Source organism: Pteronotus mesoamericanus, unplaced genomic scaffold (genome assembly GCF_021234165.1).
Source record: "Pteronotus mesoamericanus isolate MK-2021 breed Mesoamerican mustached bat unplaced genomic scaffold, CSHL_Meso_final contig_180, whole genome shotgun sequence".
NCBI lineage: Eukaryota > Metazoa > Chordata > Mammalia > Chiroptera > Mormoopidae > Pteronotus > Pteronotus mesoamericanus.
The window spans coordinates 887458-1007667 of record NW_026555076.1 but is presented as its reverse complement, the minus strand read 5'-3'; the positions used below and the strand labels follow the sequence as shown (position 1 = coordinate 1007667).

The 120210-nt window shown below is 39.0% G+C and overlaps 3 protein-coding genes across 3 annotated transcripts; all 3 read right to left on the bottom strand.

The window, feature by feature from the left end:
• Positions 1–24034: 24034 nt before the first annotated feature.
• SPMAP2L (sperm microtubule associated protein 2 like) lies at positions 24035–70066 on the bottom strand. The gene is given in 11 exon segments (XM_054566738.1): positions 24035–24149; positions 25398–25573; positions 28199–28330; positions 34920–35034; positions 40144–40281; positions 43827–43964; positions 47570–47635; positions 55242–55272; positions 69455–69548; positions 69594–69683; positions 69686–70066. Coding segments are annotated over 11 exon segments (1476 nt in total).
• Positions 70067–73793: 3727 nt separating this feature from the next.
• On the bottom strand, positions 73794–87268 carry ARL9 (ADP ribosylation factor like GTPase 9). Its single transcript, XM_054566726.1, has 4 exons — positions 86963–87268; positions 83436–83598; positions 78751–78926; positions 73794–74206 (listed from the first exon to the last, which is right to left on the bottom strand). The coding sequence occupies exons 1-4, from the start codon at positions 87197–87199 to the stop codon at positions 74027–74029; spliced, it is 756 nt and encodes a 251-aa protein (XP_054422701.1). The 5' UTR covers positions 87200–87268; the 3' UTR covers positions 73794–74026.
• Positions 87269–88385: 1117 nt separating this feature from the next.
• On the bottom strand, positions 88386–114414 carry SRP72 (signal recognition particle 72). Its single transcript, XM_054566773.1, has 19 exons — positions 114250–114414; positions 112239–112359; positions 110438–110561; positions 109047–109190; positions 108857–108968; positions 107127–107158; positions 105962–106086; positions 105817–105874; positions 103172–103303; positions 102248–102376; positions 101407–101479; positions 99333–99397; positions 99128–99223; positions 97617–97720; positions 97403–97480; positions 96249–96386; positions 94065–94102; positions 91237–91396; positions 88386–90600 (listed from the first exon to the last, which is right to left on the bottom strand). Exons 1-19 carry the CDS (start codon positions 114356–114358, stop codon positions 90423–90425), a joined length of 2016 nt encoding a protein of 671 aa, XP_054422748.1. The 5' UTR covers positions 114359–114414; the 3' UTR covers positions 88386–90422.
• Between the last annotated feature and the right edge of the window lie 5796 nt (positions 114415–120210).

Below are 120210 nucleotides of genomic sequence, written 5' to 3'. Positions count from 1 at the left end.
TGCAACATGCAGCTTATGTATTATAGAATTGTATACTTGAAACCTATGTAATTTTTATTAACTACTGTCACTCCAATAAAATTTAATTAAAAATAAAAAAGAGGGGAAAGCAAAGCTTTATTTTTCACTACCACAAATCTGCCGCAGCTTCGAGCAATTTCTCAGCATGGCTGTCCTTCATATCCATAGTGCTTCCATGAAGCTCAGCGAAAGAGAAAATGAGAGCAAGAAAGCCTTGCCTTAGCCACTGACTGCTTCTGTGACATACCTCACACTCCCATTGCACTCGCCAAAGCAAGTAGCATGGCCATATCTAACCCCAAGAGGACAGAGAAGAAGAGTCCTCCCTTATTTCCAGAGGAAGGAGACTGGAAACACTTTTTCAGCAGAACTAATCTCTGACAGAGCACACAGCACCATCAAGTCATCATACCAGCCCTGGGCTTTTATCCAGGAAGATACCCAATAGACAAATAAACTTCTGTCTTGGTTAAGTTGTAGCGTTTGGGGATCTCCTATTACAGGGCCTTGTCTGTATCCTAAAATATAAAGGCACACAGATTAAAGAATGGATCTAGGACCAGCCTACCTAGTAACTGGTTCTAAAGTTACTAAGAAGGAAAATGAAGGCACACAAATGGATAGTCCCATTTGCCCTTCCATATCCACTCTCCATCCTTTTCTACCCTCCTCTGTGGCCAAGGAAGGTGACATTTACAGTTTGCCTCAACCAGGCTCCCTTGCCCTCTGACATCTAGTTGGGTTTAGCCAAGTGTAGTCATGAGCAGATCAGGGGATAAGGGCAGAGTTAGGTCAGAGCATTCTTTTCCCTGTCTGTGTCCATCCAGAGTCACAGCCTGACAGTAACATGCTCTTCTAGCCAAGGCACAGTGTCTGTCAGGACCTCTCAACAACTATAGGTCTCTCCGGCTTCCATTAACCTCTCTCTCCTTGACCCATTCTAAGACTAGAAGTAGTAACTGCGATTAGCCCCATTGTTTCCCTATCCCTTGTTGGTTTCCATACTCCCCACATCTTTGAAGAGTCCTTCCATGAAATTGTCTTCAATTACCTCTGCCATGTTTTTCCTGTCATACCCAGACCAATACTTCTCCCTCAAATTATAGCTATGACATTACAAATGGACAGCAAGTCCCAAAAGAATGATGCTGATCTTTCAGATCAACAATGTGTTGGTCAGAGCAAACAGGCATTAACACCCAAACCTCACAGTGCATGGGAAAGACGTGCCCTTTCCTGGCATCATCAAGATGGGAAGAAGCCAAGTAGCATCTTAAATATTTGTGACTTTATGCCAAATCATTTCAGCAAAAGCTAGTTGACTTAAAGCTTATCCCAAAATATCTCCATTATTCATTTCAAATGTCACTGGCTTACCAGCTTGTTAGCTGGAGTTCCACTGAGTTCAGTCAGGAAGCTCTGAATTACAGTATAAAGTTTGCCAGGTTCGTGTTTGAGCAAGAGTCAGGGGATCCTCCAAAAATTTCACACCCACAGAAAGTCCAGCTTATAGCTCAACTGATTTCATGGTGAAAGGAGGGAAAAAAATTAAAGAGAGAGAGAGAATGAAAGTGAGGGCAGCGTGGGGGGAGGGGGGGAAGCTGGCCATGACATTCATAAAAAGGAAAATGATTTTTCAAGTGAGAAGGTGCCTCTTCTGCATTGAAAGCAACCCCCCAAGCTCCTTTTTTTGGGGGAGTGATCTGCAAGGGAAACACAGGTAGAGGACCTAGAAGAAAATGTGGCTTTGCTTCCAAACACCAATGGGGGCTCTGCAGTGGCCAAAGGAGGAACCAATAATGTCATGGAAGATGATTTTTATCCACAGAGATATCTCAGGTAGAAACTTCTCTGAGATCAAACAACACGGTGGAGAAGAAAATGAAAAATATCAAATGCTTCATCCATTTATTAAAATACTCTCACATTCTAATTCAAAACAAACAATGCCAGCAAAATCATGTGTATTTGGAGGCTTTTGACTACAAGTGACTGGATACCCAACGGAAAGTGGCTTTTTATTTTCTCATATAACAAAGATAGGCAATTCCAAGTTTGGCTAATTCAACCACCTAACTAGGCTCCATCTCAGTTTTCTTCTCTGAGGTTCCCTTCTCTGTCTTCTCACAGTCACAAGATGACTGCTCCAGTCCCAAGCATCACATCCCACATAACATTATTCAAATGCAGGAGGGAAAAGCTCTGGTTTCCCCTTTAGGCAACCCTTGTACTTTATCTGGGAGTAAAAACCTCTTCCCAGAATTCCCTCTCACCCCCGCAGTCTTTCCCTTCATTTCCTGGGATTGGGTGACATGCCCCTCTCCCTGCCGAGGATGGGCAAAGAGAGCACTTAAAATAGACTGATATTTTAAATCAGGAGCTCTTTAAATATTTGTCAAAAGAGGAAAAAAGGTGAATTGGATTACTGTGGGTGCCTTAGACTAATTACAGTCCATTTCCTAGAATCCATTTTTCTAGAACCAATTGTCAGTTGATGGCTCAAGAAAATCAGCATTTTCTCATCAAGGAAGGAAGAAGGAATTCGGCAGTCGGCCACCAGTGTGTGCCCCTCACATTATGTCTTCTTAAAATGGAGAATGAGAGCAACCAAGGAAAGGGTTTATTATTTTCCAATGGTAACTCTGAAAAAAATGTTTTGGGATTTAAAGAAATTATTCATGCAAAAGGGTATCTCATTAATAGACAAGTTACTATATTCTAAAGAGAAATGAACCTTTTTTTTTTTTTTTTGCTCCAGCTCAGGCATAAGTTCCTTCAGGATATTCTCTGCTGACCAAATCGCATGTTGGTTAGGAGTCTTTCCTGTGTATTGTGCACCCTTTACTTCTCTGTAGTACAACACTTAACCATATCAGGTTACACTTCCCTGTTTATTCTTAACCCCTGCAGTTGGGGCTGTTATTTCTTCACCATATTCTGTTCCCTTCTCCTTCCATGTACTCAGCTACATTTCCCAACCTCCTTTGCAATTAGCTGTGACCATCTCACTGAGTCTGGTCAATGCAATGTGGGTAAAGTGATGCATGCCATGCAAACTCACCATGCAATCTCTGTACAATCTGCTGGCTGATTAGAAGCTCTGTGGGCAGAGAAAAATGTGGAAGGAGCTTGGGGCCCAGAATGAGTACTTGGAGCAGCATAGCTGTCCTCTTACCAACCCAAATCGAGCTGAGATGAAATGTGAGAAGAGTGCGTTTTTTGTTGTGCTAAGCCGCTGAGAATTAGGTGCGGGTGTGGGTGTTATAGCAGTTATCCCACCCTCACACCCTCCCCCGTCAGAATGAACACCTCTTAAAATAGGAGTCTCTTCTCTCTTATTCTCCGTGGTATCCCTTGCCCTAGCACAGTGCCACATTATGGGCACTTAATACATTTTTTAATGAAATAAATGTAATTCTCTCAACTTGCACCTGCTATGTCCCAAAATACCTATAACTTTGTAATGCTATATTGGTAACTTTTGATATCTCCTCTTAGCCCAACGTTGAAACAAACAGTGAATCCCTGTACAAGGTGGCTGGGTTACCTGTGGTGACGGTCCTGCCTGGCAACAAGAAAGGGAGGAAAAAGCTACCTCTCACTTTTGAACCTCATTCTTGGGAAGAGGAACCTCAGGGCACAAAGTGAATGGTAGAAGCTTTCTCCCAATTTTCATGTGTTTAAAAGGACACTCCAGCAAAACATTTAGAGGTGAAAAAGGACAGGGTCAGCAAGGTGCTATGATGTAAGGTCTTGCTATTATCCCAGCACACATTATGTGCAAGCATTGGCAAACCTCTAAACAGTGTTTCCTAGTGGCTTTTGAAATACCAATAACATCACCTGGGCTATATCTTTAGAAATGCAAATTCTGTGTGTGTAACCAGTTCTCTCCTGCTCAGTAAAGTATGAGTAACACTGCTATCTACCCTGCTCTTTTATTTTTTGTATCATTGTTTTTTTTATAAGGTAACTGGAAACAACTTTAGCATCTCCCATTGCATCAAGTCCCTCTCCCTTTTAACTAGCTCATGTCCAAGCTAGGAAATGACCCAAAAATAGCTGCAGGGTTTCCTTCCTGTTGGCACTAGTTGGGATGGGACAGTTACAGGTGCCCTTTCTGGCCTCTGATTTTATTGTTTTGTTTTGTTTTGTTTTCTCATCACTAAGCTGCAAAGAATTGCTGGTTCCCTATCTTACTGATCCTTGCAAATTTCATGATGCTGAAAGCTTGGCCCAGGTTAAGGGAATTACTGACTTCCTTTTTATCTCAAAATGACCACTGGAATTCTCATTGTGGATATAAGGGTAAAATAATACAACCACTTTGAAATTACTGTTCGGCAGTGTCTACTGAAGTCAAACATGTACCTAACTTGTGACCCAGCAAATTCACTTATAGATCTACCCCATGAAAAATGAATGTGTGTGTCCACAAAAAGGCATATGCACCAATGTTTATAGCAGCTTTATTTATAATAGCCCCGAACCTGAAACAACCCAAATGTCCATTAACAGGAGAATGTATAAGCCTTATGGCACCTTTATTTCATGAAACACTACAGAGCAATGATTAAAGAACAAACCATTGATATATAAAACAATGTGGACAGACATAAAAAATATTATGTCATACACAAATGAATCTTTGCTGTATGATTCCTTTCATATGAAGTTCAAGAACAGGCAAAACTAATCTATAGTAATATTAATAAGAACAAGGCTACTGCTACGTGGGAGCCAAGGGGCTTGACCTAGAAAGGGCATGAGAGAATTTTCTGGGAAAGTGGAAATGTTTTAAGTATTGATTTGGCTGGTGGTTTCACAGGTATATACCTGTACACTTCACTGATGTATAGACTTAAGACTTGTGCATTCTACTTTAAGTCTAGACAGATGGCCGGTTTCTGCTGCTCTCAAGGAGCAGATCCACATGCCTCTGCTTGCAACTTCCCTACCCTTTCTCGCTGGGGTTCCTCTACGACAAGTCCTCTGCAATCTTTCATGTTCTTACTTACTAGATGTTCCCTGAAGTTGTGAGTCTCTGCTGAGTCTCCCCTCTGGAGGTTCATCTCATTGCTGTTGCTGTGAGTGAGGCCAGAGCAGATCCTGCGCATTTACTCACATTACCTACCACGGGGGTAGGTGCCTACCCAGAACCTCGCAGGCTGGGCTTTTCTGTAGCCTAAAGTAGCTGTTACTAATTCTTTCTTATGGTTCTTTTAAATCTTCTAATTTCTATTTCTTCATCCACTTCCATCTTTTCCACAAATTGTCTCCAGCTTCTGGGGATAAATGAAAAAAAAGTTAATACTTGGCTGGTGGATTTAATTAGGGCCACCGAGGTCTGGGACCTTAGCCCGGGTAGATTTGCCAAACAAAGAGAATGTAGTGCCAAAGCCACTTGGTGATCTGCTTGCAATAGAGGGTTTATAGCATTAGAGGCTACGTCTCAGAAGGCCAAGATTAAAGACAGTAAAATAAACCCAGGTGTATGGTTAGATGGTAACTATACAGAGGAGAGAGTGCGGGGCCAGTGTCGAAGTCCTCACATTTCTAGCTCCTTGTATCTTAATTTTTTGCTCAGAACTTTAAAAACTATAAAATCCAGGTTTTTCAGGACAAAAGTGCCAACCCATTTGGACAGGATCCAACTTTTGTTCCAAAGGGAGACGAATGATCCTCTGCCCATAGTGGAATCACAGAAACCTCATCCAAAATGAGAGGGGAAAAAAACAGGAAAGCATAAAATATGCCCTCTTTAAAGTACTGAACATTCTGAATCACCCACAGAAAGGAAAACAGTGGTGAATTAGAAGAAAGTAAGGATTCGTCTTGACTTGGAAGAGCAGTCTGTGCTTGAGGGCATGCAGGCTGCTGTATTGATTACTGGTAATGAAGAGGAAATAAGCCCCGAGAATGGTAGCTTCTTGAGTGAATCTAACTTGCTAAGGAGCCATGAAGCCCTAGGCCAGTGGTTCACCCTGGCTGCGCCCTGGAGTTCTGTGTGGAGCTTAAAAAACCACGGAAGCCTGGATCCCACCCCAGAGACTATGATTTCATTGGCCTGCGATGTAGCCTGGGTATCAGGATTTTGTAAAGTTTTCACATGATTTTAACATGTAACCAAAGTTGAAAACCACTGATTGAAGTTCTAGGGCCCCAGCAAAGTATTTAGCAGACTACCAAACATTCAATAAATATTTGTTGCTGTAGGGTACTGTAAACTAGAACAAGATTTTTTGTTGGGATATAATTTGCATGTAAAATTCATCACCTTCAAGTGTAAAATTCAGGGGTTTTTAGTGTATTCAGAGTTGTGCAACCAGCACTGCTATATAATCTCAGAACATTTCCATCACCACCACCAAAAGTCTCCATACCTATTAGCAGTCAGTCCCTATTTCCCCTTCCTCCAAGCCACTGGCAAACATTCATCTATTTCATGTCTTTATGGATTTACCTATTTGGGGCATTTCATATAAATGAAATCATACTATACATGGCCTTTTGTGTTAGGCTTTTTCCACTTTGCATAATGTTTTTAAGGTATATCTATGTTGTAGCGTGTAACAGTACTTCATTTTTATGGCTGAATAACATTCCATTGTGTGGAGACACCACATCTTCTGTTTTTCTGTTCATGAATTGATAGACATTTGTATTTTTTCTACTTTCTGGCTATTATGAATAAGATAGCTACAAACATTCACATTCAAGTTTTTTTGTGAGTGTATAGTTTCATTTTTTCTTGGGTATATACTTAGGAATGGCATTGCTGGGCCATGTGGTAATGCTATTCTTAACTTTTTGAGGAAATGCTAAAATCTTTTCACAGTGATTGAACCATTTTATACCAGCAAGTACATGAGGATTTCAATTTCTTCATATTTTTTTGTTTTAATCTTCACTGGATGACATTTTTTCAGTACTTTAGTGAGAAGAGAAGCGAGAGAGGAAGGGAGAGAGAGAAACATCATCGATGCGAGAGAGAAGCATCGACTGGTTGTCTCTCAGAGGTGCCCAGACCAGGGATCATTCCTGCGTGGACTGGTGATCAAACCCACAACCTAGGTATGTGCCCTGACCAGGAATGGAATCACAGCCCTTCAGTTACAAGATGACGTTCCCACCACCTGAGCCACGCCAGCCAGGGCCCAGTTTTCCCTTATTCTTGCCACCACTTGTTATTTTTATTTTAAAATTATTTATTTATTTGTTTGTTTGTTTGTTTGTTTAATCACCACTTATCTCCCTTACACCTTCGTCCACTTCCACCTCCACCCACCCCTTTCCTGTTGTTATTTTTATTTTTAGAAAATATAGTGTATATGGAACAGTACTCATTGTGGTTTTCATTTCCTTGTTCTTAATGATTAATGATGTTGAGCACTTTTTCATTTGTATGCCTTCTTTGAAGAAATGTCTTAAGTCCTTTGCCTATTTTTAAATTGGGTTCCTTGTTTTTTTATTATTGAACTGTAAGAGCTCTTTATGTATTCTGATTACTAGATCTTATCACATACATAGTTTGCAATTTTTTTCTCCTGTTTCACTTTCTTGATAGTTTCCTTTGATACAATAACATCTTAATTTGATGAGGCCCAATTTGCCTATTTTTCTTTGATTGCCTATTTGGTGTCATACGCAGGTCATTTTAATATTGATAACAAATATAATGGTCACTTTTGTCTAGTTAGCTGTGGCCGGCAGCATCTAAGATGGCTCCAGTGATCCCTACCACCTGACATTCATGCTTTTGTGGAATCCCCTTTCCTTGATTGTGAGCTAGACCCTAAGACAAAAGAGATGGGATGTCAATTCCAAGATTACATTGCCAAAAGACCATGAGTTCTGTCCAGCTCTTGTGCTCACTCTCTTACTCACTCTGAGGGAGGCCCCTTCCACGTTGTGAGCTGCCCTATGGGGAGGCCCACATGCCAGAGACGTGAGGGAAGCCTTTGGCCCCCAGCCAGCGAGGAGCTAAAGCACCGGCCTGAGCTGCACCTGGATTCCAGACTCACGGAAACTGAGATAAACACATTATTTTTAAGCCACTGAGTTTTAGGGCAGTTTGTTATGAAACAATAGATAACTCATAGAATAACTTTTTGCAAAGGCAAAATGAGGGAATGTGATGAGCTAAACCAAAGACTTGGCAGCAAAACACTCTTGCCTCTAAAAGTAAAATGACTAGAATTCACTGGTTAACCAAATGGTATTTACTGAGCTATCACAGCACAAGTTGTTTTATTTACTATAGGGATTTCTAATCAATACATATATATTTAATATAACCTCTATAATAATATATTTTATATATAGTATGTACATAAGTATATTTCCATTGCATAAATATATATTTATATATTTTATAAGTATATTTATATTATATAAATATTTTACATATTTTATATAGTATATTTATATCTTATATGTAATAGAAATAATATTATAAACTACATGATTAATTTTAGATTAATAACACCAGTGTCTCTGAAGCACTCATTCCAAGCATCTGAACCAGTTTCTCTCTTCCCTTCTTCCCCTTACCCACAGCTGTTTGCACTACCTTAAACTGTTGTGAGGTTACAGCATACAAGTAATTATAATACTAGTCTAAGCAAAACAAGGTTAGGAAAATGACTTAGTTATCCATATAAGATGCAATATAGATGAAATTCTCAGGACAGTCTTGATATCAAAACTTCTTTCTCATGGTCCTCATGTGTCCTGTTAGGGGTTCAGGAAACAAGGTTGCCACATATAGACCACAAGGTCAAACAATAACCATTTGGAATCTTTTGCAAGTTTAGATAATTCAATGCCATTTCAATTAGGCTATTCCATTGGCACCAGCAACTGGTAGTTGAGCGTGTTAAATCTTAACAGTAGTTTAGTATTCTGCAATTAATAAAAGTCATAAACCACCTCCGAAGCCACGAAAGTTCCAAAAACAATAGGAGCAATCGAAGAGGCCCTGTTGGATTTAGCTGAGTGTAAACAAGGATAATAATCAAGGCACTTGTCTGACACTGTCTGGGGGAAAAGCCACAGCAGGGTCAAGTCTAACACAAATCCCAGATGAAGGACTGTTTTGCTTTGAGGAGCTGAGCAGCTGGCCGGGGAGAAGAGAGAACCTTTGGTATTCCTGCCCTGGCCAACTTTGTCATTCCTTTCATCTTCACTCATGAGGAATCTGCTATGTTGTCCAGTCCTGGCACAAAATACTTATTCCATAAAAGCACATGAGTGTCTGGTCTGACAATAAGAAGCGGCTGTTCCCTTCACTTTTTACTCCTTCGCACCATGCACTCCTTAATGCTTGGCGGGGAGGGACATAGAGAGCAATTTAAAAAAAGCAAAGGCATATTAGAATCTTCTGTGTCGATTAATACAATTAATTTACCATTTTTAAAGCCTGAGAATTATTTGGGGATATTAAAAGGCACGGTAATGTGGACCCAGATTCCATAAATGTGGATCTTCGCGTTTCACTTCACTTCAGTGTGATAAACACTGACTGGGTGGCTCCAAGGTGGCAGGCAGGGGGCCGCACACTGGGCTGCGGGAATGAACGAGGCCTGGACTCCCTCTCTCGGTTGCTCAGCATCCAGCCTCAGCGTTTCCGCTGAGCTCCCAAGGGTCATGTATTGCCGCCTTATACAGTACAATTTCCTCCCATGTCTGCGTGAATCTTCAAAATTGAACTCAGTTTAACTCAGGTTAAGGTAGATGGGGTTTGAATAAGGGTATTTGCCTTCCTCCTTTTAAAAGATGCAGAGACAGAAGAGTATAAGCTCACCCTGTTGTAAGACATCCCAGCGGGCCCTCCTTTTCCCCCATTTGGGGACCAGGGCACACCACAGAGCCACTACGTGCGAACTGAGGAAGGGAAGATGATCCAACCACCCGGTTCTCCAGTCCCAGCAGGCGCCAGAAGGCTGGGCACCAGAATAGCTCGTCTTGGTCCAGCCGAGAGATATGGACCTTTCCTTAGAGAGAAAATGCTAGAGAAATAGAAAGGTTTTGAATAAAATAATTAATGGCCTTGACAAGGTTTAGGAATGCGGGAAGAGAAGTGGGTGTCGCAATCTGTGGGGAACACCGTCAGCCTGGGTGGTTGAAGAGGGAGGGGAAGACTGGGCAGTAGACAGAGCTTATTCTCCCTTCTTCATCAGCATGGTGCCCCCTAGTGGCTGATCGCCGACCTGGGACCCAGGAACTCCAGCCCACACAGCAGAAACCCTGGGGAGCTAAATAACATGGAATGGAGAGTAAATAAAGCTCTCATAGACAACTCTGAAAAAAGAAAATGGACTGATCCATGCCGTCCCCTTTCCACAAACACAGGGCCTACCTATCCTGGATAAAATTATAAACTTTTGGGTTTGTTTCTGAGACCCTTCATAATCGATTTTTTCTTCCAGTCTCCCATGGGAGACTATGGCCTTTTCCTTTCTCAATCACCACCTTCTTCATTCAAAACTTAGTCCTTCAGGGTTTGCACTCTGCTGAGGAACTGCCAAAGTCATCTGAAAGCACCAAACAGCGCATTTACATTTTGAGATTAGGCCTTCGGTGCCTCAGCTGAGAGGAATATTTGATGTCAGAATTTTGGATAAGCGCTGTGGCATTTGGGAGTAGGAGGCTCAGTGCATTAAGATTTGTACCCCTTCCCTTCTCCCCGCCCCCCACCATAATAATATGATGATTCCCATTCGCCACCTTCTTTAATGATTTGGACCCAAACCTCTCCATTTGACAAAAACTTAAAATTCTGTCCATTCTGGTGAACTGTGTTCAAAGATAGCCAATGTCCCTTAGGTGACCAGAAGTGGGAAAAGAAGTCTTATGACTTAGCAGCAGGGATGTGACCACCACAACCCCACAGGATAGCGCCGCAGCTGGCCAAGGCTTAAGGGAGTACAAGCAGAAATTGTTAGGGGACACAACTCTTCCTCCACAGGGATCAGGCAGCTTGAACTATACAAGGGGAGGTCAGACCCACACACAAATAAAACATATGGCCAAATAATATTTTGAAATGTGAATTCCTGCCTTTTTCTCTCTGAGAGCCCTTTTCTCTTTTCTCTGTCCCAGCAGGCTCTGGCTTCATTGCCTTAAGGGACGAATGTAGCAAAGGAGAAAACAGATATAGTTTAAAGTAATTTTGCTCCTTGTTCCAAAAGTTTAAAATCTCAGGGAAACCTAAGGATGAGTCATCGTGAAGGACATTAAAGAGAATTTTTGTCGTTCCCAGAATGAAAACAGTTTTCCATGGTGGTGGGGGCGGGGGGGCAGTAAAAAGAGGGAGAATGAGAGGTCATGGATTCCAGGAGCAGAAATGATCTGTGCTTGGCTTTGCAACACGGCCCCAACTAAGGACAGAAAATCTCAAGGAGAAAATGGCCGTGTCTAAGTAGATAGGATCAAAAGCAGCCCTTACAAGGACTCCCACGTTCCAGGCAAGGCAGAAAAGCAGCTAGAGGACCTGCAGGGAACATGCAGGAGAGAGATGACTTGTCTTAGCAGTAACCTGTATGGGCCAAGGCCCAGAGGATCTTCCCCACCCCGCCCTCCAGCCCCAACACTCAATGTCTTGGCACTTGGGAGGCTCCTGGAACCCCAAAGGGTATGAGGTTGTTTTTCCACTGGCTCAAGGTTATAAAGCAAACCGAGTTATGGAGAATAAAGGCATGCCTTTCATAGACCTGAGTTTATGACCTGAGTTTAGACCTGAGTTATGCCCATGATTCAAGGCAGAGAAAGGTGGTGAGTGGCAGGAGGGAGAAGAATGTAAGTGGCCCCAAGGCTGGAGGAGATTGAGGTGTGGTTGTGGAGAGTGAGCTGTAATTCTCCTGGTTACCCACTTCCGCCCCAGGAGGAGTGAAAGACCTGGTTCTCTATCTAAGCAAAAGCAGTGTGTTGTGAAACGGTCAATGGGTGATAACTGATCAACAAGATGTTAACAGTAAAGCACTTTGTTAAACACCTCCATATATGTTTGTTGATGGGATGAACTCTGTAGTGAGAACTGCAAAGATACGGTGTTTACTTACTAAATAAATGGAGGGAAATTTGGAACTCTTCCTATAAAGGGTAAAATTTATTCCTCCCAGTAAATTGATTGAATGTTCATGATAGTCAACCAAATAAGAATCTTGGCAACAGTGTGAGACATTTTATTGCTCTCATTTTGTTCTGAATCCTTATGCCCTTGCAAAATAAACAATGCACCTGAATGCAAAATAAACAAGGAACCGAAAGCATGTTTTAGCCTGATTTATGTTGGATGATTCACGGTTTCCCTAAGAATATATCATGCAGCAATCTCTTCTTCTATCAATTTACATTTTTCTTTAATTAATTGACTGTGTTATTTTTTAACTAGTTTTAGGTTTTCATAAAAATTAACTGGAAAGTAGAGAGAGTTCCCATATATCTTCTTACTCCCCACCCTCACCCAATTTCTCCTGTTACTGATATCTTGCATTAGTGTGGTACATTTGTTTTCATTAATAAGCCGATATTGATATATCATGAACTAAAGTCCATCGATTACATTAGGGTTCATTCTTTGTGTTGTGAATCCCATAGTCTTTGACAATGTATAACTGACACATTCATCATTACAACATCATGCAGAACAGTTTCATTGCCTCCAAAATCCCCTGTGCTCCGCCAATTCATCCCTTCTTCCTTTCTCCTCCCAAACCTGGCAATCGCTCCAATTTTTTTTTTTTTTAATTCTTTACACAAACAACTCTGGAGAAAATGAGGGATCCAATGAATACAGGCACAGTTTACATCAGTTTACATTAAGTCCCTATCTTTACCGGTAGACAAGCTTGTATTTTTTTCCATAGCTACAATAACTGTGCATACTATTTTCAATTCTGTTTCCAAACAACATTATTTCATAGATCTATTTCCATGTACAATCAGAGTCCACATACTTATCATCTCAAATCTTGCCTTAATTCTTAAGGACAGATTACCTTATAGTTACCGTAATATTTCAGGATGAATTGCTCTGCAGTTTTGAGATGTTTGTTCAGCTTCTAGCTCTTGTACAAAAGCAAATGCAATAAAGTTGCAATTTGATTTTTTACCCGTGAACAAAATGGGTCTAGCTTTGATCCAGCCTTTATACAGAGGGTCTATCTTACTTAAGAAACAAGTTTTTAGAGATTTTTTTATAATTCAAGACTCATTTTCCCATGGAAACAAAAAAAAAGGGCATGAGAGATGCATTCTTGGAGTACCAAAATCTATAACTATTAAATAGAGCACAGTTTTACTTTGAAGTTGCTATTGATTTTCTAAGCATGACTTCAAATTTTCCCTTAGGGCTGTCTCCTAAATTAATAGCACAGTCTTAATTTGGTTGATTGGCCCTTGTTTATACCATCTTTATCATATCCAACTTTTATTCTGAACTTTTTGATTTATGGTTGCATTTTTCAAGCTCTAGTTTTAGCAATATCATCACTTGAATGATATTTTTATAGGATTCATTAAATATTTTAAATTATAGTAATACTAAATATTAGAATAACAATGTAATAAATGCTCAAATCACTCATTGAATCTCATGTCTTTAAATACTGATTATGCTCCTGACACTGAGAATGAAGAGAATTGCAGTTTGCCAGAAAAAGGGGCACCGCCAGGGGCCAGGGAGCAATAGGTAGCAATGTACAAGTCACTTCCTTCTACAGCAAGACAGTATTTCTATATCAAACCACTCCTGTGGGACCAAGAGTTGAGAAGATTGTTTTATGCTGAAGACATTTGAAATTCAACAGATGCAGAAAGAAGCCTCCTCCGAGCTTCCCTTATCTGACTAAGAGCAGCGACTTGTGGGAGAGGAGGCTGGGTGAACCCCGTCTCTGGGGGAGCCTTACGGCCCTGAAGAGGACAGACAGACCGTGGCACCTGCGTAAACAAACATTACCACAAATTTCTTACCTCCCATTTGTCCCCGTAAAATCCCATTTGTCTTTCCTAAAGAAAGGATTCGTTCTGTCCATAGTTTTTTTTCCTCCCTCACTTGTTCCTACAAAGTTTGTTCTATAAGCCTCTAACATTAACCATTTAAAGAGGCAGCTACTTCTTATTGGCTTCCATACGCTGTCAATTTGGCCTTTGTCGATTAAACTCACAGTGCAGATTCTAACAGGGTGGAGAGGAAGTTTGTCCTCCCTCACACTTTGAAATTGCTAAAAAATCAAGTTTGCTTACAATGTGTTTCTGCAGCTGAACGCAGCCCTGCGCCTGCCCCATTTGAATTCCATGCACCTTAAAAATGCTAGTGTTTGGAGTTTTTCCCCCCTTTAAGCTACAACTCATTTTTTTTCTCATCAATTTTGTTTCTTTTGAAATGTAAGCTTGGGGTTTTTCTTTTTTTCAACACAGAAAATTCCAAGGAGTTGGACAACAGCATCTAATTTAAAGAGGTTTTATTCTGGCTGTGCAGGAATCTCATTCTTGGACTTGACTTCGTTTCTTGGAGAAGTTAGAGTTGCCCTGAGGGCCTTAGAACCTCACTGCAGAAGGAAGGCCGGTGAGAGGCTTTGAAACTGGCACTGTTCGGCCAACTCCTTAAACGCGTCTATGTAAATGTGGCTGCTGCAGAGTCCCAGTCAGCCAGGCCTAGCTGTGATTCCGCAGCGCTGCCTAGTGCTGCCCAGCGCTGCCTACCACGTCCCTCTAACCAGACTGCGGCCACCCCATCCATTGTACAAACTATGTGGGCTAGTTTTCTGTTGTGATGGTTGTTATTTTATCGTGCAGTTGTAGGAGTTCCTCACATTTTGGGGACGTTAACCCTTATTAGATATATTTTCTCCCACTCTGTAGATTGCCTTTCCCTCTGCTGGTTGTTTCCTATACTGTGCAGAAGCTTTTTAGTTCCTCTTGTTATTTTTGTTTTTGTTGCCTGTGCTATATGGCTGTGCAAAGGCATCATATAGCCAAATGTGGAAACAACATAAATGTTTGTCAACAGAAGAATGGATAAAGAAAATGAAGTATATACATACAATGGAATATTATTCAGCCTTAAAGAAGGAAACCATGCCATTATGTGACAATGTGAATAAACCTTGAGGACTTCGTGCTAAGTGCAATAAGCCATCCACAAAAAGACAAATACTGCAAATATTTCCACTTACATGAGGTTTCTAAAACAGTCAAATTCGTAGAAACAAAGAGTACACTAGTGCTGCCGGTGGCTGAGGGGAAGAGAAATGGGAGGTTACTAATAACAGGCATACACTGTCGATTAAAGAAAATGAATACCTACAGGCAACAATAATGCATTGTGCACATAAAATTTTTAAGAGATTATATTTCATGTTAAGCATGAAATATATAAAATATATTTTTTGCCAAAATAAAATATATTTTTAAAAAACTGTGCAGATTAAAACAGGGAAATGAACAAAGGAACATACAGATGCCTTGTCATTGAACATCTCAGTTGGTTTATGGTGGCTGGTAAAGAAATATCGTAAAATATGAAGACCTCCCACCTCTTGGAATATTTGGCAGAGGGTCTGAAGATAGAGAGCCCTCATCTGTTTCTTGCCTGAGAAGTCCTCACAACAGTTTACAGAGCCCTGGCTCCTGGCTGTTTCTCGGACCTCCGACCTCCTACCTTTGTCTACCTCTCTCCCCCTGCTCACTTTGCTCCAGAGGCAAGGGCAAAGAGAACCCAGGGACCTCATTAATAGCAAAGGAATATATAAAAGAAGCCGTAATAGGCCATACTTCCTATAAGTGACTGTTAAGTGGTGAATGGAATCTAGAGCCTCGCTACTCAGCAGGCAGAATCTTAGGGTCTGAATTGCATCCTCCCCGAAACATCATATGTTGAAGTTCTAACCCCTAGTCCCTCAGAATGTGACTGTTTGGAGATAGGGTCTTTCAAGAGATAATTCAGTTAATAATGAGTTCATAAGGATAGGTTTTAATCCAGAATGACTGGTGTTCTTTTAAGGAGAGGAAATTTGGACACAGACGTGCACGGTGTGAAGATACAGGGAGAAGGCTGACATCTGTAAGCCAAGGAGTGAGGCTTCAGAAGAAACCAACCCTGACCACACCTTGATCTGGGACTTCTAGCCTCCAGAAATGTGAGGAAATAAGTTTCCGTTGTTTAAGGCACCCAGTCTGTGGCACTTTGGTGTGGCAGCGTTAGCAACTAATACATAGCATCGACATCGCCCAGGAGCACCTTAGAAGTGCACATTCTGAAGCCCTAACCCAGTCTTGCTGGATCAGAAACTCTGGGGGAATGAAAGCCCAGAATCTGTTGGAACAAGTCCTTTGAGTGATCCTTGTGCAGCTAACGTGTGAGTAGCACTGATCTGGTGCAGTGGTTCTCAAGACGCCTGCTAGCATCACCTGGGCAACTGTGAAAAAGAGCGGTGCCTGGGCCTCGCCTTGACATTTTGATTCAGTCGGTTGAGGGTTGGATGGTCAGGTGTTGCAAGGCAGACCCAGCTTAGCTATTTTTTTTTTTTAAAGCTTCTTTATTGACTCTAAGGAACAACCAAGGTTGAAATCCCCAAGTCTAAGACCTATTGGCTTAATGTAGAAATCTACAGGAAAAAAGTGACTGATTACAGGTAACCTTACTTTGGGATAAACAGAGGCAGTTTCCTAACTCCCTAGCCTAAGGAATTTCATCAGTAGTGTGTGATTTCAAGAACAAACTGCATTCCTTCTCTAGAGACAATGTAACATCCTTCTTCATCCTGCGAATCCCCAGCTCCCTTCTGTGCCTGTGTGTGATAGTAATGTTGTGTCCACTTCACCGGCCATGGGGCGCTGAGATTAAATATTATTTCTGGGTGTATCTGTGAGAGTGTTTTCAGAAGAGATTAGCCATTTAGATTGGTGGACTCAGTAGATGGCCATCCCCTATGTGAGTGGGCATGATCCGATCCTCTGAGGGCCTGCATAAAACCAAAAGTAGAAGAAAAAATTTACTTTTTTTTTCTTCCTTCACTGCCTGAGCTGGGGCATCTCATCTCATCGTCTCTGGCCCTCGGGCTGGGATTTAGACCATTGGCTCCTCTGGTCCTTAGGCCTTTGACTCTGGCTGAATTACACCAGCAGCTTTCCTTGGCCTCTACCTTTCAGACCATGGAACTTCTCAGCCTCTATAGTCATGTGGGCCAATCTCTCATAATAAATCTTATTGAGAAAGACAGAGATGATAGATAGATAGATACGTACATAGATAGATACATAAATAGATAATCTGCTACTGGTTCTGTTTCTCTGGAGAACCCTAACTGATATAGTGGGCAAGCCCAGACACCAAGGAGGTAAGAACATCTTAATAGATTAGTGTAGCTTGAACCACCAAATTGAGAGATTCAGCATTTCTGTATTTAGAGCTGAGTTTTTGTCTTGCATGGAACTGAGCATGAGCAAGATCCCTCCAGGGATGGTTTAAGGATATACGGTGCCATTCTGCCTAGGGGGTTAGTAGAGAACATGCTCTGAGTTTCCAGTCTCTCTGTTCAGGGTTTTACAAACTCTTCCATGCTGATTAGGTTTAATGAGGTACCATTTCTGCCTATGTTTGCATTCTAAAGAGAGATAAAGCCTTAGGTTATGAGAAAAGAATTCTGGAGGTGGAATTTTATGCATTAGCAAACTGCCAGGAGAGATGGAGCATGGACTGGAAACTTCTAGTATCCATGGTAATAATCACTGAGTATTTAGCACACACCAGGTCTGTACTTAGAGCACTTCTTCCATTATATCATTTAACCATCACCGCAACGCTGGAGTTGAGTTGGAAAGATTTGAACCTATACCATCTACACCCACTCAGCTTCCTGTCTACATTAACATGACTTTCATTATTCCTCTACCATCAGCAGTGTGGCTCTAGGAAACTCTTGCCCAGGGAGATGAGGTTACAAATAACTTCTGTTATTGTCCTGAATGTACACCACTGGTCTTGTCATTTCTCAAAGGTCTCTTTGGAAGTCCTTGTCTGGCCGTGTCTATAAATCTTGTGTCTAATCCTAATCAAACCCAAAACTCATAAATCCCCGGCCACTGCCCCACCTCCCCTTACTAGATGCTGCTAAAAGTGACAAGATTGAAAGCCGCCTTACCTCAGAAAGCTGTAAGCTCGGTGCTGCTTTGTCCACAAGCTATTTGAGGAGCAGCATTTGACAGTATGGTTCTTACCTCCATTTTACAAGTGAGGAAATTGAGGCCCAGAAAAGTTAGTTAATTTATCCCAAAACACACAGCTAGTAAGTAGTAGGTCCAGGGTTCAAATTCTGCCATTCTGATTCTAGAAACTACACATGTCCCAGTGCCTCCCTGTACTCTTGAAATCATACAATACAGTCACTTATGCTTTCTCCCCCAACCGTCAACCATGTGGTAATAATGCCCGAGAAGCTGGAACTTGGAACAGCTCCCCACCCTAGGCTGCGCTGTAAGGTTGCTAAAGCCGGGACTGCGGTGCTTTCGAACTGTCTCCGCCCCAGGGCACTCCTGCCCCCTTAGATCATCACCAGAAGGAGGTGTGCTGCCTGGCGTCCTTTGATGTCCACCTGCCTGAGCCACAGCCGCCCTTGCCCTTTTCACAGAGCAGCTGTCTGCCCACAACCTGGGACACCAAGGTGACTTTGCTCCCCACTTCACACAGATCAGCTGCTTCTTTCTGCGCCCCCCGTCCCCACAGCCCCCTTTCTCAGGCCCCAGCTTCTGCCTGCCCTGTTTTGCAATTCAACCCAGGATGCCCATCATCCTGGATGTGCCGGCAGACCACACCCTGGCATCAGAGGGCAGGCAGCTGCATGCTGCTATGGGTGGGGAAGTTCTGCCGCCTGGCAGTCCTTCCAGATGGAAAGGAAACATCAATACAAAGTATGAAAGAATGTGTGTCTTCAGGCTCCCGCTCTCACTGCCTGTGTCCTGGCTGCCAATGGTGGCTATGGGCCAGGACCTCTCCAAATAGGTCCTTAGGATGCAAAACCCTCTGAAAGAATTAACAGGCTCCTCAGCGTCAATGCCTGTGAGTTCTTACTGGCCAATCATGGGTCACGTAGGTTGAGGTCTGCTGTGGTTTGGTTCACACAGGGTGATAAAGGGGCTTTAAAGACACCTAACTGAGGGAGAAGTACCTACTTGCTCATTTAGCAGGCCCAAACCAGGGACATGCTCATAGGCTTACGGAAACCAGCTGAGGACAGGGTCACCACCCTTGCTCCCCTCGCTGCCCGCCACTGGCTTCAGTCGGTTGTTACACCAGCTTAATACTGTTTCAGTTAACTGTGGCTGAATGACAAACCAATCCAAAACCTAGCAGTTTCGACAATAGCCACTTTTCTCTGACAGTACTGTGGGTAGCTGGGCAGTTCTTCTGCTGACCTTGCTGGATCTCTCTCGTGGATGCGTTTGGCAGAGGGTGAGCTGGAGGCTGGGCTTGGTGGTGAGGTCCGGGAGGACAGGGCCGCCCTTCCCACGAGGTCCCTCAAGGAGGTCCTTCCCATGCCGCCCCAGAGCAGCAGTCCAAGAGGCAAAAGCAGAAGCCTCAAGGCTTTTTGAAGCCTGGGCTTGGAGGTCAGACAATGTCTCTTCCGCCTCATTCCCTTGGTTTAAGCAAGTCACAGGCCAGCCCAGACTCAGGCCCAGCCCAGAGTGGAAAGTAGGCTCCACTTCCTGATGGGATTGTGTTTTAGTGGGACTGTAACTGGATTAGAGGAAGTAGGCTCCATCATCCAGAAAGACATTGGAAGCTTCTTGATATCCACTAATAAAGAGTAAAAGGTAAAACCCACTTACTATGTATTGGACATTATGTTAGGTACTTGACAAGAACCCAATGAAGGAGGTGTTAGAGATGGACATTGGATTCCCAGGCTCCTGCTTCACAGGTGAGGCAGAATTCTCTAAAGAACCTCCTGGCTTTCTCCCCTACTTGCTCTTTCTCATGGGAGCAGTGTTATTGGAGTATTATTAAGCCATTAATAATTTATGTTACCATTTTGCTTCCTTCAATCAAGTCCAGGTTAATAAACATATCTTCATATATCGAGTGTCAAGCACTTGCAACCCAGAGAACAATGGGCACGCCCTGACCCTTGAAAATTCAAATAGAATTGACTTGAAATCCCTGCCCTGCCCTAGTGTGGTGAGTCCTGAGTCCCCTCCATTTCCCTGGATTTGGGGTGGGGCACCGCTTAATCTTATTTTACATTATTCCTAGTGGGTTGTAACTCCGCGATGCTCCCTCCACGAAGTTATAAATTATCTCAGCTTCTTATATGTGCTATTTCTCCTCCTCGCTGTCCCCAGACACAGAATACAGACATGCGCCTTCATCTCCTCCCTTAGACACTCTTACACCAAACGTTTGGGAGGGAAGCAGGCCTGACTGAAGGTGCAGAGTGTGGGGGGAGTTTTGCATTGTTCAGGCCCCTCCAGCCTCTGCCGAGACCTGCAATCGTCCATCCTCGCTCCACCCCCACTTTGCACTTCATTATATAAAACTTCAAACATATGTAACAGAAGAGAGAATATTAAAATGAACCCCACGTTCCCATCCCTTAGTTTCGACAATCACCAGCTCACAATTGAGTCCTTTTGTCTGTGCCTCACCCACTCCCCTGCCAGGATCATTTAAGGCAAAGCAAACGCCGATATTTCTTTATTCACAAATGTTTAACATGCATTCCTACAGAACATCTTTTAAAAGCATCACTACCATGCCAATATTCTCTTAAATGTATAATTAACAGCAGTTCCTCAGTATCAGTAAATACCAAGCCAGTTTTTACTCTCCTGGTCCTTCCTCTTTCACATCCCACCCTCCCAACCCCCACACCCCACCTCTTGGCCTTCATCTTAGAGCAGCAATACAGACCCATATAGCAGGTGGCCCGTCAGGCACAGTGGGCACAGTGCCTACAGCCCACAATATTTTTAGAAGCTCCCAAAAATGTTTTCATTCTTTCTAAATGAGACCAAAAAAAGAACTTTTAGTTAAAAATTTTTTTATAATGTGAGTATATCTGACTTTATACCAGGGCTGTCACAAAATACAATTTTTAATATTATTTTTAAAAAGAAAAGACCCAGAAAATTGCCTAGGCTCCATGAGAGTCCTGGCGTAGCCCTGGACCTGGCATCTCCTTGTAGATGCCTCAAAGGCATCCTCTAATCTACGTGTTCAGCACTGAACACAGAAATCCCCACTGTTCTCTTTCAGTCCCCTCCCCGTGTTCCCTATATCAGCGAAGGGCTCACTAGTGTGTAAGTAAGGATGGCCCGCATGAGGACACACCAGGCTATTTGTTCAGAGCTCGCCATAGCAAGGGAGTCAGCCACTGTCACTTGCATTGGGCAGAGGCTCAATGGCAGACAGAAGAGCGGGAAAGCTCTATAGTGGAGGCGAGGATTTGGGATGTTCTGATCAGAGGCTGTTGATGGGGAAGTTGGGGATGAGCTAAATAGAAGCAGAGAATCTTACGTGATTGGCTTAAGGAATCTTATGTGATTTGGCTTGTTGTTGAATCTGTGGGCAAAATAATAAGCCCTAGTAAGGACCATTGACCAAACCCTGACCATTCTGGGATGGCTGCAACAGAGGATATGAGTCAGAGTTCTGTTGTCGTGTGTGGCCTGGCCACTGTCCATTTATATATTCAGACACTGGCGCTCAATCTTGTTTCATAAGCTAGAAATCATGGTGTTACCTCGAATGCTCCCCTCTTCCTCACCCCATATCCTATCCATCACCAAGTCCTATTTACCTCGCACATAGCTCCCAAGTCCATCACTTCTCCATCTCCACCACAGTACCACAGAACTGTCTTCCTCTTTCATCCGACCTACTAACTGGCCCCCTAGCTTGGTCTACCTACCTCCACTGCCTCCTCCCCAATTCATTTCTTAAAGTAATATTTTCAAAAAGCAACTCTGACTACATTATCCCTGTGCTTAAATTACATTAACAATTCCCATTGGCTTTAAGATAAAGACTAAAACCTTTAAAGTGGCCTCCAGGACCTCTCTTGGCCTGGCTCCCATCCTTCTGCCCCCTCCTGCACCACAAAAGCCCTTTGTCTTTCAGTTTGAGTCACACCAGCCATCTGCCAGGCCCTGACACATCTTCTCACCTGCCAGGGGACTTACTGAAAAGTCATGGGCAGCTCCTGAGTCAAACAAAAGAATAGTTGAAGGGCCAGGGTAGCTCCGGGGACACAGGTAGTGGGAGCAAATGAAGTAGCATCAGGGCATCACTGCTGGGTGGTATCAGCTCTAACTGTCCGCTGCCCCTTGCACTACTCTGCCCAACCCAAAGCCACGGAGGGCAGCTCAAAGGGCTTGGCTGGCTTGGGTCCTGTGCCCAACCCTTGGCCAAGACACCTTAAATAGAAACCTCAGTAAAGCTTTAAACAATGAAGAAAAAGTTATTCCTCAAAAGAAAATTGGGAGTTTTTACCAGAAAGAGGAGGAATGAATGCAGGGTGGAACCCTCAAATCAACAAATGTCCACTAATCACATGTTCCCATTACCTGGACTGACTTCCTGTCCCCTCTTTGGTTAGTTAACCCTAATCAATTTTTAGGTTCCAGCCCAATTGTCCCTTCATTAAAGATGCCTTCTCTCACCTTCGTAAGGGAGTCAAAGTTCTCTGTTCTGTTATTTCCTAGTATGATAATCTCTGCTTTAGAGCGCTTGCCGCTGTTGTAACTTTGCATTTATTTGTTATTGTTTGAAGTATATGCCTCTCTCCCAATTGGCTAAATAGTCCATGACAGTCAAGCCCATATTTGTTTGACTTTCTGTGGTGTCTCCTGTGCCTAGCATGGTACAAAGCAAAGATACTCAAAAGCATTTATTGAATGTATGAATCAAGCCATAAAGAGATCTGTTTTCCCAATGAAATAAAGTATACCATGCCCCCCTCAGAAGGCAAAAGCAGCTAAATTTTTAAATAATTATTTCCTACACATACTTCATTAGATAACATCCTCATTTCATCTGTATAATAATGCAGTGGGAACCCACTTTACACATAAAGAAACTGAGGCACAAGGAGTTAGGGAGTTTGTTCAAAATTACATATCTGGTAAATGATCCATAGGGGAGACAAACTCAGGTCTGTCTGATACCAAAACTCAAGTTCAAGGCTTCTAGGTAGTATTGTCTCACCAAAACACTAGTTATCTTCTACACACAGAAGCCTGAGAGACAGAGCTGATTCATCTGTAAAACTGGTTTTCAAATAAGCTCATTTTCATGTAAATCCAGACATGTCATAAAAGTTAGTTTAATGTGTAAAATACTGATCCAAGCACAGAACAAATAAACTAAATAAAAAACACTGAGCAGGCGCAATTTGACAAAGAATTATAACACTTACTCAATGCCTTGCTTTTTCTGTCATTCAGGATAAACGGCACAGCATGAGCAAAGGAACAGAAATTGGTGGAGGTGTGATCATTTAAGGTAACCTGTTCCCTAAATTTCATCTACAGATTATAGAAAGCTTTCAGACTTATCCAAAAATGTTTCGCTCTTTCAGTCTTGTTTCTTGGGAATGAGGGGAGGTTGGAAAAGGAACACAAAGCCTGTTTTCAGTTCTCAGGACTAGTGAGAAAAGGCACCGAGGCCGGACCAGCTACGGGAACGTGGACCTACCTGGGATAAGAAAACAAAACTGGCCAACCTCAGGAAGAGTGTTTCTTCAGATGCGTCATAGCCAAGGGGCTTGTGAGGCGACAGAAAGGATAAGACAGGCTCTCAGTTTCTCGTTTATTGCATGCTGGAGTCCCCAAACCCCTTAAACACATGATTACAGGTCACAGCAGCAATTGCTAATTGATGGTCACAGTGGCGCTCGCATGTTTTTGAAGTTGTAGGGGGAATACATACTGAGAATATTCGAGAAGGGGACTAAGCCATCTAAGATGTCTCCTAAGTACATAACTAGAGTCGGAGTGATGTAGCTTTCTATGTTTAACGTATGAGAGGTTCTGCCAACTCCTGGATCCTCTGAGAACATCGTGATTTCAAAGCAGCTGGCTTGACTTTAAAGACCTGTGGATCGTAGTATACAATATGCACAGGAGTCCTGAAATGGGGAAAAAAGAATTCAACCTGAAAGAAGATGAACAGAAAGTGGCACTAACATTTCTCAAGCATCCGCTATGTGGAAGGGACAGCAGTGTGATCCCGCTTTGATTTTCATAGGCACCCATGAAACAGCCGTCCTGACCCCCACCACACAGATGAGGAAACGAAGCCTCCGGGGAGCTGTAAGAATGATCTGTGGTCAAGTCCAGATTGGAACTATCTGCCAGATTCCAAAGCCTTTGCTCTTACCACAGAAAGTAAATTCTGGAAACTTCTCAGTAAGGTAGCAATGTTAAAACAAGCCAGACAGTCCTCTGGTGGACTTAAAGAAATCAAATTTTTGAAGTTTTCCCCCTTAGCACCTTACCACCAAGTAATAACTTTAGAGAAGGGACCGCGAGCCTGCGATCTCACTCTTCCTCCCACCCCTTTGCCAATGGACAGGGAATATGCTTCATTTCATTGATGTTGAACTTCCTTCTTAAAGGAAAAACATCTCACACAAATTTTAAAATACTATATTGTAGAAGAACTAACACATTTCCTGTTCTCTGAGCTCAGAGGTTCTACAGCTTTTTCTGTGACTCCACGCTTCCCTGATGATGCTTAAAAAAGGGATCAGGTATTATCCCTTGAAGGCAACTAAATGAACTGAGGTTCAGGCAAGTTAAGAAGTTTTTTAAAAAATAAACAGGAATTAGAGACATTTTCTTCTCTGTTGAAGTATTTTCTCATTTATTTGAAATAGGTCATATGTGTACATGGTACATAAACATTGAAAAATACAAAAGCCTATTTAGTGAAAAAATAATTCTTACTCCCATCTCAGGTCCCCAGGCTTCCAAAAGTAACCATTGTTACTGCCTCTTCCGTGCCCTTCTTAGACATTGTAGACATATGCAAGCAAATATATGGCACATACGTATTTTTTTCTTGCACAAACTATAACATATTATGTGCTCTGTTTTGTAACTTATTTCACTTTAACCATATATGTTAGATAAATAAATAATACAATAGCCATAATTAGAGTTGTCTCCTAGATCTATGTCTCAATACTAGCGCACTAACCCTTTAATTATAGACTTATATTTATTTGTCACAATAAATGTAACAAATGAGAGAGATGTTTTTAAAGTTTTCTCATATTTCTACAGTTCTTTTCACTGGCCCCATTAGGCCAACTTTCCTCTGTCCCTAGCACCGCCATCATTTCCTGTCCCATCTCTGCCTTAAACCGACCTACCTTGTAGTTGGATTAGCTAGTTCTTGAATTCTGGGAGATACTCTGGAATGGATAGCAGCATGAGAGACTGGCCAGGAGGGATCACGGGGAGGTAAATAATCTTCATGAAGAGACTTGGCCTTAGCTAGAGCTATTATTCGAGGGCTAGGTTTGGCCTGCAAGGCAGCTTCGGATATCTACATTGGAAATGAAAAGACACAAAATTCATTCCCCAAATTTTACCACGTATCCCTCTCTTTACAACTATATCCCCAATCAAGTCACCATCATTTCTTTCCTGGATTCCTACAATAGACTCTGGTTTCCCTGCTTCCATTCTTGCCCATATACAATCTAACATTCACATAGTAGCTACTGAGGGAGGGCATGAGCCTTTTCGTCAGCGTGTACCATGAGCCAGGCGGTGTTCTAAGTCATTTACCTATGTCGTTGCCACTTAGTCATCATAGCAACTCCATGAGGTAAGTACTTTCCGAAGCCCAAGACAAATCATGTCACTTCCAGGGTTTAAGCCTCCAGGGGATTCCCACTTTGCAAAGAATAACATTTTGGCTCCTCACTGTGGCCTAGATGGAGGGCCCAGCGGGATCGGGCCGCTGCACCACTCCCCACCTTGATCACTGTGAGGCCCCGCCCCCATGACCACACCAGGCGCTCCCCCCCCCCCCCCCCCCCCGGCCCCGGCCCCACTCTTTCCATCTCAGGACTTTGCACTTGCGGGTTCTGCTTGAATTCCTCTTCCCTCAATCCTGCCATGGCTGCTCCTTTATCACTTAAGTCTCTTGGCTCAAACATCACATCCTCAAGGACTTCTTGTTCCCTAACTGTGCAAAATAAATCAGCTTTTCTAATTGCCCTCTTCCATGGTACTAATCTTCCTCATGGCACTTTCCAGCTCCTGATTTAGCTCATTTATCTCATTGTTGATATTTTATTGTGTGTTTTTTCTCCTTAGCACAGTAATTTTAAACCTTTTTCATATCATGACACATATAAACTAATTACTATAATTCTGTGGCACGCCAAAAAATATATTGTGTTTTTTGCCAATCTGACAAAAAATAAGTATACTTTTGATTCATTCACACCAGATGGTTATTGTGTTGGCTGCTGTCAATTTTATTTGGCAGTCTAAGGAAAAAGAGGTCAGTGCCCCTGACTAAGTAGTCAGGTATTGCATGCTTTTAAAATTCTTGCAGCACACCAGTTGAAAATTGTTGCATCAGAATATAAGCTGCTTGAGAGAAGTACAGCAGGTCCTCAGATAATGCTGGTTCATCATAACATTGATGAAATTCTTAGGAACTCACCTCTTGTTTATATCAATTAGCCTATGGTAAAATTGGTTTGGATATATATTATTTGCTTATGATCACAGAACTGATCAATGATGTTAAGTGAGAACTTAGTGTACTTGTTTTCCAAAAGCTAGAATAGGTTCTGGCGCATAATTGGCACAGAATAAACACAAAATGACTGACTGATTGATCAATTCCTTGTGGTCTTACTTTGAAAGTCACATTTGCCAAGTTGCCCTTCTATTATGCTGCTTTACTGGTAAAACAGGAAGGAAGATGTATAGCCACTGTTCTCTCTCTTAAGTGTTCAGCGGAAAGAATTGGGATGGACCACAAACACCACCCAGTACCCCTGAACGTGTTCTATGTTGCAGTGGTACAGATCTGTTTGGTTCTAAGTGCATGATTATCTGCAGTGGTACCACTTTTTAAAAAAGATTTTTAATTGCCCCCTTCCCCAACAATCCTAGTAATTGAAGAAAAATGCCTATAACTCTCATTTTAATACCAAAAAACTAAGAATAAAGTAATTTGCTTGAGGGACAAAAGGCAAGTCACTCTAGCAAACATAAGACACTCTCTCAAAGATTTTTATTTCCCAGATTAGTTTTCTTTCCAAATTGAATTTCCATATGAAATCCTCAGATTCTGAGAAAGAGGATGAAATTTGTCCCACCTTCTTTGACAGCATAATCATTATTTATTAAAAACTCAACTGGGATTGGGCACCAAGGTGCTACCACAATGAGCGGAGGGGAGTGTCGGGAGGAAGAGTAAGGGAAGCTGCGGAACATGCCAGGTTCGGTGCCCAGCATGTGCCTTATCTATTATTATAGGTGGTTAACAGTTTGTCCAAGTGGAAACTGTTATCTTTACAGTTCCCTTGCTCCCCTTGCTCCCCCAACTTTAAGGTCACCCCACTTTAGGACTCTGGCGTGTACTCTTCCCCTTACTGAAATACTCTTTTCTCAGATCTTCACGTAGCTAACTCCATCTCCTCTTTCAGGTGTCAGCTGCAATATCCCTTCCTCAGAGAGGTTTTCCCTGGCTACCAAACGCAAAGTAGCTTATCCCCATAATCACTCATTTTCTATTTTATTTTCTTCATAGCACTTATCACTACTTCATGTTATCTTATCGTTTGCCTACTAATATTTTTTTTTTCTCTCCATCTTATTCACTGGGAACAGTGTCTGGCCCACAGTAGGCATTCAAATACTTGTTGAATGAGCAAGGCTCAGGAAGGTTGTCACAACATCAGGGAGCTAGAGTGGCAAGGCTGTCCTTAGAAACCAGCTGCCACTGACTCCAAAGTTCATGCTCTTTACCCTCTATCCCCCAGTCCCTCTCCTTATCTGACAGGTAAGGCCTCCTTCCTGCCACAGACTTCTCTTTCGAGACTCTGTTTTTCAGTGATTTGTGCCAATGCCCTGGAGAGGAAAAATAGCACCCTAGGAACAACCGGAAAGTGAGCGGAAGGACACCGATGCAGGAAGGGCTTACAGGACGGATGGGCATTTCACTTCTTTCTCTTGCATAGCACAGACCCTCTATCTTGATCCTTGGATGGGCAAGGTCTACAATTCTAGGACTTGCGACAGCATTCAAGGCAGAAATTGAAATCTTGGTTTCAGTCTAGAGGAGAAAAATAAAGCAGTACCTGTATGTATCAAATAATAAACACTATCTTGATCAAGGTTACAGGGTAGGTCTGCCCTCTGGACCAGACTTCTCAGCAATTCCAGCAGGAAGAATAAGAAGAGAATTGCAGGACCTCACAATCATAGTTGAAAGGATCAATTCCTATCTTTCTCAAACTAGGTTGTATGGATTCCAACTCAACTTTTCAGAGACTTACTGTTAAAAAACTGCAGATGGGGAGGAAATGGCTGATTTATGGAGTCATAAACTCAGCCAAGAGGGAAGGCCCAGCCCTACCACATGAAAACACTGTAAGGGGCCGAGCTCTACTGTGTTGTTAACTATTTTTGCCCTTCTGACACTGGAACTCACACCATCACCAATCCCCATGCTTCCAGTAAACTTTGGTGGCTTTCTTACAAGTCAAATGGATACAAAATAGAAACCAAAGCCAAGAGGAACGCACCTCTATGGAGAATGTGGTTCTGGTCCCCCAGGCCACTTCTCGCTACCTTAACTGTGGAAATATGTTCAAATTCATGGACTTCTATTTAAATTACTAGTATTTGAACTCAAAATTTACCATAAGAATTTGAGAGGGAATATAATCATTAACTGGAAATAAAATATGGTTTTAATTGTGGGTGGAAAAATAATATAAATGTATGTTCTTAATGCCAACTTATGTTGTTTAAAATGATGATGATTCTAACACTCACAGTTTTCTACATGTACTAACTCATTTATTCCTCACGTGGGTTATCATTTCTACTTTATCTCACTACTGGAGAAACCAAGGTACTTTGAAGGTCAGCAGTTTATTAAAGTTTATATAGTTAGTAAGTGCCAGAACAGGGCTTCAAAATTGAATATCCTATATGTTGGTACAACATCAGGAAGTACTAAATAAGAATTATAAGTATTTACTATGAGTTAAGCTTTGTCTCCTATCAGGCCCTGGGAAAATCAGAGAAATATATAATAACTATCGCTTTCAATTAAGACTTACAATTGAAAAGGAAATAAAACAATCATTTATTAATTCAATTCATTAGACAAATATCTCTTGATCAATTATATTATGTAAGACACAACAAATAATAATTAAACAATCTCTTTCCTTAAAGTGATTTTCAACTTAGAAGAAACCATAGCCCTATAGGAAAATCATTGAGATTATTTGATACCCATAAAAAATAATAAATAAGACTTTGAAAGACATCGGAGGAAGAGTGGGAAAATCCCAGAAGGGTTCCCTTTTCAGGAATAAAAAAACATGAGATTGGACCTTAAAGGAAGGATCAAATTTTGACAAGTAGAGGGAGGAGGAAAGATAGGAAGGATAAAGAAAGAATGATGAAGTGGAAGGTATAAGGGGGGTAAATAATCATGGAAATAATACAATAAAAAATAAAATACTAAAAGAAAGGATAAGGAAAAAAGAGAAAAGAAAGGAAAGTCCGTCCATAGAGGCAAGGAAGCGTGGAGGAGATTGTCTCTGGTTATGCAGGGAGATCAGGCTTGAAAATGCATTTGTAGCCAGATTAGTTGTGGGGGAGGGGCATTCTTCATAGCCAGCAAAGAACCATCAAATCTTTATATGAGAGAGTAAGCATGATCAGAGCTGGAGATTAACCTACCAGGTGTGTGTGAGAAGGACAGAAGCAAGGACATAGGAAGCTGGAAGGATAATAGGAAAATTATAGCCAAAAGAAGACAAACAAGGGTATACATATCCTACCCCATCCTAATATATTTTTTAACGATTTTATTTATTTATTTATTTTTAGAGAGGAGAAAGAAAGGAGAAAGGGAGAAAAACATAAATATGTGGCTGCTCCTTGTGCGCCCCCAACCAGGGACCCAACCTGCAACCCAGGCATGTGCCCTGACTGGGAATCGAATCAGCGACCCCTTGGTTCACAGGCCAGCGCTCAATCCACTGAGCCACAACAGGCAGGGCCCTAAGATATTTTTTAATGTTACAATATTTAAGCAAAATGATACTTGCACAATATATCAGTGTAACCAAATAGAGAATTCAGAAATATGATCTAGTCCAGTGACTCAATTTTTTTTTTGTCTAGACCCCCTTTAAGTTACTCTTAAAAGTAAATGATTTTTCCCAAAGACTGAGACACTTAAGAAAATTTATCATTTAATCTTTAAAAAGTAAGTTTATTACATGTTACTATAAATTTTTTATGACATAAAACTGTATTTCCCAAAACACAAAAACAAATGAGGCAATTGGAATGTTTTAATTTTTGTAAATCTCTGTAATATCTGGCTTAAGAGGACACTGTTGTTTTGGTTGAAGTATGTGAAGAAAATCCAGCCTCATGCAGTAGTTGGAAATGTGTATTTTCACAACCTTTTAACTGTGGATATTCTTCTCTGACACTACAAGAAAACTTGAGAAATGGTAGCTTCTCAAATATTAGTTGCAATCTGAAACTATGTACAATCTGAAACTATGTCAATGAACTGTTCATATTTCATTACCTTAAAATCCATTGGTCTATCTTGCACACTGAATGACCCTCTTACTCATGCATGATTCTGAGTTTGTAGATTACTTAAAAGGGTCTGGGAAACCTTTATACATACCTGGGTTACATTTCTAAAAACTGCTACCCTAGTATAAACAATGTTATGGTATATAATAACGCTGGCAGTGGATAAATGAAGGCTCGGGCAATGAGAGGAGATTCCTGCCATTTTATATAAAAATACTTCATATAGATTGAAGAACTCACTATTTTATTTTTTGCTTTTATTTATTTATTTCTGTTAGATAATCGTATACTTTACAAAGTGCTCTACCTGATATTTCCAGTACCCAACTGGTGCCACACATAATTATTGCAATATTACTGATGATGTTTCCTATGCTGTACTTGAATCCTCATGACAATTTTGTAATTATCAATTTGTACTTCTCAGTCCCTTCACCTCTTTCACCCAGTCCCCCAAACCTCTCCCCCTTGGGCGACCAGCAGTCCATTCTCTGTATCTATGTGTCTGTTTCTGTTAAGATATTTTAATTATAAAATTAGTATCATAAATAAATAATATCTAATGTTGGCAAGAGTGCAGTGAAAAAGGCAGCCCAAGTAGAGTTAAGTAGATATGTAAATCAAAATCACTTTTGTTGGAACACATTTAGGGCTTTTAAATGAATCTCCTCAAAAATGTTCACATACTTGATGCAGTAATTTTACTTCTAGAATTTTTATCTCAGAAAATGATAAGGGAGGACTATGTTGGTAAAATGACCTTACAAGTTAGTACAGCAAGTCAGACAAGGCCATGTGAAATACCCAGAACACATGTGGGTAATACTCAAAGGTATCTGCTAGATACAAAAATGAGCCTTAAAAGTTAAAATTTATTGAGTCAAAGGTTTAAAAAATCCAAACAGGTTGATTAGTCTGAATGGGAGTTTCTGATATATGTTAAGTACACGTTAAGTAAATGAGCTATGAAACTAATCCCTTTTCTAAGTTTTGTAGTCCTGACAAAGTTACTGTAAACAGAGACTTGGTATGATGTTCACAGGGCAAAAGGACTTCCTATAGTTCATCCATTCAAAGTCTGGTGGCAAATAACCTCAGGCGCCAGTGATAGTGACTTGGCTTCCTTTGTGGGCGTGTGTTATTTTTAAACTCTGGGAAGATTTAGAATTAACTATAAAAAGCTAAAGGCATCGAAATCATAGAATTAATAGTTGTGTGAAGAATAAGGCTATGCAAGCATTTATGAAATTTTAACATGGACCATGAAGTAGGTATAGCATTACATCAATGTTAAATATCCTGATTTTGATATTAGTATTGTAGTTCTTACAACATACACACTGAAGTATTTAGGAAAAAGGGTATATAATGTCTGTAACTTATTCTAAAAAATGATTCAGTTAAAAAAACAAACACACACATAAACAAACACCATAAAGGAGAGAATGTTAAAGCCAATGAAACGAAATGTGAATTTTTGCAACTTTTCCATGCACTTGAAATTATTATTGAAAGTATGCATATACTATTAAAATAAAAAATATGTACATGTTTAAAAAGAAATTGATCTGTTAGAGTGATAACCTTACAACTACCATGTGAAGTGTATAATTGAGTGACTGATTTAGAATTATGTCATTAAGTTGAAATCTTAAGTTTATGTCATTCTCACATTAAAAAAAACTGCAGGTTCACCATATTTATAAGTTTAAAGTATTAGATTTAAAATAATTATTTAATATTTGAGAAGGTTTTGTCTGTTTAAGTAGATGGTTGAAGTAAAATACTTATAAAAATCAAATTTAATGTAATTTTTAAACATAATGTATTTAAAAGTATTTAAGTTTGAAACCAAATAAAACATTCAGGACTCTTAAAAGTTATTATTAAAAACTGCTAAAATTATAAACAGAACAATAACACTTCCAAGATAAACTTACATGTATAGCCTAAAAAAAAGGGTTTTTTTAACTTGGAATTAAATCAAGAACATACCTCTGAAGTCTCTTCTGCGTGTAAAAACCCTGCTCAAGGATACCAAGACACACATCATTGGGCGTGGCAGGGTTTTTTCCTCAAGAGTATAAATTCCTTGCCACTTCTCTCACTGAAAGGCGGGGTTTGCATCCCTGCCCCCTTGGATCTGGCCAGACGTCTAACCACATCAGTTACTAGAGTATGAATGCAGTGACGTGATGTGGCTTCCAAAGCCAAATCATAAAACACCGTGCAGCCTCCTCCTGGTTCTTTTGGAATGCTCGCCGATGGGAACTCTAGTTTAGGATAGTCCTCAGAACACAGCTGTTCTGCTGAGGGAGGTCAAAGCCACATGGAGAGGCCATACAAAGGCGCTGCTGTAAATATTCCCAGCTGAGCCTAGCCTTCAAGTCACCCCAGCCTCGGTACCGCAAACAGTTACTGTTATGGAGGGAATGTTTTTGTCCTCCCCTCCAACCCAAAATTCAGTTGAAGCCCTACCTCACCTTAATACTGAGAGGGGCCTTTGGGAGGTAATTAGGTTTAGATAAGATCATGAAGGTGGAACCTTCCTAATGAGTTTAGTGTCCTTTTAAGAGGAAGAAGAGAGATCAGAACTCTCTCTCTGCGCTGCTCGCAAAGCAGAGGTCCTCACAAAGCAGAGGTCCTGTGAGCACACAGCAAGATGGTGTCTGTGTCTACAACTGGACAGAGGGCCCTCATCAAGAAGAGAATCCCCTGGCACCTTGATCTTGGATTTCTCAGCCTCCAGAACTGTTGTTTAAGCCACCCAGTCTATGGTATTTTGTTATAGAGCCTGAGGTGAGTAAGACAGGTGTGAAGGAGCCTTCAGATGATTCCAGCCCCCTAAAGTTTCAGGCACTTGAGCGATAAGAAATGTCCCAGCTGAGACCCCAGACATCATGGAGCAGCGACAAGCCTGCTTGCCCTATCAGACCTTCTGACTCCCAAAATCCTTGAGCATAATAAAATGGTGGTTGTTTTATGTCATGAAGTTTGGAGATGGTTTGGTATGAAGCAACAGATAACCAGATCAGAACTTTAAGGGTGGGGTCTCTGTATTGTTTTTAGATGATCTGGAATTTTCTTTATGAGCTGATTAGATTTAATAATCTAAGGTATTAATAATCCTCTTGCCAGTGATTAAAAAAAAAAAAAAGACACTGGTAGTCCATGGCATGTGGCGGCAAAACAGAAAGCAAGACTTTAGGTGACGAAGCAGTAGAGAATATTCTAGTAAAATAGAAGAGTGTAGTGGAGCTAGTTGATTGCTTCTAAGTGTATTGGAAAACCTGACAAAAGAAATGATCCGCTGAAGCCTTTAAATTCCCACCTTAAGTTTGGGGGTAAGTGGTCAGAAAGTTTTGGGGGCTTACTTAAAAGAACCCCTTATCTTCTCTGGTCACATGGCTAAAAATTCTGAACACTAGCTCTATATCTAATTCTGCATTTGGGTGAATTACAGTGCAAATTGAATTTCCGATAGTATGGTCTCTGATATTAAACTTAGACCATTGATAAGGAAGAAATGCAACCTTGAAAACTGGACAAGGCACATGTGTGCCGATTCCAACGAGCTTGGGCACTTTAAACCCCTCAATACTGCTGAGCCTTCCTTACGGATAGAATCAGCCCTTCCTGCCCTGCCGGAGGTTAGGCGCTCCTTGCTTGAAGAAACTGTAATGGTTTCCCCTGAAGTAAATACTTTCCAGGGAACTACTGATCTACCCCTACTATCTCTCATTGTTTCTAGATCTATAACCAGAACCAAGTTCCAGGGGCCAATAACCAGGGGTTTCACTGACTTCTCCATCAGCTCCCACAATTGCTTAAGGTCTAATTCTATTTATATTACTCATAATGGTTCTGCTTTTCTGATAAAATCCTGACTGATACATGAGACACAGGGAAGGTAGTCAGAACAGTTCATGTGATGAGAGAGGAATATAAACAGGAAGAAAAGGAAAATACAGACCTAGAAATAAAAGGGGAATGTGTTACCTTTACAAACACGTTACATATTACAAAGTCAATCAGCAACTGTCTCTTTCTCATGACCCACTTACACCTTTCGGAGGAACATAGTTCGGATGTATGGCTTTGGCTAGTGAGAGTCGTAATATCCGGGGAGACGGACCAGAGAATTGAAGAGGACTTCTTGTTAAGTAATCACTGAAGGATCTACATGCAAATGGAACAGAACATTGTAATCATTAAAGGACCAATAGCATTTTTCATTGCTATAATCTACCTCCATACAATTATATATATTGTTTCTATCTTTGGAACATCTTTTCCCATAATCACTAGTGCTCTTTCTACCAGGCTGGTGTTTCTCAAAATTTTTTACTTTGATCCACTGAAAGAGGTACATTTTACATTGTGATACAGTATATGTAAATCTGTGTGTGTATCTGAAACAAAATTATCATGAAACGATGCTTGCCTTAGGCAATGTATTCTGATTTTTAAAATTTCATTTGATTTTCATTAAAAGAAAAGCTGAAACTGACTTCATAATCCACTGATGGAGACACTGATTTTAGTATGTTGTACCAAACAAATTATAATCCTGGGATAAATCCAACTTGGTCATGGAGTATAATTATTTTTATATGTTGTTGGCTTTGGTTTGTTAGTAGTTTGGTGTGGATTGGTTGTGTGCATATTTGGATTTGGTTTGGTAGTATTTTGGCATGGACTGTTACATATATTCATAAAAGATACTGTCTGTATTCTCTTCTCTTATAATTAATTCAATTTCTTTATTGTTATAGGTCTGTTAAGAATTTCTTTTAAATTATCAAGTCAATTTCAATAGTTTGCCTTTCTAGGAGTTTGTCCATTTACGTTATCTAATTTGTTGGCCATGCAATTGCTCATAGTAACCCCTTAAAATCCTTTTTTATTTCTATAAGGTCAGTAGTAATGACCCTTCTTTTGTAAATGACCCTTAGAAGTGTCCCTGTTTCTTTATGATTTTAGTAATTTGAGTCTTCTCTCTTTTTATCTTGGTCAGTCTAGCCAAAGGTTTGTTTTGTTGATCTTTGAAAAGAACAAACTTTTGGTTGTGTTGATTTTCTCTGTTTTTCCAATTTCTATTTACTTCCGCTCTAATCTTTATTCTTTTCTCTGTTCTGTTTGTTTTAAATTAATTTGCTTTTTTATTTGCAATTTCCTAAGATGGAAGATTATGTTATAATTTGAGATCTCTTTTCTTTTTTAATGTAGGCATTTACAGATAAATTTCTTACTAAGCACTACTTTAGGTGCATATCATAAGTTTTGATATACTGTGTTTTCATTTTTTACTATATATAGTAAAGACAATGTGATTGCTTCTTTGACCCATTGTTTAGTTAGGAATGTATTTAGTCTCACATATTTCTTTAATTTTCCAAATTCTCTTCTGCTATTGGTTACTAATTTCATTTTATTGTTGATAGAGAACTAATTATGTATGATTCAATTATTTTAAATTTATTAAGAATTGTTTTATGATTTAATATATCACCTGTCATAGAGAATGTTTTATTTGAGAAGAATATGTATTCTGCTATTGTTGAGTGGAGTGTTCTATGAATGTCTGTCAGGTATAGTTGATTTATGGTGTTGATCAAGCTTTCCATTTCCTTGTTGATCATCTACTTGTTCTTCTCCTTACTGAAAGTGTGGTATTGAAGAATTCAACTATTATTGTTTAATTGTCTATTTCTCTTCAATTCTGTCAGATTTTGCTTCAGCTATTTTATATGCATCTATGCAACATATGCATTTATGTTAGTTGCATATATATTTATAATTGTTATATTCCCCTAATGGACTGATCATTTTATTATTATAAAATGTCCTTCTTTGTCTACAGTAACAATGTTTGTCTTAAAGTATATATTGTCTGATGTGCGTATTGCCACTCTAGCTCTTTTTTGGTTGGTTTTCATAGGATATCTCTTTCCATCCTTTGACCTTCAGCCTATTTGTTTCTTTGAATCTAAAGTATGTGTCTTTTTGGTAACACATTCTTGAGTATGTTTTTTATTTATTCTGTCAATCCCTGCCTTTTGATTGGAGTATTCAGTTAATGTAATTATTGGCAACATAGAGTTTATGCCCACCATTTTATTTGTTGTTATGTGTTACATCTTTTTACTCCTTTTTTGTTCCTGTAAAGTATTAGTTTTAGTATACCATTTTAATTCCCTTATTTATTTTACCATATTTTAATAACTATATTTTTACTTTTTGCCCTATACATCTTAACTTATAATAATCTAATTCAAATTAATACCACTTCATGTCTCCCTCTCCTTCGTGCTTCTTTAAAAAATACATTATATGCCCATCCACACAGGTTTATAATTATTGGTTTATGAAGCTGTCTTTTATATCAGGTAGGAGAATAAAAGTTACAAACAGGAAAATACATTTATGCTGTCTTTCATATGTTCCTATGTGGTTAGCTGTTAATGTCCCTTATTTCTGCATGTGGATTCAAGTTATTTTCTAGTGCTCTTTCATTTTAGCTTGAAGGACTTCCAATATTGTAAAGCAAGTCTGTTGGCAATTAATTTTGTCAGTTTTTGTTTAGCTGAGAACTCTTTAATTTCTCCTTCATTTTTGCAGGATGGTCTCATTAGTGTATTCTTGGCTAACAGGGGGTTTTTTTTTCAGTTCTTTAAATATGTCATCCCTCTGCCTTTTGGCATCTATGGTTTCTGGTGAGAAATCACCTGTTAATATTATTGCAGATCATTTGTATGTGATGAGTCATTTTTCTCTTGCTGCTTTCAAGATTCTCTTTGTCTTTGAGTGTGAATAGTTTGATTATGATGTGTCAAGTTATGTATGTCTGCATTTATCATACTCGAAGTTTGTTGATGTGTAGATTCATATTTTTCATCTAATTTGGGAAGCTTTGGGCTATTATTTATTCAGATATTCCTTCTGCCCCATTACCTCTCCTCCCTCTTTTATGAGATTCCCATCAAGGGTATATTAATACTTTTGATGGCAACCCACAGGTTTATGAGGCTTTGTTCATTTTATTTCATTCCTTTTTTTTTCCCTGTTCCTCAAATTTATAATCTCAACCTATTTTAAGTTGGCTGATTCTGTCTTCTGACTGCTCAGATTTCATGTTGAGTCCTTCTAGTGAATCGGCTAAAATATACATCACAAAGTTCAAACTCATATAGTACACACATTGAGGAGCCCTGTGTGTTTTCATTAAGCACTTGCTTTCCCTCCCTCACATGATTCTAACAAGCTGGTTATCTGTTTCCAGTGCAGAGAAGATCAGAAAAGAGGCTGATTAGAGGCTATTCTCCCAATAAAATAAGAAACGACAGGAAAACGATGTGGCAAACATCTCCTAATATAAAACCACAGAGGTCAGACCATTTCACTTAAAGAAAAACTGTATTTCATACTCATCAGCTCCTAAGAGGTTTTATGTATTAAAGTACTGTGTAGTAGTTGATGTTCATAATGAAGATGTTAAGCCAGTGAACAAAGGTTACATGTTTGTTCAGTAGCTGAAGAATCTGTTTTGGAGCGCAAGGAGGCATCAAGTTTTAAAAATGTAAAAAGTTTTAGAGTTCAAGGAGGTTTCACTAGTATGAAACATCAAAGTCAGGTGTCTCAGAATGTGGTGACAGATAAATACAGTATTCCTCTGGTTTATAAATGTAGATATGTAACTACAAATTTATATGTATATTTTAACTAAATTAGCAGATTTTGTCAAATGAACTGATAAATAAGCAAATGAAGAAATTCTGTGGAAGGAATTGGGCCTCTTTTGGTGGATTCTATGATGGAAGACTTAAATTGTCCAGTTCAAACTCTCTCTGAATTCAGGAATCTTTATTAAAATCAGTATAAAGTGATCATCCCAGTCTATGCTTGAACACTTTCAGAAACTGAGGTGGAGGCAATTGACTTTTCCCAATAAACCTTTCCATTACTGGATAGCTAATCAGAAAGATTTTCCTAAACTTAGTTGATGTCTGCTGCTTTGTAAATTCCTGTTCAACTTCTAGTTCTAGGATCAACATAGAGTAATGTCTCTTCCATCTTCTCTTCCTCTTTCAAATGTTGACCCTTTAAACATTTGAATACAATTACCACTGCTTCCTTGGTCTCTTCTCTAAGCTAAACATGTCATTTCCCCTAAATATTTTTCATATAACATAGTTTTCGAAACCTCAACATCTCATTTATCTCCTTTTTTTAAAAAAGATTTTTTATATTTATTTTTAGACAGAAGGGAAGGGAGGGAGAAAGAGAGATAGAGAAACATCAATGTGTGGTTGCCTCTCAGTCCCCTACTGCGGACCTGGCCTGTAATCCAGGCATGTGCCCTGACTGGGAATCAAACCGACGACTCTTTGGTTCACAGGCTGGCACTCAATCCACTGAGCCACACCAGCCAGGGCATCATTTATCTCCTTCTGAATAGTTTCAGATTTATTATCAGTTTATTTTTTATTTTTCAATTACAGTTTACATTCGATATTATTTTGTATTAGTTTCAGGTATACATCATGTTGGTTAGGCAATCATATACTTTGCAAGATGGTCCCCGTGACATTTCAAGTGCCCACCTGGCATCACACATACTTATTATAATATTATTGACTATCTTCCCTATGCTGGATATTTTATATCCCCATGACTATTTTGCAGCTACTAATTAGTTCTCCTTAATCCCCTTACCTTTTTCACCCAGCCCCCCAACCCTAAGGTATAACATCTGTAATTGAAGACATACACCGAATGTGTTCTGACTAAAGTAGTGTATAGTAGTACTACCATTTTCCTGTAATTGTGCACTGTACATGTTCCACTAATGTAATATAGCATATTCCAGCAGACACATCACAATCTTAGCTCCCTTGTGGAAGATATTACTAAGCTGTATGTTAAAGACAAGGAGAAATTCAGCATTCAAAGCCAAAGAAAGATCATGTGTAAAGTCACAGAGGCATAAGAGAACATCAAGTTCTATACATTGCAAAAACCTGAATGTTTCATTTGCATATTTCCTTTTAATTGGGGGACAGTTGATTAAGTTTAGTGTGAATTTTAGCTTTACCATATTTGAATCAGATGTAATTACTGATGAAGGTCTTATTACCTACAGTTGCTGGAAGTATTTTTTACCCTGGTCCTTTGAAACACAAGATGACTTTTAGTTTATGCAACTGCATACACTAAAATAAAAACAACAATATTGTGACATTGAACCAAATTAGGTTAAAATTTATGGAGGGTCTTGGGGTATTCTACCCATTTGGAAGATGCACTCTCTTGAATCTGTTGGGCTGTGCTAGCTTCTGGATCCTTTTGGAAGGTTTTTTTAACAGCACAGGAGAAGGCATATCCCAGATTACAGATTCTCTACCACAGCTGTAGTAATATTGAGTCCTGCAAGTTGTAGAGAGAAAAGAAGTGAGTGAAACAGGCATGAATTCAAATTATCATTTCAATTCAAACATTGACACTCTCAGGTCTAGAGGAATGGGCTTAACTGCTTATCCCTTTAATGTTGAGCTATTTCCTACGTGGGAAGAAATTAGAAATGGTTGCAGCCTTCAAGTTTTCAGCTGCCTTCTAATATCCTATTCCAAAACAGACAAAAAATAAATAAATTGCATCTTTTAAATAGACCAAAAAAAATATACTGACATGGTAACTGCCATTAAGTTCTCAGCTGGTTTCTAATGTCCTATTCCAAAAGAGATAACTTTCCATAATAAATACGTTGCATCTTCTAAACAGACCAAGAAATAAATTGATAAAAAGAGAAAATTTGCTGCTTTAAAACAAAATAATGTTTTATTTTGCATCTATATAGATACTTTACATGTTTTTATTATATTTTTAGTTAATAGAATGAATTACATTGATGTTTTTCTTTGTGAAAAAGAACTCTGATTTTAGGAATAAATTCTACTTGATTATAGTATACAGATTGTTTCATCATTATTGGGTTTTGTTAACTAGAATTTTATTTAGGATAAATAACAATACTGTTCTTATCATTCCTGCCTCTCAATCTTTTTTTAATCAAGATACAGTACATCGTCAGTGGAACAGGAAGTGAGATGGGCTACTTTGGACCTGGTGTTAACTCGGATTGCAGGCCCACTTTCACTTCTATATTTTCCTAAGATCCTCTGCTCCTTTAACATTTTCATGGATGCGGATCTGCATCCATCTGCCCAGGCCTCCGTCTTTTGGTTGGTAATGTAAGCCTGGGTGTGTGTTTAAGCCTGCATCTCCCTCCTTTGCTTGTAACCATCCAGTTTGGAGGCTTGTCCACGTACCACATATCTGCTCTCAGAGGGCTTGAGCCTGTCCAGCCTACACTCCAGGGCCTGACTGGACTGACTCTGTCACCCTCACCCACATACACAACCAAAGGCAGACAGGCAGGGAGCCTCCTGCACGTCTCTGGCATTAGGTGATTTTGAGCAATGGGGCACTTCAGATAGACCCGACCCTGGCAAGGTGTGTGGGAGGAGTGGGAGGAAGAAGCTATTAGAGAGCCAATGAGCATCACAAGAGCAAGATGTATTAGTGTAGAGCAAAGGGTAGCAGCCCAGGGAGCAGATGAGAGACGCAAAAAAGAAAATGGGAGGACACCAGAGACATAACTCAATGATTCAACATTCTCTCAGATGGGAATGGCAAACACCAAATGCCATGAGTATAGGTACTGACCATGTCTTATGCTGCCAACGCCTGGAAGCGCATAAGTGAGATGGAGAAAATAATAAATTTTATGGTGATTATGAAGATTAAGTCAGAGATGTATGTCATTTTATAAGTTAAAAAGCAGTATTCAAATAAGACTTTATGATTAACCAACTTGTATATTAATTTTAAATTTCATGTGTGCATATCTTTTCTCTTTATAGGTATTGCATATTAATAGAATGTACTGCTGCTGTCTTTATATGCTTCTCCCCTCCACAGTCATCCACACCCAAGTCACACAATTCCATCAAGGTAGCAGGTGCTCTTAGTTTCCACCTTTGGAAACTGCAGGGGGAGGGGGGAAGGGAGCAACCCCCCACCTCAGTCATCAGAATAAAGGAAATAATAAAGATCAGAGCAGAAATTTAAAAAATAGTAAACAACAAAATAACAAGAGAAAATTGATGAAACCAAAAATTTATAAACTTCTAGCCAGAATGATTAGTAAAAAAGAAAGAAGGCATAACTTCCAATATCAGGAATGAAAGGAGGGAATCATCACCAGGGATCGAACAATGTTAAAAGGACAATAAGAAAATATATGAACAACTTTATGCCAACACACTTTAAAATGTAGATGAAATAGATAAATTCTTTGAAAAACATACACTGCCAATGCTCATTCAAAAAGAAATAATCTGAAGACTTTCTCAAAAGTTTAGTTAGGCTACTTCGTAGTACTATTGTCTCAAATCCATTCTGTTTGGCCAAGCAGCCTACAGTGACAAACTGTCACTAGTCCTTCATTCAAGCACATGCCTTGGATGGCAGCCCATCAAGTCCCAAAGTAAATGCAAGTTCCTGATATGACTTTAGACCAATGGCCCTTGGTCTAAAACTGTCTCCCCTGACTCCCAACGCTTTGTCCTTATGCTCCCCTCATAGAAGATTCCTGCGGAGCTTTCCAAAGTCCCACTCTTTTGGTTTGAATCGACCAATCTGGCTTTAGCCCAGAAATCCCAAAGCACTCTACCCATGGGCCCAAATAAAAGCATGTGCCCCAGGTTCTGCCTTTCTCTGTCAGAGCTCTGCCTTGACCTCCCTGTGTGGCTGCTTGAGGCATGCCAGGTACTTCCTCTAGGACCCGCAAGCAATAGGCTTCTCTATTTCAATCTCCTTTATGACCTAGTGTTGAAGTACAGCTTGCCATCTGGCACTCTGTGCTCCACTTAGCAAGTGTTACTTTGACAAATTCATAAGAGCCTTATATCTATTAAATAAATTGAATTTATAGCTAAAAATCTTCCCACCAAAAAACTCCAGGCCCAGATAACTTCACTAGTGTGTTCTAGCAAATATTTAAAGAAGAAATAAATATCAATTCTATACATTTTCCAATTCTATGATAACAGCATTACCTGAAAAAAGATATTATAAAAAACAAAGACATTACCACAAAGACATTACAAGAAAACTACAGACCAATATCCCTCATGGACATAGATGCAAAATTTTAAAGTTGTATTGGAACAAAGACATGCTCTGTTTGCATGTCTATGGCGGCTTTCCCACTATAATGGCAGAGTTTGGCGTTTGCAACAGAGACTTTGGCCTACTCTGTATCTTGTGCTAACAGAAGAACTGCTGACTTTTGATTAAAGTTTTACATTGAAAAAAATAGAGAAATGGCCACCTCACTTATCCTGAAAACCAAACTTTAGATAAATAAAAGTGTTTCCACCTTTCTTTTTACTTTAATCTCCCTCACTGCCTGTATCCGTACCTCCTCCCAGCCACAGTAGTTCCTTAAAGAGCCAACCAGCAAAAAGCCTAGTCATTTAACAAATATGTGCTAAATACAAATTGATAATGGGTATCAAATGCCTTAAAAACATTCTTACCTTTAGATGTCCTAATTAACTTGTGGTAATCAAGCTTATGGGGGCTTACAAAATTCATAATATTTCATGCACAAGTTTATCCACAGCAATGTTATATGTGGTGTCTATCCTTGTATAATACACTTATTTTCTTAAAATACAGAAATCCTGGTAAGTTAAAACATTATAAGATATAATACACAAATGCAATAGCTAAATATTAGATCTTGCTCTGGAAAAGTTTTACTGTAGCATCAGATTAGAAACATATAGACTCCGTAATCCTCAATAAATTTTGACTACAAGACTATTTATGGCTTTTAGATAAAAAGGGCTGGGTTCTACGTTCATTTCCCTAGAGACTCCTGATAAAATAACCTGATAACATACAATGCTAACCTGTTAGGTATATATCTGCAGGAGACTGCCTTGGGCCAGGCAAGGTTCTCAAGTCTTTTGGTTGGCCAAGTTGTTAAAGCACTATGGCAAACAGGATGAATAGGATCTTGATTTCCCCAAAACAGTTTTCTAAGAAAGAAAGAAAAGAAAAGAAAAGAAAGGAAGGAAGGAAGGAAGGAAGGAAGGAAGGAAGGAAGGAAGGAAGGAAGGAAGGAAGGAAGGAAGGAAGGAAGAGGGAGGGAAGGAGGGAGGGAGGGAGAGGGGGGAGAGAGAGGGAGGGAGAGAGGAAGGGTGGGAGGAGGAAGGAAGGGAGGGAGGAAGGAGGGAGGGAGGAAAGAAGAAGGAAGGAAGGAAGGAAGGAAGGAAGGAAGGAAGGAAGGAAGGAAGGAAGGAAGGAAGGAAGGAAGGAAGAAGAAAGAAAAGAAGGAAGGGAGAGGGAGGGAAGGAAGGAAGGAAGGAAGGAAGGAATTTCAATAAAATAAGCAAAAAAAAAAGGAAAGAAATTCACTGTTAATGAACATCTTAGACTGCTTCTCTACTAATTTTACTTCAGTTTAAGAACTATCTCTAGTACAAAATTTTACAATTTCCAGGCATCAGAAGCAGATAAATTACTTATGTAAGTTGAAGTTAAAATAAAATTAGACTGTTTTATCTACTATCTTAAAATGCGGTGACCAAAATGCACCCATTAGAAGTAGGTAGTTCTGCTTCTGCCTTCAGATAGTTACTATGGCAATTTATAGTCAGTTCAACATAAAATGGTCATGCCACTTCTCTACACTGTGCTCTCACTTTGGGTGATGAACTATACCAGGTGGTCATAAAATAAAATAGTAACAGAGTAATATTAATAGCTATCATTTGTAGAATACTTATTGTGGGCCAGGCACTGGGCTAAGTGCTTTATAGACATCAGATTATTTAGTCTCAACAGACCTGTGAAATAGGTATGATTACTGGGTAGGGAGTGGAGAGAGAGAGAAATCAGTCCCGGATTAACATGACAAGGCTTCAAAGAAGTAAGTAGAAGACACAAACTGCCAGAAAAGAGGTACCTTTCAGGCTGGGGTAACTGAGAAAAAGGAATAACCAAGGATTGGGCAAAGCATGTTTTGGCAGAAGCAGGAAGTCATGTTGGGAGTAATTGAGTAACATTGCTAGAATGGACGGGGAAGGCCTTGAAGGCCTGGCCAAGGAGTCAAAAAAAGTTATGTTGGTCACCTGACTTCGCACATACCTGAATTTGCCAACTAATTGAGCTTATTGCTTTAAAAGGCCCCAGCTATTGTTTTTTCCCTAATTTTGTCTATATTTTTATATATATTCTTATTCTTCTGTCTCTACTTCGTAAGCATCAGCCAAAGTCTGATTAATTAATGTATTAGTTAATTTATTAATAAACATTTCTAATAGTTAATATCCCCATGCACTACACTCTGCTGATTCCTTTTCCTAAGTATGACTCAAATCTGTTCATTTCTCACCACCCCTGTTGCTATCTCCCTTGTCCAGATCTCATTATCCACATTCCTTTCTCCATAGCACTGCCAGGGTGATCTTTCTCTACTCCAGTCTGATCGAGTCATCTCCTTGTTTAAGATACTTCAAAGGTTTCCATTCACTTTAGAATATAGTTCCAACTCCTCACTGTGGCTGACAAGGCCCTCCATAATTTTGACAAGGAGCACCTTCCTCTCCACCCTCTATATTCTTCCAGGAGAGAAATTATGTCTTAATCTTTTGGAGATTTCCCCTTGCACAGTTTAGTGCTGTACACAACAGGTGCTCACTCGGGGTTTGATGAATGAATAAATGGTGAAAACTGGGGACTCACCTAATGATGAAATAAAACAGAGATTAGAAAGGAGAGAATGACTTCAGGGAGAATAAGAGGTGAAAGCAGAAGCTTGTGTCCTCGTATGGTGGAAGTGGTCAGGGTGCTCTCCAGAACCTCTTCTATAAGGACACTAATCCCCTTCATGAGGGCTCCACCCTCATGACCTAATCACCTCCCAGAGAGCCCACCTCCAAATGCTGTCACATTAGCTTTCAAAATATGAATTTTGAGGGGACAGAAACATGTAGTTGATAGCATCTGATAAATAACTGGTATTCAAAAAATACAAAGAACTCTTAAAATTCAACAACAGAAAACAGACAAAAGATCTGAACACTTTACCAAAGAGGACATGAAGACAGCAAATAAACACGAAATATGCTAACATCTCATTAGGGAATCGCAAATAAAAACAATAAGATATTATTACATACTTCTTTGAATGGCTAAAATACAAGAGACTAACAGTACCAAATTCTGGTGAAGATATGGAACGATAGGAACTTCATTAATTGCTGGTGGAAATGGCACAGGCACATTGGAAGAGTGTAGCAGTTTCTTACAAACCTAAATATATTCTTACCATAGGATCCAGCAATTGCACTCTTAGGTATTTACCCAAATGAGTTGAAAATTTCTATCTACACCAAAACCTGCACACAAATGTTTATAGCAGCTTTATTCATAATTGCCAAAAACTGGAAGCAACCAACATGTTCTTCAATATATGAATGGATAAATTGGGGTACTCCTAGACAATGGAATATTATTCAGTGCTAAAAATAAATGAGTTATCAAGCTGTGAAAAGACATGGAGGAACTGCAAATGCCTAGTGCTGAGTGAATGAAGCCAGTCAGAAGAGGTTACACAATTTGATGACAACTATATGACATTCTGGGAAAGGCAAAACTATACATACAGCAAACAAGATCAGTGGTTGCCAGGGGTTTGGAGAGGGGAGAAAGAAGGAAAGAAATGAACAGATGGAGAACAGGTAATTCTTAGGGCACTGAAAATATTCTGTATAACATTGTAATGGTGGATATGCAACTATACATTTGTCAAAATACATAACACTGTACAATTTAAAAAGTGAACTCTAAATGATAGACTTAAGTTAATAATAATGTGGTGATATTTGTTCATCACCTGTCACAAATGTACCACACTAATGCAAGCTGGTAATAATAGTGGAATCTAAAGGAGTGGGTGGTAATATAGAAACTCTATCTGCTCTTTTGCTCAATTTTCCTGTAAACCTAAAACTGTTTTAAAAATAAAGTTTGTCAGTTTTTGAAAAAAGCAATAGCAAATCAGAAAAAAAAAAAATGGAAAAATTCAGGCTTTACTCAAGAGCTAAAGAAGAAAAGGGGGAGTCCGGTGGCCAAGGGTGGAAGGACAGTAGGTCCAGCCTGCTGGAGGTTCAGAGAACAGGTGTGCTCTACACAGAGGCTGAGAGACTGCAGGACCAGATGTTAGTAGGAGCAACCTGGAGGATGGACACAAGAGTTTCAAAGGAATGTGGAGTAACACCCTGGGATGGTGGTTCTCAAACCTGCCTGCCTACTAGAATCATCTGGGGAGCTTTAAACAGTCCCAAAGCCTAGGGTGCACCTCAGACCAAGCAAGCCAGGATTTCTGGGGGTGGGACCCAAGTATTGATTTTAAAGGCCTCCAGGTGATTCTAATGCACAAATTTGGAAACTGCTGACTTAGGGGTTTGCTTTCCATGTGTTGGCTCAACGGAGGTGATAATATTGATTCAGTGGATCCAGTTGAAGAGTGAGGTGGACACACCTAGGATACACAGTTAGTGGGCAAGTAAGAATAATCCTTACCTATTTAATGTAAGGAATACATAATTACAAACAAAACTATATAATATTTTCTTACCTATCTGGGATTCCCCATTGTTTTTTAGGCTTAGAAAGATCGTGGACTCTCTTCCTAGAAAAAACACTAACAAATACCAGCTGATTAATTCAAAGAGAACACTTATAAATATGGTTACATTAGATGACTTCTACTCAAACAAATCGCATCTGAGGGAGAAAAAAAACCCCAATATATTATTTGATGTGATCTGAAGAATTCTAAAGAGCTCAAAGTATTCATAAATATTGTAGACCCAAAATGCTCACTTCTAGAATTATTAATAATATAGTATAGAGAGATTCAAGATGACAGAGAAGTGGATGCTACACTAACCTCCTCCCAGGATCAATCTGGAATTACAAATAAATTGTAGAGAAATCATCTGGAATAACCAACTGAACAATATTGGGAGAGAAGTCTTATAACCACAGACGGACAGAAGAAACCACTTCACCACAACGTGACAGGTACAGAGTGTGGAGGAGGTGCGACAGAACTAGCTGAGCTCCCACATGTGCCAGCTGAAGTGCTGGAGGGATATTTAAGGGGGTGGGGTGTTCCTCCTGAGAAGTATGGGGTCTAAACTCCAAGCTGGGCTCCCCAGCCTACAGCACCAGAGCCAGAAAAGAACCCAGATAACATCTAGCTGTGAAAATTGGCAGGGTTGCTGTCTGCCAGGGAGAGATGACTGCAGACACAGAGAGCCTCTTAAAGGGCCAATGAACAGTTTCTATTGAAGCCACTTACCCTGGGCTCCAGCAAAGGCGGGGGTGGGGGGGGCGGAGGCAGGCAGAGTGGACTAGAGTCAGTTGAGAAGAATCTGGGAATGGTGGCTTTGGGGAGAGAACTGAGATAGCAGCCACCAAGATCCCTGTGCTAAGTCATTCCCCACACTGCAGGAGCCATCTTGCTCAGGCAGACCACCCCCCTCCAAGTGGCATCAGCCTGAGGGGAAGCAATAGCCCTGCCCTCAGGAATTACTCTGCCCTGATCTGTGGAGCTTAAACTGGGCTGCGGATTACAGAATAACTAGATTAACAACTGAAGGAGACATCCACAGACTGTGGATCACTAGTAGTCTCAAACAGGCTGCCTAGGGCCAGACTGGGACACCATCTGACATAACCAGAGGTGGATCTAGAAATAGAAGACAATGGTAAACAGTAGATTGAACTGAGATTATGTCCACTGTGGTCTTTATGCTTTGAATTATTTTCTCTCCTGCATAGTTTTTTTAACATTCATTTCTTCTCCTTCTAAGTTTGTGCCTATTAGGTCACTGGTTTTTATATTATAGTTTATTAAAAATCTCATATTTTGCTCCTCCCTGCTCTTGCTCCATTTTACCTTCTTCTTTCCTCTTCTTATTTTTGTTTTAAATTTTATTTCCTTTTTCCTACAACTTGTTTCCATTCTGTACTCTATTTCTACCCGCTCCAGCCTCTCAAAATAATCCTTCTTGTCATTAGTCATCTCATATTCTTTTTCCAGTTCTTAAAATACCCTTGTTAGGTAGCAGCTAAGAATGAGCGGCCAGAGGGGACATAAAAGAAGGGCCCTCACCATTGCCATCTAACAAAAAACAATGCAGGAGGCTGGAAGCAAAGGAAGACATGTCTCTTCCACAAACTCAGTAGTGCTGAGCCTGGTTCAATAAAACTGCAAGGTGTGCCAAACAACACAGGCAAAACTAGGAGTTGGGGAGCCCTTGAAAGTCTACGTGTATCATCCCCACTAGCTGGAAAAACCTGAAGACTGTGTTTCATCCCAAGGCCTGGAAGAGGGAAGGAAAAGGGGTCCACAGTGCCCAAAGACAAAACACATGGAACAATCATGGTTAATTGCCTGCCTCTTGTCACATATACAAAATGAGCAAAAGGAGTCTGGAGCAAGATAAGGCTTTGGGCTAACAGACCCCCAGATCTAAGTTTTTGTAGTCACATCTCCCCAGGGGAAAGCTGGCACCACCTTTACCCATCAATCAATATGTAACTCCCTCACTCCTATCCCACCAACTATGTAAATCCTCAGAACAAAGGACTCTCTCTCTTGGCACTCTCTTGCCACACATGGGGCCCCTGGTCACCTTCTCTCTGGCCACCCTGCTCTTGCTACCCTTGCTTTTGCTCTCCCATTAGAACTTAGCACTAATAAACTTTGTCTGCATGCTAATAGACTTGCTGATCTGTAATTCTTTACTGCATCAGCAGGATGAACCAAGTTTCTCCCATTAACACCCTTATTCTCTCTCCACCTTTATCAAACTTTCCTCATTAGTTGAGGATATACAGGTTGTTGTTGCATTTCTTCAATTTTATTTTTAGATCTTCACTATTTTTGTATTTCAAATCTCAAATTTTACCACCATTCCCCTCTCCTACTCCATTTTGCCTTCCTACTTCCCTGTCTTTTTTTGTTTTAAATTTTAATTTTTCTAGGTCTCTGCCTGGTTTTCATTCCTCACTCTTCGTATTTCTTCTCCCCCTGTTCTCTCAGAATCACTTCTTTCTTCTAGACATCTCTTAAGCTTTTCTTTCTTTTTTCCCTCTTGTTCCCATCCCATATATATTAACCTTTGCTCATTTGTCGTTGATAGTGCTGTGGTAGATCTTTTCCTCCGATTTAGTTCCTATTCTTTTTTATCTCTCTCACTATGTATTTTTTAAAATTTTCTGTTTAAACCTAATACTATATGCTTCCCTTCTCTTACTTCATTCCACCTTCTCCCCTCCCTTTTTTATTTACAATGTAAATTTTACTTTCTTCCTCTCCTTGCCTTGTCTCTGTTCCCTACTCTTATTGGTCTTCTCTCTACCCTCTCAAAATAATTTTTTCTTTCAGTTAGTCATCTCATATTCATTTTCCTTTCTTATAATAGTCTTAATCTCTGTATACCTTTATTAATATTGATTTATTTGCTGTTGATAGTGTGATTATGGGTGGGGGTTATTTTTGCAGGTGTGGGTGTGTTTCCTGGGATGTTTGGCTTTGTTCTGGCAGCACCTGCACCACATGGTGGGCAGAGTGATTCTTAGCCAGCTGGAGGGAAGGACCCACCAAAGAATGAACCAACAACAACCAAAACCCCATTACAACAAAGAGCCCATGTAAATAGCATAAAGGGCATCCCAAGAACATCAAGTTCTGGAGATCAAAGATCAAGGAGTGCACCACTGAATCCCACAGGTCTCATATCACAGAAGGTCATGCCATGAAAACAGGGAGTCAAAGCGGATCAATCTAAGGAGCAGAAACAAACAAGAGGAGTCACCTAAAATGGGGAGACAAAGAAACAACCCCCAACTGAAAGGAAAGGAGGAATCCCCAGAAAGAGTGCTAAATGAGAGAGGCAAGCAAACTATCAGACATTGAGTTCAAAACAAGGGTTATAAAGATACTCAATGAGCTCAGTGAGAACTACAAAGAACTCCATGGAAGCTACAAGGAAATTACTATGAACTACACCAGCATGAAAAAGGACATAGAAACTATCAATAAAGCCAGGAGGAAATGAAGAATACAATATCTGAAATGAAGAACACAGTAGAAGGAATTAAAAGCAGGCTAGATGGAGCAGAAGATCAAATCAATGAGCTGGAGGAAAGTAGAAAAAAATTCCCACACAGACAACAAAACAAAAAAAGACTCAAAAAGAATAAAGAGGTTTTAAGGGAACTGCAGGGCAACATGAAACATAACAATATCCATATCATAAGGATACCAGATGGAGAAGAAGAAGAGCAAGGGATAGAAAGCCTGTTTGAAAAAGTAGTGACAGAAAACTTCCCTAACTTGATGAAAGAAAAGTCATGTAAGTCCAGGAAGCACAGAGGGTCCCAATCAAGATGAACCCAAAGTGGCCCACTCTAAGACACATCACAATTAAAATGGCAAAATTTATTGAGAACTTACTAAGTACCAAGTAGTGCTCTACAGCTGAGAGTGCCTTGGGGAATAAAACAGTCAAAAATCCTTACCGTCATGTCCAGACAGAAAGACAATAAATTAAATAAAGTAAATATTGTAAACAAAGTAAACAAAGTATATTAGATGGGAATAAGAGCTATTAAAAGAGCAAGTAAATGGGGTATAAGGAGTATGTGGTGGGGGAGAGGGTTGCAATTTTAAATAGGGTGGTCAAAGAAGGTATTACTGATCGGGTTCTATCTGAACAATGACTAGATATGCAAAATTTCCAGGGAAAGAGCACTCCATACCAACAGCAATAGCAAGCACAAAAGCCCTGGGGCAGAAGCATGCCTGTAAGTTTGAGAAATAACAGGAGGCCAGTGTGGTCAACCTCATCAACAAATGAAAATAAACATATCCATCTCAAAGAGTTGCGTGTCCAGCACATTATAACCACAGAGTGGGTACTTGGAAATGTTTGTTCCTTTTCCCTTTTCTCCCCTGCAGCACCTAGTATGATAGCTAGTTTAAAATAGATAACTTATTTAAAATAGTTTGTCTTATATAGGAAAATCCTGGAACTATCACTAAACCAGATAAAGTAATACATTGAGATTGTTTACTTTAGTGCTTGAGAGGGTTGCTAGACCAAAATACAGGTTTGAAAGTAGAAAGAATGATATTCCAATTTCATACCCTTTTCCTCCTGCCCATACTCTGGACTCTTTTAACTCCCCCTTTTCCAATTGCAACTAACCTATTTACATTTTGTCCCTCAGGACTCTGCTTCGTAATTCAAGAGTTCCCAGCCTGAAATTCCCAAATCCTTGTGGGATCTATGAAGATAATAATGGCAGTTCACAATCTTTAGAACATTTCAAAAAGTCAAATGGAATTCAGCACCACCCACAGTCAGACTTGTAGAGACTACTAAACACTAAATTCGTTTCTGAGGTATATCACCTCCATATGTTCCTTCATGATGACAGGAGACTCTGATTGATACTTACATGTGTCCTTAATTTTTTAAAAAAGTAACCAATGTAGTTTGTTTTGTAAAGACCAACAACAAAAAAATCTTTCAAAACCTGAGATTGTAGTAGTTGGTAGAAATAATCAAAAGACTATTTGGTGGTAAGACATTTGGAGATATGCTACGTCATTGATAAAATGCTATCCTCAAGTCATGCTTGTTAATATCTAGAAACAATGAAGATACTGTCAGTTGCCAGGGAAAAAAATCCTTATTCAATAGAGGAATGGTTTCACCATGTAGGTGCCCCATGAGCCCTGCTGAGATGGCCTGAGCCAACCTTCCAAGGAGGTGACTAGGTCCAGGAGAGAGAAACTCATAGTTGCAGACAAAACATCTTATTATACATTAATCTTCTCAAGCAAGTGAGACACTGGCTTCCGTCATCACCTCCAAGCCAAGATTTTCCTCGTCACCTTTTCTTCACCAGCTAAATAATGTTTTTTAATAAATTTTATATAAGACCATTGAAAATTTCCTAGTTTATTCCTATAGATATTTAAATTTGGTTGTTATTCCAATAGGAAATAATCTCGTTAACATTTGCTAATTCTGTGTGGGAATCTAACACCTCTCCTTCCCATTTACTTATTGTGCACTATGTCCCCATAGCTACTTCTCCAGCCGACAGCTCTTTATCTTAACACAGGCTTCCCATGTCTCGGGTACTGCATTACCTCACAGTGTCTACTCATGATCCTGTGCAGAAATAAAAGAATGTGGTTGAAGGATTTCAACTCTCAAAGGCAGATGGTTGTTAAATGAGAATTACATTGCTATCCCATGCTATCATTGATAATCATTCTCCTATAGTTTGCCAATAGCTAAGAAAGGTTTTGAAACCTTTACCTTGGGTGCAGAGCAATAAGTATACATTTACATAGCAACAATTACGGAAAAGATTTCACATCTGAATTGATGGGGTAATTCAAATAATTCTTCCATTATAATGCTGTTTTAACTATTTTGTTTATGGTCAGAAAATATTTTCTTTCATAACAATCAGGCACTGTGCACTTTAAAAAAATTTTTTAGAGAATGGAGACAGAAATAGATAATGGAGATACCACAATTTCATCATAGAATCAAACCAAATTAACCAACCAAACGAAAGCAAGAATCAATATAATAATCATAATCAACAGAATAACAAAAACATTTTAAAAACACTCTCTAAACAGTTTGTTTTTTTTTTAAAGTTTAGACCTGGCTGGTTTGGCTCAGTGGACTGAGTGCCGGCCTGTGAACGGAAGGGTCGCAGGTTCGATTCCCAGTCAGGGCACATGCCTGGGTTGCAGGTCGGGTCCCCAGTTGGGAGCACTCAAGAGGCAACCACACATTCATGTTTCTGCCCCTCTCTCTCTCCCTCCTTCCCCTCTCTCTAGAAATAAATAAAATCTTTTAAAAAAGAAAAATTAAAAAAAATTTTAAGAAGTATAAACACTTACTAGGTAAACTATGTCCCTGTCTATTTAGCCACAGGAGAGTTGGTTCACTTGGCATATGTTTATTTTGGTGATGTGGTATTTTAAGTGGACACTTGATGACAATCAGTATATGTTAGTTCTACCAGCTCATCTACTCAGCCACCATACAACCTTGGGAAAATGACATAATTTCTCTGAATTTCATTCTCTCAATAAAATTTAGTTGACTATACCTGCATTCAGGACTCTTATAAGAAAAAACTTTTTTAACTGCAAAGCATTACATAAAAATAAAGTAGCAGTATTTACTGTCTGAAAGAGGTGAGAGAAAAAACAACTAGAAAGCAAAATACATAGAAAATGCAAAATAAGTTTAAATAATAATAAATATGAATGGCTTAACCCACTTATAAAAAGAGTGGGTAAAATCAAATCTGCTATTATTTATTTCTGATCTATATAATTATGAGCCCTTGGTATTTTTCTTTAATGATTCTATTCTGATACCTCATCTAACCATATCTTAGCCAAACCAAGAGTAGACATCTATTTTTCAGAAGATAGCTATTCTGTATATTGTATGTGCATGCTTGTGCACACACATTTTTTAGAGGGTATTTTCTTGAAATTTCACTAATTATTGTACTTGAATTAGAGGCAGGTGGAAATGGAATACATTGACCTGGAGCTTTACAAAATCTATGACACAGGATTGTCAATGCAGAATCCCAAGTCCCTTAACGGTTCATAGCTAATATGTAACACCTAGTACTTAGCAAACAAGTAAAACGCTGAATAGAAGAAGAGTTCTCATGCATCTCAATTTTCTTCCCCCTTCTTATTTCTTAATCACTTTCTTTCTCTAATTTCTTTTTCCCAAAGGAACTGTTATTAGAAAAGGGCTTTGCTCTGGCTGGTGTGGCTCAGTGGATAGAGTGTTGGCCTGCAAAACAAAGGGTCACTAGTTCGATTCCGTATCACATGTCTGGACACATGTCTGGGTTGCGGGCCAGGTCCCCAGTAAGGAGCATGTGAGAGGCAACCGATTGATGTATCTCTCCCACATTGATGTTTCTCTCCCTCTCTTTCTCCCTCCCTTCCCCCTCTCTCTAAAAGTAAATAAATAAATAAGTGTGTGTGTGTGTGTGTGTGTGTGTGTTTAAACATAGGGGCTTTATGAGAAAGGGAAAGTACAGGAACCTTCTCAAAAATCCCAAGCTAGGCTTTCACATAAAATGTCCCTGACTGAATTTGCTCCATTCAGCTAAGCTTGTCCACTATACTACAGTCTGGAAGGATGATACTGTAACTATAGTCTTACCATTTCCTTACAAACTCACAGGGAACAGGATCTGCAAAAAATGAAAAGTAAATGCAAAAATTAGATTCAATAAAAATCAAAGATATATAAAGATAGTATCACAAATCAATAGAGAAAGGAGCTAGGGAAAAATAACTATAGGGGAATGGCCAAATGAAATGTGACACATTAGCAAAATAAATCACAGCAGTTAATAAACCACATTTGAAGAGTTAAATATTTGTTAAATTGAATTAGAGCAAAAATAATAGAATATTTACCTAATCGCTGGATTTTAATCTGAGTTAAAAGTGGCAAAAGACATAGAAGAGCCCTGGCTTGTGTGGCTCAGTGACACATGCCTGGTCCTGGGGGTGTGTAAGAGGCAACCAATTGATAGTTCTCTCATATGTCGATGTTTCTCTCCCACTTTCTCCCTCCCCTCCCCTCTCTCTGAAAATAAATAAATGAAATCTTTTTTAAAAAGACAGAGGAAAAATACTAATAGATTAAAATATTTGAAACTTAAAATATCTGTCAAAAATTAAAATGAGTTTTTAAGAATTTGGAGAAATATATGGCAGCAAATATGATAAAGGCTAACAGTCTTAATATTTGAAGAACATAAAAGTATAGATGAACAAGGAAAACACTAAGGCAGATGTTAACAGTTAAATGGACAAAGGATAGAATTGAATTCATGTATGAAGACATATAAAAGGCTAATAAACATAAAGTTCAAACTTGCTTCTAATCAAAACAATGCAAATAAAAACAAGGTTTTTTTCTTCTTAAACTATCAAACTAGCAAAAATGTTTTACAAAGGATAATGATGTTAAAAGGATAAGGAGAGGTGAGTACTCTGTGTATCGCAGATGGAAATTCAAATTAGTACACTTCATAAAAAATAACTTGGCAGAATGAGTCAGCAAAGCTTACATTCCTTAATCCAATTCTACTTCTAGAAATGTACCCTAAAGAAATAACACCCAAATATGGACAAAGATTTATGTACAAAATTGTTCATTGCAATATCTTTAACAGTGGAAAACTGGATACACCTAAAATGTCCCAAACAGCATAAGCGGTTCAGCAAATTAAGAATCATGTTTAGAAGGGGCTTTTTTAATGTAGGAAAATATATGAAATCATAGAGCAAGTTGTGCAAATGCTTATTCTAATGGGCCTCATAATGACAGCTTGTTCCCGATAGATTCCATTTGGGAGTTTTTAATTACCTCTGAGAGTTCTAAAATAACATTTTCTACCCTCTGGAGTGTTTTGGGTAAAGGAAAGTGGGTGTGCTCTGGCATCAAACAGACATGGCTCAAACCCCAGTTTTGTTAGTTACTCTGCGAGCTGTACAATCTTGGGCTTATTACTTAACTTCTCTGAGACTCTGTTTCCCCTTCTCAGATAGGAGGATCATAGGTAGGTCTATGTAAACATCAGTGGCATATATGAAAAGCACCTTGCATATAGTGAATGCAGATAGATGAATAGGTAGCTAGAATTATTAGTTACAACTTCAGTGTATCATAGGAGCATGTAGGAAGCATTCCAAGTACTAACTGGGCTTCTCTGTGCAACATGGTGTCAAGTGTTGAAAGAATAAAAATGTTTAAGATGGGTCTCTCCTCTCAAGGAGTTTACAGTCTACTAGGAGATAGGCTATGAACTTTTTTCTTAAAGTACATGTAATTTTTGAATTTGGATATTTTCTATTGTTCTACTTTTTAAGGCTAAACTGTCTCAGAACTGAGGTAAAGATGAGAATTGTCTACAAAACTGCCCCTGGTTTCCGACCTTGCTGATATCCATGAAAGACACATTTTTCACGTATTATTCCCACATGTGGCTTCCAGCTTTACACAGGTCAAAGATTCAGTATAACACTGAATCAATCCTTAAAAATCCTCTACAAATATTGATGACATGAATGAATGATACTCCTTCTTATTGCCCTTTCATGCTATAATTTCTCCCACAGGTTGAACTTTCCTTGTGTATTTCAGAAACACATTTTTTATGTTATCTCAGCTCTCAAGTGGCCATTGTTAGCAAATATTCCAAGAAAAGCAGTGTTACAATGATTTCCATACTCCTCTGAACATTAGAATCACCTGGAGGATCTTTTAAAAGTTGCAGGTCATAGGCCAAACCCTAGGCCCATTCAATCTAACCGCTGGGGGTGTGATAGGGGCACTAGTATTTTTTGAAGAAGACAAGTCTGAGGACAACTGCAATACTGTTTAATGGCTAGGACACTAGCTCTGGAATCAGACTGCGTGGAACCAAATCCTGGCTCTAACCTCTAATCTCGGCAGATTTACCTAAGCTCCTCTGTACCTTACTTTCCTCGTGTTCTCACCTCAAAAGGTGGTTCCATGAAAGTTAAACAAGATAATACATATAAAGCCCTCTGCCTAGTGCCTAAAACATCTTACATACACAATAATTGGTAGCTTTTATTACTCCTAAAAATTCAACAATTAAAGTTTTGTTTAAATTCCTGTGAATTAAAAAAAAATGTGTTTAACTGTTAAGTTTAAGTAATTGGGATTTCCAGTCAGGATGGGGGCATAAGTAGATATACTTCGCCTCCTTGTGCAACCATAGAATTACAATCAGATCTCAAAAACAAATAATACCCAGAACCATAAAAAACTCGAGCTGTATGGAAGACCAACAACCAAGGATTTGAAGAAGCCACATTCATCCAGATGGGTGGGGGGTGGAGGCAAGCAGATGGGAGGAGAGGTGGTGTGGTGCAGACAAGGGGTGTCAGTGGGAAAAGGAACAGTCCCATATTCACACGTGGTGGATAAAAATCAGGAGGGATGCCACCTGGAACAAGGGATCCCAGCCACAGTCCAGACCACACAGCCCAGGGTTCCCGCACCAGGGAGATAAACCCCCAGAACTTCAGGCTGTAAAAACTAGTGGGGGTTGGGCAGTGGAAGAAACTGCTGGATTTTCACAGCTTAAAGGCCCCGCATGTACTTAGAATGTTTGCAAACACTAGGGAAGCAGCTAGAGGGGCACCAATCACCTACAGAAAGTGGGTGAAGTGACTGGAAACAGGGTGAGTGCCAGGAGGACCTCCAAACGCCAGACAGCAACGTTGTCCCCTCCTTGGCCTGCCCCTCGACGAGCAGAGCTGTGGGGCAGTGAAGCGAGTTGCTCAGCCCTGGCAATTACCTAAGGCTCCACCCCACACAATTTACAGGTGTCTTTGCTACATAATCCACACTATTAAGACAGGGAGTGTAAGTAGTTCTACCTAATACACAGAAACAAACACAGGGAGGCTGCCAAATTGAGGGGGCAAAGAAATATGGCCCAAATGAAAGAACAGAAAAAACCCTAGAAAAAGAACTGAATGAAATGGAGATAGCCAACCTATCAGATGCAGAATTTAAAATACTGGTAATAAGGATGCTCAGTGAACTCATTGAGTATGGCAAAAAAAAAAAATAAAGGAAGAAATGAAGGTTACACAAAGTGAAATAAAGAAAAATATACAGGGAACCAACAATGAAAGGAAGAAAGCTGGGATTCCAATCCATGATTTGGAACAAAAGGAAGACATAAACATTCAATCGGGACAGAAAAAAGAAACAAGAATTAAAAAAAAACACAAAAACCAATGAGGAGAGGCTTAGGAACCTCTGGCACAACTTTAAATGTACCAATATCCGAATCATAGAGTTGCCAGAAGGAGAAAAGAAAGAGCAAGAAATTGAAAACTTATTTGAAAAAATAATGAAAGAAAACTTCCCTAATTTGGCAAAGGAATAAGTCATACAGGTCCAGGAAACAGAGAGACTCCAAAACAAGTTGGACCCAAAGAGGACCACACTAAGGCACATCATAATTAAATTATCCAAGATTAAAGATAAAGAAAGAATCTTAAAAGCAGCAAAAGGAGAGAGTTACCTACAAAGGAGTTCCCAGAAGACTATCAGCAGATTTCTCAAAAGAAACTTTACACACAAGAAGGGACTGAAAAGAAGGATATAAAGTCATAAAAGGCAAGGAACCTACATTCAAGGTTACTCTATCCAGCAAAGCTATTATTTAGAATGGAAAGGGAGATAAAGTGCTTCCCAGATAAGGTCAAGTTAAAGGAGTTCATCATCACCAAGCCCTTCTTATATGAAATGTTAAAGGGATTTATCTAAGAAAAAGAGGAAGATCGAAAACTATGAATAGTAAAATGACAACAAACTCACAACTATTGGCAACTGAATCTAAAAAACAAAAACAAAAACAAACTAAGCAAACTACCAGAATAGGAACAGAATCATAGGTATGGAGATCATTTGGAGGGTTATCAGCTGGGAGAGGGAAGAAGGTGAAGTGGGGGAAAGGTGCAGGGATTAAGAAACCTAATTGGTAGGAACAAAATAGGGGGATGTTAAGAATAGTATAGGAAAGGGAGAAGTCAAGGAACTTGCAGACATGACCCAGTGACAGGAACTAGGTGGGGGTGGGGAGATGGGTATTACTGGAGGGAAGGCAAGTACCAGGCAGAGGTGGGCAAAGGGAGAAAATTTGGGACAACTGTTAACAGCATAGTCAATAAACTATACTTTTAAAAAAAAATGTTCAAGTAATTGTGAAGGACACATTTACTACTAAGGGTTCCAACTATGAAAATTAGTATTAGTGAGATGACAACCTCATTGTGAACATGTACTTACACATAGTTTTATTGATTTCTTTAGGTATTTATGCCCTCCCCTCATTTCTAAAAAGATTTGGGGTTGCTTACATAAACACATATACTACAATAGAGTACTATCTGTTTTAAGATGACAAATTTAAGGACAGGGTAGAAAAGCAGTGGAAGGAGAAGGGAAAGGAAAATAAAATGGAACAAAAAAAGAACGTGCAATAAAGCCCAGTACAGTTGTAACTGAGCATTCCACCAGTGGAAGCAAAACATATCAACTTTTTCTAATACTGAAATTCTGAAAGAAATTTCTCTTGTGCAGTCTCACTGGTGTTACACAGGCATAAAATAATCAGACTTTATAACGGAAAATGAAAGAATCCTATTTTTTCCTTGTCAATCTTTACTTTTACTGTGTTTCATGAGGACAAGTTAAATTAAGAAAAATAAGAAAGTCTCTAGTAAAGTACCACAAATGACTGCATATAAGGCAAAATTCTTCCAAATATTATTCCTCAGAAAAGAAGAAGTTACCTTATATGCAATTCTTACAACTCGCATATCTTATGCAAGAACTTTCTTATGTAGCACTTTCCTAATTACTTGATTTTCCCAACAAAGAACTGGTCAAGGGAAACATGTTTGCCTGAAATAACTTCAATAAGTGCTAGAATAGAAAAATTACAGAAATTAGTATTTAAAAAGAGGGACAGGTAAAGAAAATTACAACAGATTTAGTCGTTGTTCTTAGGGATATCATCTCATAATCCCAAGTGCTAAATGTGGATCTAAAAAAGATTTGAACATCATTTTTAAAAGCAAAATAGAAACAAAAATATAGCATGCGAAGATTAAAATACACCCACAGCATGAATTTTTTAAGTACTTATTATCGCTTTATATGAATGAGTTCTAATGGATTGCAACATAATTTCCAGAGACAGAATCAAATAGGTTCAAAAGGGGCCCTATTTTACTCATAACGGAATCTAGGCAATGACTGAGACTGGTTAATAACACCATTTGGTGGAAGGTATATGGAGAACTTTAAGACAGAGGGATCAAGTCAACCTCACCTGACCCCACTCATCAATCTCAGGACCACCCCAAAGCGGAGAGCCTGACACCATGTGCCTCGGACAGTGAGGCAAGAGGCCCAGCCCCGCCTCCAAAAAATTCTTGCTCAAAACAATTTACTCTGAGTCTAAGCAAGCCTACTAATCTACATAGTTTGCAAGAAGCAGGGGATCTAGAAAGCAAGTTAAAGACGTCACAAAGAACAAGTCAAATTCAGCATATGGAATATTTGATCCAATTTTTCTAACAAATGACATTTTAAAGAGGAAGAGAAGGTAAAGTTAATGATAAAGAATAACAGAGAAGAGACATACCCTGAAATGCAATGTGGCGCCCTTCTTGAGGCCTAACTCAAACAACCCAACTGTAAAACACACACACATACACACACACACACATTTTTGAGACAATTAGGGAAGCTTAAACATTTAGTGAGTCAACAGGAAGAAGCCCTCCTAAAAAATTTTGAACATGATGATTAATAGTGCCTGTCTCTCTAAGAGATAATCAGAACATTATGGCTCTATCATGCCCTTTATTTATTTATTTTTAAATTTTAAATTAAATTTATTGAGATGACATTGGTTAATAAAATTGTATAGATTTCAAGTACGCATTTCTATGACACATGACTTGTATATTGCATTGCGTGCCCACCGCCCAAAGTGAAGGCATCTTCTGTCACCTTATATTGGGCCCCGTTACCCTTTACTACCTTCCTAACCCCCTTCCCTCTGGTGACCACGGTACTGTTGTCTGTGTCCGTCAGTTTCAGGTTTATATCCCACATGTAAGTGAAATCATATGGCTGTTCGCTTTTTCAGACTGATTTTGGGTAGCATGATATTCTCAAATCCATCCATGCTGTTGCAAATGGCAGTATTTCATCTATTCTTACGGCTGAGTAGTACTCCATGTATATATGCACCACATCTGCTTTATCTAATCATCTGTTGAAAGACACTTTGGTTTTCTCCATGTCTTGGCCACAGTGAACAATGCTGCAATGAACATAGGGGTACATAATTTCTCTTCGAATAAATGTTTTCACGTTTTTCAGATAGATACTCAGAAGAGGGGTTGCTGGGGCATATGGTAACTCTATTCTTAATTTTTTGAGGAAACTTCACACTGTTTTCCATAGTGGCTGTGCCAATTCACATTCCCACCAGCAGTGAATGAGGGTTCCTCTTTCTCCACAACCTATCCAACACTTGTTATTACTTGCCTTGATGAGAGGCATTCTACCAGGTGTAAGGTGGTATCTCATGGTAGTTTTGACTTGCATTTCCCTAATGCTAGAGAAGCTGAGCATCTTTTCATATATTTGTTGGCCATTTGTATGTCTTCTTGGGAGAAGTGTATGTTCAGGCCCTCTGCCCATTTTTTAATTGAATTTTTTGTTATTAAGTTGGATGAGTTCTTTATATATTTTGGATATTGTCAGAGCTGTTGCTTGCAAATATCATCTCCCATTTGGTTGGTTGTCTTTTGTTTTGTTGGTGGTTTCTTTTGCTGTGCAGAAGCTTTTTAGTTTGATATAGTGCCATTCTTTATTTTGGCTTTACTTCCCTTGCCTTTGTGGTCAAATTAATAAAATCTTCTCTAAGACCAAGGTCCATAAGTTTAGTACCTATCTTTTCTTCTGTGTAATTTATTGTTTTAGGTCTTACATTTAGATCTTTGATCCATTTTGAAATAATTTTTGTACATGGAGAAAGCAGTAGTCTAATTCCATCCATTTGCATGTGGCATTGCAATTTTCCTACCACCATTTGTTGAAGAGGCTCTCTTCATTGTATGTTTTTGGCTCCTCTGTCAAAAATTATTTTCCCATGTACATGTGGTTTTATTTCTGGGCTCTCAATTCTGTTCCTTTGGTCTGTGTGCTTTTCCGCAAGTCCCATACTATTTTGATTATTGTAGCTTTGTAGAATAATTTGAAGTCAGATAATGTGATACCTCCTGCTTTGTTCTTTTTTCCCAGAGGTGCTTTAGCTATTTGAGATCTTTTGTGATTCCATACAAATCTGATTTTTTTTTGGTCGTATTTCTTTAAAAAAAAAAAAAAGACATTGAGATTTTGATGGGGATTGCATTAAATGTGTATATTCCTTTGGGTAATATGAACATTTTAACTATATTGATTCTTCCAATCCATGAACAAGAAATATCTTTCAATTTCATTGTGTCCTTTTCAATCTCTTTACATAATGCTTTGTAGTTTTCAGTATATAGGTCTTTCACATCCTTTGTTAATTTTATTCCTAGGTATTTTATTCCTTTCATTGCAATTGAAAAGGGCATTTTTTAAATTTTCTTTTTCTGCAATTTCATTGTTAGTATATAGTAATGCAGTGGATTTTTGTATATTGATTTTTTTTCCTGCAACTTTACTGTATTTGTTTATTGTTGCCAGTAGTCTTTTGGTGGAGTCTTTAGGATTTTGTATGCAAAGAATTGCATTCTCTGCAAAAAGTGACAATTTTATTTCTTCCTTCCGAATTTGGATGTCTTTTATTTCTTTCTCTTGCCTGATCACTCCGGCTAGGACTTCCAGTACCATGTTGAATAAGAATGGTGAAAGTAGACATGCTTGTCTTGTTCCTGATCTTAGAAAAAAGCTTTCAGTTTTTCATTATTGAGATATTGGCTGAGGGTTTGTCATATATGGCCTTTATAATGTTGAGATACTTTCCTTCTATGCCTACTTTACTAAGTGTTTTAATCATAAACAGATGTTGTATCTTATCAAATGACTTTTCTGCATCTATGATAAGATCATATGATTTTTATCCTTCATTTTGTTAATATGGTACATTGCATTGATCAATTTGTGTATGTTGAACCATCCTCATGCCCCTGGAATGAACCCTACTTGATCATGATGTATTATGTTTTTAGTGCATTATTCTATTCGATCGATTAGTATTTTGTTTAGGAATTTTGCATCTGTATTCATCAGAGATATTGGTCTGTAGTTTTGGGGTTTCGTGTGTTCTATCATGCCCTTTAAATGTTTCTGTTTTATTCTATAGCACATACACCGCATTGCTCGTGTTGCCTTCTGGAGCTAGCAAGTGGGATAATCGGGTTTGTGCTCCAAACTATCTGACAGAGAAGGCCGCCATCTGCTGGAAGAAGCTCCACTCAAACACCATCGTTCCTGACGGTGTGGAGGCCCTCCTGCCCTGGGAGACCCTTGAGTAGAAGAAAAGCATTTTGTGACCTGATATGAGCGAATATCAAAGTATAACTATTCTCCACCTTGCCCTCTCCCCTGCCTCCTAAGGAGCCCACGTTTGAGCTGCTCAGCCTCTCGTCCTTCTACAGAATGGGGTGCCAGTAATCTACAAGGGAATGGCAGGGAGCAACTCATCTACAGGGCATAGAGGAGTGAGCAGGAGAGGCCAGCTGGAGCTGGAGAGAAACTGAAAGGCATTTGTAGGGGGGCTGCTGTGATAGTGACAGGGACTTAGGGGAAAAAATGCCTCAAGAACATTTTAGCAGGTTTTGCTCTGTGTTAGGTGGTATAATTTCTTTGAAGAGACTTCAGTTAAGACCTACAGTACTTTTTCAAGGCTTTTTGAAGTAAAATTCATGTTTGTTTCAGGTGTATTATTGTTTTGAAGGCTGGTCTTAAAGCAGCCCAGTTCTGTACTGGGTGTGACTGTGTAAACAGACACTGGGATGCTCTTTGATATGATATATTAAGCTCTATGATCTGACACTACTGTTCATTCTTCCTTGCCCCTCTCCTAGGTAGGCACAGCTCCCTAGCACTGTGCCTACCATCAAAGCTCAGGGTCACGTGGGCAAGAAATGGGAGCATGTGGGGTTTTGCCTGAGGGTGAGAAGGCAGAAGCAGGAAGAGGACAAGCCCTTCCAGCTGACTAAACAACAACGAAAACTTGTACTTCTAAACAAACTGAAGCTCAAAAATATCACATCCCCAAGATAACTCCTAAGGTACTGTCACACCTCTAACTCTGCACTTTTGTGACTTTTTAAAATAATTTCAAATCTATATTTCATGTTCATTGACATGTGTGAAGATGGCACTGGGTAGCCACTAGGAACTGGCTTTATTTTTTTAAAGCATATTTTATTGACTATGCTATTACAGTTGTCCCATTTTTCTCCCCTTAATTCCCCTCTGCCCTGTCCCTCCTCTCCTACCAGCATTTATCCCCCTCCCTGTCCATTTTGTACCTACCAACTATGCTTTTTATCCCCTTTACCTTTTCCCTCATTCTCCCCCTCCCTGCCGATCTCCCTCCATGGGATCTCCATTTCTGTGATTCTGTTTTTGTTCTAGTTGTTTGCATAGTTTTTTTGTTTTTGTTTTTTAGATTCAGTTTTTGATAGCTGTTTGTTGTCATTTTATTATTCATAGTTTTTGATCTTCCTCTTTTTCTTAGATAAGTCCCTTTAACATTTCATATAAGAAGGGTTTGGTGATGATGAACTCCTTTAACTTGACCTTATCTGGGAAGCACTTTATCTGCCTTCCCATTCCAAATAATAGCTTTGCTGGATAGAGTAATCTTGGATGTAGGTTTCTTGCCTTTCATGACTTTGTATCCTTCTTTCCAGTCCTTCTTGTGTGTAAGGCTTCCTTTGAGAAATCTGCTGATAGTCTTCTGGGAACTCCTTTGTAGGTAACTCTCTCCTTTTGCTGTTTTTAAGATTCTTTATCTTTAATCTTGGATAATTTAATTATGATGTGTCTTGGTGTGTTCCTCCTTGAGTTCAACTTCTTTGGGACTCTCTGAGCTTACTGGACTTCCTTTGTTTCCTTTGCCAGATCAGAGAAGTTCTCCTTCATTATTTTTTCAAATAAGTTTTCAATTCCTTGCTCTTCCTCCTCTCCTTCTGGTACCCCTATGATTCAGATGTTGGGATATTTAAATTTGTCCCAGAGGTTCCTAAGCCTCTCCTCATTTTTTTGAATTCTTATTTCTTCATTCTGTTCTGGTTGAATGTTTACTTCTTCCTTCTCTCCCAAATTGTTGATTTAAGTCCTGGTTTCCTTACCTTCACTATTCCCTGTATATTTTCCTTTATTTCATTTTGTATAGCCTTCACTTTTTCCTCTATTTTGCATCCATATTCAACCATTTCTGTGAGCATCCTGATTACTAGGATTTTGAACTCTTCATTTGATAGGTTGGCTATCTCTTCATCACTTAGTTGTATTTTTTTTTCTGTAGTTTTGATCTGTTCTTTCATTTGGACCATATTTCTTTGTCTCAGCATGCCTGTTATGTTGGAAGGGGCAGAGCCTTAGGTATCCGCCAGGGCGGGGCAACCCAGGTCATTGCATTGCGGCACTATATGTGGAGGAGGGGTCAGAGAAGGGATAACCCTGCTTGCTCATCTCTTGCCACACTTTCAATCACTTCCCCAATATCCACAAGTGGATTGTGCCCTCTCAGGTGCTGATTCCTGGGTGGATGGGTTTGTGTACATTCTAGGACCCCTTGAGTCCCTCCAATGAACTCTCTTGTGAGGCTGGGAGTTTCCCACTGGTTTTTACCACCAAAAGTTTTGAGGCTTTAGTTTCCCACACTGGACCCCTGGGTTACACGGTCTGTCTCACTCTGCAGCTGTTCCTCCCAGATTATCCACTTGTGAATATGAGATATCCTGGTCCTCCAGCTGCCAACTTGCCCACATCCTCTTTGCCCCTGCTGCCCAACTCCGCCCCTCCTACCGGTCTGAATGAATGTTTCTTCTTTAACTCTTTGGTTGTTGGACTCCCATACAGTTTGATTTTCTGGCAGTTCTTGTTTTGTTTTGTTTTGTTTTTTGTTTTTAAATTGGTTGTTTTTCTTCTTTTGGTTGTGCAAAGAAGCAAAGCATACCTACCTATGACTCCGTGTTGGCCGGGAGGAACTGGATTTAATATTCGCACCATATACCCAGATAAATTCCAAATGGATCAAAATTTTTAATTTTTTTAAGTTTATAAAAGAAAACACATGTGTGAATTCCTTGTAACCTAAGAGTAGAAAAAGACCTTTCTAATGATGACTCAACAGAAACCATGAAAGAAATGATTGATAAATTTTACTATAAAATGTTTCTATGGAAAAAAAAAATAAAGATAAGCAAAGGCAAAGATACTACCAGCAAAGTGGGAGAAAAAGGTCATACATAGCCCAGATAAAAAGCTAATCTCCATGTATATAAGAGGAAAACCTAGCAAGTGAAAAGGAAAATAGGCAAAGGGCATGAAAACATATATACCAAAAATGATGCTTAATAACACTCATAAAATAAGATAATTATGAATGAAAACTTAACTGACATACTATTTGTTTTTTGTGTATTAGATTTTCAAAAAGCCAAAAGTTTGAACACACACTCCAATGGTGAGGGTACAGAGAAACAGAAATTTCCATTGCCAGGGGCATACAACGTGATTCGACTTCCATGTGAATAGCTGTTTGTTTTTCTGTTCTCCTGATCTGTTTTTCAAATGCAGACAAGAATTGGCAAGAAAGACAGAGGGCGAGGCAAGGGAGTTCAGGATACTCGCAAGGGACTGATTCCATTGGTGTACGATGGACTATAAAGTGAGTGAGGAGGGACAGAAGGACATAAGGCAGTGATATCTAATGAAAGTATCAGTCAGTTAGAACTCCCTCTGAGGCTGAAGAACTGATAGAGGGGGTTACACAGAAGAGTGAGTGAGATAGAAAGATAGGACATGGTTAGAGAGTAGAGTGCTTAAAATAAAGATTTTTAGACATGATATAACAATTGATATTACCAAAGACTAGGGCAGTGAGTGCCAGGACGAGATCATTCAAAGTGTGTAGGTCAAAGAAATGAGAGGTCAAGTGGACCATCCATATGGACACTGAAATCTGTGTGCATGATGACGGGGTTGGGGATGGAGAGAAAGGCAATAAAGTATAACAATTTCAATGGAGCGGAGGGGCAGGAAGCCTAATTAGGTGGGTTGAGGAGAGAATGATAGATGAGAAAATGTAGCCAGTGATTACAGAAAACAACTCTTTTGACAACTTCTGCAGTGAAGCGAACAGAAAACTTGTAGGAGCAGGAGGGGTCTGAAAAAGACATGGGGATCAAGGGTCATTTCAAGATGGAGGATTCTGGAGAATATGTGTATACTCATGGGCTGATTGATTGGAAAGGGAGACGTTCATGCCATAGGAGAGAGAAGAAATAACTGCAGCAACTTCTTCAGGAGACAAGAGTGGAATCCAAAGCACAAGTGCAGGATCTTGCTTTTCATAGAAAGAGACACCATTGTCTCTTTCAATATGAGAAAAGACGGAAGCCTTGGGTGTAGATTCGGGTAAGGCAGTAGATCAGTGGCGGGAAAATATGGGAGTTTGTGACTGATTGTTTCTATTTTCCCCAATAAAGTATGAGGCAAAATCTTCAGCCATTTGGGGGTCAAAGGTGTGAGGCTGGGGGAGTGAGAACTAACTAGGTGGATAAAGTGGGCTTACTAGGCAGTACCAAGTGACCAACTGAGATTAGGGGTCATGAACCTGAAATAGATGCACTCAGTATGATTGTGGGATTTTTGTACAGCAGCTGGTTGTATAAGCAGAAGGTGAGTAGTTGGGTTTAACCAAGGTGGGGTCTTGCTTGGAGAAGTATGGTGGTTAGCCAAAAAGCCCGTGGGTGGTAGATTACTTGAGCAACTGAAATGATAGACCATGAAATTGAGGCTGATAAAGAGGAGTCAAGGAAAATATGAGATTTAAAAAAATGGTCAGCCAAGGGATTGGAAGTCCAATGTAGACAAAGACTTGTGAGTAGGGTTATCAATGAAAGGTTAGAAGTGAGCTGGTGTGGTCAGAGTAAAAGATGTTCCTACCCAAGTCCCATTAGCCCTGTTACCCCATGAACTGAGTGAGGACTGAGCATAGAGTAAGCACTTAGTAAAATGTATCCTTTTAATACTTGCTCAGTGAGTGTTTTGTTACTACAACTTTAACAATATAGCATTTTGTTGTATTGTTAAATAGCATTTCTTGAGTGTCACCATGAGCTGAACAAACACTGACAAAAATATCTTCCCTTCACTGATCCTCCCTTTACCTGGGGAGAAAGACAATGATGAAATGCAAAATCTTAAGTGCTGTAAAAGAGGTAATGTATAAAGTGGCCACCCAGAGGAATACAATAACTACCTGTAGAGGGGAATTAAGAAGGGCTTCAAAAAGAAGTGACAATGGATAATCAAGGACAGCCAGGAGGTCATCGGGTGGAAGGAGGAGAGAGTGAAGAGATTCAGTTTCTCTCAATACTAGAGTCTCAATTTCCCACCAGACTCCCTTCAGGTCCAAAACTAGGTGACTGCAAGGCAGCAGGTAAATGATACAAGGGCTAATGTTCCTTTAATACAAAGCTAGCATGCAAACCTTCACATCAGGACCCCAAGTTTTAGGTGGGGCGCGTTGCTCGCTGCTTTGGAGGGGCCCCAACACCTACCGCTCAGAGGAGACCGGGGAATCCGTGGCAGGAATCTGATCACCAGAGATGGAGAGATCAAGGCGGAGCTGGGAAGCAGCTCAGCTTCATGGGACTTCTGGGAATCTTGGGGCCCCCGGGGCTTACGGTGTGCGCGGACCTTGCGGAGCTCACGGGGTGCACGGGGCTCCTGGGGCTCGCAGGGAGCATGGAGCTCATAGGGGTGGTAGGATTCATAGGGGTCGTAGGGTTCGTAGGGTTCGAGGGGCTCCCTGGACGCATGGGGCTTGTAGAATTCGTAGGGTTCATAGGGTTCGTAGGGTTCATAGGATTCGTACCGTTCGCGGGGTCCCCGGAGAGTATGGGGAGCATGGGGCTCGGAGGGTTCGCAGGGCTCATAGTGTTCGTCGGATTCAGAGAGTGGATATGGCTTATAGCATTCGTGGGGCTCAGAGATCGTGTAGGCCGCTCGCGGGCCTGGCTTGTCGGCGTCCTCCGGCACCTCGAGCTCTTCCGGCTCCCCAGGTTCCTCCTCCTCCTCAGGCTCCGCGGGCTCGTTTTGCAGGTTGAGGATCCTGTGTACGAAGGGCGTCCGGAGGGCTTCCGAGATGGCGGGTATTTCTGTCGTATCATGCCCATCTAACACCTCGGATGAACCCGAAAACTCTTGGTTCTCCATGCGGGTCCGGGGAGCTCTGCGGCGCGGGGCGCCGACCCGAGCTGGGTCGTTGTGGTCCGTGGGCGCGATGGGAGGGGGATGAGGAGCCGCCCGCGCTGGACCTCAGCCCACCCCCACCTGACACAGGCGGCTAGACACGCTGCGTCCCCACCCACTCCCCCGACTGTTCACCAGTTGCCAAGGCGACGCGACGCGCTCCAGAGGCCCAGAGGCCACCTCTGCCGGCCGGCCGGCCGGAGCCGGAGACACGTGTCCGCGGAGACTTGGGGCGCGCTGCAGGCCAGATGTTAGCACGTCAAGGACAAGTACTTTCGTTTGCCCTCTCGGTTGCTGAGGCCCTGGTGCAAAGCGCCCGAGCTTCCAGACTGGTCACAGCGCCACCAGACAGCACAGCCAGGTCTCTGTTAGGTTCTCTGACACAGATTCTCCATAGGCTTTCGTCCCCTAATCAAGCTCGAAAGGGATGCTGAGACTGACGGCCCAGGCCACCATTATCCCTCTGTATCCGGCAATGCCTTCCCAACCGGCGGTCTGACTTGGCCGACCTCCAATTATGACACTCCAACTGTGAAACCGTTTAGAGTAAATCCCCAGCTGTGCACCGTAAGATGCCACATGTGTGATCGAGTCCTTGCCTCTCTCTCCAGTCTACTGTGGGCTGCTCTGCTCTTACTGGCTACATTCCAGCCTTTCTGCTCCTCTCTGACATGCCTAGCCGTTTCCCATTTCAGCTTCTTCCTACACCTGGAGCCCACTTCTCCCCTTGTTCACATACTAGCTCTTTTCCATCCTTTGGGGCTTGGCTTAAATATCCACCCACTCAGGTCTTTCCAGAGCCCACAATCAATTTTTTAAAATGTTCCCACCATTATTTTCTATCTCAAACCTTTGTTTCTACACAATTGTAAATTATTTTTCTGCTTTTTAGAATTTTTGTGTTTGCCTCCCCAGATAGAATGTAAATGCCTTAAGGATACTCTCTGTCCTGGTGGCTGGTATTGAGCTCAGTGAATGACTGCAGATAGCTGTCATTTCTAGGGGTGTGTGTGTGTGTGTGTGTGTGTGTGCGCGCGCACATGCATGTTTTCCTAGCATCCCTTTCCTTTTCTTCTAAAAAGTCAAACCCCTTCTTTCTGTGAGGGAACTTCTTCCATATGATTTGAGGGGGCTAATCCCCACCTCCTCCCTGATTTGGGCACAATGACCACAGAGATTGGTTAAGGGATGAATATGTGGCCCTGGCAGAGCCAATCAGTGCCCCTCTCTGAAAGCTGATGCCTTAAAAGGAGAGGGTCCATCTGATTCTGGGATCGTGAGCTGTGTGTGAATGTCGCAGGCTTGGTGTTGACAGCAGCCCCTTGCTGAGGGAATCTGAGAATGAAGCCAGCTAGAGGTTAGCAGGGCCTAGAGATGGAGAGAAAGCTTTAACTTTGAACCCCTGAATCCACCCATGCCCAGATTCCCCAGTATGGTGAGCCCCCCAAATCCTCTTTTCTTGGCACACAAAACTCTAACTTAAACTTCCATCATTTTTAACTGAAAGAGCTCTGACGCATTTTTTTTGGCACATAGTTGGTGCTTCATAAATGTTAAGCACCTAAAAAACTAAAGGAATAAATGAAAAGACAGACCCACTCTTGGAGCACTCACTAAATCCATAGTTTCTGACTCTGAAAGGCTGGCGACAGATGCCAGATTGTGCTAAGTTCTCCCAGGTGATGAACGCCGCTCCCATGAGGCCTGCTGGGAAGACCTCCTCTCTGACAGGCTCTTTGGCAACACTCGGACCTGTCTCTGCTGAGTGCCATTTCCGTTAGACACCCCTGGGACACGTACCTCCCTGGACAGCCTGAGAGCATCTCAAGTCTTCGCTTTAATCGTCTCCAGCATTAAGCAGTGACCACCACTTTGGCATTCAACAGCTGTTCACTGAAGGGAAAACACTAGCCACGACATTTATTACCAAAATGCTGAAGCTAGAATCAAAACGTGAGAAAAACAAGGTTAAATAAGGAAGAACAGAGATATCACTTTCTATCTGAAAGCTTTTGGCATCATTTTTGAAATCGGCATCAAGGAATTTATGTATTCCCCTGACTATCCTAGAAAACATGATAAAAAGAGGCCTCATAGAATCAGAGTTCAGCGATGAAAGCAGCCTGCATTTGATTTAGTTCTTTTCCAGAGTGAAGACTGAGACATAAGGTGGCGAAGGGATTTGTTCAGGGGCCAGTTCATGGTCCTCCTTGGGGCGGAGGCTGAAAACCCCGGGCTTCTGACAGTCCTGAATCATCGTGTGATCCAGTCTTCACAGGCCGGGCGGAGGAAGGTCTGACATTAAACACTGGAATGACTGTGATAAGGTCATACCATTAAACATGATCCTGCAGCTCTGACGGTGAGAAAGCTAGTGTCCTTAAAGGCACACACTATAACATCTCGTCTCTCAGAGGGCAGGCCTTGTTAAGAAGGATGGAGTGCTGTGGCGTTCTTAAAAAATCGTTCCTTTTCTCCAACCATGGAAACACAAGGGGTTTTTCTCTGATATTTATCTTGAGGATCCGATCAAGCTTCTGGAGGTAAGTCTCACAAGATTGTGGGGACCCTGGTATGACTGGGTTACCTTGGCGTTTTTAACTCGCAGGGTGTCCACGCTGAGCCCCCAGTAATTTGCGAATTACAGTTCTGGTTACCCTACCCCGGCACTGGTCCCCAAGGGTGGTTTCCCACTGTGAGTCTCCGCTGCGGTAAATTGTTCTTCTCTGTATTCTTAGTTTCTCCAGTCTTGGGGGTGGGAGTTGGCCCTGTGCTCTCATCTCTCTTATGGATCCTAGAAGAGTTGTTAATTTTCCAGTCTGTTCAGCTTATTTCTTGTTGTTAGAACAGTGGAGGCTTCCAAACTTCTTACATTCTGGACTGGAAACCGGAAGTCCTTTTTTTAAAATTTTTATATCAAGACAATAGGCTAAAAGTTGGACTTATATCATATCTGTAGGCACAGAGTTAACCTCTCTTGCAAATATTTCTGGTGAAGAAAGCTTATATGTAAAAGAAAAATGTTAAAAATTTCAAAAACGATTCCCAACAATGTTCCTCATCTACTATAATAGGTCCCCAAGAGAAGCCTTTGCACCCCATCTGGTGTGGCTCAGAGGATTGAGTGTCAGCCTGTAAACTATAAGGTTGCCGGTTCAATTCCCAGTCTAGGGTACATGCCTGGGTTGTAGGCCAGGTCCCCAGCTGGGGGCGTGGGAGAGGCAACTGATCAATGTATCTCTTATACATCATTGATGCTTCTCTCTTTCTCCTTCCTTTTTCCTTTCTCTAAAAATAAGTAAAGAAAATCTTTTTTTTAAAAGAGAAGCCTTTCTTAAATTTTTCTGAATGCTATTAATTTATATTTTTATATGGGTTTAATAGCGCTTACTTTTTTCTCATTTCACTATCCCAGTATTTCTTTCCCTACAGTGTTAAATACATATACTTAAAGGAAAGACACTTGGATTTTTACTTGAAAAGAGAATTTCAATTAATTAAGTGTTCTTTCTTAAATAAGATTTATGTTATCAAATTTTATTTATTAAAATAAATTTATTGAAATGTTTTAACATAAATCTCATGTCATTGAAAAAAGTACAGATGGGTTAAACATTTGCTAATGTTCACTTTAATTTTGTTGTTTAAAACCCCAAATTTCTCCAAATACATTGTGTTACCCATACTTTTAAAGTTCAAAATCTAAATATAGAGATGCTCTTAATCAATTAACATTCTCTTTGTATATATGCCATGCATTGAGAAAATAGGAATTGGCTTATTTTTTATTTGAAAGTGTAAACCTTTGGCTTCAAGCCTGCCACTCAACCCTCCCTGGTGATGTTTCGATCGCGAGCCGCATGGTGTGTCTGGCCTGGTCACTGCATATCTGCAGCCAGGTGTGCGATCAGGTCTACAGCATCTTGCATGGTAGAGGGTATCTCTGAGCCATTCTCAGTCACTTGGGTCCCAAACAAGAACATCTTCCTGTTATTTCCCACTTCAGACAATGCCAAAGCTTCATGGATGTCCGTAATGTGATAGGCTGCTTCAAGATCCTTCACCAAGAATGAAAAAAGAAAAAAGAGAAAAAGTTGGTTGTTTTCCATTTATTGCTCTTAAAGGCCCCACATTCATTTTAATATGGAGGATACTGAGATCCTGTTACTAGGACCCTAGTGGTTGTATGAAAATAAAGATTTTCATCAGAATTAAACCAATGTTTGAGTTATCATCAAAAATATATATTTTTTGGAATGAAGTTAAACCAATAAAATACCTTAATTGATTTTCTAAATAATGTAGTCAATCAGCTTCTAACTTTCTCTGTTTTCCTTTTAGTTCCCCAGAATTATATTGAATAGGATCAGAGAAAAAAGGAGACTTCCAGTGAAGATGGAGGCATAGGTAAACGTGGCTGCCTCCTCACACAGCCACAGCAAAAATTACAGATAGGCTACAAAGTGAATATCACCCAGAATCATCAGAAAATCAAGCTGTATGGAAGTCTGACAACCAAGATATTAAAGAAGTCACATTCATCCAGATGGGTAGGAGGGGCGGAGACCTGGAGATGCTCAGAGAGGCACAGACACTTGGAATAGATGGTCCCAAACCCATGTGTGGTGGATATAAAGCAGAAGGGATACCTCAGGATCAAGGGATCCCAGCCCCACATCAGACCACCCAGCCCAGGGCTCCAGTGCCAGGAAGATAAGTCCCCATAACTTCTTTTTGTGCAAACCAGTGGGGGTTGAGGCGGTGAAAGAAACTGCAGGATTCTCAGGAGTCTCCTCCTAAAGGACCCACAACAGTCTTAGGATGTAGCAGACTTGCTCCCTCTGGGCTCCAGCAACGGGGCAGCAGCTAGAAAATCACCAGTGGCATATGCGGACAAATTAAAGTGTCTAGCATCAGGGCAAGTGCCAGGGGAGAGCTTCCTCCTGGACAAAATTCCAGAGGCCTGGCAGTCCCCTTTCTGAACCCTCCCCCACACAGAGCCACAGAGTAGCAACATTGTATTAGAAACTCTATCAACCTGGTTCACACAGTTTGCCCCACCCTGACAATCACCTAAGGCTCCACCCCATCCAACTTACTGGTGCCCTTTTCTACAATAGACCACACTGCTAAGATAGTGAGTCAAAGCAGCTCTACCTAATACATAGAAACAAACACAGGGAGGCTGCCAAAATGAGGAGACAAAGAAATACAACCCAAATGAAAGAACTGAACAAAACTCCAGAAAAAGAACTAAACAAAATGGAGATAAGCAAACTATCAGATGCAGAGTTCAAAACACTGGTTATTAGGATGCTCAAGAAATTCACTGGGTACTTCAATAGCATAAAAAAGACCCAGGCAGAAATGAAGATTACACTAAGTGACATAAAGACAAATTTACAGGGAACCAATAATGGAGGGGATGAAGCCAAGAATTAAATCAATGATTTGGAATATAAGGGAAAAAAAAACAAACATTCGGTCAGAACAGCAAAAAGAAAAAAAAAGAATCCAAAAGATGAGGATAGGCTAAGGAGCCTCTGGGACAACTTCAAATGTACCAACATCTGAATCATAGGGGTACCCAAAAGAGAAGAAAAAAGCAAGAAATTAAGCTTGTTTGAAAAAATAATGAAAGAAAACTTCCATAATTTGTCAAGGGAAATAGACACATAAGGCCAGGAAGCACAGAGAATCTCAAAGAAGTTGGACCCAAAGAGGACCACACCAAGACACATCATAATTAAAAGGCCAAAGGTTAAAGATAAAAAATCTTAAAAGCAGCAAGAGAAAAGCAGAGTTATCTACACAGGGATTCCCATAAGATTGTCAGCTGATTTCTCAAAAGAAACTTTGTAGGCAAGAAGTATTCAAAGTGATGAAAAGCAAAGACCTATATGCAAGATTACTGTATCCATTAAAGCTATCATTTAGAATTGAAGGGCAGATAAAGTGCTTCCCAGACACAGTAAAGCTAAAGGAGTTCATCACCAAGCCCTTATTATATGAAGTGTTAAAAGAACTTATTTAAGAAAAAGAAGATCAAAACTATGAACATTAAAATGGCAATAAATTCACAACTATCAACAACTGAATCTAAAAAACTAAGCAAACAAGCAGAACAGAAACAGAATCATAGATATGGAGATCACATGGAGGGTTATCAGTTGGGAAGGGGAAGGAGGTGAAGGGGGGAAAGGTGCCGTGATTAAGAAGTACAAATTGGTAGGTACAGAATAGACCGGGGGATGTTATGAACAGTATAGGAAATGGAGAGGCCAAATAACTTATGTGAACATGAACTAAGGTGGGGATTGCCGGAGGATACGGGAGTTACTAGGTAGAGGGGGGCAGAGGGGGACAACTAATAGCATAATCAATAAAATATATTTTAAAAAAGAAAACCTGGGTAACATACTTAGACCTATAGATAATCTGTGCCCTGCCAGAGCAAGTGGCTAGAACATTAACCAGAAGGACCCTGCGATGGAGAATTGTACAGTTTCAAGCTCCCTTTTAAATTAATTCAAATTGGAGGTAGTGATGTGAAGTAATGACTGAAAGCTCCTGTTTGCAATCATTTGTAACTATCTATGGCATTTAAACAAGTTCGTTAACTTATTCTCTTAACCTGACAACTGTTGTCTTTGGTCATGTTCTGCACGTCAACAAAAATCTATCTTCTGTGTCTCAGAGTTGTGTACTAGTGGGGGATGAATATTTTTATTTTTATTTTTTTGTGGAGGTATTATTTGGCATGGAGCTCCATTAATCTAGGGGGATTACAAAGGATCTTGTCATTAGAGAGTTAAGGGATATATAAGATAAAATCCAAAAACTTTCTGGTTGGTGCCCTGGTGGAGTTTGGTATCCATAATATTTAATAATAATTTGTAGAAGATTATTTTCCAAGTGTATTTCAGGAGAACTCTAGTGGTTGGGAGGTATTGAATTCCTTGTTCCCAGGGTATTTCCATATGAGGTAGCAAGCGTGGGAAAAGTAGCATGATTTTGGATTTTGATTTCTTCTCTCATGTCCTTTTAATAAAAACAATAAGCTACCTTGGTAGAGAAAAAAAGAATTATATTTAATAGGATCAATTATTTTAAATTTATCTTTAACTGAAATTTCATTCATTAATTGGTTTTGTCCCTATCATGTTTTATTGATTATAGCATTTGCCATTGGGAGTTTTCATATGTGACCATTATTTCTACTGAACCAAAAAAATGTGGGTCAAATTTTGGAAGGGCGGCAGAGAAAGGAGCAGGGAAGGAGTGGATTTAGAAAATAAAGTGGTAGGAAAAGGAAGCCAAGAAAGGAGGACAGGGGGAGAAAAAGAGGACAAGATGGAGAGATGGGGAAAGCTTAAAGGAGGGAAGCCTGCAGAGAAGAGTCAGCAAGAAATGAGATTAAAATGAGACAGAAAGCCTGTGCTTCCGCTGCATGGCAAGGTTAAACCTTCTCAAGGTCAACATGGCAAGGTCAAAATATACTACTTTACCTCTCACACATCAGTAATTATTTATGCAAATAACATCTGATATTCTCTTTTCTAAATACACATATAGATTTCAGCTATAGTTTTTAAGTCCTTTGCAAAAGTTTTAGCATTTTCACTTTTAAATTGCATTTGTAATTGGCTTTTTGTTGTTTCACAGTGTTCTCCCTGAGCTTTAGGGGATCATTTTTATATTTCTGCAAATAATCCAATATTGTGTTATTTTTTCTTGTACCAGTATGAACCAATCCCATACCACCAGTGAGAGCCTGTGAGGCTTTTCCTGATGTGTTGTACTATCTGCCTGGAGCTGATTACCTCTCTGGATGTCGGTCGTCCCAATATATTATCTGACTCCTGATTCATTTAGGCTTAAAGCCTGCCATGACTTTTGTAACAGTGTTAATGGATCCAATAACATGTGGATGATGTCTCAGGTTAATATATTCACTAATGGAATTGGAGAGGAAATAAATAGAAGAGGGGTGTTGGATGGGAGGAGAGGCTCCTTGTAATGGTAACAGTCCATCGGGGATAATTCTGCTATGAATTTGGGTGTACAAATATTTGTCTGAGTCCCTGCTTTTAATTTTTTTTAATTGCTGAATGACATGGAAATTCCATTTTTAATTTTTTAAGGAACCGAAATACTGTTTTCCATAGCAGCTAGACCATTTTACATTCCCACCACCAACATACAGCATTTCATTTCTCCATGGATGTTTAATATTTTTAATGCATGTGTATGAAGTAAATTCAGGTCTGCTCTAATTGATCTAAAACAGTTTTTTTATACATGATAGACACAAATATTTCATGAAATCAACAATCAGTAAATACTTATTGAATTAAATTTAACATATATATGTGTTAGATTCCTATTATGCCCAAGGCAGTTACAAGGTATTATAAGGGACAGAAAGACAAATACTAGTCTCTACTCTCAATGTGTTTATAATTCAGTAGATCTAATAAATATAAATTGAACTGATTATACAGCATATTGTTTAATATCTACTTGTTAAAAGTAGTAACTTCTATTTCTTGTGTTAATGATAAAACTATTGAGTACAAATTATATTTGTACAGATTTTTACCTGTTTGTTTGCAAACACAACCAGAGGGATGATGGGGTTTGTTTCAATGAGTTGATGAAGGTGTTTCTTGGCTTCAGGTAATCTGTTGTGATCTGCTGAATCCACCACGAAGATCAGCAGTATTCCCCTGGACACGTATGTTTCCCAGTAGCAACGGAAAGGTTCACTGCCACCAACTACAAACAGGAGTAGGAAAAGAAGACACACCAAAAAAAGTCATAGACGCATCCACCAAGGGAGACAGGAAAGGCACATTTACGTAATTTCTGAACTCTAGACAGGTGTGCTAATGCCACTGTGTTAGAGTGTGCCAGTTGGGAACCACTCAGGAGATGTGAATTTTAACTTCTGGGTATAGTTAAAATTGTCTAAACAAATAATTTCATATTGTCCAATAGATTGAACTAGCTGATTATGTTCAAATTTTGTGTATCTTTGCAGATTTTTTTCTCCTTGATCTTATTAATAATTGACAAAGGTATGTTGAAATCCAATCGTCGACCTGTCCATTTCTCCCCTAGTTGGACCCTCCCTCCTTTCCTTCCTTCCTTCCTTGCCTCCCTTTCATTTTTTATATTTTGAAGTTATTTTTTAAGCTATCTATTTGGTCAAAATAATTATTTGTTCTATAACTTCTGGGCAAATTGAAATCTCTATTCCTAATAATGCTTTTCCTTAAAGACTTGCTTTCAGGTTTAACAATTTCTCTGCTCACCATTTTCTCTTCTTAACTGGAGAAAAGCAAAATTAAAAAGGTGATTGCAGTAATGTAAGTAGGAGACAATATAGGTTCCAATTCAAATGGGGTAGTGGGAAACAATGTAACTGATGAATTCAAGATTTGTTTTAGAGGTAGAAAAATTCATAAAGTTTTACTGGAGGTGGGAATAAAGAAGGAGGAAACAAGGCTCATTCCTGGTTTTCTGTCTTGAGCAACTTAATGGGTACTGACCAGTGGATTATAAGGGAAGGAACTGATAGGGAGATAAATGAAGCATTTTGTTTTGGCCATATTAGGTCCAAGAGACCAATTATACAGCGAGGTGAAGAAGTCAGGTGACATTTGAATCTGTTGGGCTGGATAGATAAATTCGGGAGTCATTAGCATATAGATGGTACTTAATGCCAAGAGGATGGATGAAATCATCCAAGGAAAGTGTGTACAGAGAAGACAAGAGCATCTGATGAAACTGGGAGGAACAGCAATAGTTAGAGCAGTGGTGATTCCAGAATTCCTGCAAAGTAAGGGCTTCTGGACTGCCTTCTGTTTACAGGAAAAAGTTTGGGGTTTGTCTGTGGGTGCAGTTGCAGAGTAGGAAGCACACTATATTTACTAAGACTGCGTGTTTATTTGGGGCAGTAAGGGAGGAGGGAGGCTATTATAAAAGGGGATATAAAGCCTTCTTCCCAACTCTCTTTATTACTACCACTGGAAAAAAGGAGAAAATAAAAAGAACATAAAGAGGGCAGAATCAAGATGACAGAGGAGTGAGTGGAAGTCACATGGACCTTCTCCCAGGACCAATCTGGAATTCCAACTGCATTGTGGAGAAATCACCTGGAACAAACAACTGAACAATACTGAGAGGCGCCTTACAATGTCAGACAGACAGAAGAATCAGCTTTAGCACAACATAACTGGTAAGGAGTGCTGTGGAGACTCGAGAAGCAGGGCAGGGCACCCATGGGTGGCAGCACCAGAAGGATATTGAAACAGCCAGTTGGATCCCCCTGAGAAGAGCAGGGTCTAAACCATAAGCAGGGATCTCCAGCCTACAGCACCAGAGCCCAAAAAGTACACAGATAACAGCCAGCTGCGAAAAGTGGTAGGGTTGCTCTCTGTCAGAGACAGGTGGCTGGAGATGCAAAAAGCCATTTAAAAAGCCAATGCATCAATTTTTATTTACAGCCACTTACCCTGGTCTCCGGCAAAGGCGGAGGCAGAGTGGGCTGGAGATGCCTGAGGAGAGACTGGGGAAGGAGGTTTTAGGGAGAGAACTGAGAGAGCAGATGGCAAGATCCCAGTGCTGACTCCTTCCCCATATGGCAGCAGCCCTCTGGTTCAGGCAGACCACTCCTCTGAGCAGCAGCAGCAGCGTGAAGCGGACCCAATAACCCTGCCCCAGGAGGGACTCTGTCCCGCCCTCAGGTGCTTAAGCCTGACTGCTGAGTGCAGAGTGACTAGATTAACAGCTGAAGGAGACAGCCACAGACAATAGATTTCTGGAAGTCTGGAACAGATTGCCTAAGTTCACACAGGTTCAACATCTGACATCATCAGAGGCAGATCCAGAAAGTAAAAACAGCGGTCTCCTACCATAGAAGTTCATACCACAAAGTCAGGAAATCAAGGCAGATCAACTTAAGAAGCAGAAGCAAGAAAGGAGAGTCTCACAAATAATGGGAAGACGAAGAAACACCCTCCCGCCCCGCTGCGTTGAAGGGAAAGGAGGAATCCCCAGAAAGAGAACTAAATGAAATAGAGGCAAGTAAACTATCAGATATTGAGCTCAAAACAGTTCTAAGGAAGATCAATTAGTTCAGTGAGCTCAGAGAGATTTACAAAATACTACAGGGAAACTACGAGGAACTTACTGCAAACTATATAAGCATGAAAAAGGACATAGAAACTATCAGTAAGAGACAAAAGGAATTGAAGAATACAGTTTCTTAATTAAAGAACACAGTAGAAGAAATCAAAAGCAGGCTAGATGAAGCAAAGGAACAAATCAGCGAGCTGGAGGATAAGTTAGAAAAAACTCCCAGAAAGAGCAAGAAAATGGAAAAAGACTCAAAAAGAATGAAGAGGTGTTTAGGGAAATGCTGGGCAACTTAAAACATAATAATATCTGTATAAGAGGGATACCAGAAGGAGAAGAGGAGGAGGAAGAAATAGAGAACCTGTTTAAAAAAGTAATGATGGAAAACTTCCCTAATTTGAGGAGAGAAAAATCACACAAGTCTAGGATGCACAGAAGGTCCCATTCAAGAGGAACCCAATGAGACCCCATCCAAGACACATCATCATTAAAATGGCAAATATCAAAGACAAACAGAGAATCCTAAAGGAAGCAAGGGAGAAAGAGGTAGTAACATATAAGGGAGCCCTGATATAGCTAGCAGCTGATTTCTCAACAGAAACACTACAAACCAGAAGGGAATGGCAAGAAATATTCCAAGTCATGAAAAGCAAAGGCCTGCAACCAAGACTGCTCTACCCAGCAAGGCTCTCAATTAAAATGGAAGGCAAAATAAGGAGTATCCCAGACAAAAGAAAGCTAAAAGAATATACCTCCACCAAACCAGCATTGCAAAATATGCTGAAGGGACTGCTTTAAGAAGATAAAGAGTATATGAACACCCAGTTTATTTCACAGTCACCAATACTTGATATTACCAATATTTTTAATACTTACTAATCTGATTGTGACAATGATGTGTTATTTTAAGTGCCACTTTATTATTTGTTGAAACTAAACCTGTTTTTATATATTCCTTGCCTATTTCTATTATTTCTAGAAAGCTTTAAATGACTTTTTGGTATTCTTTATCTATTTTTTTATTAAAAGTTTGCAGAATTTTTTCCCTAAAAACCCCCCACAAAACTATTAACCCTTTATTTGATGTGTTGCAAATAATATCCTATTCTATTACTTGTCTTTTAACTTTTTTTATATGTATATCACTGTATAGTCTTAAATGTTTAATGTAGTCATATTATCAATATTTTACTTTAGATATTCTGGGTTTGAAATTTTGCTTCAGGCTAAAAAAATATTATTTTGTATTTTCTCCTAAAACTCCTTAGATTTTAAATATTGATTTTTAATTCACCTGAATATTTTTTGTACGTATGAAATAGAGCTCTATATTTTGTTTTATTTCAAGGAATAGTGGTCCACTATTTACACCTATTATATAATACACCTATTTGTTGAATAAGCTTTATTTTCCCCATTGATTTGAAATATCAACTTAATCATATATTACATTGTTAGACAGATATATACATTTGTTTCTAGAATGTTCATTTTATTTCATTGATCTACTTGGTTATTTCTGTGCTGGAGTCATGTTTTAATTGCTGAGACTTTATAAAGGATTTAATTTTTTTAATATTTTGTAATGGATTTTGACATTTAAAAAAATAAATAAATAAAATCAATCTGCATTAAAAAAAAGAAGAAGGACTCCTACTTTAATGGATGGAACTGGAGAATATTATGCTAAGTGAAATAGAGCCTTGATCTCCTATAAATGGAATCTATTCAACAATACATAGCGGGGACCAGAGGGGATGAGGAAGGAGGACAATGGTGGAAAGAAGAAGGGACTAAAAAAAAAGAACATGTGTGAATGACCCATGGACATGGACAACAGGGTGGGAATTGACTGTGGGAGAGGGGGTGTGGGGGTGGGATGGATGGAGGAGGGCAAAGGGGGAAAAATTAAGACAACTGTAGTAAAATGAACATGATTTAAAAATAAATAAAAAAAATAAAAAAAAAGATAAAGTAATTTTCCCCATAGTGTACTCTAGTATTAAACTACACTTGCTTTCTAAATATCTAGCAAAGTCTGACCCAGTGTTACCTTTCTGAAGGACCCAATGTTGATAATATTAAGTCTGGCTTAAGGTATAACAAAACAAGGCTACCCTGTAACTAAGGAGAAAGAGGGCTTACTCTCCAGGAACTCCATCCGGCTGTCTTCAGTGCTGATGCATACTTCATTGAAACCTTGGGTGGGTGCCTCGCTGTGTTGGACTCTGTTTAAAGCTAGAGAGTGGAGAACACTGGTCTTTCCTGCTCCATCGAGGCCCAATACTAGGATATGATTATTTTTCTCCTGTGAAACAAAAGATAAATCAATAAACCTATGCCATCGGGGTCGTGTGTTCCTGATCCTTGGCAGTGTGCCTGCCTGGGGTAAGACACAATAATACTTGCGAAATTATAATTTTTTATACAATTTGTGAAGAATAAAAATTCACAAAACACTTAATTGGTCTAGAACAAACTGTACCAAACAACTTGTATTTTATTAGTTATGCGATGTTAATTGCACATTCCTTCTCCATCCCTCAGCTCCTGGTCAATCTATCAAATAAATATATATCAGGATTTTTTGAAAGGTGCCAGAGATCACAGGGCCAATTGGGGCAATTTTCAGACTTCAATTTGCTTCTTGATTTCATGTCTGTTGGAGACTGCACCAGAATTCAGTTTGATGTCTGGGATCTTGGTATGTCCATGGTGCTTCAGTATTGACTGTGATTTAGCATGTAAGCATCTAAGGTCTCATTAATTGGTCTTGTCTTCCCAACTGGATCAATAAATTAAAATGCAAGATTCCCCTTCTATACTTTTAAATATTAGCATCACAATTAAATGAAAAGACTAATACTATAGAAATTGTTAAACCAGTTCCAATCACAAATGAGCATTTATTTTTTTATTTTATTTACTTTTTATTATTGACACTATTATAGGTATCCCCCAGGGCCCTCCCCCCACTTTGCCCACCTGCACCCAGCCCCTGCCACCCTCCTCCCCAGGGCTTCACCACACTGTTGTCCACGCCGTCGGTCATGCATACATGTTCTTTGGCTCATCTCTTCACCTTCCTCCATCCAGTACCCCCCAACCCCGCCCCTCTGAGATCTGTCAGTCTGTTCCAACATCTAGGCCTCTGGTTTTCTTTTGTTTGTCCATTTATTTTGTTCATTAGATTCCACATATAAGTGAGATCATACGGTCTTTCTCTGACTGGCTCATTTCACTAAACATGATAATCTCCAGACAAATGAGCACTTATATTTAAAACCTGATGTTAAAGCCTTTTGAATTAGATGTAAACTTTAGTGAGAAACATTCTACCAACATAACAGCCTTAGAAACTTTTCTGACAAATGAGAAACAAGGGCAGGCTGGTATGAAAAAAGAAAGTTCAGCGTGCACAGAAAGGTGGCTTTCAGTGTATAAACTTCAATGTAAAAAGTAGTAAATGAGCAACAACACAGCCAGACTGCTCACAGAAAATTAATGTTTTCCAAACAGCCTACCAAGAGGTTTCTCATGCACATAACATACTAGGTTTAAAAATAACAATAATCTTATACATTCTTCTTGAACACTAACATGTTGACATTGGATTTTGACTGAATTTCTGCTTTTTATAAAAAGTGATCCAAGACAGCACTAGAATGTCTATCCCACTTTTTTTTTTTTTTAAATAAGACCTATGTGCAAGTAAAATGTTTTAAGCTCTGATCTAATACATACTGGTGTAGACAACATGCTTTATGAAGACTGTCTAGAGAAAAACAGAATTCAAAAAAGTACGTTTATTTTTAGAGTGAATTCTTGAAGGCTTTTAACGCAAGTGGTATTTCCATAAACATTTCCTATCTCTATCCCAGCCTCCTTCCTTATTCCCTCCAATCAGCATCTAAATGTTATAATGCCATCCTGGAAATGTGATGGTAAGGAGTGACCTGATGTACAAAGGAGACTTTAAAGCAATGGTGGCACCAAGAAATGGCTGCAGGCTGTGGACTGTGTCCCCCTCATTATCTCCACCAACGTCCCTACTCAATATTTCATCAATTTTCATCAATTCTAGCTAAAATTTTTTCACATTTTAATATCTCTAAAACAAGAATTTTACATTGCATGGAATGTCTTACTTTTGGAAATGTTTTTGTTTTCTTTTTTCAGTGGTATCTAAAATAATGGCTTCTTAGATCCTGTGAAATATTGTGAGTAAAAACAGTTCCTTCCCTGGCCCGTGTGGCTCAGTTGGTTGGGCATGTCACACAAAGCAAAGGGTCGTCGGTTCAGTCCCGGTCAGGGAACATGTCTGGGTTCTGGGTTCAGTCCCCAGTTGGGGCGCCTATGAGAGACAACCTATTGTACATGAGGCAACTGATGGATGTTTCTGTCACATCGATATTTCTCTCCCTTCCTCCCTCCTTTCCCCTCTCTCTAAAAATAACAAAATCTTAAATAAACAAAAAAACCAGTTCCCTACTCCCTTTCCAACCACATTGCTTGCCCTAAATTCACCTATTTAGAAATTTGGCAGGCACTGATGTTTTACATTTTGCTTACTTTTTAGTCTAAAATACACGCTTCCTCAAGTTTATAATCTCTTATGGAAATCTGGAATTACTGTAAAGCAAGAGTTCAGACACAAAATATGATTCCAAACACAACTGTTCCTTGTCAAAAGTGACTCCTTTAACTCTCTGTGGATCTATGTAGTCTGTTTTTCCAGAGATCAAATCTGCATGAATAATTCACATCATTTAGAACCAGAAAGCAGCTCTGAGGCCAGGAGCTCCAGGAGCACAGAGCCCACTAACCCAGACCCAATTTTTTAAACTGTGGTATAATACACATAACAAAATGTATCATCCCAACCATTTCTAAGCATACAGTTCAGTGGAATGAAATACATTCATTTATAATGCTGTGCAACCGTCACCACCATCCTTCTCCAGAACCCTTTTCATCTTGTAAAACAAACTCTGTACTCATTAAACACTAACTCCCTTCTCTCTTTCCCCAGGCGCTGGCAGCCACCAGTCTACTCTGTGTCTGTGGGCTTGCTTCTGCGAGGTACCTCATTTAAATGGACTCAAAGGTATTTGTCGTTTTGTGACTACAATGCCTGATTCTGAGACCTCAGTTAAATCTTTGTGACCCTGCTGGACGCCGGTGGTCTGTAAACAATGGAAGCAGTCACCACGGCGCCTACAGAGAAGGTCCCGAGAACTCAAAAAAACATGCGGCACAAATTTAGAAGCCCTGCACCTTCCACCGAAGAACTTGGATTGAAAAGAAAGGGCTCGGACCGAGAGCCTGCGCGCCGCGAGGGCTCAGGGCGGGTTTCCGTGCGGAGAGCCGTCGGCGACCTAGCTCGGAGCGCGGACGGAGACTGACCGTAACCGGCGTCTCTTGCCTTCAACAGGAGACCTGATGGGGGTGAGGGGTGAGGGTGGCAGCGGGCCGGAGAGAAGGGATCGGCAGGCAGTCAATCTGTCGTTGGAAGCTTGACACATTTCTTTCCATCCACAGATAAAAAGCCCCCGAACGAGACCCAGTTCCCTCCGGTATAGGTCGGGGCCTGGGACGTAACGGAGCTGGCGCTTCTGCCTGAAGGCCCGACAATGGCCTTGGGGAGAGGGTCCGAGGCACCAGTCTCTTACCGGTGGTTCCAGGAGGGGCTTTGACAAGACACTGCTGTTGTCCTTCTCTGTCTCTTCTTTTCCCTTAAATCGTTGCTTCTCTTTCTCTGTCTCCCGCTCCTTCCTCTTTCCCTCCTCCTTTCCTTTCTCATTCCCCTTCTCCACCTCCTTCCTTTTTTCTTCCTTTCCTTTTTCCCGAATTTTCTCTCTCTCTGTTTCCTTTCCCCTATCTTTCTTCTTCACTTTCCCCCTCTCCATCCTCACAGTTCCTGTCTCCTTCCCTCCCGTGCGCCCCGCGCGCTGGAGCAGCCGCCCTGGGTCCCGGCAGGTGTGGCCCCTGCGCAGGGCGCAGGCGGAGACGTAGGACCACGTGGCGTAGACCTCACTCGCAGTCACTGTGGCTGCGGGCAGTCCCAGGGCGTGGAGGCTGCCGCGGGGCAGCTCTTGCTGGCTCTCCCGGGGCTGCCTGCTGCACGTTCGCCAAACCTGAGGGCGGAAGGCGGATTGACGAGGGTAGGGCGGGGGTGCTACAGGAAGGGTCGGACCCAGCCCAACGGATCCTGAAAGCCCAGCGCCGCACTTCATCAGGAAAAAGCGACCCCTGGTGCCACTTCTTCGGGAAGGCGTGCTATGGCGCGATTTCCTTGGACTAGGCAGGGTGTCTCAGAAAGGTTTTCCACGCAGGACCAGACTTAAGCGTCTCACCTCTCCCGAGTCATCCCCAAGGCCACTCAAGCTCACAGGTCTCCCACTGGGAGAACCCCGAGGGGTCAGAATACTGAGCCTCCCCAAAGGATTCCCTGCTCCCCCCTCCGCCTAGTTAGTAAGTTTAAGGAGTGAAGCTGGGTACCTCCTCGCCCTCCAGCCCATGTCAACTAGTGGTGCCTAGTGACTGTCCAGGATGCTTAGGAGAAAATACAGGAACCTGAATGGTCCCCATATTTTAAATTCTTACATTTTGCTTTAAAAATATCTATTAAATTAGTAGTCCACCATGATCATGGCTACTAGTAATGCAGAGTATTTAAAAAAACAAAAAAAAAAATAATTTGTTTCCCCCAACGACCTAATACACAACAAATTAGGAAACCTGCAGGGCTTTTCAAAGGTTATGTAACTTTGTTTAAACTGAGAAGTATGTGGATGGCTCTTTTATCTTGTTAACTTGGACTCTAGTATATTTTACAAACTAACAAAATTATCTTACCGCAATAAACTGACTTTTCTTCTATATTTTACAAACTAACAAAATTATCTTACCGCAATAAACTGACTTTTCTTCATCGGATCTGTTTAAAATAGGCTTGTAAGGAACAAGAATAAATGGCAGGATCCAAAAGGACTGAGTGATGGAAGTTTTTAAGGTTAGCAATTTCCACAAAATCTTGAAAATGTTGTGCTTAACAACTTAATGTTTATTCCTCAATTTATTTATATACACGTATCAACACAATAAATTTTCAGTGAAGTTAAAACTGGGCTCTCTCAATCCATTAGATTAGTTTTGTGGTTTTGTTGGGAGGAGCTGAAAATAATTTTAGATACTTTAAAAAATTTTTAATTTAAAACGTTTAAAAAATGCTCAGATATATTAACCAGGAATTCCCCATAAAATGTCAACACCCAAAACACCTTAATCCACACTCATTGCTAGAATATTTTATTTTAAAATGTGCCACAGTGAATGGATGTATCCATATTGTTTTATAAATGCAGACACACACATATATACAAAGTGTATATGTCACTGGTTAAAGACCTGTCCAAAAGAAAAAAATTACTAGAAAGTTAATATATATGTTTACACTTCATTTGACAATAACTTATGTGAACTGAGGTTTCAGTTGCTTCATGATGACTGGTAATAACAATGCCTGGCAATTATGACTAGACAACTGTAAACTTTACTTTGTGCCTTGTGTCAAAATTTTCAATAATTTCACCCAAATTCTGTAGCTTGGTGAAACCTAAAAATAATTCTTTCACCACAGAAATTTAATGGAATCCTAAATAACAAATCTGCAAACAATTATTCTTGTAATGGGGTATATATTCAGAAAAAATGAGTATCTGTCACTTTCACCAAAAGACTATTTTCAGTGAGCTCAGAAAAGTTATGGCATAATAAATCATTCCTATTATATGGGGGTCTCTTGTTTAGATGCCACCGCAGATTCTGATTATGTCAAACACAAATGCAGCACCACATTCCTTACTCTTGTAAAGGAGGGGAAGGCCTTTTAAAAACTCTTTGAAGAAGTTGCAGTAGATATGTTCAGAGTCAAACACAGCAGCACTTTATTGACAAGGATGGAGTAATGTGATCAAACGGAAATAACTGAGGTCTGAATTCAATGCTATCTTGGGCAACATAAAATGAATACTAACCAGGGTGTACATTCCAGTGTGTCTGTCTCATGGCTGTTCATTGGGAAAGTGGATTATAAGCTTGGAGAGACCAGAGCAACACCAACACCACAGACTGACTGTGTAATACACCATTCCTTTGGGAAGGGTAATGAATAGTCATACCCCTAACTAGAAAGAGGGGCCCTCTGAGTATTTAACTGAGCTAACTAGTACTGTTAAGTTTCAATACTGCCTGCTACTGAACTCTGGTACTGATTTACATAACAAGTCAATGCTCATGCTCTTGACAAGGCCCATTAAACCTGACTGAGACAGTCCACACCCATCTGACCTCAGAACACTGGGTCTGAGTCAACTTCTTACAACATTGGTATGTTTTCCTTGAGTTCTTAAGAGTACTAAATCAGTATAATGCTATCATCTGAAAATGATATGGAAGCATAAAGGAACCCTAATGTATATATATGTGTACATATGTACATACATATATAAACATACTTTTCATATATATCCCATATTCCAGTATCACATGACAGAGAATTTATGGTAAAAATTAATGAAGACATTGAGATTTCCTATGGCCACTCATGTAATAAAAAACACCAGTGTATTAACAAGGTCCCTTTTTATCACATAATATTTCTATGCAGATACTTGGAATGCTCGACAGATTCCACTTTCCGTCTCCCAAGACCTCCTAAGACATAATTTAAAGTGGGACTTAATAGAACAAGTATCTTCAGACTTTAGTTAAATAAAACAGAATTAATTTCTGTTTATATCCTAGGAAACCTTAGATAACATGCCTTGTTTGTAAAACTGAGAAAACTACCGCCAGATCAGCAAACAAAGAAACAGATATTAAGGTAGGTAAATGCCCAATCATTTTGAGTCCTCATCATCTGGGCAAAGCGAGGTGGTACAAGTAGGCCAAGTCTGAGTAGGCAGAGTTTGAGGAAGATATTTTCCTTTTGATGCATGAGAAAATAATAGTATGAAAATGTGGGGACGAGGAAGGGAGCAGCTCTGTGCTTCTCACTGTGTTATCTTTATTATGTTCCTAGTGTCACTAAGACTAGTTTAAAAACGGCCTGCAACAAGAATGTTCTAATCACCAGCCACCTTTTCCACCTTTCTTCTTTTTCTGTTGTTGTTTCTTTTTTGTTGCTGGAGCGCCTGCAGGTTTCTGGTGTCTTGGGGGTATGATATTACTTGTAGATGCAGATGCTGTTGCTGCACTGCCAGGTCTTGGGGAGGTGGGTGGGCTGCTGGCAGTTTTACTGGCATCCCTGAAATCATCGGATCAGGAAAGTGTTGGTCATTCATATATTCAACAAAGAAAAAGACTATAAAAACGTACATACATGTTATTTCATTTCCACCCTTAACAATCTTCCACATACATTCTACTTATTTTAAGGTGGGTACTTCAATCGCTATCCATTTCACTTTTGAATAAAGTTTTTACCGCTTTATAATTAAAAGATAAGTAATATATAGTACATGCCAAGTCTTAGAAATCTTAGAAAATAAACAAAAAAATTTAAATGACTTATAATTCACTATACACAAATTACTTAATTAGTAACATCTGTAATACTTCTTTCTGGTCATGGTATTTATATCTTTGTTTATCTAGATAGTTAATTCATTCAATAACTCAATGTATTTAGTTTCCTTCTGAAGGTACTGAAATCCTATTATTTATGATATAATCCTACAGTCCAAATACCTAAAATACAATCAGACCAGAAATACCATATTTTCTTTCCTTTATAATAGCAAATAGCACAACATCAAAGGTATCTGATTGTACTTCTCATACTTAAAATACATTTTAAAAATTCTCACTAATGACCCTGAGTCAATCTCAGAAAGACCCAACCTATGCTCTGAGTGATCTCGATTGGGAAGCAATGACTTACAGTTCAGAGGAAGTTCCTGCAGTTGCTCCCTGGGTCCCCTTTCCAATCTGATCCTTCTTTTTACCCTTCTTTCTTCCCCGGTAGTAAGACCGTTCACGCATCGGTAGCCATCTTTCTGGATCTGGGGTCACTTTTGGGTCATAATTCTTAGGCAGTTTCCCTGTGTAACAATTAATTGATGAAGAAATAAGAAACCTTATTTTTTCAAGGTAGTTGTTTAAACAGTATATCCAAGCCTGGAAATAAATAACATTAAAAACTAAAATAAGTTTATCTGAGAAAGTTTTATTTGTATAATCTAGCAAGGGGAAAAGGCCTTATTTCTAAGCATGACACAATATTCAGAAGCCATAAAGCAAAAGATTTCACAGATGTATCTATCTAAAAAAAATTAAATTGCAGAGGTAAAAGATACTTTTTTAAGAGAATAAAACAAAAAAAGTGCACATTATATAACAGGGTGGATTACTATTCTTAATATAGAACAAGTTCTTGGTAATCAAGAGGTAAATCACAGAAAGAAAAATGGGAATAGCTGTAATTAGAGTAAGCTAGGAGAAATAAAAGTCATTAATTATGTGAAAAAGTGCTCAACTTCACTAAAAATGAAAAGGGTAAAAGCTATCAAACTCACAAATATTAAAAGCAGTAATACTTTCTAGTGTTAGTGAGATAATGGGAAACACTCAAAAACTACTAGCAGAAGTGTTTATTGGTATAACTTTCATTGAGAGCAATTTAATTGACAGTACCAGTCAAAATTTATACTTCTATAAATTCATCCTGCAGAAACCCATAAGCCTTAAATTTATGTGTGTAAGAATATTCTCTGTGATAGTCCTTAAAATAGCAAACTAACAAATGCCCATCAATAAAAGAATAAGTAAATTACAGTATATCCTTACTATAGCAAGCTATATGAGTTAAAAAAAAAGAGAAGTACATCTATATTTAACAACTCAGGCCCTGGCTGGTTGTGGCTCAGTGGATAGAGCACTGGCTTGACATCCGAGGGGTCCCTGGTTCAGTTCCCAGTTGGGGCACATGCCTGGGTTTCAGCTGGATCCCTGGTTGGCAGCATGTGGGGGGCAGCCAATTGATGTGTCTCTCACGCATTGCTGTTTCTCTCCCTCTTTTTTGTCCTCCCTTTCCCTCTCTCTCTGAAAGTAAATAAAAATCTCTGGGAAAGAAACAGCAATGTGTGGTTGCCTCTTGCGTGCTCCCCGACTGGGGATGTGGCTTGTACACCAGGCATGTTCCCCGACTGGGAGTCGAACTGGCAACCCTTTGGTTCATACACCAGCACTCAACCCACTGGGCCACACCAGCCAGGGCTAAAATATTTTTTTAAAAAACAAAAAACAAAAAAACAACTTGGAAAAATGTCTGCACAATACAATCTAAAATACAAGACTAAAAGAAATCCCGATATGTTCATATCAGCTTTGCAAAAACTTTTACTGACTGAACATGTAAATGTGTATGTATGTTTTATATACAAAAAAGTTATGTATTTATCTCTGGGACCATGAATTTGGAGTAAGGAATTTTTACTCTTTATGCCATTCTATAATAGAAGCTTATTACTTTTCTTTATTATTATTTTATTTTACTTTGTTTTTAGAATAAGCATGTATCACTTGTAAGCTTTAAAATATGCCCATTTGAAAACCACAAAATATAGAAAAAAGTGAAACTGCAGGTTATTGCTTCCTATTACCACTTGCTCCCTTAAAGTATTACTAATACAGAAAACAACACAAAACAAATACTTGAGTTTTTACCAATTTGCAAGTACTGTGACAAAAGTGAAGAAATAATAAAATGTCTAATTAAACACAGTGGATTAAATGCAAACAGCCTCTGCACTGTCCCAAAATTCCATTAAAGTGACAATAAACACATTAGAAGAATAGGAGAAGATATTAATACAATTTTGGAAGCTGGAAAACAGATGGGAAGAGTAGTAATACACTTAGAAGTTCTGGGAACACTGACTTTTAGCCGTGGGCATAATCAAGAAGCAACCTAATTTGGACTACAGATTTCCCAAAGACTCAGCAACAAATAATCTCTGATTAGGTGACGAAAGCAATGGTAATTCCACCTACTCCTGCCATAGATTAAGAGAGCCTAAACCAATCAGTGCATGGTGTTCCCCTGGTTCAGGGCCGGATATTGACCTACGTTGGCCTAATCAGATGAATAGGAAAGGTTGCCAAATGTAAAGGGGACCTCTTTGTCCTGGTGGATATAAATGACAAGTCTGTGGCCCTATTTCCAACAAACATCCTAAGACTCTAATGGGATTCAGTTTTGTGTACAGCAGAACAAAGAGATACAAATACTGGCTCAACCAACTTTGATTGTAACTCCACTGCCAGTTTCATAAGCAGTAAATTTTCTTAAGCTAGCCTGATGGAGTTCTATGGCACTTGAAGCCAAAAGCACCCTAATGTAACCAGGGCTTACTGTGAGCCAGCCATTGTTCTAAGAGCTTTATGTGTAGCATCTTCTTTAATCCTATGAGGTACATACTGTCATATTCCATTTTTAAGATAAAAAACTCAGGCAGGTATGTTAAGTACCCTATTCATAGTCACAATGAAAGAGCGATGTTCCTAGAGCAACGATTTGAATTTACACAAACTCCAGACCTGTACTCTTTAATGTAATAAAATTAAATGTTAACTATAGTTAAGACAAAACTCAGTGTTCAAAGACACAAAAAGAGAGGACAATACATTTGTTTGAAGATTTTTATATAGGGCTAAACTCAAACTTTTATTTTATAGAAAGAAATCAAAAGATTAATAAAAATGCCTTACCCTTCTTCTTTTTTTTCTTCTTTTTCAAATCTCCCTGTCTACAAAGAGAATAAAAATCATTACCATAAATGTGATAAAATACTGAGTATTAAACATGTGCAGAAGAGCAAGCTGAGTACTTTATCATAAAGGTGTTCAAGATTTGCTGAGTGCAGGCTCACCAAAGCTAAGAGACTGTTTGGTATATTTATTGAGGTTAAATTTAATTAAGCTCCAAACACTTGGCCTGGGAGGGAGGAAGGCAGAAAGCAGTGGGAGGAAGACTTTTTATTCTGCAATTTTTTATTTTTCAGGTTTTGAACCTTGTGAATTTATTAAATTTTTAAACAAAATCTTTATTAAGGACACTGGCCTGCCCCCCAAAGGACTAAAAAGAGCATAAGTAGTAAATAAAACACTTCAAAACAATTACTAAGCACTCTGACAGGTACAGTAAAAAGAGGAAGACATAAAAAAAAATCTCTGTGCATACTCATGTGATATACTTCTATGGAAACTACGGAACAGAGAACTAAAAAGATTGAAAGGCAATAATTCCAGCCAAAAATTCACTCTATTAAGTTATTCAATTGTGAAAGTTCTTTCAGGGTACCCTGAATAATAAGAAATGAAACATACAGCATCTTACTTTAGAGCTTCATCTTTCACCCAAACTCTGCATTGTCTCCCTATAAATCATACTCCACAGCCATACCTGCAATTTCCTAAAGATTCTCTGCCATATCTTCTTTGCCTTTGCTCACACTTTGCTATCTCATCCTCTTCATCTCCTTCAGGATTCAAGCCAATCACCTCCTCCATGAAATGTTTCCTAACCTCTCAGTGTCCCCAGGAAGAACTGTCCCCTCTAGTGTGTTCCTTAATGCCCTGCGCAATCAGAGCACATGCAATCTTTACTGCAATTACTGCTTAGGTATATTTCCTTCTGCTAGACTTAAGTTCTGTTGAGGGCAAGGACCATGATTTATATTTTGTCAACAACAAAATGTATCTTGAAAAGAAACTAAGCCTTTGTATTTAAAAGTTAGAATAAAATGAAAGATATTGATAATGCCTAATGAAAATATTGTGCTGAAATTTAAAAGCCTAAAAGTCAATATACCTCTCAGTAATTGTCCAGGAATAGAAATGAACTATAACCACATGGTCTTACTAATTATTACCCAACCCTGTTTGGAAGAAGAGAAAAAAAATACTGAAAATATTTAAATAGGCATTATTTGAAAATCCCCTTAGGATCTGGCTTGGATTTATTTCATTCTGGGATTCTTTATAAGGCTTGGAAAAAGAATCATATGATAAAATTGAACAATGTCATATCTCTGAGACTCCAATTCTTTATTTAAGTTTTTAAAATTCAATTATGAGGATGATAATACTTTTTTTACCACAGTTCACAATCAAGTCAATCATATAATTGGTGCTGATATTGTTTCAAAGTTAGAAAAAAATTTAGATTTCCAAAGTAGTCAAAAAAAAGAAGAAAATAGTGAAAAACTAAGAAAGCCACAAAACTGAGGAAGTGTTATATCTCTTCTATTCTCTATTCATCCTGAGTCAAAAATAGAATCTTAAAACATTTACCATAGGCATCTGCTGTTTCTGAGATGGCAATGTAGGAGAACAAGGAAAGAAATGGAATTTGAGTTCATGTAAGTTAATGAAGTCAGCTAACATATCTTCCAAATCAGCAAAATAAAGCTTATCAGAACTCTAGTTTAGAATCACTAAATGATAAAATAAATGTATATCAATAACTTGCAGGTTAATAAAGTAGGGCACATCCAGCCTACACATGAGGAGCATATATCTACCTTTAGAACATGGAAAATCTCTAAAACTTATTAAATGAAAGAAAGCAAGTTTGAAAAGAGTAAGTATAATAGAATCCCACTTCTATGAAAAACAAAAATCATCCAATCTAAGAAAAATATTTCTACATGATCTCTGTGTAAATACAAAGAAAAAGATCTGGAAGGATGTACACTAAATTAATACCAGTAGTTAATTCTGGGCCAGGGAGAGGGAGGAGATGAGGACTAAGAGTTGGGCACAGCAAAATTGAAGGGAAAAGAAACAAAGGGGACTTAAACCATATTCACATGGAATTTTTATATGAATCTATTTTTATTTCTTACATAATTTAAAATCAGCATTAGTGAATATTAAAATGAAAAACATTACCCTTGCTCCTTTGGTTGACTATCTCCAGCAACTTTTCCACCCTTCTTCCGAATGTAAGTAGCACCAGGAGAATTTTCAAGAGCTTCAACATCTACTTTTAGAGACATGCTATCTGATGAGGGCAAGTGTTTACTAAGACTGGGATAGAAGAGCAGTTCAGGAACACAATATATATTATGTCTAACAATATATCTATGCCAACAGAGAAGCGCACTGTCTTTTTTTGATGACTTTTGTCAAAAGCAAAAACAAGTTCTTAAATTTTCTACAGAGGAACAAATCAGGTCACAAGGTCAATTATATATTATATATTGTGAAAGGGAAAACTTGAGAAAGAGGCCATAACCTATTCATCTAGTCCTTAACTCAGTGACATACTTCTAGGTGGTCGCTTAAAAACTCCATTCCACCCTGGCTGGTGTGGCTCAGTGGACTGAGTGTCGGCCTGTGAACCAAAGGGTCCCTGGTTCGATACCCAGTCAGGACACATGCCTGGCTGTGGGCCAGATCCCCACACAAGAGGCAACCAAACAAGAAGGGTGCACAACAGGCAACTGCACATTGATGTTTCTCTCCCTCTCTTTCTTCTTCCTTTCCCCTCTCTCTAAAAATAAATAAATCAAATCTTTAAAAATAAATAATTAATAAAAACTCCATTCCAAAACAGATATCAAGCACATAAAACACAGACTTGCTCATTGCAAAGCTTTTGACTTGTGGCTGCTTAGCATCTCAGTTTGGGGAACACACCCATACTGGAGTAGCACACATGTTCCAAAGCTAGCCAGTCAGAGCACCAATTCCTCTTATTGTTTAAAATGAGCATGTAACCTAAGACAGTCAATCAAATGACATTTCAGAATCATGTACTACTATCCAAATAAAATACGCTTTTTTAATTTTTTTTTGCTGTTTAACTTGGGGAAATATAAGCTGTATGTTATTGACTTCACTTTTGCTTGTGAATCAAGCTGTATCCCAAGTTGGATCTATCACTGTATTTTTCAGTCACATTAATCAATAAGTTCTCATTTTTCCTTTTACTAGTTAGAAGGGAGGTTTTGTTTGTTTATTGAAATTTACCAAAAAACCCATCCTAGTCACACAGGTACTAGAAAAGATCTAGCATGCTTCTTGAACAACCAAAAGGATACGCTTTTGCCTTCTCAGGATCTACAAGTGAATAAGCAGAAATAAGCTGCGCCAGGGTGTGAATATCTTTTGGATTCTGTCTAAAAGAAGAAATGAGAAAGTTACTCAACAATTTATAAAACTATAGAAAATAACATAAACAAGCAAAACAATTCCCTCATATCAAATAACAGCAATAAAATTTGGATTTCTACATCTCCACCTTTCAGGGCTTACTTCCATAGCTGTTCTAGGTCACTAATTGCCTCCTTCTTCCGCCCATATTTGAGTTTGAAGTTTGCAGCTTCTCTTATCAAGGACAAATGAGCAGGAGATTTGGGCTACAGTTTGAGTAAAAAGAGAAAAAAAAGGTTTAAGCTAAACATTTAGCAAGTCAATGAAGTTACATTCATTAGACCTTTTAAGTGGACCTATCCATTAAATTCCTCATCTTAAATTGTATGGAATGCATGAAAAATCATAAACAAATTTGCAAAAATGGGAGATGGGTAGACAAATTAGTACAAGTGATGATTAATTTATAAATTTGGAAAACCATCCATTTTCATTTTGATTGTTCACAGTTAGAAATAATCCCATAATCAAATATATGTCACCGCAGCTCTCAAACATTAACTTAATAGTTTCTAGAACAATGATATCCTTCTACTGCTAACAGTGCTAACAGTGCTAACAGTAGCCCTGACCAGTGTGGCCCAGTTTGCTGGGTGTTGTCCTGCAAACCGAAAGGTTGCCAGTTTGACTCCTGATCAGGGAACATGACTGGGTTGCAGGTCTGATCCCCAGTTAGGGTGTGTATGGGAAGCAATCTATCAATCTTTCTCTTTCACACTGATGTTTCTCTCTCTCTCTTTCTCCCTCACTTCCTCTTTCTCTAAAAATAAAAGCCTAAAAAAAGACAACAAAATACAAAAAAACAGTGCTAACAGTGTAAGTACCACGTAAGCTGGATACTGCCTATGCAAAGATCCACACTGGAAAAAAGAAATGTTCCTATTAGATGGAGACATGGTATACAATTAATTATTCCAGGTAGAGTTGACCCTTGACCAACATGGGAATTAGGAGCACTGACCCCCTTCATAGTTGAAAATCTGAGTAAAACTTTTCACTCCCTAAAAACTAAACTACTAATAGCCTACTGCTGATCAGAAGCCTTACCTATAACATAAAGTATTAGCACATATTTTGTATGTTACGTATATTATACACGGTATTCTTACAATAAAGCTGGAGAAAAGAAAATGTTATTGAGACAATCATAAAGGAAATACATTTGTAATACTTATTTTTTAAAACTCCGCATATACATGAACCTGTGCAGAGCAAACCCATGTTGTTCAAGGGTCAACTGTATTACCATTCTACCAATTACTACCATCTATGGACTCTCTAGCCACTTAAGATGAGTTCTCTTATATGCAATCCTGTACTACTATTCTTATTTCTTGAGATTACACACTCAAACAAACATACACACACAAAGGACAGAAGTTCAGAAAACATAACTGAGCAATTATTTTTTTCAATTTGCAGCCACTTCTTACTTCTAATAACTTTATTTGGATCCGGTATACTTAAAAAAATAGAATATTACAGTAAGAGCATTTCATCTTTTAAATAGTGAGTAGGAATGTTTCAATTCTCCTAAATCCTGAGTTCAACAGTACAGCTTTTTATTTTTATGTAAAAGCATGCCCTTAAAACATTTCACTCCATTTATTTACCTGATGGTTTTGATACCACTGGATAGCTTGTGTGAAGACCTCGATGGCACTATCAATATCTTCCTCATGGCTATACATGGTCACTAATGCAGATACCTACCCAGCCAAAGGTATAAGTTAGCAAATACAAATAAACATCAAACATACCAATGGACTATTAATTCCATTACTTTTGTAGTCTTACAATATTTTAGTTATAACTCACCATGCCTGGTTTATGCTTTAATTCCTCTATACTTCTCAGGATTAGACATGCTTTGGAAATGTTACCTTAAGAAATTAAAGACAAAATCAGCCATCACAATGAAGAAAGCGTATTATGGAAAAAAAGAGACAAGAAATTTAAGAGCCATATTTTGTAACATCTCTAAATACTCAAGCTATAGGATCTTGGGAAGAATGCACTCTTATTTAGCCCAGGCCGGTATGGCTCAGTTTGTTGGAGTGTCTTCCCATAAACTAAAGGGTCATGTGCACGATTCCCAGTCAAGGGTACATGTCTGAGTTGTGGGTTTGGCCCCTGGCTGGGGCATGTATGGAGGCAATTGATTGGTGTTTCTCTCTCTCTCCCCCTTCCTCTCTCTCTGGAATCAATAAATATATCCTCAGGTAAGGATTAAATAAATAAAAGAATGTATTCTATTTATTCACTTTACAAATAAGAAAACTTAAGTTTTAAAGAAACAATATACTTTGCTAACACTCACAAAGAAAAATAATGGCATGCCCTGGCTGGTGTGGCTCAGTGGGCTGAGTGCTGGCCTGTGAACCAAAGGGTCAGGAGTTCGGATTCCCAGTCAGAGCACACACCTGGGTGGTGGGCCAGGACCCCAGTAGGAGGCGCACAAGAGGCAACCGCACATTGATGTTTCCCTCTCTTTCTCACTCCCTTCCTCCCTCTCTCTCAAAATAACTCAATCTTTAAAAAAACAAAAGGCAGGAAAGTTAAAAGAAAAAGAAAAAGAAAGATAATGGCAGATGAACAGAAAAGTCATCTCCCAACTCCCAGTCTTTGAGTTCTATTTCTCCTTTTCAGACCATAACTTAAAGGTGAGAGTCCTTCCCTAAAGGCCTTGAAATATGTTACTGCACATGAGTGTAATGAAAACTTTCCTGTGGTGTTAGAATTCCAATTCTCTACTCACCGCAACCTAAACAACTAAACCTTTCAAAGTCTTTAAAAACAAAACAAAAACCATGACAGGCTCTCAGTAATTTTTAGTATGATAAAATAACCCTTGCAAAAAAAAAAACCAAAACAACAACAACAAAAATACCAAACCTGAAAAACCTAATGAGGAAAGAAGATAAAGAAGAGAGCAAGAACAAGAGAGGTGGAAAAAGAAACAGGGTCACAGGGAGACCAGTAGTGTTTCTCAACCTTGTTTTCATTACTACCCATTTAGGAGCCTTTTTACACATTTTTTCTTAATTGCCAACTCCCCCTGCCTCTACCCATACAATTTTTATTTTAGCCATCATAATATACAAAATTTTTTGACCGCTCCCAAGCCAATCATCATCCCCAGTGAGAGTGGTATCTACACTAGAGCTGTCTGACCGGACTTTCTGGGGTGATGGAAGCGTCCTATAACTTATTCTGTCCAACTAGCCACATGTGGCTACAGGGCTTCTGAAATGTAGCAGCACAACCAAGAAACTGAATTTTAAATTTCATTTAATTAACTTAAAATAGCTACATGCAAATAGTGGCTACCAAATGTGGTCAACACAGGTCTAGATAATCACTGAAGGCTGGTTCAAAATCATGGACAAAAACACTACCAGTTTTCTGTAATATCCAAAAACATCAGTTCTCATTAAATTTCCTTGCCACTCTCCCCCAAAGACATGAGTTGTAAAACATAAATAAAGGATAAAGGTCTAAGTTAAGAAATTCTGAAAACTAGGATGCAAAATAACGCTTAATTCATGCAAATACTACCAAGTGACAGATATAAGCATTTCTACACATGATATACCCAGGAAATTGGAGTTAAGTATGCTCTTTTGGAACAGAGAAATCTTTTGCTTCTACAGACTTTCAAGGCATAGACTGGGAATCATTCTAACAATTCAGTAATAACCCAAGAAAAGGCCAACCCACTAATAAGTCCGTTGGAGCTCCCATCATCTAGCTTTATGTTTGAAACAACAATAATGAGGTTTCACGATTCTGCAAAAATTTAAAACTCACATAGTCAACTACTTCAGAATCATTCCAACCATATGTTTCCATTAAAATGATATATTAACCATGATGAAATCATCATTAATACCTTGAGAAATTTTCAGCTGTGCCATGGTCAGCTTAATTTCAGCTGCATTTTCTGGATGCTGATCTGAAAATTCCTAAAATGTTTTAATTGGGGGGAAAAATACATTTTATTTACACAACTAATGGCACACATTCCAATTACTTAGCTACATAAAAATTTACATCCAGTTTTAAAATATTAAACTTCTGGTCTTAGTTCAAAGTTTTACTTCAGAGAAATTTTATCCACACCTACTGTGCTTTAAAATTAAGCTATGAAAATAAGTGTAATAAATGTCAAGTTTCCAGAAAGTCACAGAGAAATAAGATTACAACATATTTTTTTTTTCAAAAGATACTCAAATAAATGATACTTTCTTGCTGAGGGTCCCTGTCTGGCAACTCTGCCCCTCAGGATGGTCCTAGTTTTAACCCATCCAACTTTCCAATGTACTTTACCCTCAGGAAATTCAAAACGAATCTAATAGCTGATTTCAGCTAATAAAAACCAAGTCAGTAGCTCTGTAATTATTTGAGTTTGGAATGGACTTACTGGAGAATACATTATTGAAAAAGGGGTTAAGCATGTTCTGGTATTATAATCCTAAAATAAACCCTTGACTAGTTAAATAGACGTCAAAATGAAAAGCACTCTTTAGGGCTTAGAACAAATATATACTAATGCCAATTTATATAAAACAAAGCTATTGCCTAAGAATTAACTAAAGTGATACCCTAGAATTTGTCTATGGTATATTACCTATTAGTTTGCCCATGATATTTATTAGTTTTTATATGTAATGAAAATGAAACAAGACTACAACTATCTGATACTTCATTAAATATTCAAGTAATTCTTTTACCTGAAGGAGCTCGATCGCTTTAGTGTGCTGCTTTTCACGACAGAGCTGGGCAGCTTGGATTAACACAGGCAGGAGATGCTCAGGACTTTGGGACTGTAAACTGGCAGATATCTTTCGGCACTGGTCTGCCTAAAGATAGTATCCCCCCATCCCCCCAAATACATTGGTTAATGAAATTTAACATAAGTGAGTAACCAAAAAGGAAAAAAGGATGAGGCGGGGAGGAAAGAAATCAGCTGAAACTAGTAAATAAAAATCTGCCTACGGTGAAAGAACTGTTTTACAATATCTACTCCTAATTTTTTCCTGTAAACAATGATTTCCATTTACTGAATTTAAACTATGAATTCTAGAAGCATTTAGGAAAGGATGAGTTATAAACATCCATCTGGATGCTTAAAACCCAGAATTTTGTCTTAAAAAATACATCAAGTATCAGCCTTTGCCTCAAAACAACAAAATGTACAGATATTTCTTGCTAAATGATTTTAGAATAATTTGACTCTGTTCTAAATAATGCTACTGCCTCTTACCCTCCCACTGAAAACCTCTGCTCTAGAAGAGTATGAAATTGTACTTGACTTAGAATTAATGCATATTATGGTTAGAACTGACCACCTTAATATTTATAATATATTATGCGCATTTTACTTTAATTCAGAGAAATTAGAAATAACGTAATGAGATTATCTCATTTACAGATGTGAATAGTGTTTTCTTCCTCTTAAAAGCTACCAACAGCACACTTTTACACAGAATTGGGCAAATTACTTGTATAACCAATAAAATCTATTCCATATGACATCCTGAAGAACACATGGGTATAAGACAAAATATCAACAGGTTGCACTGATACAACCATGATGTTTCAGGTGCCATACTCTAAAAAGGTTTATCCAGAGGATCCAGAGATCTGTCACTCACCTGGTTTGTGTACATAGCAAGTAAAGCTTTGTTAAATTCTATGGCTTGCAGCTGCTTCTTGGAAAGCTTAAACTCTACTCCTTCTGCATTGGTTAACTTCACCTTCTTCTTGGAGTCAAAGACATTTTGGTCCTGACAAAGAAAAGTTCATGCATCATTAACAGCAATCTCAGGCTTTAGTTCTTTTAACATTTATTCATCTTTCATTTAGTTATTTTATATAAAAACAAGAGAGTTTGGAAGATAAACATCTGCCTGGTTGGGGTGCTTATGCTCCTAAGATGCATATCAATTTGTCTTGTATTCTTAGTTTTCTTTTGTTTTATCTTTTCACTATTAAATGCTCTTTTTGAGCTTTCTAAAGATTAGTACACAGTGATAGTACAAGTCTTACAGTGGAAATTAGGATTAAAAAGATTAAAATTTTCAAGTTGTACAAATTATGCCCTTTAGAATTTAGATGACAAATGAGGAAAGTAATTCATTCCTCTTTGAAATACTTCTCATTATTTAAGTAAATCATTCAAATTTAGAAATATATTCACACCTCTCTTGAACACACTTTTAGCAAAAATACTAATGTAACACAGCTGTTTTTCCTTTATTATTATTATTATTATTATTAATCCTCACCCAAGGGTATTTTTTCATTGCTTTTAGAGAGAGAGAAAGGGAGAGAACTATCAATGAGAGAAAGAAGCATCGACTGGTTGCTCACATATGCGCCCCAACCAGGGATCATTTGTGCCCAGACCAGGTGATGGGACCCACAACCTAGGTATGTGCCTGATTGGGAATAAAACCTGCAACCTTTGGTTATGGGACGAGGTTCCAACCAACTAAGCCACACTGGCCAGGGCTGTTTTCCCTTTTCTTTAAGGCCATTCTCATTTAAGGTCATCCCAGGCAGAGATATAAATAAGTTCAATTTCTGAAATCTGTGTGGGGCAAGCACAGTATTATCTGCCTAAAAGAAAGCCTTGATTATAGAAAGTTACGTATCTTTCACAGAAGGAAGAAAATTAAATCAACACTGCATCCTAAGAAGGATAAGCTAAACATAAGTGTCTACTATGTGCACAGTATTATAGCTTTGCAAATTACTGATACCACTGTGCTTTTTAAAGCAGGTCTTCTACCAGTTTAAAGACTAAAAGGAGGCAAGGAAGACATTTAAAATAAATTTTATTCTTTCTGAGTGTGAAGTTCCAAACCAATGTGAAACAGCAAGAAATAGGCTTTCATATAAATCAATCCTCAAAACCCATATTTTTAGTTGGTACTCCTATATATTAATATATATTAACTATATTAATACTTCTTTGTGCATGCCACTGCCAGACTTCTCCTAAACTTTGCTATCATATAATTTATTATTCAAAAATTTAGTTTTCATGATCTCCCATACTTTGGTATCATTCAATCTAACCTATTTTTTTCTTAAACTAGCCAGCATGTATATATCCTTTTATCTTCTAGTGTCTCATTCCCTGCCCCCTACAGGCCATAAATATTTCTTTATAATTCATTTGCTTAGGCTGTCGCTTCACCTTCAAATTGTATCTCTCTCTCAAGGGTAAGCTCAAATTTGCCAACCCAGAGATCTTTTCTTTCACCAAATACTATAGTTATAAAGTGTAAGGCAAAAAATTTAAACATGTACATTTTTTTCCAAAACCAGAATGACATTTTAAAACTGTAATGATTAAGACTGAAGAAAGTTCAACGTATAATTAATTGTGTTAATATTGAATATTTAGTATTTTGCACACTTTCTTCCTCACAATTATAAAACAGATAAAAAGAATCTGTCTTCAGTGGCATTTCAAATTATTCATAAACATAGGAAGTTATATATTATTGCTAAGATTCAAAAGCCTAAATCAATTTTTGGACACCTAAACCATAGCAATGGCCTCTAACATCCTGTAACTACTACCTCCCCTAATGCCATGACCCCACTTCTGGAGACTCTCTGAATTTCTGCTAGAGGAGGAGAGGGACACCACGAAGGAGAAGGAGCAAGCCTTGGGGTCAGAGACTGCAATCTAAATTCAAGTTCCACCTCTTATTAGTTGTGACCTTACACAAATTTCTTAACTCCTTTCAGCCTCAGATAACACTCTTATAAATTGGAAATAAGTACTGCGACCTAAAAAGATAATTGTGAGGATGAAATAAGATGGTACTCGAAAAAAAATTACACGGTCTATCAAAAAAATCCCATAAGTGCTACTTTTATTTTCTATTGACCTAAATTTCAAATCTGAACTTAAGAGAACCTGCCTTCATCTCCCTTCCCCGAAAATAAAAACCACTGGACAGAAAAAAATTACAGAAAACTTTGAGGCTCACTAAGTGAAAACATCATGTAAAACATGCACGCACAAAGTTTGAAAGTCCAAACATTTTAGTTTTCTAACAAATAGTTTCTCCATGTTATTATAAACTAAGAAAACAGTAAGATTTTAAAGTCCAGAATCTGTAACTACAAAAAAGTTTTATTACATGTGATCTCCTACAATTTCAGACTCTGTTATGGGAAAAGACCAAAAAACAAAAAACCCCCACTTATCCTAGAACAAAGCCGGGTAACACGCTGCCAGCATAAAATATAAGCGTAGGAAGCCCCGGGTAATTCATACCTTGTTAATGGTAATGATGTTATTTGCAATCACAGCTAGCAATCCCACATCTGTCGGCCTGTGAACAATAAGCAAGTCAAAAAGGATCAAACCTTTAAAAAGAAACCTCCTCCCCTACAAAAGACACTTTATTTTAATAACTCACTTTAGTTTTATTATCTGGTTGTAAAGTTGCAAAGCCTCCTCTGTACGACCTTGAAGCTGCAGAATATAGGCCATCTGCCCATGAATAATGGCCAGTTCTGCCTGGGGGTCTTCCTCAGTCCCATCCTAAGCAGAAGAAGAAACATTTTTTTTCCTGTAAATTCTCCAAGTTACTCCACATATTTACCAAGTAATCCAAACATTCAAGTGGTATAGAATCCTAAAACGCATATTTTCAGGAATTTTCCCTTAGATTTGTTTTTTTAAAATTTAGGAATTGCCATGAAAAGAGGCAAATTCACAAAATCCTAATTATCACCACACAAAGAACTTCAAAAACTGAAACTAATCCTGTAATTAAAGCAGCTCTCTTAATTAATCCATATTAATCCATATTCTCCATTCCTCTGGAAAGGTTGACCAATGCCTATGCAAAATGAATGCTCCAGGCAAAGGGGCTGTTCTCTTTTACCACACCCAGCACTCTTGCTCTCACCTGGTGAATGTATGCTGACCAGGGGTCAGATGTGCTCCCTTCCAACTCCATTAATCCAGTTATGTTTTACAAGCAAATGGTAAAACTTAATTATCACAGTAAGAGAAGAACTATGAGTGTGAAGAGATTTGTTTCAATGAAAATTATGCTGAATGCTCAGAAATATTTGATAAAGGTGAGTGACCAAAGAAAATTACCGTCTAATTGGGTGTGAGCCAGAAAATGGTAAGACATTGGTGAAAAAGTTAACATCTAAAAGGACTGTAATGAAACTACTTCACAACTGTCTTTCAGATAGTGTTGCACTTTAAAACAACAACAACAAAACTAGAAATGAAATCACAAATGCTGGATTATGTAAGATACATGCATGGATTTCCTATGAACAGACCCATACTCAAAAGACCTGGGCCCTGTATCTAAAATAGAAGACTGACTTTATAGTTATACGAATTTAAAGTAGAATGCATTAGGTATATAAAAACTTTTGTATTGTAATTTCTCACCCTAAGCAATGTCTTCAAGTAAGTAATCAAGAGGTTTTCTACTGTCATTCCTATTCAATGAATCACTATCTATTCCAAAAAGTCAATAAAAACTATAATAAAGCCCCACACAAATTTGTATTAGTCAGAAGTGTAAAATTTGGGTTTAACAACAGAATACTTACAGAATCTTCTGATAATGAACGGCGGCAAAGATCTATAGGAAAAAAATAGTTTTAAAATTAACATTGCTTGGTAACTCCCATTCCTTTCACCATTCCAGAGAGCAAGAAGCTTTCAAGATAATTTTAATGACAAGTAAATTTGAAATCTATCATTAGCATTAACTATATTAGATAATATTATCAGTCCCTAATCATTCTAGCTCTTTGATATTTGTAATCTCTATGTTAAAAAAAAATCTTTAAAGGACATTTAAAAATATGAATGTTGATTGCAAAAAGTCAATTTTAGAAAAGTATAAAAATAAAGGCAATCCCACCACCCAAAGATCACAACTATTAGCATTTTAGTTATTGTTTTTGTTAATGTAAATGTATGGCTGCATTTAAAATGAAAGTGGGATATTCTACATACTATTTTGAAATCTCCCTTCCTCCATTTAATATAATATGAACATTTTTATGATGTACACATTTATTTTTAACATTATAATTTTAAATGACTGCATGGTAATCTATTTGGGTGTTAATGTAAAACTTAGCCAACTGTCTAATAAAACATAAATACGAGATGTTTCTAAATTTTTTTCTTAATTAAAAGCTTCAATACAGGTAAATATTTTATTGGGTTGGCCAAAAAGTCCATATGGTTCTTTCCATAAAAAAGACACATACTTTTGTTTTCACCAATAGTTTTACTGATCTGGGTATTTTGAGTATGTCAGCTCTGTCCCGCATGGTATAAAGTTGATTGTTCTCAGTTAATGCCTCAATCTGATCGCTATCACCTTCAACTGGTCTGCCTGACCGTGGAGCATCGTCCATCAAGACATCTCCTGCACAAAACTTCACAAACCACTTTTGACACATTTGATCAGCCACAGCACCTTCTCCATACACTGCCCAAATTTTTTTTTTTTTTTTTGGTGTTTCAGTTGTTTTTACCTTTCCTGGAATAATAAAGCATAATATGCCAAAAATGAAGTTTATTTTCTTGCACCTGCAATATTAAAATGGCTACACAAAAATTCAGCAATGTTGTTTTTTTAAAAATACATGCTGATATGACAGCTGTCACAGTACAATCTAACTAAATTGTTTTGATTCAAGTTAAAGGCATCAAGTTATGGCCATCTTACAGAAAAAAATCAAATGAACTTTTTGGCTAACCCAGCATATGGAAGCGTACTAAATGTAGTAAAAATGTGCTTGAATAGTGTTCTAAATGTAGTAAAAATATGCCTGAATAGTGTTACCAATGTATAAATATAGTGTGTTTGAAATAAAGAGAATAAATTATTGGCATTAGAATTATTGGCCTTTTGAAACAAACAGCATATTATTACTAAACTTGAGTACTTGTTTAATAACAATAACTAATATTTACTGAGCTCTTTTATTATATGCCATGTACTAATGCAAATGCTTAACAGTAATGAGCTCAATTTACATTTAATACACACTGTAACTTGTCCAAAATCCTACTCCTCAAAATTTATACTTTAAGGTCCTGTGTGGTTGAAAATGAACAAATAGTATGACTCATGAATTAGGCAGAAATAATGGACAGATACTGTCAAAACCCCAAAGAAAGGCTATATTAACTTTGAGAGATTCCCACCAAATTAATCATTTCCCCTTAAAAACTTCAAAAAGTCAAACTCAGGTTTTGCAAATATTTTGCAAAGTTCTATGTACGTCAAAATCACATATAATTTTAGTAAATTTCCAACCTTCAGCTTTTTGTAGGATTTTCATTGCCTGACTCAGCTGGCCTTGTCCTATCAGTGCACATGCAGCATTGTAGCACAGCTCATGTGTGCCTTCTTGGAGGCCCAAGTTCTCCTGTCATGGAACAAAATACTAGTCAAACACTAAACAGGAATATCACTTCATGGCTATGTGATACTCAAGGATACTTACTGGAACCACTTTTTCCCAATTGCTTTGAGCTGCAACAACTGCTGACAGGTTTGTTTTTCTCTCCTCATCATAATCATCTTGGGAGTTTCGGACAAGATCTCTATACACAGCTAAGCATTCATCATAGCGTTCTAGCCGGTATAACTGCAGACACAAAAAGCAAGTAAAAAAGTCAGGGCAAAGAAGAAATATAGTGTTATGTCTCTCACACTACCCAAACCCTTTTTGGAACCACTAAGAAGGAAAACATACAGCATAACATGCGCAATCAACCATTTTTATAAAGAAAAATCTTTATAATTTTTCATTTATGTCTGTATGCTACTAACCCTTTCAAAAAATTACTTGCAATGGATCTACTATATTGCAGATTCGAAGGCATTATTCAGTTAAAAGTCATTGCATTTACCTCTTCTTGAGGTTACATAAATGCCTAAGTGGGGTGTGAAAGAAAACCTTTCTCTAACAGAAAACACCCTGTTACATAAGTCAGACTTACAATGAAAAAAATGATCTGACAACACACAGCAACAACTAAATTCCAGTAAACAGGAACAAAATTAGATGTTAGCAAAAAGAGTTAATACTTCCAAGAATTCACTATACTTAATATTCATTTTCTCTTTCTCAGAAACCAGCAATCGTATAGGGTAGTATGAAGTACACACCACATGATTCTGAAAGGGTAATAAGAACCATCACTATGGGTCAGTTAGGCCACCATGTATGACAGAGACTGGTGCCCTTCATCAACCTCAAAATGCTGGAATTTACCCTGAACTTACCCAGCTTACCTTAAAAGTTCTTTATAGACCTACAATCCATGAACTTGCCCAAATCTTTCTTCAACTCATTTATATTGTTAAACTCATACTACTTCTTGGGAATACAGTCAATACAAGATTTGCCCTAGACTGACATTTTAAAAATGTTTAAGAGGGTTTTGCTAGTTCTAACAATATTTCTGTCCTTTCCTCATTAATAGCTTTGTTTTACATAAGACTTCATTATATGTCTCAAAACAATTTTACAATAAGATATTTTCAAGGATTTCATGAACTAGCTGAATTTATCCAAATTATCACCATGATTTTTAGATTTAATACAATTTCAAAACTGTTTAAATATATAAGCTCCTTTCCAACTAAAAAGTCCAAATTTCATAGGATAGTTCATAATTTTAAATTACTCTGAGGAAGCCATTTGTTAACAGAATATTATATATGCGGCTTTTGCAAGAAGATCAAGAACAGAGAATATGTTTAAGTGTCAAGAACTGGTTTGGTGGCAAGTTTTGTGGAGCATCAGGTTCCTCATCCATGCTCTTTGCCACAGGTAGAGTCATGTTCACTCAGGATGATTGTCAACAGGTATTTAAAAGCAGTAATTACCACTTGTCCATAAAGTTCCTTTAGTTTGTCTGTCTGCTGGTTGGCAGTTTCTATTGTCTTCAAGGCATTCTCAATTCTGTTCAGCCTATACTCGCAATATGCCTTTTCAAAAGAAAGAGAGTTACTGAAAAAGGAAAAAAACAATATCTGATTATTGGCCCACACAACAGAGCACTCCTATATGCCAGATACTGCTCTAAGCACTTGATATATATTGTTATTTAATCCCCACTGATAACAGATGAAGAAGCTGACAAAGGTTAGTGACTTGTTTGGAAGCCAGACAGCTCACTAGTGGCAGAAAATACTATATCCATGTCCTTAGCCTCTCTTGCTTTCATGGATATTCTTATTAGAATTATTGGCCTTTTGAAATAAACATTTAAGAATGAAATCATTAATCTTCTAAATAACTGTCTTAGGTACAAAGACAATGTGAACACCATTTTAAACAAATTATTACAGAAATTTCTTAAACCTACTAATCAAATAACAAGTCATATAATGCTGCTTTTAACTTGCCCAAGAAGCAAATGACTAGTGCGCGCGCATACGCACAGACACAACCTAGAAATCTTTAAAGAACATGGTATTTGTATCCAAACTGGTAAACATACAACTACATAGACACTACTTTACACAGACCTAAACCTTCATCTACATTAATGTGACACCTAAAACTCATATTGAAATTTCAACCATAACCCATAAGGAAAAATATTTATCAAAATAAATGGCAATACCGTTTATTTACTTGCCTGACAAAAATTGTTTCAAAATTTCTCTAACTCACAAAATGGTCAAAATTCAAAATAGTGAATTTCAGCATAAACATATTTACTAGTAGAAAACAGTGTTCTCTTTATTTCCTTTTTATTTTTAATAAACTTATTAAAATAAGTTTTCAATCTGTAAGATATTTATGGCTCAAATGAAAAACAAAAAGGTATACACTAAGAAGTTTTACTTCCACTGCTTTTCAAGCCTACCCTGTTCCTCCTTGCCTCCTACACGTGACTATTTTAACACACTGTTTCATTGGCTAGTGTTTATTTTGCACATATAGAAAAATACACATATAAATTCTTATACCTTCCTTTTCTTATACAAAAGGAAGTATACTATATACTGCTCTGTACTTTATAAACCAGAATCTTTAACTAAAGAATAAGTATGCTGCAAACTTCATTTCAATACACATTTCTTTTGGGGCTTAGGCATAACTGTAAAAAAATAAAAAAAATAAAAATTAGAGCAACAATTTAGAATACAAGTTCAAAATTCATGAAAAGTTAAATGAAATAAATGAAAAATATTAACAACAACAAAAATACTACCAGTATCAAGGCTGCTAAAGAACTCTGGCAGTGAAAGATCTTCGCCTAAAATCAATTCACCTAAATAATTCTCAAAGGAGGTCAGCACAGAGGCCAGACTAAAGGAGACCTCAGGTTATACTGCCCTACCACACCTTCTGCTAAATTGTTCTCCCTATATCCCTCTGAGACTCCTGTTACATTTATGCTCCACATCCCTCCATAATTTACCTCCTTCTTAGTGGTTCAAAGGGAAGGTGAGGTAAAAAAAAAAAAAAAAAAAAGGGCTCCCTAAAGCAGAAAAGAACAAAGTTACTATTACTCTATCCAGTTTCAAAAACACTGCTGGAAAGCAACAGGAAAAAAAAAAAAAAAAAAAAAAAAGGAAAGAAACATCAAAAAATCACTGAAGTGGTAAAAAAATTATTATAGCTATGGTAAAAGTGTTTCTAATAATTACACAAACAACCAACTGAATCACTTACTTGGCTAACACTTTGGTGTGAGTGTTGATGACATTCAAGGCTTCCTTGAAGCTTCCATTCTGGATAAGGCATACCACTTTACAGTGCAGGGCAGTAACATCATCCTTGTTGATCTGTAGTACTACCGAACAATTTTAGGAAAATATTTTTAAAATCCACTCCCTTTTCACATTTTTACTAAATTTTCCCACCCCCTGCCTCAAGAAATTACTTTTCCAATTGTACTGCAGCAAGAATGATTTGTCAAAACTTTTTTTTTAAAAAAAGGTGGATCTTCATTTTTAACCTAAGAAGTGGTAATGAGAGTTATAATTTAGTAAGTTAGAGTTTCAATGAGATAGATTCCCAAGATGCATGTTCCCAAAAAGGAGAGTGAAATAAAGAACAAGAAAGAAGGTGTTTTCTCCAGCTTTTTCGTCTTGAGATGCATGTTACATCTGCATATTTCATTACTTCACAGGGTAAGTGAAAAGTTCAGGTCGACTTTGGAAACAAACTTAGTTTTGAGTACAAGATTGTCATTAGATGCCTTGAGGTCTTAGGCAAGTCATCTAACAGCAAATCTTAATTTTTCTGATCTGTAAGACAAGTATGAAAGCATTACTTTTTTACAAGGTCATCAAGAAGATGAACAGAGAATATTTTGGCAATATCTATAAGCTGTAAAGTATACAGATGCAATTTATCTTGTTGGCAATAGTTCCAAATACCATTTAAAATTTTCCTTTTAACTTAAAATGACCAAAGAAAAGTACAAGGAAGAACTCAGGTAGCCAAGTTTCAATGCTAAACAGCTGTTCAGTGTCAAAATAACCAAGATCACTCTCCTTGCTCCTAGGCAACTATAGGAACTCAATTCTAAGAAACAAAGGAGTTTCTGACGATGAAGAAAACATATGCTGTACTTGAGAACAAACTGAGAGACGTTGATGAAATAGTTCCTGCAATTTATTACATTGCCACTAAGTAGTAGTGGCTGTAGGCCCAGCCAAACACTAGCCTTAATTCAAAATAAGTTTAGGAACCAAGTAATTCTAATTAGTATCAATTTTCCTCCATGTCTGAAATCACCAAAAATACATTGTGAGCACCATCACTTATTTTCACGTTAACCCAACTACAGGTCATTGAAAACTATACAACCTTGTATGTTACTGACATACCTTTTACGTTATTACTGCTTTAAATAGCCAAACCCTGTATTGGTAATTGCATTTCCAAATCTACCAAATATAGGCGTCATCTTCAGTAAAGAACTTAGCACGAAAGAGAGCATTAAAATGCATTGCCATATTACAGTTACATAGTAAACGATAAAGGAATACAATGAGTAAATCTCATACCGAGATAGTTTATTGGAAATTACAAGTTATGGAGCAAAAAATAGGCCAGGCTTTTTCTTCGAACGTGATTTCAGATGTTAGTGCTTCACACACACATTTTCTGGTCTAATGACATTGGTGAGATTACATCTAGGAATGCAGGCCTGGCATACAGAGCCAGCCCTTTCTTCTTTCCTGATTCTGTACAGCTTCCACCTGGTCAGCACCAGCGTCTAAATTACGTGTCACAAGCGGGTTCCACCCCCAGCCAAGGCCCAAGAAAAGGAACTCCCTCAGCAATACGGTCTCCATCATTCCGCTAAATGGAAGGAGAAAAGGACGAAATGTGGAATATTTGCGAAATAAGGCGTGAAAACAGAGGAGTCAAATAAAAGAACAGTTTGGATTAGGTGCAGGGAGCAGCGGTCTCTTTAAATCCCTCCCTCGCTTTTCGCGGGGTGTAATGTGGGAAGTATACGTGGCTCTAAACAACCCAAGGCCCAGAGTTAGCTCGGGAGAGCAGGGGGCTGCGACCCACGCCCACTACGCTCTCCAGGCTGTCGCACCCTGCACGCAGGAAGCTCAGATCTTGTCCCACGTCTACTTAAGAGGCTGGAGCGCGCACGGCGGAAAGAGAGCGCATCCTTCCGCCAGCCTGGGCCGGCCCCGGCACCCGCCCTGATACTTACTCTTGTTGACGGTCTTGAGAGCGCGCGTGAAGTCACCGTTCTGGCCGTAACGGTTCACTTCGCTCCAGAGCGCAGGCACCGAAACCCCCCCACTGCTGCCGCTCGCCATCTTGGAGGAAACGCGGGAGGGACGGGACGACCTCTGCCCCGGAAGAGGATCCGTGAAGTGCCAAGCAGAGGAGGAAGCCGGTGGTTGCTAAGCGTTCGGAGTCGGAAGCGCTCTTATTCCGGAATCAGCGTCACTGTATCGTACGCTGTCGTTACTAGAAATTCGTGGATGGAGTCGCTACACCTTAACTGCAGTGGGTACGGAGGAATGGGGTCTCGGATCCCGCGAGGAGGTTGCGAATGGCTTACCAAAGTTTCGGCTCAGAGCTTCGTGTTTCCGGGATGGCTGCTGCCGGCGAAGCATTGTCCTGCAAGCCAAGTGGACGACGTCCAACGGAAGATAAATAAAAGGCCCATGGGGTGGTAAAATACCAACTAGAAACCTTAAGGAGTTGCTTGAAAGAAGGGGGATAAGGGAGAGAGACGATTTCTTGCTGCCTGAGCACATTTCGTAAACGAATTGACATTTGCAGGGGGTCTTGAAAGATAATAGGAAGATCTGGGGTTGGTTCTGGATAAGGTTGCGGTAGAGAAGCCAATCTGAGAAAACACACAAAAGAACCTCCAAGTGCAAAGCACGTTTGGTAACACCGTTTGGCTGCCCTTTGGGCTCTAGTTCAGGAGCAGTCGGCAGTAAGGCTGGAAAAGTAATGTTTTCGAGTGAGAATGCCCAGGTTAGTTCCCGGCTCTTCAACTCACTAAATGTATGAACAAGTTACTTAATTTACCGAAGCCTCAGTTTTACCGACTGCAAAATAGGGATAGTAAGTAATTGTTCTAGGGAGAAAAGATAATTGATGCATGCATCCCGGCGTAGTAAGGACCCAAGTAACACATAGGAGGTTTAGTGTTTTTGTAAGTATCAAGATATGTTTGAATGTCAGAAGAGGGTGAGAACCTATTGAGTACTCTTGATGAAAAGACAGGACATTTTAGCTCTGCCTGGCGTGGCTAAGTAGGTTGGGTGACTTCACGCAAACTGGAAGGTCACAGGTTGATTCCCGCTTGGGGTACGTAGCTGGGTTGCGGGCTAGGTCCCCTATTCAGGGCGTGGAGGCTATCTATGGATGTTTCTCTCCCTTTCTCCTCCCTTTCTCTCTAAAAATAAATAAATAAATATATTTTTTTAAAGGACATGTTATTGAGCTGCTACTATTTAGACTCCTATCTTGTCAGGATCCTACCAACTCCTGCCACTTTCCCTCTTTCCCAGCAACCTAGCTAACTTCTTCTCATCCTTCCCTATTTTGCATCCTGGTTCTAGGTTTAAAATTGCTACTTTGACCTTCATAGAGCTCTCTGTCTCTCAGTATTGAGCATTGATTAAGGCCTGTCTCTAGATAGACTATAATTTCTGAGACCAGGGAGCTATATTCACCTTGCTCAGGCCTTTATCCCTGGGATCTAGGACACTGGCTGGTACATAGTTGGTCCTCAACTTTTTTTCGTTTTGTTTCTGGTACTCAACTTTTTAACTGAATGAGTTTTTGCTTCTATTTTCCCACTAATCTGTGAGCTTCTTGATGGCAGAAATTATACCTGGCTCTTGGTTTTTTCCTATGGTGCCTGACATGTTTCATGTCTGGTCAATATAGTACAATGCAAAAAACAGCACGCATGGTAGAGCGAACTCTAGTTTGTAAGGATGTAATCTCTGTTAACTAGTAAAACTTATGGGAAGAGCTGTGGACCCTTCATTGGCTGTGGAACTCACAGGTTTCAAGCCAATATGCCTAGACTTCAAGGGGTTGAGGGAGTTCTAGATTATGTTTGGCATATCCAAAATATTATGTGAATATTTCTGAGGAAAGACTTTGTAGCTTCCATTGGATTCTCCAAAGGTGTTTACACCCCATGGGACACCCCCACCCCGCCCCCGGCCAAGAGTAAGAATCACTGCCTTAGTGCTTTTCTAACTTTTAAGATCAGTCACTTTAAGGATGTACAGTTTGGTTTCTCTTATCAGTCTGATCCCATATACTTTGTAGCTTCTATAAATTCCTCAGAATTCCTCTACCATGGATTCCCATTTTTCTGGCAAACAGAATATATATAGATTTAATCTGCTATTTTTGAAACAGGAGTCTTCTAAACCAGAGTGACCTTTTTTAGCATAATGCCACTCTCTGAGTTAAAATCCAAACTACGAAGCCAAGCAGTGTGAGCCCTGGTGGGTGTGGCCCAGTTGGTTGTGCTGTTTCCTGCGAAATGAAAGGTCACCAGTTCAATTCCCTGTCAGGGCACATGCCTGTGTTGCCGCACGTGCCAGGTTGGGGTGCGTGCAAGAGGCAACCCATCAATGTTTTTCTCCTCTTTTCCCCTTTCCCCTCTCTAAAAGTAAATAAAATCTTAAAAAAAAAAAATGAGCCTAGCAATGTGAAGTCCTTTATGATCTGGCCTATGCATGCCAACTCCTCACCCCACATAGGTCTTTTGCTACTTCCTACTCCCTTTGCAAATTATAGTCCTCTAATGTATGTGTAGTTCCATGTTGCTGTACTTCTGGGAATTTGCACATTTATTCATTCAACAAATACTTGAGTTCCTCATGGGCTGGCATCAGGCATTATACTTGTTGCTAGGGATACAATTAAAAAGACAACCCAGTGCACTCATATAATTTACTTTCTACTTGGGAGAGGCAAGAAACATATATTTGGCAGTTATAAGTTTTATGAAGGAAAGGTAAGAGGAATTGAGAATAGAGTGCAAAGAGTTAAGCCTCTCTCCTTTTCATTCACAATGTACACTTGTTCTTTATATCCCCTCCTCCTTTGTGTATTCAGAATACCCAATCCTTTACTCCACATTATGACAATAGCGTTTTGAAACTGTCTGCCTAGGAAGACTCCCAAGACTCACTCATGGCAGAAATTGGATCTTGTTCATTGTTGCATCCCCAGGGTCAAAAATTTATTTTTGCATCGAATGGATTTAGCAATTTATGATTCCTGAGAAGCTTCCATGTGCAGTTATCATTTTATCCAGAGGTAGGCGGAAGAAATGTTATAGTCCACTTTACAAATAAGACTTGAAGCTCAAGAGCATTGTGCCCAAGGAAATCTTTTTATTCCCATTCTACTGCCTTTTCCACAGTCCCACGATGCTAGATTAACGACTCCACTGCAAGTATTTGAGGTTGTGGGTAGTTCCATGCAATAAACAACATTAAAAAGTAAACATTTTTGTTGGCTTTCCAAGCACTGCTGGGCTGAAGACGGTATGGAGAGGCTGGATGTTCCATGGCACGTCATGCTTAAAGCAAATTGCTAACCCTGCCCTTTCCCCCTATTTTTAAAAATTAAGCTGAAGGCTCTCAAATTCAAGATAATTTCATGGTGAAATCAATTCTCATTCCATCCCCTAGTCTACCAAGTGGATATTACATAATGGATTCACGTGTCAGGGTATAACTTTACATGTATTGACTCATTTAGTTCTCATAGCTACATGAGGTAGGTATTAGTCCCATTTTACACATGAGAACATTGAGGCACAAAAAAATAATTTTCTGAAGGTCACATCATTTCTTACCTGAGCTACAACAGTCTCTTAACCAACTCCAAAGGTTCTTTTCCACACAATAGCCAGAGAGAACTTTAAAACATGTTAATTATATCATGCCCTTCAATTTTCTAATGGTTTTTTCTTTCACATTTTAGTGTGGCCTATAGGCCGTAACGTAGCCTTTCCTTACATCAACGTTTCTCCTACTCTTAGCCGTGTTCACAGAGCTCCAGCAAAACAGCTTTGTTTACGGGCCTTCAAAACGGCAAGGCTGTTTTACTTCCTACTCCTAGTCTGGAATGCTATTTCCCTGCATATTTACATGGCTCTTTTTCTCAAAAACCTACCCATCATTATCCTCTCGCCTTGGTTGTTATTCATATGCATTTACACTTCCACAAAATCTATCCAATTTATCTTTTAGGATTTATCTTTGATACAATGTAAGTTTTGGGAGGTTGGGGGCCTTGTCTCTGTTCAGTGCTGCATTGCTGGTGCCTATAAAATCAGGCAAAATACGTATTTCATGAATGGATGAAACATACAGAGCTTATCTTTGTTTTTTACTTGGCTGCAATGTTTAAATTTAAGGCCTTTAAGCAACAGCAATCCTAAGCATTGCTTTATGATAGAGTTTAGGTTCTGCAGTATTGCGCACAATTTTTTTTTTCATGTTTAGCTTTAAGTCCATAGAAAGTACAAGCACCCAAGCAAAGATGGCAAACCAGTTAGGTTTGGGTGAGTTATTTTTTACAACAGTTAAAATACTTTCAAACAAGTATTTATTCTAGCATTGATGAACTACTGAGGATGTATGTACTCTAAGAGAAATTGATAAATGATGGAGAATGTTGTCGTATACACCAGTCTAAATCAATGATATTCCACTATTGAGCCACAAAATTATTTTTTAATTCTCACCCGAGGACCATTTTTTTATTGTTTTTTGAAAGGAAGAGAGGAAAGGAGAAACATTGATTGGTTGCATCCTGTAGGCAGCCCAGATGGGATGGAACCCGTAACCTTCGGGTTTTGCGATGATGTTCCAACGTAGCCATACTGGCCAGGGCACACAAAAATTTTTAAAGCATACAATACCTGACTAAGTCTGAGGCACTGATCTCTTTTCCCTTAGATTGTCAAATTAAAAAAAGGTAATGGCCAACACAATAGCCACCCAGTGTGAATGGATCAAAATTTTACTTTTTTTTTGGTCATATCAGCAAAAAAATATTTCTGGTGTGCTGCAGAATTTTAGTAATTACTTTGTGTGTGCCATAAGCTGAAAAAGTTTGACAATCACTGGTCTAAATGAATGAAATTTTTAAGCCACACAGAAACAGGTGCAGTTTTTGCTAGAGATAGAAGAGCTGAAATAGCAACCATGACTATTAAGAGACCATGAAGCCAAAGTTTAAAGATAAACCCAAGCGGTTTTAATTGTTCTTGGGAACATAGGAAATTAAGAGTACATGATTTTTGTAATTACCTCATCTCAGACTGCCAGGCATAGCACATCAGTTCATGTGGCAGTTTGAGGGAAATAAAGTTTAAAATTATTTTCTGAGCTTACAATCCAACATAAAGAGCTACCTGTAGCCATTGTAGCTAGGTATCATTTTTGTGGTAACAGTGAGAATGTAGCTCTAGTAACTAACATAGATTTTAATGCAGACATTCTAAGAACTAAATGTACAAAAAAGTAAAATCCAAAAGCCGTAATGAAAGCAAGTTCCCTCGATGGGTTAAATCAGCAATTCCTGACCTATAGACCATGGACAGGCTTCAAGGGAACCCAAGACACAAAGGGATCTGTTGGTGACTTCTGTGTGTACACTTCTCTAGAGAGAAGGGAAACAGCACTCACATTTTCAAAGCAATCAGTATTGCAAAAGAGATTTTAAGAGTTGATGTTTAAGTCCTTGGCCAATCAATCATCTTCAAAAAAGCTAGATTGAGAATGAAGACCTTCTAGATCAGACTAATGTAGAATTTGACCTGTACTTGAGGCTTTTGTACAGAGACTTGGTAGGGTAAATTCAAGACTTTGTGATGAGTTAGACATGAAGGTCAAGAAAAACACTGAGGATGAAATCAAGTGTTTTATTTGGAACAGTGAGTATAGCCAGTTACAAGCTTGATGGAAGATGAATTAAGTTGAGAGCATTCAGAGACAAATGGACAGTTGAATATACATGTTTACAGACATAGCTGGGAGTCAGTTAATGCTAATTTTCGCTGAGGGAAATAAGATGGTCCAACCATTATTTGTAAATAATGGAGAGACTCAAAAGTAGAAAATATCAATATTTAAGGAGAAAGAGAAATATAAGAGAAATAATCAAG

Coding starts and splice junctions, on each gene's coding strand:
- ARL9 (XM_054566726.1), bottom strand. CDS start 87,199: ATGGAGAGGGGGAAAGTGAAGAAGAAAGATAGGGGAAAGGAAACAGAG. Junction 83,599..86,962: donor AGCCCCTCCTGGAACCACCG/GTAAGAGACTGG, acceptor TTTGTTTCACAG/GAGAAAAATAATCATATCCT. Junction 74,207..78,750: donor TTGTGTTTGCAAACAAACAG/GTAAAAATCTGT, acceptor TTCTTGGTGAAG/GATCTTGAAGCAGCCTATCA.
- SRP72 (XM_054566773.1), bottom strand. CDS start 114,358: ATGGCGAGCGGCAGCAGTGGGGGGGTTTCGGTGCCTGCGCTCTGGAGC. Junction 107,159..108,856: donor AATCCTACAAAAAGCTGAAG/GTTGGAAATTTA, acceptor TTTTTCCTATAG/ATCTTTGCCGCCGTTCATTA. Junction 106,087..107,126: donor GTTCATTATCAGAAGATTCT/GTAAGTATTCTG, acceptor TCTTCTGCTTAG/GATGGGACTGAGGAAGACCC.